General features: G+C 37.6%; 1 pseudogene; it reads right to left on the reverse strand.

Annotated features, from left to right (window-relative positions):
* Positions 1–38,944: 38,944 nt before the first annotated feature.
* On the reverse strand, positions 38,945–104,708 carry LOC149201268 (mitogen-activated protein kinase kinase 9-like; annotated as a pseudogene).
* Positions 104,709–144,179: the final 39,471 nt, after the last annotated feature.

Raw genomic sequence — 144,179 nt, forward strand, 5'->3', positions numbered from 1 at the left:
TGGTGACCCTGATGATCGGAAGTCTACTGCCGGTTATGTCTTCACTCTTGGTTCAGGACCTATTACATGGGCTTGTAAGAAACAGGCTGCCATTTCTCTTTCGTCAGCAGAAGCAGAGTATCGTGGTGTCGTGGAAGCTAGTAAGGAAGCCTTGTGGCTTCGTCAGATCCTATCAGAGTTTGGCTTTGAGCAGCAGCATCCAACAACACTTTGGTGTGATAATCAAAGTGCCATTCAGCTATGCAAAGATCCAGTCCAGCATCAGCGCAGCAAACACATTGAACTACACATGCACTTCATCAAAAAGCTCATTCATGACCATGTTCTTGAAGTGCAATATTGTTCAACAAATGATAAGGTTGCAGACATCTTCACAAAGGCTCTCACAGAGGCGAAGTTCACTAAACTTCGATATATGCTTGGAGTTCAGGAAGTTGTCACTAAGGGGGGATAGGCTATAGTGCCTCCTTCCTTCTCCTATTGTGTCATATTTGTAAATCCTTCAATCCTATCCCAAGTTGTTCTTAAGGAGGGATGTTAGGATATCCCTACACATAAGGGAGGAGCGTTCAGATTTATTTTAACAACATGGGCATGGTCAACAACTGTGTACTCGCTAAAGTTGGATCACATGAAATGATAAACTAGTTTTCCACCAACAAAGAAATGAGATTTCACATCACTCTCCACAACGGTTCGAAAGGCATCCACTTTGAACATTCCACATAAATTGGTCTTCTTGGAGTTACAATAAACACAATATCTACATTGCTCAACGAACAAAGGAAGCATATGACCTCAGTTCTTTAGATCTGTTACGCCTGCTCCCATGCTTTCAACTATTCTGAAATTCTTTACAAGTTCTCAGTTAACATTTGCTTTGTTTGTGACGAAAATAACACTGCATTGAAAGTCACTCACCCTACAGCCTCGTGACCGAATATGTGTGGAGATAGTTTCTAATCTTGCATGCAATGTAGGAAGAATGATAGGCTTAGCTTTGAAGTAACACGAAGCTATGGAAAATTTCCTAATGGGTTGGGGTTCAATGGGTTACAACATTGGAATAAATGACAACTATATAAACTTCGGCATGCATTCCACGTGGTTGCCACTTCCATGAAAGGCTCCAAGTAATTGCAAATGTGCCTGTACATACTACAAACAACAACAACATTGCCTTTATTTCAATGGCCTTCATCATGGGATCTTTAGTTTGGTTATGTTTCCACACATTCTACATTTGAACGATCAATGTTGAGAAATTTCTGTTTTTATCAATTACACACTTTCTCCCAAGCACTGCCTCCCTACTACCTAAGATGATACCCTCACCACCCTCTCATGGCTACACTCCAAAGCAACGAAGAGAAACAACAATCGACCTAGTTAGAGTCCAATTCTCTTGGAGATTTGTCACACCTTCTTCCGTGGGTCTTAGGGTCGAATCTCTTGGAGCTCATGTAAGGGAAGGTACACACATACATATTGCAGGGATCCAATGTCCGAGACAAAATTTTGCTCACCCTGAAGTCTGCAATTTTTACGTCTTGGTTCCTCTTTATCAGGAAATAGGAGGGCTTTATGTCTCTATGCATAATTTTGTGATGGTGCAGATATCTCAAGCCCTCCAAGACCTACATTTCCATATTCAACAATGATCAAGATTGGATCATTATATTATTTGTCATCCATCTCAATGCATTTGGAGTGGAAAAAAGTGGAGGAATCATCTCATGGGACTGTTTTTACTAGTGGGACCCAATTTGGAAAAACGGGGTCTAAAACCTTCCGGGAGCGTTTTGAGGCTTCAAATGATGTTCTTTGGGGGTAAAAATTTGCCCCTTATTGGAGCACCTTTTCATGTTATTCTACACACAAAGAGATTTCCAACGACGCAAGAATTGTGTTAATCAGAGTCCGTATGCAAAATTTATGCCACTCAAAAGTTGACCTTCCTGTTATCACACTTATAGTTCAGGAGGATTCCGCGTCAACCCCCATTATTCATGGAAAAGGGGATATCCACATGTTTTTTATGTAAATGACTCTAGAAGAGTCTATTTTGTAACTCTAGTTAAGATTTTATGTAGTCAAAATTAACCACTAGTAGGCTATCAGGTTGTGTTATAACCGGGCCACTAGGAGGAAGACGTATTCCATTTTTTCAAGAGAATTTTGTTCCATAGCATAGCAAAGATAGCCAGGAGATATAGGAGGTAAAGCACATAGAGAGGATCTGTGCACTGTAGCAACCCACAAACCACAAGCATTGCTTCATTGTACCTGCAGCCATATTTCCAAATAGTGAAAGAGAGTGAAGTGGTCTCACCTTCCGGCTTGGTTTTCTCCTGAAAAGGTTTCCCAAAGAGAATATCTTATGTCTTATGTGTGTGTGAGATTGATTTATCATTCTCTACTTTTCTGCATAGTTTATATTCGCATGCATGCACTAATTACAGTTAAACCTACAAATCTTAAAGTTTAATAAAACTGTAATAGTGTAGAATCTCAATTTTTTAATATAATATTATGAGATTTGTTGTGACGAACTGTCCCGTGGAATATCCACAACAATTTATGGATCATTTGGCATTAGAGCAGGTTTCTCTAGGTATTTTGTGGATATTTTAGGGATCTAGGTTGGTGGGGTCAAATATCGTAAAACCTTAATCATGGGTGACGAACCTATAAATGAACCTCGTGATCTTACAGAGGTGAGGTTTTTGTGACTCGAAAAACAAGTCACGGATATAAACCGCAATGTAATCCTCTTCATGGTGGCCCTAAGTAATAAGTTGGGCATATTTGGAGAAGACGAGGGTTCGAATGTAGAGGACAAATCTAAACATGGGATAAAAGATTGGGGAGAAACAGAGAACCAACCGAAGAAAGAGCCCGAAAAAGATCAACCCAGTTCGAGTGTCATGAATCAATCACAATTCCTATTTAAAGTGGAAGCAAAAATTGATATCAAGTCGTACCATGGTGAGATCGACACTCTGAAGTTGAACCACTAGTTCCAGCGACTGGAATTTATTTCAATGTCCATCAGATTGAGGAAGGGCAAAAGATCTCATTTGTGCGATTGGAATTGGAGAGCCATACATTGACTTGGTGGGAGAGCCACACGAAAACCTTGAGGTTGGAGGGAGAACCTCTAGTGACTAAGTGGGAGGATTTCAAAGCCCTCATTAAGTCACAGTTTTATCCCATTGGGTATGTGGAAGACCAGTGGATCCGGTGGCATTACTTCAGGAAAAATTCAGGCCAAAGCATGCAGGAGTACGCCACAAAATTCAGAAAGATGGTTATAATGTTGGGTATCTCTCCAAAGAACCGTAGATCTACTCCTCAGGTATTTAGTGGGTCTGCATCACCATTTTCATGAGCAAGTGATGTTGTTCAAGCCCAAATGGTGAACGAGGCTTGTGTACAGGCACAGTACCTGGAGAACATAGGCCTAAAAAGAGCGCAATCAAGTGGATCGAAGCAAAAGGAGCAATGAGGCACTTCTAAGGAGGGGAAAAAGAAGCAAAAAGGGGGAAAATATAAGAAGATGGAATCCACAACACACCAGTGCAAAGATCCTAGCAACCACTGCAACATTGATGGCCATACAGAGGATAAGTGTTGGAAGTTACATCCAAAGCTAAACCCGAAGAACAAGAAGAAAGATAATAAGAAGAAGAATCTCATGGCCACTGATTCAAGCAACCAAGTTGAAAGAAACTTGAATGTGCATGAGAAGATCGTTTGTACATCAATGCAGAAGGAGGTGAATCTAACTAGACTTCAACAACAGGAAGAGAAATAAATGACCAAATTCTTCCATGTAAAGATACAGGTCAAAGGAGGAAGATTGATGATTTGTTTGACTCAGGATCGCAGGAGAATCTCATTGCAGCAAATCTGGTCAAGAAGTTGGGGTTGGAAGCTCATGATCATCCAAACCCATATCCACTGGGATGGGTACATAAGATGCAGAGCTAAAGGTAACAAAACAATGCAAAATTAGATTTGCTATCAGTGTTGATTTTATTGATGAAGTAGATCTAGATGTGGTTCCCCTTTATGTATGTGGAGTCATGTTTGGGAGTCCATACATGTACATGCATGATGCAATATTCACGAGGAGAGCTAACTTGTACTGACTCATCAAGGATGGAAAATCGTTCATCATCAACGTGCACAAAGGCAAGTTGAAAATTTCACTGGTAAGTGCCAACCAAGCTAAGAAATTGATCAGTTCCAACAATAAGTATGTTTTATTATTTTTAAGAGAAATTCAGTCTGTAGAGGAGTCATTAAGGGGAAAGGAATCCCTAGAGGGGTGTACTAAGAAAGAAAAAAACAATTAGAGTGTTGGGGGGAAAAGTATCTAATGCAGAATGCCTCTATCCCACTCTAAGGGTGATAGTACCTCAGCAACAACTGAATGCAAAGCTATGAAAAGTTTCTTCTTTACGAGATGAGAGAGGGAAGAAAAGGATGATCTACTAACCGTTATCTTGCGCTTGATAGTCGATCCAGTCTTCACTCCTTGCCGCTTGCTCCTAGCTCCTTGTCCCTTCACCGGCCCAGCTACACACAAGTCCTGTAAAAGCACAAAGAAAAGGAACTACAAGCAGCATACATCTGTAATTGATCTAAGGATTAGCATAAACCAAATATACAAGCATCAATTCATCATCAAGATACATGCATATAGAAGAATATCAAAGCTTTATTAACAATAGAAGTAAAGTTCTGAGAGGGTTACAACCATAATAGGCTCCAATCCAGCGACACCTCCCAGCTGAAAGAAATCTCCTCTTCACCTCCTTCAAGCAATAACACCCAATAGCTCTGTTCTCAAACCAACAACACTTCCTTACTTGCACAAAATTCCAGCCTCCTTAGACCTCATGAGAGAGATCTATATATAGGTTTTTGGAGAAAGGATGAGTCATCTTGAGACTGGCCTGAAGGTGACTTGTGTCCTCTCCCACTTTAGTTAATCTTCAGTTCTTGAGTCCACTTGGAGAATCTTGCTTCCACTTGGAGTTCAAGACCCTCTTACTCATCACTAGGCGAATTCCTTGACCCAAGTGTCAGTTTGGAAGCTTCCTGGGCAGTTGACACCTTGCAGAATGACTGTGCCACTTGGCCAATCTCGCCCAGCGCAGGTAGCCTTCATTGATTTTGCATTTCAGTGCAGGTACAAGGAGGAGCAGTTGACATTCAGCGCAAGTGCTCAGTGGAGCAGCTGACATGATCCAGAAATAGCCTGTTTTTGAGTGTTTTCAGGTGGAGAACTGATTTTCAGTGCTGTGGTTTGCATACCTTGTTCCTTTAAGGGTAAGAACAACATTTTTAGGGACTTTGGATCCCTCAGATTATTGACATTTCATGCTCCATGATGATAGGCACAAAAATGTCTATAACAGTTGCCCCCTAAAGTATGAGGTCATTTATCGGGTGAAATGCTTTATTAGGAGGATCCGAAGTTCATTCAATCGTTGAGAGGTGCCCTGCAATAAAATACAATACAATACATTATTTTTCATTCTGCTTTCATGATCTAGCTGAGGTGGGCATTCCCATGCTCAGCTTTATAAATTCATTTTGGTACATATAACAGATGACCGTCTGATGATAGACTGATAATTCTCTGCTGAAATTATCATCCTTTGAATAGGATGATCATCTGCTGCAACGATGTACATATCAAATGTCTTTATATTTCCTTAATATATATCGCAGCCCAGATGGATGAAACTAGATCCGGGGTCTTTAATCTCGTTCGATCTTCACTCTAAGTACAAGTCAATCCATGTGAGAATTACGCTGAAGTCGAACATGGAAAGACATCGCTTGATTACCGGTCAATAATGTAAACCGTTAACAAGCGCGAGAGGAATCACCAATAATGACAATGACCCTCAAGGTACCGCAGTAAAATTCACGTGGCGTGAATAAAGGACTTGGCGTCGAACACCACGCAAAATCTTCTGGTCGAAGGTCATTGATGTATACTTATCGCCGGAAGTGAGAAACTTGCCATTGAGGCATGCAAGCTTCAAAGTACCGGGGGGGGTGTTCCTAGATCAACTTCTTGGATAATGAGCTGAAGTCGACAAGAAGTGATCCGTCAAAGGAGGGCCTTAATGAATCCCACATCAGTGACACAGAACGGAGCTAATGACTTAGTGGAGGTGAAAACAAACTGTGAGATATGATTCAGGGTGGCGATCATGGGCGGATGAAGGATAATGTATGGCAGTGGATGGGACACAGTTGACTCTTTCTGAACACATCTCTTGAACATATAACGACACTAATGTGATGGATCGGTAGCATTACCCCAAATACGGATGGTTTGGCGAGGACCATGGTGATGAGACCGGTGAATGAAACAACCCAACCCGATGTGGTACGGAGGACAAAATGTCATGTTCAAGAGCGACTTGCTACCATTTAAGCTTTGAGATTCTCCCAATTTTTCCCCAGTCATTTCTGACCAGTACCTCTTTATTTTTGTCAAGCTTGAGGAGGATAACATATGCTTGTTCTATAACCTGCCCTTCGGGCAAGCCCATCGCTATGTTTTAACGAGCCTAGCGATAGGGAAACTCGTTCTCGTCTAAAGACAAGTTTGTCGCTATTTTAATCATTTTAACGAGTCTAGCGACAAAGACAACTCGGTCCTTTTCATTTTTAGAGAGTCTGAAAAGGTACAGAAAGTTAACTCCAAAATTCCTTTTTCGTCATCTAATCCCTTAAGTCCGAAAAAGTATAAAACAATACAAAAGGGATGATTTTTCGATAACTTTAACGAGCCGAATAAAACAAGCGCTCGACCTTTTTGTGCAATAATCCCTCAGGTCCAAAAAGATTAAAATCTAGAGGAGGGATAGCTCTTCCGGTCCTTTTAACGAGCTGGAAGGCCAAAACTCGGCAATCTTTTCATATTTTACGAGTCAGATGAAAAGAGCTTAAAGAAGACTCGTCTTTTGAGGAACGAGTGATAAACAGGGATAGCAGCAGATTCCAGGTACAGTTTGGAATATTCCAACCACGGCAGTGTCACAAGGATGGCTAAGTGAAATCACTCTTCGCAGCTGTTCTTCAAAAGAGGTAAACAATCATATGGAGGTGAACGATTGGCCAAATGAAATGGAGGTGGCGGGTGCACAAACACGACCAAGGCTTTTATGGCTAATAAATTTACGATCACAATGGTTATTTACCGGAATAGGTTCTTTTTTTAGATAAAAATGAGCTTAAACTCTGGAGGAAACATTGCTCACTGCTTCTATTTATTTTTTAACGAGCATGAAGACCGCGTTAAAACTGCTCGGATCTTGCGTTTATTTTTTAACGAGCATGAACTTTATGCTAAAACTGCTCGAAATACCAGTCATAAAATAAGAAATGTCTCTTGTGAGATCTCTATTTTTTATAGAGCTTCATCTTCACTAAGCTTTGCTCCCTCTCATCCTTTCTTCATGCAAGGTCGGAAACGGCTAATCCTACGAGTTTAAAGGGTTGGACCTACAGGTTTAAAGGGAGGACCTAAAAATTTTAAAAAAATAAATAGTCGTCCCTTGCTTGCATTCCAAAAGGTTGCATGCCCCCAGGTATAAGGTAAAATTTCAAGGCTGCCCCTACTTATCCGATAAAACATCTGTTCTAAAGGGTGAGGCTTGCCTCTTTCTGGCTACCCAAAGATGGTTCTATTTGCTGCCGCAAATCAATCTCTTTCCTCGGCACTGTCTCCCATAGTAGACAATGGTGAATGACCTTTGTCAAACAAGTAACCTTAACAAAAGAATCCTATTCTAGAACAACCCCTCTTCCACATACGGACGGGGTACGGACTAGTCATATTCTTTCGCGGAAATTCTACTTTATACCCAAGGTTTCCTCTGCCCGAAGCAGACCAGGATGCATGCTCCCTGGGTTCCAGTCCTATCTTTCCGAATCACTCACATTCATCAGGAAGGAGGACTGGGGGTAGAGGCATTTCTCGAGAAAATAGACCATTAAGGATTGGTATTTGACTATTTGCGATGCGTGATCCCGGAAATGAAAGTTGGTCTACGAGCTTGACCACCCTTCCTTCGTGTGGAAAACACATTACTCTAAAGAGTGAGGAGACTATAGCTTCCATGCAATATATATAGTCACGTCCAAGGAGTAGGTTATAATCCAAGGGTCCTTGAACGACCATCACGTTCATATTAACGGTCTTCCCTTTCAATGTAATAGGCACATTGGGGAGGATCCCTAATGGTCGAATGGTTCCTTTATTAAAGCCCGAGAGATTTCTTATCTCAGGCAAAAGCGCCAGGGAACCCAGTGCTTTCCAAGCAACAGAGGAAAGGATACTCACAGATGCCCCTTCATCAATGATAGTTCCAGCCATTATCATCCTATAAATTTGGACTATGATTCTGAATGGTATACTGGCTAGTAATCGGGGTCTGCCCAATTGGTTCCAATCAAAGGACACAACCAGGTTGCTTGGTGGTGGGACCGAATACACGGCCGGATACGATCCTGACGATGTCCCTTCCTGCGATAAAGGGATGGGCGCATTTCCCTGATGCTCATCAGAATCTGTGTTGATGAAAAGAATCTGGATGGTGTCATCCTTATTCTCTTCCGTGAGGGTGCCACTTGAAGATGGATCTTCAGTGACGGTGTCATTTGAGGATGAAACCTCTGAAGGAAGAACCGGGTCAACTGCCATATCGACCTTTAGACTTTCGTCTGGTCTGGCTTCAGTGGGTTCATTTTCAATGACTGACTCTTCAGCTGACCACTTGAGCGGGCCAGCTGTGTTTTCAACCAACGAAGGACTTGGCACGAGTTTTTTGTATCCAGGAGGAAGTCTCAACGGTGAAACCGGACGATCTTCCAAAACTCTCTTCGCTTCGTCTAAGAAGGGACAACGGTGGATGGCGTGATCGCCTTCACACAGTCTACAGGGGGATTTTGCTCCCCCCTTTTGTCTTGATCCTTCACTTTCGCTGGTTGATGGTAAGCACTCAACCTGATTATCAGAGGTTGAAGCTCCCGAATTGTGCAACCGAGGGGACCAGTCCCTTAGTATCCGGGGAATACAGGGACAATCTCTATGGAAATGGTCTCCTCTACATATGACACATGGCGATTTAGGCCCGGTCTGTGCTGTGTGTGGGTTTTTGTTAGATGTCTTTTGCTTGCCCCCAGTCGCCTTAGGCTCCTTCTTCTTCTTCTCTTTCTTCTTCTTTTCCTTCTTCTCCGTGGGAGCTTGGCTTTTGCCTGCTTTACCTTTCGAAGATGGAGGATTGGAGGAAGGGTTAGAGGAAGTAGAAGGCTGGTGGGAAGCTCTAGACTCATCTAACTGTTGACTCGACTGCTCAGGAACCATGGTGTTCTGAACTACACTAGTTGAGAACAGCCAAACAGGCAGGCCAATTGTCAGCCCTGGAAGCGACAATGTGGCCATGTGGGGCGCACCAACTTCTCCCCAAGAGAAGAAAGGACCAGGATTTCCATCATGTGAAGTTCCTTGGTTGGGGCGTTACATGTTCTCAACTTAAAGATCAACGCGCGAATAGGAGGTGATTATGTTCCGTTTAAAATAAATTTTATGACGACGCTTTGACACAACTTGCTTTTTCACTTTTTAAGAGTCGAGAAAAAGCTAAAGATGACTCTAGTCTCCTTCGATGTTTTAACGAGCCCGAAGTGACAAATGCTTGGATGGACTTTTTCAGTTATAGAGTTTGAAAAAGGCCAAAAGAAACTGCTCTGGAGTTCTAGGCAAATGGTGTGCCAAACCTTTCGCAAAACCACAGAATACGTTTTACGGTACGAGTCGTCGATCTTCGTGAATGTTGTGTTCACTGCATTGCGATCAGTAGGGCGGCCGACACGGTTTCCTATGGATAAAGGCTTTGATCCTATAGGGGTCTCCCAATATATACACGACGGTACATGGGAGCACAAGTCCGTATTAGTGCCACCAACTCTCAGGAGGAATCACCCACCTTCGTCGAGATCGACAGTCACTATGTTTAACGACGCCGGAACACGTCTCTAGCTTAGACCTCTAGATGTTTGCGTTATTTTTCAATGCGTTGTTATGTAAATTCAATTTATTTTAAGGTTGATCTTGTTTAGCAGTTTGCCTTTATGGATCACCACGAGATGTATAGAAACACTCCTGAATGCAATCTAAGATGATAAACAAGCTTTTCAATCTTTCAACTTTGAAAACCTTAACTACTGAGGGAGAAGGAAGATAACACCTTTTCACACAGATCATAGAACACACACTAATGCACTTTCCTAAATCAACATGCAAACTGTCATAATGCACATGCACAATGCAAGTATTTCTTTTCTCTTTCTTAATGTTGATGAAATGCAAAAAGAAAGCTGTCGTATAACTTTGAATTCAATTTCAAGCGAAAGCAAACAAGTTTGTCCAAAAACCGAAAGACACCTTTACGATTCACTTGTTTCGACACTTAGAAATTTATAAATCTAAACCATATAATGAAAGCGACAAACTCAATCAGCTATGAACAGCAAATAAACTAACTCTTAAGATCAGAACGACACTCAATCACAGGTCTAGATCTAAGAGGTCAATGCAAGACTGGTTCGCTATCGTTATGGGAAACTGTAAATGACACAAGAAATACAAAAGAACAAATACAGTTTCGATATACAACTGAGGCGGAATAATGACAAAGGAAGATGGCTTCAGATAGGCCTACTGACCAGCAGCAAACAGCAAAAACAACAGTGAAAACAAGGCAAGACTCAACAGAAAACCCCAGCAGCTCAAGCCTAAACTGGTCCAGCGCAGGTGTAACACTGCCTGTTTGACCTTCAGCGCAGGTAGCCCCTTCGGGAACTGCGCTGAAATGCAGACTGCCTTTGTACAGCCTGCACTGAAGAACGAGACTTTCGTCCGTCTTGGTCTCCGGGTCACAGATTGCTCAAAAATTCACGGTTTTTGCTCAAATCAGAAGCTATCAGTCAAGGAAACACTAAGGGATGTAAAGGAGGATGAAAAGCTATCACAAAGAGCTTATTAGAGTCCTTGTGGATCAGCTCTTCAAATCACAAACTTGCTCAGAAACTGAGCCAGAGTAGCTGCCCTCTACTTTGTATTTGATGGATTCAAACACAGTTCGATTCGGTACTCTCCTTGTTTGTGAAATGAATAGCAAGAAACACAACAAACCAACAAGATACGCTCCCCAGCGGAGTCGCCAATTTGTTGGGGGGAAAAGTATCTAATGCAGAATGCCTCTATCCCACTCTAAGGGTGATAGTACCTCAGCAACAACTGAATGCAAAGCTATGAAAAGTTTCTTCTTTACGAGATGAGAGAGGGAAGAAAAGGATGATCTACTAACCGTTATCTTGCGCTTAATAGTCGATCCAGTCTTCACTCCTTGCCGCTTGCTCCTAGCTCCTTGTCCCTTCACCGGCCCAGCTACACACAAGTCCTGTAAAAGCACAAAGAAAAGGAACTACAAGCAGCATACACCTGTAATTGATCTAAGGATTAGCATAAACCAAATATACAAGCATCAATTCATCATCAAGATACATGCATATAGAATAATATCAAAGCTTTATTAACAATAGAAGTAAAGTTATGAGAGGGTTACAACCATAATAGGCTCCAATCCAGCGACACCTCCCAGCTGAAAGAAATCTCCTCTTCACCTCCTTCAAGCAATAACACCCAATAGCTCTGTTCTCAAACCAACATCACTTCCTTACTTGCACAAAATTCCAGTCTCCTTAGACCTCATGGGAGAGATCTATATATAGGTTTTTGGAGAAAGGATGAGTCATCTTGAGACTGGCCTGAAGGTGACTTGTGTCCTCTCCCACTTTAGTTAATCTTCAGTTCTTGAGTCCACTTGGAGAATCTTGCTTCCACTTGGAGTTCAAGACCCTCTTACTCATCACTAGGCGAATTCCTTGACCCAAGTGTCAGTTTGGAAGCTTCCTGGGCAGTTGACACCTTGCAGAATGACTGTGCCACTTGGCCAATCTCGCCCAGCGCAGGTAGCCTTCATTGATTTTGCATTTCAGCGCAGGTACAAGGAGGAGCAGTTGACATTCAGCGCAAGTGCTCAGTGGAGCAGCTGACATGATCCAGAAATAGCCTGTTTTTGAGTGTTTTCAGGTGGAGAACTGATTTTCAGTGCTGTGGTTTGCAGACCTTGTTCCTTTAAGGGTAAGAACAACATGTTTAGGGACTTTGGATCCCTCAGATTATTGACATTTCATGCTCCATGCTGATAGGCACAAAAATGTCTATAACATAGAGGAGTTGTTAAAGGCCTACAAGGACGTGTTTCAAGAGCTTAAAGGGTTGCCCCCTAAGAGAGAAGTGGAGCACGAGATCCAGCTATTGCCGGACTCCCCATTGCCAAATATTGGGTTGTACAAGTAGTCTGTTATAGAAGTAAGTGAGGTGAAGAAATAGTTGCAACAAATTTTGAACAAGGTGTCATTCAACCGAGTACATCACCATGTGGGACACCCACCATCATTGTGCCAAAGAAGGATGGGACTTGGCGCATGTTTATAGATTATAGGGCATTGAATGAAATCACACTCAAGAACAGATGCCCCCTACCCATGATAGATGATCTACTAGATCTGTTGCAACAAGCAAAGTATTTCACCAAGATGGACTTGAAGTCTGGATAACACCAGGTTCAAGTCAAAGAAGAAGATACATGGAAGATCACCTTCAAAACCAGGAAAGGTTTGTATGCGTGGTTAGTTATGCCATTTGGCATATGTAATGCACCACCTAAATTTAGGAGATTAATGAATGATGTATTGTGCTCTTTTATAGATTCATTTGTTATTATCTATTTGAATGATATACAAGTATATAGTGCTACCTGGGAGGAGCATATTTCACATTTGACGCAGGCGCTGGAAACATTGAAGAAGCACCAACTTCTAGGAAATATCAAGAAGTGTGATTTTGCGCAGCAGTCCTTGGTGTATTTCTGATATGTGATTGGTGGAGGAGAATTGAAGATATATCCTTGCAAGATGGAGGTCATCATGAAATGGTCGATGCCTACTAATGTTATTTAGGTTAGGAGTTTCATTGGGGAAACACAGTACCTGAGGAAATTCATAGCCTTGTTTTCACTGGTGGCAACACTACTCCATGCCATAACGGTAAGTGACAAGAGTTTCCAGTGGTGAAAAGGTCAACACAAGGCTTTCGATGAGTTAAAGAAGAAGATCAATGAAGCACTAATTCCGGCATTACCAAACTTGAAGCGACCTTTTGAAGTGGAGACAGACGCAAATGAGTATGATATGGGTGTTGTCTTTGTTCGAAATCCCGAGTTTTCAAATTATTGATGGTGGCTTCGCTAAATGAAGGACTCAGATGTTGTTTCTATTTGTTCAAGGTATTCATGTATCGATTTTTCTAATCTTCCTGGTTTTCCTAATCAATTACCAAAGGATGCATATATTTTGAGCAATGGTCCTAAATTCAATGGGGAAGATCTAACTTTGACTCTTATACATGTAGCAAATTTCAAAACATTTATAGAATCTATTAGAGTAAAAAAAGAGGATATTTTTATCAGATTGTTTTATGATTTGTTTCAAGGGAAATGTAGACAATGGATCAAAAGTTTTCCTATCAGATCTATTAAGTCATTTGCAGATTTTTGGCATATCTTTCTTGAAACATGGATGGAGAAAGAGGAAGAATTCGAAATAGAGGTGGCCTCTATTCAAGGCTTTAGAGAATGGGAAGATATGTGCACGGATGATGAGGTAGATGAGAACTTTTCTTCATCTCTTTCTTCTTATTTGAAGTCTTGTCGATGTAGCCATGAAGTTAAGCTCAATTTTTTGCAAGAGTTTGCCATCAAAATTGAAGAAGATCTAATTGAATTGGAGACCCAAATACAGTCCCAGGATCTAGACTGTCAAGTCCCATTCTTTGGGGACCTTTTCCAGCAGAAGGAAGGAAAGGTAAGGCTGCCCTTGGATGTTTGCATTAATAGTTTGTAGCTGGAAGCATGTATTGAGGAGTTGGGACAGCAAACAGAGTCTGGTTTCTTTGATCCTGTTGTGGCATATATGGAAAAGAAATTCAGTTTGAATAACAAGCCATATTTCCTTTTACACAACCACACTCATTTTGTGCATGTATGGTTGTCAGCATTTACATTTATGTTCTGTTTCAAGCACTGCCAAGCATCATCATTGCTACAATTGCTTGATTGGTTAATTTGGCATTACAACATCACTTGATCTAGTAATTTTCAGCAAAGTAGGGTAGGGTTGTACATAAATAAGTTTCCCAAAGTAGCATTTCAGTTTTCGGCATTTGTTTTAGTTTCCTAATGTACAGGTTGCAGTATGTGTGTTTTTTTGTTGGAATAAGTTGTTCAGGTTTGCAATTGTTTGTGACCATATTTCCCAATGGATGAGGCACTTGGTCTATGGTGTTCTTGACACCTCCAAGGAGTTTCCATCCCCAATAAGGCCAATGTTAGTTCCAGTCTTCGTAGCCTATCACCAGGGATCAAAATGGGATCTTACTATGTCTAGATTTTAGAGATGTTTTGCACATGAGTTTTAGTGCAAATCATATCCTAAGCATGTTCATCAGAAGCAGCTCGGAAAAATATTTCCAACAGTATATCACACTCCCAAAACCAGCTCCCAGATCAAAAGATATGATCGAAATGAATGATTGATTCTTGGTTATGCATGTTTTGAGGTCATTTGCTGCACACAGGGACAAGTTTACTACAAAATCAGTTTCTGAAGTAATGGACATGAATTTTATAAAAGTGAAAGAGGTTTTTGTCAATCACATACCAAATAAAAAAAACCTCCTTCAGTTTATGCACAGGTGTTACTATGTGGGAGATATGCGGTGATATTTGAAGCCTACATTAAAACAAAACAAATTTTGCATTTGTTTTACTGTTTTAGTCATTGTAGTGCGATGCCATTTTACAACAGATGGAAAGTAATTTTGAGAAACCCAAGGATTTTTTTTGTCAACCACGATCCATACAACAAAAACCTCTTTCATTTTATTCACAGGTGTCGTGAATTGGAATATTTGACTAGATCTTTACAGCCTATTTTTACAAATTTAAATATTTAGTGATTTCCTGTTTAGATATTATTTTGTGGCACAGATTCTGAGAAACTGGAAACGAATTTCCAAAATTTGAGAGAGGTTTTTCTCAAAAATAACCTTATCTACAAAAACCTCTTTCAGTTTTGTAACAGGTGTTATGGTTCAAGAGATACGAGTTCATCTTTGAGCCCTATTTTCAGAAATTCGGTCCAAATTTAATGTAATTGATTCTATCTTGAGAGAGATGGTTGAGCTCAACTCCCTTAGTACAGGGATGAGCTAATTGTATATATTTGATGAATTTCAGAGTGTAATGGTTGGATTTTTGCAACAGAGTGAGGCTGCCATTGGACTGTGTAAAGTTTTCCTTGAATATTATTTTAATGTAGCTTTTTTTGCTCTTTAAATTTGGGATTCATCATGGTGTTTAATGTGCAACATGTTTTTCTTGTAAATTCATTTCCATGCTTTGGTTTTTATGCTAATTTGGTTACAACATTCTCTAAGGGAAGTGTTAGGAATCCATCCATGCACGATGCTCCTTTCACAATGATTATGTTGTTTTATGTAGTGGTTATATTTTTAGAATCCATCCTCTGTTAGATGCTCTGTTGAGTAACCCTATGCTTTTCTTTCTTCTAAAGTTGCCACTGTAGATCCATCCCCTAATTGGTGCTTGTAGGGCAGCGGTCTTTTCCCTCTTTTATTCTCTCATTATATATTTAATCTGGCTGTACATTGCGCTTACTTTGCCCCAAGTTTGCCGACAGAAACTAGCCCCAAATCCATAGCCCAATAGTCCCTTCTCTTGCTATTTTCAACCCACAATTTTCAACCAAATCCTTATTCTTCATAGCTAGCCTAAGATTCAATTATCACAAGCACATTTTGTTGGCAAAGAGAGAGCCCTCTCTGATCTAGCAGGGCTAGATGCCAGATCAAAAGCTTAGTCTGTGGTTACCTCGGAATTTCCTCTTCTCAGCCTTGAGGTTCATTCTGAGTGCTAACAGCCTTGATGCAAGGAGGAAGGCTCGTTTTCTACCATTATGAAGTATTTCATGGGGAAACTCTTAACTAGCCTGACTATGATAAGGAGATATATGCCATGGTGAAAGTTGTGAAGAAGTGGAAGCACTATCTGATGGGAAAGGAGACAATAATCCACACAGATCACCAGGTATTACAGTACTTGCAGGCCCAAAATAAGCCACAACAAACCAGGCACTACAAGTGGATGGGGTTTTTATAGCAGTTTCATTTGGTGATCAAATATAAGAAGGGAAGCAAAAGCAAGTTGGCCGACATGTTGTCAAGGCCACCCACATCAAAGATTACAGATTTGGGGACTCTTATGCACATGGAGCCATTCACCCACGATGCATACAGAGAGGCATATTCAGAGGAAGAGGACTTCAAGGAGGTGTATCAGTAGTTATAGAGTCAGAGTCATGTGTACAGTGGAGACAACATTGTTGACTACCATCTCCAGGATGGGTTACGCTACATGATGGATAAGCTATGTGTTCCTAAAGGTGATCGATTGCAGTTGATTAGAGAGGCTCACACCTTCAAGGTTGCAAGGCACTTTGGTGTAGGGAAGACTGTGGCTAACTTCCAGAGGAATGTGTATTGGCCCACGATGCAAGAGCACGTAGCTATGTTCATAATAGGATGCATGCTTTTTTGTACCAGCAAGCCTAGAAACAGGAAACAGGGTCTATATCATCCCTTACATGTACCTATTCATCCTTGGGAAAGAATTTCCATGGACTTTGTGGGAGGGTTACTGACAACCAGGAAGGGACATGACTACCTGTTCGTGGTAGTTGACAGGTTCAATAAGATGTGTGTTTTGATGCGCTGTAAAAAGACCATCAACAGACAAGAAGCAACAAACTTGTTCTTTGGACAAGTTTGGTTGCACTTTGGGATACCAAGGAGTATCATTTCAGATAGGGATACAAGATTTCTCAATGCATTTTAGACTACATTGTGGGAGAAGATGGACACAAAGTTGAAGATATCTACAACATTCCATCCATAGATAGATGGGCAGATAAAAGTAGTCAACAAGAATTTGGTGGAGCTACTAAGGGTTACAACTAGAAGCAACCAAAGACCTAGGATGGAAATATGGTATACATACAACATTCTTATAACAAATCAATCCACACTTCTACAGAAAAGTCCCCATTTGAGACTTTTTTTGGATATTTTCCACCTTCACCTTTGGATATTTCATATGGGCAACAAGGAGGAGTGAAGGAATATCTTACAGGAGATGATTTGAGGGTTGAAAAATTTATAGAGAAGATTAGGAAAATCCATCTATAGGTACAAGAAACACTAAATAAGTCGCAGGAGAAGTATAAGACCATGCATGATTAGCACATAACAGAGAAAACATTCAAGGTGGGAGACAAAGTATGGCTACAATTGAATAAGGAGAGGTTGTAGGGGCCTTGTAAGAAAATCAAGGCTCTCAGATATAGTCCCTTTGAGATACTAGAAAAGGTGGGTGATAACATCTATCGACTCAATTTACCACCATATATGCGCATTTACTCAATTGTGAGTGTGGATAATTTTAAATTCTATGAGCCTTCCATGCTAGACCAGGAAGAGGAACAGGTCCTACCTTCTGTGGAGGATTTGGCACTAGACGCTTAGGCAAAGTTGACAGAAGATACAGTTTTGTAGAAGAGGTCCAGAATTAAAAGACAAGGGAAGCAAGACCTTTGGTAGATTGGGTTGAAGGGACAACTTCCAGGCAAAGCTAAATGGTACACTAGAGAGAAGGTGGAGGAAACATTTTATCACCTCATTCAATAAAAGCTTTTCGGGACCAAAAGCCTCCCAAAATGGGGAGGTATGATCCAGATTGGATCATTATATTATTTTTCATCCATATCGATGCATTTGGAGTGAAAAAGTGGAGGAATTAGCTCATGGAACTGTTTTTATTGGCGGGACCCAGTTTGGAAAACGGGGTCCGAAACCTTCCGGGAGTGTTTTGAAGCTTCAAACAATGTTATTTGGGGGTAAAAGTTTTCTCCTTACTGGAGCACCTTTTCATGTTATTCTACACATAGAGGGATTTCCAATGGTGCAAGAATCGCGCCAATCAGAGTCCATATGAAAAATTATTGCCACTCAAAAGTTTACCTTCTTGTTTTCACACCTATAGTTAAGGAGGAATGCCACGTCAGCCCCCATTATTCATGGAAAAGGGCTAGCCACATGTTTTTGATGTAAAAGACTCTAGAAGAGTCTATTTTTTAACTCTATTAAAGAGTTGATGTAGTCAAAATTAACCGCTAGTAGGCTATCAGGTTGTGTTATAACCGGGCCACTAGGAGGAAGAGGCATTCCATTCTTTCAAGAGAATTTTGTTCCATAGCATAGAAAAGATAGCCATGAGAGATAGGAGGTAGAGCACACATAGAGGATGTGTGCGCTATAGTAGCCCACGGGCCACATACATTACTTCTTTGTACCTAGAACCATATTTCCAGACAGAGAAAGAGAGTGAAGCGACCTCACTTTCCAGCTGGGTTTTCTCCCTAAAGGGTTTCCCATATAGCATATCTTGTGTCATATGTGTGTGTGAGATTATTTTGTCGTTCTCGACTTTTCTGCGTAATTTATATTTGCATACATGCACTAATTACAGTTAAACCTACAGATCTTAAAGTTTAATAAAACTGTAATAGTGTAGAATCTCATATTTTTAATATAATATTATCAGATCTATTGTTACGAACTATCCAGTGGAATATCCATGACAATTTACGGATCAAACAAGAACCTCTCAGACATCATCTTGGATTTCCTTTTCTCCAATGAACCTTCATTCATGTACTCCAAAATGAAGTAAGTTTCTTCTCCCTTCTCTAAAATCTGGTAGCATTTCACTATATATGGGGATTCTGTATTCTTTAGAATTTCCATCTCTCAAATTATATGCCGAATCATGGCTTGTTGTGATTTTCATGAATGACCTCCAGGGCTTAAAGGGAAAAAGTCTTTTTTTTTTGTCAGACCTTGTGCACATTTTTCCCCACTTCCATGGTCGAGAATCTGAATTTTCTCCAAGCCTCTGAGATCTGAAATGTCTCTGGAACCAGCGGCATTATGCAGAGGCAAAGGAAGACGATAAAGTTGAGTCTATTGGTGTGCAAGGATGGGGATATTCAACTGTGTACCCAACATTTCATTCATTCAATTAATTAATGAACACTTATGGTTGGATTGAATTGATGAGACTATGAAAATCACATGGTGAAATAGGAGGCGACAGGGCCCAAAGAATAATCACCCCAGCTGGAGTCTAATAATGAGGAATTTTCCCAGGAGGCTGAGGTGAAAGGGCCCAAAGCAGAATTGAGGAAGGTGCCCAAGAGGCCGAGGCGAAAGGGCCTAGAGCAGAATAGTTTCAGCTAGACCCATATGAATTATAACTCGAGATTTCAAACTTTGAACTATGTCTGATTTGACAACATCATCCCCATCTTATCTGCACTTTTCCTTCCCCTTCATCTTCGAAGGTGTGCTTCTCGGGGTCGAACAAGATGTATTAGCCTCATCAGGAACCTCTATTCATGAACGATGTTTGTTTTCTCGCATATTCTTCAGATAACTTCAATCTAATAATCCAGAGACCAAGGGTGGCATATCTGGTTTGAAAAATAATCCCTTCTCAAGCATTGTGGGAGCTGGGAGCTGCAAGTATCATTGCACAAAACTCTTCCAAGGCATTGGTAGGAGATAAGATGCATGGAGAGGAATGATGTCCAACCCCAACACTAGAACTAAGCAAGAAAATTATAGAGGAAAGTCCAAGCGATCAAAGTCCACATGTCAAATTTTATTTTACTGAAGGCGGGCGAAAATAACACTCTGCGATTGGTTGGGGTGAACAGTGTTTGCTCACCCCAAGCTCGCAGAGAAAACAGCTATCAGCATAATTAATAGTAATATTAATTTAATATTGACTAATATAAATTACAATATTAAATATATATTATTAATTTAATATTGACTAATATAAATTACAATATTAAATATATATAATTAATAATTAATATTAATTATGTTGATAATTGTTTTCTCTGCGAGCTTGGGGTGAGCAAACACTGTTCCCCCCAACCAATTGCAGAGTGTTATTTTCGCCCGCCTTCAGTAAAATAAAATTTGACATGTGGACTTTGATCGCTTGGACTTTCCTCTATAATTTTCTTGCTCGGTTCTAGTGTTGGGGTTGGACATCATTCCTCTCCATGCATCTTATCTCCTCCCAATGCCTTGGAAGAATTTTGTGCAATGATACTTGCAGCTCCCAGCTCCCACAATGCTTGAGAAGGGATTATTTTTCAAACCAGATATGCCACCCTTGGTCTCTGGATTATTAGATTGAAGGTATCTGAAGAATATGCGAGAAAACAAACACCGTTCATGAATAGAGGTTCCTGATGAGGCTAATACATCTTGTTCGACCCCGAGAAGCACACCTTCGAAGATGAAAGGGAAGGAAAAGTGCAGATAAGATGGGGATGATGTTGTCAAATCAAACATAGTTCAAAGTTTGAAATCTGGAGTTATAATTCATATGGGTCTAGCTGAAACTATTCTGCTCTGGGCCCTATATTATTTAAAAATTTATGACTTTGAAAAATAAACATTTATTTTAATATTATTTAAAAACTATTTTTCAAAAATCTTGATTTCATCATAATTTGAATGCTTTATTATAAGTTTTACATAATACAATGTCATGTCTTGTAGATAAACTATCTAGTTGATTTTCTACATTCCTAGATACAGTTACAATGTTCATGAGATATTTTTTTAGATATTGATATAATGAATTCCCTTATTAAATTTAATAATATTTCAGTAGATGTAACAAACGCATGAGATACCTATCTCTCCTCATACAAATTCTCCACTCACTCACTCGCGCAACAACGTGGGTGTACTACATTCAACAATATCAAATCCAAGGTAATGACCTTCTTTTGAATCTACCAATGTGTATTAGGAGTAGTTGTGGCACTGTGAATTTAAACCTCAATGATAATTCCTTCGATGAGGCTCAAAATTCCCAAAGGCATGATACCTTTTCCAGCGCTAGTTTGGAAGGAATCATTTTTGAATTCATAGGTAACATCCTTGATCTGAATATCTTTCAAGTATTTTTGAGGTGGCATTCCTCCAGGAATAACCAATACTAATAAATTGTGACAATTATAACTCTACCACAATAATTTGTTTTGCTAAATCCCCAAGTGTTTAATAATCTTTGGTCCTCGCAGTTCTTTGATTCCTTCACTGATATGATATCTGGAAAAATATCCAATTTATGTACCTTGAAAAACCTTGTTTCTATTTAGTTATTTGAGATGAAGTTGTCTACGCAAATACCCAATGAATTAGGATCCATGAGGTCTCAGATAAACATATCTCCATACAATAATAATCACATTGGTTCCTTGCCTTATAATTTGGGCTAACTGTCTAGGTTAGTTCATTGATGTGTCTAGAAACTAGCCCAGTCATCCCCTTCCCCCTCATACATGTAAGGTGGGTGGCATGATGTATTTTATTTCTCTTTGAAACTTTTTCAACGGGGGAATTACCCAGTGATATGGGAATTGTTGGAGTTTGACCCACTTCTGACTAAATAATAACAATATGATAAGCAAGGTTCCATCTCGTATTTGGGATTTACCCTTTGCTCCAATAGTCAATTTTGGTTTCAACCAATTTTATGGGTAGATTGCATGAGATATTTTTAGTGGCAAGAATCTAGCAGATTAGTTTGTGCAAAGTAATCAGTTTACTATCACCGGAAATTGGAGAGGCATCAAAGCTAATGAAGAGAGATGCAAGCAACAATTTGTTATAATGGAAAATACTAGCTAATATCAGTAAATATTAACCGTTACAATTTTACACGATGAAAGTTGATCTTGCACCTTACATCATCCATGGACATGTCATGATGAACATTCTCGTATCATTTATATGTGGGGAAATGTTGATTCTATTTTTTTCTCAGTCAAAGATTGGATATTCTCATTTCATGATTGGATATTCTCATTTCATTTCATTGTGGGGAAATTTTGATTCTATTGTGTTAATAATCTCAATCAAATATTGAATATGGTCACTTTTGTACCATTCGATTAGTTTCTAACCCTTTACAAATGGAGTTGTTCCTATATTAAATGTACAAGATGGTATTTTTCATGATTAGAAAATCACCTATTAAGCATTGAACAAAATGAACTATAACTTGAATAATTTGTATGAATAACCATAAGAGTGTTGTTCAAAGTTTTTCCACACAGGATAACATGTCTCTAGGATGGAAGAGAAATTAAACCATTAGTTACCACTCAAGCTATTGTCCTTTGACTATAATGTTGCAAATTTTATATAAATAATATATGTGTTAAATTCTTCTTATATAGAACAAAATTAAAGTTTTATTTGATGGATTCAAAAGACATTATTGAGTTTGAGATGAATAAACTAGATAAGTGAGTGGGGGTATTTGAAGCCTCATCTCTATTAATTATTTGTAGAGGATCTTAGGGTAACTATAGAATTTTTGTCTCAAATTTTATAACCCCATAGAGATTGCAATCCTATCATGGTTGGGAGAAAAATTAGTCAATCATAATCTCGTTGTCTTTTACAGAAACCCTTTTGGTCCTTCACATTATTAAAAACTGTACGGAAACATTCAAGGTACGCAATATTTTCCCATTCCTATTGTGCTAAGCTAATCCAGTTTGTGAATTATGATTTCTCTTCAATAACAATAAAATGACAACAATCTAGTGTTGCAAATGTTCAAATATAGTATAAAGGTTCTTTTGAGATCTTATTAGTTGGGATTTGAGATTTCATAATTGGCATTTTCACATACATCAATATGTGCACCTTCAAATTCCATGTTCAAGATCATACCCATAGTATTTACATGACTAGTTATGTTAGGGAAATCATTTGGCTAATCTACACTATTGATAAAAGAGAAACACCAATTTCTTTCCTCGAATTTGAATATTTATATCTTCAGGTATACCTATTTATATTAAGGATCCTTCCAAATTTTTATTAAGAATTCCTCTAACCCAACTATAAGTACTTTGAAAATGACATACTTTCGTCATGATTTTAAATGGTACCAATTGTTGGCTTGATGGGCTCATACCCAGGTTCGGAGTTAGTTGCTCCAACTAACAAAACCCTATACCACTGGCCCTTTCTGCAACGATATACTCGCGCAGACCACAGTCTCACCCGGGGCGATATTGGGGGATGCTGGAACCAGGTTTCCACATCCAAAAGGGTATGGAGTGTGGCTCTTGACTTGGTCTGACTTACTTATAGATCTATTACTGTGCTACACAATTTTACTTAATATTAGACCAAATCCGGTCTATTCATAAAAAAGACTACTCGCAGATCTAAAACTCTATCTTTTGTGCATAAATCAATGGATCTTAACTATAATTAATAGTAACTAGATTCGGATATTAATTTTAATCTTATGTTTTATCGTGCAACACCAAAAGTAAACAGTGATTGCATAAAGTAAAGTACAAATTTAAGTACACAGATCTACCTTCAAAATATTATTTATTATCTTTAGATCTTCACAATTACAATCCTTCTTACCCCGCATATATAGCTGGAGGGGTCTGTGCACACAGTTGTAGACTTACCAAGGTCTCCACACGCTACAAACTTACCAAGGTCTCCGCGCACACAGCTGCAGAATTACCAAGGTCTCCTCGCACACAGTTGCAAACTTACCAATGTCTCCACGCATATAGTTGCAGGAGCCATCTCCTTCACTCTAACATAGAAATATATGAAAATTACAGACAAAACATCAAAAACATATCCATGAAGGAATATTACCTTTCACTTACTAAGACAACCCTTTATATATATTTTTCTCTTACAATACCATGGTCCGCAAACCATGGGCGAAACTCAAAACATACAAATTAATCCCATCCTTTTACAAAATAAGGGGCTTTAACCCACCATAAAGCCCCTATGACTCCTAAAACACTGTGAAAAACATGCTTCGCTCCTCAAAATGCATGCTCTTTACAAAACTTTGACAAAACTTTGACCTAGGGGGACCCTACCCAATAGTCCCCCAACACAAAGGTGTGAATCGTCCCAAGTCACTCAGTTGGTATGCCCTGAATCTTTTCTTTGAGACCGTTGTATGCCTCTTTCAAAGGCTGAAGTGTCTCTGCGCATTATTTGGCAGCCTATCGTACTTCCTCTACCATCTTTTCTAACATCGACCCTATTTTCGCTAGACTAATGGTTCATTGTGTTTTTCTTATGATCTTCAGCTTGCTCTCCACTATATATGAGAGTTGAATGGCTTCATCGGCCCATGGTTACGTCCGTGCTAAAATGATTTGCTCTTTTCATCGCAACTCATCAATCTGTCCTTGCAAAATCTTTCCCTCCTAGAAATGGGAAAACTGTTGTGTAGGTGCTAGGGTCCACATCGTCACATAGATTTCATCAAACTGCTACTGCTTGTCACATATCTTTTCCTGTATCTTTTGTACACATGGGTCCTCCTGCAGCAAGACCCATATCTCTATAGTGTCTTTGAAGATCTGGCTACAGTCCTTGACTGTAGTGGCTATATTCTCCATAGCAGCCTTGATATTTTCTTCGTGTTGCTCGTGAACCTCTAGTGGAGTTGTCAGCTGCAGCCTCATCTGCAATTCTGCTATCTATATTTCCAACTCAAATTTGACTTTGTGGACTTCCACCTTTGATTCTTTCACAGATGCCGCAAGATTCTGCAACTTCTCTTCGGGTGTTGTGTCTGTCTGGATCTGGAGCTCCGGCAGCTTGCTGCAAGCTTTGTTGATGGCCTCTTCTAGCTATTGTCTGTGTGAAACTGCCTCATCTCACTCCTTGATGGCCTGATTATCATCCTCGAACATCTGTCGGTTGTCGTTTTTGACTTCTTTAATGACCAATAGAGCTCATTGCTCCCGTATCTTTAGCTCATCAGTGACTCCCTGATGTAAATCGTGTAAGGTCTGAATGGGGAGCGACGCAAGATTGAGATTCAGATTTTTCCAGTGTTGCACGAGCTCCTAATCTTCAACAGTCTCAAAATGTAGAGCATCGCGTGCTAGTTTCACTGCTCGGAGCACAAATGTGATTACTGTTGTCTGTGGGCTACTTGTAGTTGTTCTTGATGGTACCGCGCTCACTTGAACCATGCTCGCTTGAGTCACGCTCACTTGAACTGCACTTGCCTGAACCTCCAACTTCTTGAGGCCCCCGTTGGACCTCTGTCAAAACTACTTTATATTGGTCTTCAATGTCCCCCCCTAAGTGCTCCGTCATAGCTCGAACTATGTCTACAATCTCGTCGATGTCCCCCTCAGTGAGGACCATCGGTTTTGTGCCAATGGATCTGTCCAATTTTTTCTTCTTTCGCGCGCCTCCAGTACTTGATTTTCACCTTTTAACTATAAATGGAGAATCTGCCTTCTCATTGTCAATAAAAAGGTCTTCACCACCCTAATCGTCACCTCCGGTGGCCTGTTCCTCCTACTCGGCTTCACGCTCTGTCTCCAACGAGTGCCCTTCTCTAGCTCAATTGTGACTTTCTTAGCCTCCTTCTTGTTGCCCTTCTTAGGTGGCTGCTTCTCGGTCCACGCACCTAAAATATCTGTCGTTGCTTCACTGTTTCCTGCTTGTTCTTTCTCTGCTCCTTCCATTGGTGGAGCTAGGTAATCGCTTGGCCAGTTTCTCACCACTTGCACATTGTCGTCATTAGTGACCAAGAATGGCAGCTCGTACCATATCTCCTTTAGGTCCTTCTTGGCGCGAATGTGTACATGGTGAAAGTCTGCCTAAAATTCTGCAATTTCTCTGTATTGTTAAAATAAAACTAGTGATAGCCTCAGCTTCTGGCTGATCACGGTGCACAAATCCATTTCAAACAATACCCAGAAAATTTTTCTCTCTATAACACGGGTCAACTCCTTAGAAGCCCAGAGCGAGGCATACCTCGCAGCCTCACAGATGTCAGGGTCCATAGTGGGGAACTGTGACTCCTCTGGCATTCTCCATGCTGTCAATGCTATCAAGAGCAATAACCACGTGTAGTGGAATTTCTTTCCCTCTTCTTGTGCCTCCCGATAGTCATCCAAAAATTCTTGGCACAAATATCTTGCCCAGTTAAACTAGACACCCTTGCTACACTGTGCAACCAATGATACGACCGGTGTGGGTACCTCATCCGCCTGACACTTCCTCATTATTTTCCCAGCGAAAGTGTGTGCAAAAAAGCGAACAACCTGATCATTAATGGAGCTGATGAGAAATCCCTGAGACTTCCTGATCAGATCATACTCCTTCTTCAACATCTCGACCAACATTTTCTCCTGAGATTTTCTGACAAAAGCATCGGCAGGGTTTGCTCCTTGGTAGGGAAGCGCAATTATTCTTCTAATAAACATATCATCAATGGGAATTTTCATCCCCAACCACAAACATACATCATGCACCAATGCCAACAGCTGGTGCACATAGATTGTGTTGATATTTTTGTGCCTGGAGTGTGGAATATATATCATATTCAACAACCCAGTTCGATGAATTCTTGCTACCCATGGCAGCAGTTCGACCCTTGTTACTCTAGCTTCTTCATAGTAAACTAATTTCAGGTACTTGGTGGGCTCAAACTGGGGATACTTTCTCCGGTTGTTAAGATCCCATTCTTCCATGTGCAGTTGTGGCACCCTTGCCAACAACTCTCTCTTAATCGGCACCTCATCCGGTAACAGGGGTGTAAAGACTTTGAATTTGATAGCATCTAGGTCCCTAGTAACCTTTGAGGTCAGCTTCCATGGTGGAACATAGGGTGGAAAAATGGATATCGGTTCCACATCTTCTACATCGATATCTTCTACTCTGCCAACCACTTCTTCCACATCTGAATCTCGGGGCTCCATTGGTTTTTTCCGGTTGTCCGATCTCTCCTTAGTTCTCTATTCCTAAGTGATTTGTCTTGGTGATTGCCTAACTGGAGGTTGTTTCTTCTTCTGTGCACTTGTGCCGGTAGTTTTCTTCCTTGGGGACCTCAGCCCGGTGACATGCGTTGGCGGTATAGTAGCCATGAGGAATCCCAATCTTCATCTAAGAAATTCTTGTTCAATCTCCTCCCAATTCATGCAACAGAATGCTTGGCTCACACTTCAATGGAAAATCACCATTTGAAATCTCAGTGAGCAAAGTGTTCGAAAGTGGAGCGGGTTGCCATATTTATAAACTTTTGGAATTTCAAACTCCACGATCTCCTTCAGATCCACCTCATAAATGCGAATTTGGTGGTAGATTTTCCCATTAAATGCATACCCCCCGCTCCTTGTAACGAAAATTTCCCGGTCAAATCATTTGTAGCAATCCCAACAGTCATATTTTGGATGAACTGTGTCAGACCCTTCCCTACAGTGCAGTTACTCCTTCTTCATCACAACTTCCTCCCTCTGTGCTATCTTCCTGAATATTGCACAACACTTCCTCTGCAATGAAGTCCTTCTTTGGAAGAGTAGTTTAAAGTCTCGTGCTTCATTCCAACTTCCTATAGCACTAAGACTTGTCTCCGTTCATATAATCATTGCGTAGTCCCAGGGACATAATGTCCCTGTAGATTTTCAACCTAATACCGTTTACTCGCCCATGAAAGAATTCTCCATTCAGCTTCGTGAGCTCAACTGCGCCACCATCTAAGATATCCCTGACAATGTACGGTCCTAACCAATGCATTTTGAATTTTTGGACAATGTATGGTCCTAATATTTCTACTTATTATGTCGGTCGTGCCAAGCCTTTTCCCAAGCTTTCTGTACTTGTTGGTGAGATCCTGTAATAAAGTGATCTTCCTCGAGTGCGAGCAGTTGTTCCAATCTCTCCTCCATAATGTTGTTGTTCGCCATGTCTGTGACTGCAACAATTATAAGACTAGGTACTATGTATTCCATAATCATTTTGGCTTCTTGTCCATAAACCAATCTAAACGGAGTTTGTCTTGTCAACTTCTTGCAGGTAGTCCTGTATGCCCATAAAACTGCTGGTATGTGCACATTCAAATCGTTTTTTTTGATGTTGCATAATTTAGTCAGAGTGTTTTCTAAAATTTTGTTGAAGGCCTCAAATGTGTAATTCGCTTGAGGATGATAAGGTGTGCTCTTCTGATGATGTACCTGAAATTATTCCGTCAATGCTTCAATAATGTTGTGTAGGAAGTGCAATCCTCGGTCACTCATCAAGATCTTTGGACACCCAATTCTCGAAAAAATATATTCAAATATGAATTGCACAACATTGTCTATGTTGCAATCCTTTACTAGTTGTGCTTCAGTCCACCTGGTCAGATAATCTGTTGTAGTAATAATGTATCACGCACCAGTCTTCTTTCCTGGTGGATTGATTGGCCCAACAAAGTCAATCGCCCACTTATCAAAAGTCTGCAAGGTGACTTATGGATTCAATGACAATTTGTCCTTTCTCGAAGGTCTTTCGGTCCTCTAGCAGACATCGCAAGCACTACAATATTCTTTGGAATCCTTGTGCACTGTGGGCCACCATAGTCCTGCACAGTTTCCTCCCGCGACACCACCATGTGCTTCTGCCAAAATACTATGTCTTTCATGCTCAAGGACATATCTGTGCAATATCTTGTCGGGGCCCATTTTATACAAATGTCCAGCAATCAGAGAAAAATCTGCTACTCTGACTACGAGTTCTTTCTTTTGTTGAGTCGTATACTCCACAGGGGCTACTCCAGTAGACAAAAGGTAGATGATATCAGTGAAATGATCATTAGCAACCCTTACTGCAAAGAGCTACGCATCGGGCAATCCTTCTTCAATGTTCGTTAGTTCCTCACCAGTCTCAATTATAGACAAACTATCTGGCAAGCATTCAATCATCCTGGCTTGACTATTACTTCAAAATCGTACTCTTGGAACAAAAATAACCATCTGCAGATCTTCCCCCCCAACACAGGTTTTTTCACCAAGTACTTCAACACAAAATGGTTTGTAAATATCTTGAAGTGTGTGCTGAATAAGTAATTCTCGAATTTTTGCAGCAATTCCTTTCTACCTTAGATAATTTTCGACTCACAAATGCGATGGGGGGATCAAGATCCCCTTCTCATGGTTGCGCTAAGATACCACCCAAAGCTATACACGACACATCTACATGCACGTGGAACTCCTTCCAATCTAGAAACACCAGGATCAATGCAGTGACCATTTTTTCCTTTAAAGTGTTGAAATTCTTTTGACATTCATCGTCCAACAAAAGGTGACATCTTTCTTCAGTAATTTTTCCATTGGCGCAGTGATCTCCGCATAGGCCTTTATGAATTTCCGATAATAACTAGTATGCCCTAGAGTCACACGTAGTTGCTTCATGTTCTTCGGCGGATCCAAATTGATAATAACAACAATTTTGGTAGGGTCCACCATCAGCCCCTGCTTGCAAACAACATGTCCCATTAATATTCCATATGGTACACAAAAGTACACTTTTTCAGGTTCAACGAGATTTGATAGTTCCTATAGGTATCCAACATCAAATGCAGGCTCGAAAAATGCTTCTTTACAGTCCAAAGACTATCTAGTCATTAAAATAAACCTCCAAAAATCTATGGATGTATTATTTAAACACTGCGACGACAACTCTAGAGAATATTGCAGGTGCATTCTTCAACCCAAACAACATGATTGTATATTAAAACGATCCCCATTCAACATCAAAAGTGGTCTTACTCCTATCTTCCGGCACGATCTTAATCTAATGGTAGCCCGAAAAAACATCTGTAAAGGAGTAGGCTTCCTGTCCTCCCACATTATCCAAAGCTTCATCAGTGAACGGTGTTGGGAAAATGTCATGTACACATGTGTCGTTCAACTTTCTTAAATCGACACAAATCCTTATTTCTCCCGTAGTCTTTTTCTCCTACACTACCATCGGTCTCACCCATTCGGATTCTTCCACAGGTTCAATTATTCTAGCTGTGACCATCTTTTCAAGCTCCTCCTTAACCTTCTCTTTGTATTTTGGGTTTAGCCTATATGGTTGTTGTTTTATGGGTTTTTCATCTGGCTTCAAAGTGACCTTCATTACACCCTGATCGCCTACAATGCCTTTTAACTCAGTGAATTTTGTCGAAAACAACTCCTGGTACTCATGCAGTAATTCGGTGACCTTATCTACCATATCCTCATCCTAATAATCTCTGATGCGGACGAATTTGGGCTCCTCCTTTAACCCTATATTGAATTGCTTCATCTTAACAGGTTGTGTTATGTAAGGTATCTCAACTTTTTGTCTTGAAACCTCACACTATCCTTCTGATTTAGGGATGTTAATGTTGCGCGGATCTTCCTCGCCCTCTTCCTCGATCATATTATAGCATTCTATTCCATGCTGCAACTACGTGTTCCAATCGGGTTGTACCCAAGTCATTGGCTCATCTGATGTCCAGAAAGTTGCTACTCTGATTTCCTAAAGGGCATCATCGATGCACTGAAAACCATCTTCGAAGTTAAAGGCCAATATGAAGATTTCCTTCAAACCGTACCAGTCAGTGGTGCCATGGCGCAGCTCCATTTCGAGATATCAATTCATTGGTATCACATCCAAAGTGTGGACAAATGTGTGTACCCATTCTGGTTGAGGTTCTTTGCCCCATGCCATAGTCCAATGAGACAAATGTTATCTAGGATCGTCCTTACCATTATACTTCTCTGTGAGCCTTGTGTTTGCTAACCAAAACTGAGCCTTATCAATCAACGATACTCTTTCCAATCTCCTATATTGTCTTTATGTGTGCCCCACCATCATGCAGGTGTAGAACTCAAAGCTATATCTAAGGCCTAGAATTGTTTTTCTTCTGGTACATCCCTTTCAAACTCACCAAGAAATAAACTGACATCACTTATCCCATCATAGTAAAGTAAATTACGTACCTCTTTTGAGATGCAACGAAGAGATTTTGTAAGTCTGTTACAATGTAGAGTAGAAACTTTGTGCAACTGGTTCTTCCAATTCTCAAATTACTCATTAAAGTCTGAGAGACATGAACTATCCTTTTCCCATCGTATCCTCCCATATGCGGTGGGGTTGATCCAATCCTCATCCCGCGAAGTTAACTTATAGATATTTTCAATATCTTCATCGCCATATTCATCACAGACATGTTATGTATACCGTGCTCCTTTAGAGGGGTCCAAAGGAACAACGACCCTGGTACCATTCTTCTCAAATACCATGCTTCTTCTTTTCTGATTGATTATAGCATCCATGTCAAAAACCCAATTGATTCCAGGTAAAGCTGGATAAAGATTGTTGTCGTCCACAATCTTAATGACTTCAAAGTCCACCACCACGCTTGCTCCTTCAATGTCCACACAACACCCTGCAATTGACCCATCAGGATTATTTTCTATTGATTGTCCATGCATAGCTGAATTGATGACCATTGTAGCTTTCATTTCCCCATTCGCTCCCATGGCTGCTTTAGTAATACATTCGCATCCAATCCCAACTCAAGAATTACCTGATCCATTTCAAATTCGCCAATCTGCGCAGTTAATCGCATCTCTCGACCAATTATTTTCTTATTTCTACATACTTTGTTTACTACACGTTGTTCAGGTTGTGGCTTCTCTTTACCAGCACAGTTGTGTATTAGTTCTTGCAATCCTTCCACTGCTTTTTGATCCCTTAGAAACTTCATACATGTTTGCAGAAAGGACTTCAGAATGGTCGGATCAGGGTTCTCTGTCGCAGTAACCACTTCAGGATTATTCTTCTGGGATAATAGTTGCATCCACGTCTTTGATGTCGAAGCTCCTCGGTCCATGAAACTCTTCTTCGCTTCCGTGAAGGTTTGTTTCTCCCTATGCATATTGAACCCAATAATCTTTTCTCCAATCTTCCTGACCAATGTATCCAGCATTGTATTTTTTCCCTCTATTTTATCTTCTCCTGTTGCTATGCCACTTTGTGTCACTATGTTAACACTTGGATCATATTCACTTGGTTAAGCCCTCATCATTTGCAATTTCTACATAGGATGCTGATTCTTATTTTCCTGCATTTTAGCCATCAAAACATGGCAATCCTCTATTACATGGTCGAACTGTGTACAATACTTACAGGAAGGGGTAGTGTGGTTTTGATGATCCCATGCAAAATGTCTAGCTTCGCCGCAGTTATAACATATAATTTGATCCCGACCTCATCCAACACCCCCTCCTCGACTGCGTCCTTGGCCCTAAAATCCTCTGCAAGCTACAGGTGAACCGTGATATTCTTGCACGAGACCTTCAACTTGAATTTTGTACGCCGCATTTTTCTCTATCATCAAATCATACCTGTGACAATTTCTTTCGTCATGTCCTACTGACCAGCATAAGTTATAAAATAACTACTTTGGCAACTGCACATACTTTTGTAACAAATAATAGTGGTCAGTCAAGTGTTGGCTTGCAATTCGTTAAATACTACACCAGACACTCGATCCAGTACTTGTTCCAACACTAGGTTTTGACTTCATAGGATTAGGACCTCCAACAGCCAAATAATCACAATATACAGGACATTGGTCCTTATAATGACCTTCCACTTTACACTTTATGCACCAAATGTCTGATCGCATATCAGGCTGAAATTCTTTTCCCTTCTTCAAATCTTGTAGCTCCATGTGTAAGCTTGCTAATTGGGTCTATATCTATTGAAATCCTATGTGAGTATCTTGTAACGGTAAATCTTCTAGCTTCATCGCAATTTCTAAGGTCTTAGCTTGCGATGTGATCTTTTGTTGCGATAACAGTAACCTAAGATGCGGTAATAACACAACGATATACACTTTGTGTTGTTCATCGAAGATATGAAAGTTGAATTATCCCAACAAACATTAATCTCTGATCTAATTCCCAGGCAGTCTTGTTGACTGCTTTCTTAATCTCTTTTATCTCCGTAATGCATTGCAACTGTGACTTTGGTTTCTTGAACTCTGCGTTCAGTGCTTTCTTTGTCTCAGCTAGTGAAGCAGTTGGGTTTGTTGTACTATACTTAATATACCATAACAACACTCTATCCTGCAGTGACACAACAAGTTGAGCTTTCTTCATATCTTCATCATTGATCTATTGTGCTTTCTCACTGTAGATTAAACTGATTATGCAATGTACTAAAGCAAAATACTTAATCTACTTCTACAATCAAACTTGTAGAAGCTTAAAGATTGAGCAAGATCAAGTTGAACACATATAACCAGAAGAAGAATCAATGCACATGAAACATAGAAGAATACTTTGGGGAAAGCCTCAGCTAAAAACCCCGCTATCTGTATTATCATACAAGTGGAAATATCTTTGGATTACACAAAGCTTTAGCTCACAAGCTATCCAGCTCTTAGTACAATCCCTCAATGCTGCTCATAGACAGAATAGACACAACATATGCCTTCCTTCAGTCCTCCAAGCCTCCTATTTCCTTCAGCAGTTTCTCTTGGGTCCTCTGGCTGCCACCTGTGTGAATTCACCTCTCACACAACTCACTAAACTTAGAAATCACTGTGCAATTCTGAAGGAGATAATTCCTTCTGCATGGATGAGTTTCCTTTATAGGAAAATTCCTCCAACTGATAGCACATTGTCCCTTCCTTTAATCTCAACTGGGTGTTTCTCTGAACTGACATGCATGAGTTATTTATGAAAGAATATTTAGTTATCTGGAGAACACTAGTTGCATGCATGCATGCATTAACTGACTGAACTCACAATTAGTTCCTCCAACTGTTTGGAACTAATTTAACTGGACTTAACTCAGTTAACTGAGCTAACTAATTACAACTCAAATACAACTTATCCTTATCTCCTTAATTAAGGGATAACTTCCTCAATCAAAGGAATAACTGTTGCATGTCTTCACATAGACTTCATGTTTGATTTTCTCTAACTAATTAACTCAAGATGAATTAATTAATTATTTTTCAAACAGCTAGTGAGACTAAATTCGAATTTTAATTCTCAATTTTAATTCAAGGACAAATTAAAATTGGAATCTATCCTGAAATGCTATTTATAGCAATTCTATTTTTAGCATTTCTATTTTTTGCTATTTCCAACTGAGTTGGAGTTTATCCTGAAATGTTATTTTTAGCATTTCTACTTTTAGCATTTCTTGTTGCCATTTTCAACACCCCCTCTCAACAAGAAAGGCATTCAACTTGAACCCGATCATGAACCTTTGGGATGTTCTGCATGCAACACTTCTCCCAAATGTTGTTGCTCCAGCAACTCCAGAAACAAAAAATATCCAACCTAAATCAGAATGATGCCTCTGTCATCAAAGTCTCTAATTGCTATTGCCTCTGTCGACTGAAAAATATGCATCAATTAGACTGATTCCTCCTGCTGCATCCGTGCTGTTGCTGGTCCTATCTCCCAGCACACATCCGCACTTCACCTCCTCTCATCATGTTGCATCGTACTGACCACTGCTGCACTGCAACTCAACTACTCAGAAGTAAGTAATTGATCTCCCATACTACCTCCCTGTTGGGCTAGAAACACCCTCTCATGCTGAAGCTCCCTCTGTCGTTGACAAATGCTCCCTCTCTGACCTTTGTGCTGCTGCAACAACTCCCTGCATCTCACACCATAGCACACCTCTCTATGCCATCCTGCACTGGTGAAACACTCCTGTGCCTCTTGCATTGCTACAGCCTGCTAGCTCTGTGTTGTCTTGGGACTCCTGCACTATAGCTCTCTCTGCTGCTCCATCCGCATCTGTCTCTACCCACTCAGCCAGTCCTGCTACTCCTCCTCGGGGCTTCTGTAGCAAGGTCTAATCCAAGAGGTTGGGTACCTCAAGGATCCTGCCCCTATTTTAGCCTTCTTGGGACTATCACTTCACATCACCCCACCTCACACCTGGAGGTATGGCTGCATGTGATACCTCTATTGACTTGGCTCAAAATTTCCCCCTACTGGAGGTCTCTGCATGAATGGATGGCTCCACTCGATCTCCTCTCAGCTTCTCCAGTTGTGGCTGCTCCACAACCTCCTGAAGCTGCTTCACCAGTTGTGGCTCCTCCACAATTGTCTGAAACTTTTTCTAGCACTGCATGTTGAGAGGTAGTGTACTCTCCCTCTCAACCACCAAGTCTCCAACAGTTGCCTTGAGTCCTCAAGGTTTTGCATGCATCTTGAACCTTAAGAGCATACAGTTTCTTGACTTGTGAACCGATCTGCTTCACCTGTCTCGTGGTGATGTGTCTAAGGAAAACCTTTCCCTTACTGAAGACTACATCATAGCCTTTGTCCTCTAGCATCGCGATCGATACCAATTTATTCTTCAGTCCTGGCACATACTTCACATCTGTCAAGGTAATGCGAGCTCCATGCTCCCTCTGAAAAGAAACCGTGCCCACTCCTGAAACACTATACTTTTCATCGTTACCTATCTCTATGAGTATCTTGAGGTCTTTCTCTTCCAAGGTACTGAACAAACTCTTATCGCCGGTCATGTGGAATGAGGCTCCACTGTCACGAAACCAACCACAACCCATCATCGATGAAACCATGCATGCGATGAGGGTAAAATCCAATTCGAACTGAGAGGCAAATGCCTCACCTTCAGATCCTTCCAAGGATCCCTTCTTGGATTTATTCAATGGACAATTAGTTGCATAATGGCCAACCTCATGACAATTAAATCATCTCACTTTATACTTGTCAACCTTCTTCCCTCCATGAAAAGAATTCGATTCGGAATGGGACGCCTTCCCCTTCCCTTTCCTTGCCTTACTCGCTAAGGCCTTCTCCATCTTGATTCTCCGAAGCTTGTCCTTGAATTTGATTTGCACCTGCAACCCTGAACTTCAAACTTTGAATTCTCTTCTCAGTACACTATTCACAACTTTGATCAACTTGGCTCTGATACCATGTAGAAATTTCTCTATCGATCAGCTAGCTCTGATACCATGTAGAAATTCTCACTGTAGATTAAACTGATTATGCAATGTACTAAAGAAAAATACTTAATCTACTTCTACAATCAAACTTGCAGAATCTTAAAGATTGAGCAAGATCAAGTTGAACACATATAACCAGAAGAAGAATCAATCCACATGAAACACAAAAGAATACTCTGGGGAAAGCCTCAGCTAAAAACCATGCTATTTGTATTATCATACAAGTGGAAATATCTCCGGATTACACAAAGCTTTAGCTCACAAGCTATCCAGCTCTCAGTACAATCCCTCAATGTTGCTCATAGACAAAATAGACACAACATATGCATTCCTTTAGTCCTCCAAGCCTCCTATTTCCTTGCGCAGTTTCTCTTGGGTCCTCTGGCTGCCACCTGTGTGAATTCACCTCTCACACAACTCACCAAACTCAGAAATAACTACACAATCTTGAAGGAGATAATTCCTTCTGCATGGATGATTTTCCTTTATAGGAAAATTCCTCCAACTGATAGTACACTGTCCCTTCCTTTAATCTCAACTAGGTCTTTCTCTGAACTGATATGCATGAGTTATTTATGAGAGAATATTCATTTATTTGGAGAACACTAGTTGCATGCATGCATGCATTAACTGACTGAACTCACAATTAGTTCCTCCAACTGTTTGGAACTAATTTAACTGGACTTAACTCAGTTAACTGAGCTAACTAATTACAACTCAAATACAACTCATCTGTATCTCCTTAATTAAGGGATAACTTCCTCAATCAAAGGGATAACTGTTGCATGTCTTAACATAGACTTCATGTTTGATTTTCTCTAACTAATTAACTCAAGATGAATTAATTAATTATTTTTCAAACAACTAGTGAGACTAAATTCGAATTTTAATTCAAGGACAAATTAAAATTGGAATCTATCCTGAAATGCTATTTATAGCAATTCTATTTTTAGCAATTCTATTTTTTTCTATTTCCAATTGAGTTGGAGTATATCCTAAAATTCTATTTATAGGAATGCTATTTTTAGCATTTCTTGTTGCCATTTTCAACAATATACACTCTTTGTGTTGTTCATCGAAGATATGAAAGTTGAATTATCCCAACAAACATTTTAATCTCTGATCTAATTCCCAGACAGTCTCATTGACTGCTTTCTCATCTCTTTTATCTCCGTAATGCACTACAACTGTGACTTTGGTTTCTTGAACTCTGTGTTCAGTGCTTTCTTTGTCTTAGCTAGTGAAGCAGTTGGGTTTGTTGTACTATACTTAATATACCATAACAACGCTCTATCCTGCAACGATGTGACAAGTTGAGCTTTCTTCATATCTTCATCATTGATCTGTTGCGCTTTCCATATATCTTCTGTGACAAACCAAAATTGCTCAGGATCCTCTGATCCCTTACCCTTAAAAACAAGGATCTTTACTATGGTAGCCATATTAAATGGGGGAGGTGGAGGTATAGTTGTATGAGGTGGAGGTGGAGGCGGAGGTGGAGAGGCCAGATGGGGAATCCTAGAAGTTCCTTGATTATTTGACTGTGACACACCTCTAGGCGTGCTAGGATTGCTTCTCTCTTCTTTACTTTCTGATTCACCCAATAACGGACTGTAAATAGCTTCACTGAAATTATCATAGTCTATTCTGAATCTATTTACGCTCTACGTAAATCCAATCTTACTTCCTTTGAACATCAATCTGCTTGCATGCTCAGTACACCCTTCTCATAAGAACATCTTAATCTAGAGCTTTAAACAATTCAAATACTTACCTTCATACCCTCGAAAAACGAAACTCATCTTCACTATAGGATATCGATGTGTAAATTGCGAATTTAGTAATAAAGCCTTTTGGAACATTATCGATCCAGTTGTGATCTTATTTTCAATCCCCTTGAGCCACTTAATCAACTGTGGAGTCCACGTAGTAGGCTCGCCGTGCTTCCAGTAGGTCTTACTTTCAACTAGTTTTGAAATCCACTCGTCCATCTTGTTAGCGAACGATGCGAAAAATATCTCATGTTGCTTTGTAAATATATACTTCTCCAACTACCTTTCTATTGACAGGCGTGAATTTCTATTCTCTTGTGCTGCAAATTCGCGCAACTTCAGACCGACCTAATCTTGAATCTCTTTTTCGGTCAGATGGCACATCACATATCCCTCAGACAGATCCTAGTCCCGACAACGGAACCATTTATTGGCTTGAGGGGCTCAGACCTAGGTTTGGAGTTAACTGCGCTAACCAACAAAAACTTATACCACCAACCCTTTTAGCAACGATCTGCTCGGGGAAACCACAGTCTCACCCAAGGCGATATTGGGGGATGTTGGAACCAGGTTTTTGCATCCAGAAGGGTATGGAGTGTGGCTCTTGACTTAGTTTGACTTACTTACAGATCTATTACCGCGCTACGTAATTTTACTTAATATTAGACTAAACCTGATCTATTCATACAAAAATGCTACTCACAAATCTAAAACTCTATCTATTATGCATAAATAAATGGATCTTAATTGTAATTTAACAATAATTGCATTCAGATATGAATTCTGATCTTATCTTTTATTGCACAACACTAAAAGTAAACAGTAATTGTATAAAGTAAATTACAAATGTAAGTACACAGATCTGCCTTCAAAATATTCTTTATTATCTTCAGATTTTCACAATTACAATCCTTCTTACCCTGCGCACATAGCTGCAGGGGCCTGTCACACAGCTTCAGGGTCCTGTGCACATAGCTTCAGACTTACCAAGGTCTCCGCGTACATAGCTGCAGGAGCCTTCCGCTTCACTCTAACATAGAAAGATATGACAATTATAGAAAAAACATCAAAACATATCCATGAAGGAATATTATGTTTCACTTACTAAGACAACCCTTTATATATCTTTTTCTCTTACAATACCATGGTCTGCAAACCATGGGTGGAACTCAAAACATACAAATTAATCCCATCCTTTTACAAAATAAAGGGCTTTGACCTACCCTAAACCCCCTATGACTCCTAAAACACTCACGAAACATGCTTTGATCATCAAAATGCGAGGTATTTACAAAACTTTGACAAAAATTTGACCTAGGGAAACCCTACCCAAGACCAAAAAAAAATTGACTTAGGGAAACCCTACCCAACACCAATATCAAACATAATGCATGTGAATTCTTACCTGGCCCTCTGGAAACGAATAAATAAATAAATAAATAAAATTGACTTAGGGAAACCCTACCCAACACCAATATCAAACACAATGCATGTGAATTCTTACCTGGCCCTCTGGAAGGTAAAATAAAAATAAAAAATAAAAAATAAAAAAACCCTCATTAGATGACAACTTGTCATTGCTTGAATTTCTTCATTATGTAGGAAATTGAATGTAGTAAATTCTACCTATTTAGAGACTGAAATATAAATGTGAAACTTGCTAACTTAATATTGATTGTTGGATTTTACACAGGTAAGGTTTCTAGTGACCTTGTTCAAGACAACTTGAGGGAGTGATTCTCAGCAAAATATTCGAACTATGGGGTAACTTCACATGAACCCACTTGATGGAGTTGAACTTCATTTTCAACTTAGTGATTTTCTCATGAAATCCAATTCTAGATAAAATATTTGATTTGTTTCTAACACTAGTAAATTAGTTTCCTTCTTATGCTTGCATTTCTTAACTATGCTCTCTAGGTGTTTCTTTTCATTAGACATTCTTATGTAGACTTGTTTTTGACATTTGCACTTCTAAATAGTATATCTACAGAGCTAGAAGAAACTAACAATGTGGAAATTTGCATCATAATCATATTTTGATATTTTCTAATTTTAACAACATAGGGAGCCTTTCCATTCCTCTGGGTAATCCTTCCTAAATTAGAGTTTGTCCCTAGTGACCAAGTTTTCTCAAAGTTTTACAGTATTTCTCTAGACGGGTTCTAATATCTCAATTTTTTAAAATTTTCTTTTTGTTATCTGATGTCCTAAGTTTTTTGTTATTTTTGTTTTTGTTTTTATAACTTGATTCACAATTTAAAAATTTTGTTTGTGGTACATCAAATTTCATCTTGTTCTATCAACCTTATTTTGTACTCTTCAATATTATGTTCTACATAACCATCTACTAGTTGAGTTTGTGGCATGTCCTCTATATTTTTCTTCCATGTAGGTAAAATATGTTATAGATCTAACGATTTTATGCTACACTTTTTTAATCTCTTACATCCTAAAGCTAAAATAGGTGTATGGACACCTTGGAATAACAATCTTGTTGCACTATAGAATCTCTTTATTTGAAGTATCCATAGAAGTGTGAGAGAATAACAACTGATAGATAATAGTAGGAGGTCAAGCTCCTGCTAGGAGTGAAGGTCAAGGCAAGAACACCATTGAAAGAGGACGCAAGAAAAACCACGAAGAGAAAAGTACTAACCTACCCAGGAGAAAATTCACCTAGTTGTTGGAATACTTTCTCACCACTATAGGACTCTCAAGTCGGTAATGAGACACTAGATAGGACACTATACAGTAAAATCTATTACAGAGTGAGTTGGGTTTCCAGTCAAAATTAAGGAGGGAAGTGCCAAATTCATAGAGTAAAGCTTGTTAATGAGTTAGCACTCCCTTCCCTAATTTTCTCTTAAAAAGTTAGGAGTGTCGGAACGTTGCAAGCATGAATCAGAGGAATAAGCCAATATAATTTATTTGTCAAAAGCTAAGCTTCCTTGATTTGGAGATAATTGAACTTTAAGAAAATTGAATGCAATACTTGGTGGCGACAAATTTCGTTCAATTTCACAAAGTGGGAGATCAGGCGTTTAGACAATAATATAATTTTCTAGGTGAAGCTAATGTGATAGAGGTACATAGGGTCAGGGTGGTGTTTTAGTTGCATGGTGGCTAATTGCAACAATATGTTGTTCCTTGTGCTGAATATGATGTGCTTGAATGAAAAACTAAGAGGGTATGCTACCAATTCCTCCAATTGATTGGCTAGGTGGGATGACGTCAACCAACCCTCTACCCTCTCACATGTGAAACCCCCCATTTGGGATCTTAATCTCTACATTAAATAAATAATTTTATGTTACACATGCACACACACATATAAAGTGTTGAAAACATCGACAACAAATTGTCAACATTGTGATTTTTTCTAGCCGCCAAAAAATCACTATTTTAAAAAATCACCAAAAATTAGCGTTACGACCCTAAAAATCGTCAGACACATGGATCCGCGGGGTTTCAAAAGAGATTTTGGGTTTTTTTTTTGGTCATTTTGCTTTGTTTCTATTGGAGAAGGAAGGGGAAGAGATTTGTGGTGATTTTCAAGGAGGGATTGCGAATCAAACAACCATTATCATAAACCACAAAAAAAATTGTGGATCAAAGTTTCAAGATCATTTTCCAAATTAGTCAGACAGACTTTGTTTCTTTTATTCACAGGTATGTTCTTAAACAACCCCATGTTAATGATTTTTTCCATAGATTTAGTCATATGCTTGCTTGCCTCTTTGCCTACCAACATTTTCCTTTTGTTTATTTTTGTCATTTGTTATGATTTTCTTACCAATGAACCAATGTAAGGGTTTTCTCCATATTTGGACAACAAGCTTGTTTTTTGTTTTTAACTTTCTTATGTACCCTCTTATTTCCATTTTTCATTGCAAATAATTTAGTTTAAGTTTGTAAAAAAATGATTTTTTTGACTGAGGAGGTTGTTATTTTTTATGTAGCAGGGGTTTAATGCCATATTTTTTTCTTTTTGGTGTTGTAGGACTGAATTTTGAAATTTTCCATTAAAAACTTTGACTACAAATATGCCACAACCCTTGGACCCATTTTGGCATTGATCTAGTTGGATATCGGTGGCCACCCTCCTATTCCTCCTGAACCTCCCGTTGGTTTCATCATTTTCCCTGATTATAACATGATTTACTATTTTTAGTAGTTTTTCAAGTCCCGAACTTCCAAAGTTGTTTTGACCCCCTCAACGACATTTTTTGAGGTCTGCAACAAGCCCATAACCATAGGAAGGGGCCTACCACAAATCTTGTAGTAATCGAAGAGATCTTTATAACGGGGTATCGTACATGCCAAACAGAGATGATATAACCAAGTTACGACCCTGGGAAGTTAGCTTCCCAACTAATCCCAACGGGGCCCACAAACTCTTGGTGTTCCATCTCCTATGGTTAGGTTTTTGGTTGTTTAGGGTTTCCCTTTGTTCTTCAATAATAAAAAGGCCCTTGAACCTCATTGTAACACAGTTCAAAGGCATGTAGCCGCCACATATCTTCTCAGAGATAAGCTACCATTTCCTGAGCTAGTTTGTTTCCATTATGTATATAAACATCTTTCAATTCTTTGATATTAATGAAATAAAGATTTAATTCTGTTGCATTTTTGTGTTTATGTTTATATTTGTATTATGTTGCGTTCCTGCATAAGTTTGGATCAGTGGTATCAGAGCGACCTTCTCTTTCTCTGTCTCTCTTTGCATGTCCCCAACGAGGTCGGGATATAAGGAGTTAGGGATCGAACTGGTTGGACCTTTGCATGACTACCCTCACAAACCTCGATGGCCTCCCATTGTGGAAGAAAAGAAATATGAGGGGGCAGGAGATCCTTTCAAAATATTACTCTAAGAAGAAATCAAGTGACAAAGGAACACGATGATGGATAACTTTTCCTAGATCCTTCGACGACTGCCCACATGCAACACATCTTCATCTAGCAACCACTCTAGAGGTGCCACTCCCTTTAAGGTATAATTCAACTTTGACATCCCCATATTTGAAGGCTAGATAGACGGTTAAAACTATTGGAAGGATATTTTTCGGTTCAAGATTTTTCAAATAGGGAAAATATTACTTTTTCACTCCTCAAAGTTGCCCCCCACATCAAGGAATGGTGGGAAACCTACTGTGAGAAGAATGAAGAGAGGGAACCCTCACTATTTTCAGCTACACCCACTTGGAATTCTTTCTGAGATGCCATCATGAGAAGTATTACTCTGTTGGGAGCTATGAAGATAAATACATAAAATGGACCACGTTGCGGAAGGGAAGGGACCAAGACGTGCCGAAGTTCACAAATATTTTTCATGCCTTTTGCACGAAGTTGGGTGTCAAGGATTATGAGCGGAATTTGGTACTAAATTATAATGGTTGTATGCACAAGTACATCCAAGATGAGATGGAGTTCCTGGACATCTTTCTTGGCACTGCCTATCGATACATTGTTAAGATCAAGAAGAAATTTAAACAGAAGAAGTGAGACTTTGGACCTGTGAATCTGAAGTAAGGAAAAGGTTCCTCCAAATCACAAAACAAAGGACAAATCTAAGGCAGATTGACCCATGAAAACCCATCGAAGCCACAAGGAAAGAACAACTCCAAGAAGATAAAGAAAGACATAAGAAAATGGTGCGAGTCCCATAAGAGCCCCACTCACAACACAAGTGAGTGTCGAACCAAGTAGACATTGATGGCCGAGCTGAAGGCTTCAGAGTCAGATGCATTTTCCGACTTTGAGTCAGAACCTGATAAGGGGAATGAAAAATGGAAGTAGATTATTGATGTGGACCCTAGTGTCACCGTTGCCACCACCAAGATTCAGAATATTGAGCATGAAAATCCAGAGGAGGGGGAGAATCTCTTCCAGTCACAGATGTGGGTGAAGGGTTCTCCGCTATAGTTCATTGTTGAAAGTGGGAGCCAAAAGAACCTCATTTCAGTAGAGGTCGTGAAGGGGTTGGGCCTACCAACCACACCACACCTGCAGTCGTACACCATTGGGTGGCTTCACCAAGGACGAGATCTTTGTGTCAACCATCAATGTTGCTTTCCCTATAGCATTAAGCCCTTCACAAACGTGGTATTGTGTGATGTTTCTCCTCTTGAAGTTTGTAATGTATTATTAGGCCAACCATACTTGTGGAAGCATCATGCTATGTATGAGTCTAGGCCTTGAAATGTGATTATTACTTTGGGAAATAAGTTATACATGATACCAAAGGTAGCACCACCTACCGCCATCTCTTTGATCATTGCAAAGCAATGCAGTAAGATCATTTCCCAGACTAGGAAATTTGTTTCCCTTATGATTCACCCTCAGAGCAAGAAGAATATTGTGGCCACATCCACGACCTATAGACAGGGCTCCTCTGCATGACAACAAAAGATGGATACAGTCATGGAGGAGTGCATGGACATCTTCACCTCACTCACATGGGTACCTCTACACTGTTATGCCAAGCACTCCATCAATCTGACCCCATATGTGCTACTACCCAATGGATTGATCTACACACACTCTGTTCTAGAGAAGGATGAAATCAAGAGGTAGATTCTAGATTTGTTACAAAAAGGGCACATCAGGCCAAGTTCATCACCCTATGGGAGTCTAGCTATGTTGGTACAGACGAAGGACTGAACCTAGAGGATCTATATTGACTATCGGGTGCTAAATAAGATCATTGTCTGGAATAGGTATCCAATCCCACTGATTGATGACCTTCTGGACCAGCTCAAGGGGGTCAAATATTTCAACAAGATTGACTTGAAGTCCCGTTATCACCAGGTACCAATCCAACCCTTCGATGTGTGGAAGACTTCCTTCAAATTTCAAGGAGGGCCTTTTCAAATGGATGGTCATGCCTTTTGGGTTGATGGATGCCCTCGAAACCTTCATGACACTGATAAAAAACATCTTGCAACCCTTCACCAACTCATTTGTGGCAGTGTATTTGGACGAATCTTGATCTTCAGTTAGAGTTGGGAAGAGCACCTACACCATATTTGACCGGTCCTCCAAACCCTTTGACAACAAAAATTGTCTGTCAATTTGGAGAAATGAACTTTTGGTATGACCCAAGCTCAATATCTGGGGTACATCATTGATGATCAGGGTGTGCATGTGGACCCATCCAAGATACAAGATATTTATGATTGGCTAGCCCTAATCACTCTAATAGAGCACCGTAGCTTTTTGGGTCTCGCTAATTTCTACCGCAGGTTTGTGTTGGGTTTCTCTCATATCACTTGGCCTTTGAATCAAGTCACCAAGGGAAAAGTGAAAGAAAATTTCTTTCGCTTTGAATCCCAATAGAAGGCGTTTTTCGAGTTGAAGCATCATCTTTGCTTTGCACCAGTGCTCACATTACCAGAACTGCAACAACCATTTGAGATTGAGACAAATGCCTCCGACTATGCTATTGGTGTAGTTCTTACTCAACAAGGGCATTCATAGGTATATCACAGTAAGACACTTTTAGAAATAGTCAGAAAGTATGCCACCTATGACAAAGATATGTATTCCATTGTGCAGGCTTGCTGACAATGGAAGCATTACATTCTAGGGAATAAAATGATCATCCACGCTAATCACCAACCCCTGCAGTTCATACAGACACAAGAAAAGTTGCATAACAATCGCCATCAGAAATGGTCCACATACTTGCAAGAGTTCCATTTGAACATTAAGTACAAGAAAGGAAACACCAATAATGTTGTAGACTACCTCAACTATCTGATCATCATGGAACTGACCACTATGCTTGACTTTTGTGGACACGAGGCTTTGAAATGGCCACATCTTTACAAGAGTGATCCAGAATTCGGCAAGCAAGTTCCTGACTTTCACCTATGGGATGTGCTATTATGCCACCTTTGACACCTCTATGTTCCTTCAAGTGAGAGTGCCAAGATTCTTTTGGAGGAGCACTACAGTTGATTTGTTGGACATTTTGGGGTAGAAAAGACAGTGGCAGTGATACATAAGTATTTTTATTGTCCAAACCTTTGATAAAATGTTGGGAAGTACATCAAATCCTACACTGTTTGTGCCATCGCTAAACCTACAATAAAAAACAAGGCTTGTATACTCTTCTTCCTACTCCTAACCTTCCCTGGGAATACATCTCCTTGGATTACATGTCGGGCCTTCCTTCTACCAAGCATGACAACGATTGTGTTTTCGTGGTTGTCAACAAATTCTCTAAGATGGCCATTATGGCAACCTGCAAGAAGACTATCACAACAGAAGCCACTTCCAAACTCTTCTTTGAATGAGTATGGGTACACTTTGGATCCCAAAATCTATTATCTTAGATTGGGACAACAAGCTCCTAAATGCATTCTTGTCAAGCCTCTGGTCGTTGTTAGACATTAAGCTCACTAAGTGCACGACTTTCCACCCCCAAACTGATGGCCGGACAGAGGTCGTCAACATGATGATCGTGCATATCCTGCACATGTAAAAATCAAAGCATCCACGCACATGAGATGAAATCCTCTTCTATGTCCAATACAGCTACAACAAAGATCTCCACAACTCAACTAGCCACAAGCCCTTTTAGGTGGGACTAGGGTTCCAACCACTGTGTCCCATTGATGTTTCCATACCACTTGCAACTTCTTAGGAAGATTCAGCTCATGTCCAGTACGAAGTCGACAAAGCTAACAAATTCATTGAGTGCATTCAACACATCCTCCAGCAAGTCCATGACATATTGGACAGAGCAAATTCTAAGTACAAAGAGTGCCATGACCAACATTGGGTGCCATACAAGTTCCATGTGGGTGAAAAAGTTTGGTTACACTTGAAGAAGGAGCACCTCGTTGGGGCCAACCGCAAGCTTCACCTGCTCCGATATGGGCATTACACCATCATTAAGGATATAGGGGACAATTCTTTCAACCTCAACATTCCCCCATTCCTTAGCCTACACCCAGTATTCAATGTGGACCGACTGCGACCATACTTCCCCCCATTGCTAGACACATCACACATTGCTGAGAAACTGACACCAATAGAGCTCAACGCAAGCTGCATTGAATAGGCCACAAGTGATATGATCATAGACACGGATATCAAGAACACTCTCCAGCAGAGGATCTAGATATATCGAGTTGTCAATGCCAACCAACTCCTTCACCAAGGCAAGTGGCTCACTAGGGACCAGGTTCAATAGAAATTTCCTCACCTCATGGAGGCTCTGCACACAATGGGGAAAATTGCTTCCTAAGGGTGGAGGACTGATCCAGGTGCATATCGGTGGCCACCCACCTATTCCACCTGGACCTCTAGTTGAATTCATCAGTTTCCTTCATTATAGCATGATTTACTATTTTTAGTAGTTTTTCAGGTCCTGAACTTCTAGAGATGTGTTGACCCCCTAAATGGAATTTTTTTGAGGTCTGCAGTAAGACCATAGCCATAGGTAGGAGCCTACTACAAATCTTGTATTACTCAGATAGATATTTCTAACGAGGTATCATATGCACCAAACAAATATCATATGACCAAGTTACAACCCTGCGAACTTGACTGCCCAACTAACCCCAACGGGGCCCACAAAATCTTAGTGTTCCATCTCCTAGGGTTGGTTTTTGGTTGTTTAGGGTTTCCCTTTGTTGTTCAATAATAAAAAGGCCCTTGAGCCTCATTGTAACATAGTTCAGAGGCATGTAGCCACCACTTTTCTTCTCAGAGATAAGCTGTTGTCGCTCGGGCTAGTTTGTTTCCATTTTGTAAGCATATTTCAGTTCTTTGTTATTAATGAAATGAATATTTAATTTTGTTGCATCATTGTGTTTATGTTTATATCTGTATTTTGTTGCGTTGTTACATAAGTTTGGATCAGGAAGTATGGGGAACCTGATGGTGGGACAAACTGGAAAATACTCAATTGCAAATTGTGTGGGGCTAATATGATATGGGGTTTTCCCGATTGAAGTACCATATGGCCAGAATCCCTGTACATTATGTTAGGCTTTGTAATAAATCTAGTTAAGAGATTATCAGAGCTACATATGAAGCAAGTGAGGCAAAATACAGAAATAAAGAAGAGGCAACTACAAACAAGGTTGAGCGTGCAAGAAAATATTTAGGGCTATCTGCTTTCAAGATTGAGCTTGAAGGTAGTGTGAAGGGCTCCACAACTTCACCAACTAATGTTACTAGGATGCCATCAGTTTTTGTTCCACAAACTAGACGTGGAGCACAACCTTCAATAAAGTCAGTAATTAAAAAAAGGAGAAGCAAGAAAAAGACAAAGTTATGTGGAGGTGTCTTTACTGGAGTGACTTACCTCTCAACATCACCAAAAGTAATCAAATTTTCTATTTCTATTGTGGGCCCAGGGTACAAAAGTGCTACATATGAGGAGTTGCAGGGGCCAATACTTTAAGAAGAAAAGAAGGAGATCAACTCTATATTGGCGAAGTTGAAGCAATCATGGAAGGTCTTTGAATGCACAATGATGTTTGATGGCTGGATAGATACGAAGGGTAGGACCCTACTAAATTTCTTGGTACATTGTCATAAAGGTACCATATTTATTAAATTCATGGATGCATCAACACATATGTAGCATTGATATGTGAGTTGTTAGATGAGTTCATCTAGGATATTGGTGTACAGAATGTGGTGCAAGTCATAACAAATAATGCAACTAATTGTGTGGTTGTTGATAGGATGTTGATGGATAGGTACCACTCAATGTTCTACACTCCATGTGCAACATATTGTATCGATTTTATGCTTGAGATATGGGGAAACTCTCCTTCATTAAGGAGGTGATTGATAGGGCTAGGAGCATTCCCAAGTTCATATATAACCATGCTTTGTTCTCAGCCTCATGACGAGATTCACTAGAAATAGGGAGTTGCGACATCCTGCAATCACATGTTTTGCCACCAACTTCATTATTATTCATTCTTTGCTTCAATGTTAATTTAAGTTGAAGCAAATGTTTGTTTTTGATGAATCACATGATTGTAGATAGAGCCATTGCAAAATTGGTGCATGTTGACTCCTTTTGACAATGAGTAAAAGAAGTGTTCTCATTTAGTGAACCTGTAGTAAAGGTTATGAGATTGGTAGTTGGCGATAATTAGCCTGCAATGACTTATTTATATGAGGCCATGGTAAGGGCCAAAGAGACTATTCATGCTTATTATGCGGACAAGGGTTCCACTGGGTCTGATAGACAGATAATGTTATGGGATGTGATTGATAGTCGTTGGACCAGGGTGCTTCATCAACCCATTAGTGCATCATAGTTTTCCTCAATACCACACTTTCCTACAAATGCAACTTTGATTTTGATTGCGAGGCGATGGAAGGGATCCATACCTGTATTCATAGGATGGTACATGATCTCAAGCTTCAAAAAATTAATTGCGAGATAGAGATGTATCAAGATAGTATTGGAATATTTGGTTTTGATGATATTATTCGTGAAATGACCATCTTGATGCCACATAAGTGACAAGTCATGACTCATTAGAATTTCCTAGTTTAGAATTCTAAATTTTTTAAATTCAATTATTTTTTATATGAATGTTTAATTATGTTTTAACTTTTATTTATTTTGTTGTAGTTGTTTAGCGATGAAGCTATGGTGCAAAGGCACCAAATTTACGGAAATTGGACATCAAAATCCTCAGTACTTGTGGCGCTTTGAGATGTGAGTGCAATTGGAGCGTATTTGAGAAACTACACTCAAAGTAGTGCAACGAGTTATATTTTAAACTTCTACCAAGCAATTACACTTTTTGTAATTTATGACCCTTGAGTGTCAAGACTCATTATTTAATATATATATATGAATAATATACTATATATAAAGTATATTACTTAAAACAGTTATTCTCAATATAAAATTCACATATAATACATGTATATACATACCTAAATATTTTATTTCAAAAAATTTAAATTATTTTTAAATATCATTCTCACATACATATATTTAATTCAACTTTACATTACATTTATAACGAAGAAAATGAATCAAATTCCTTCACCATACAAAATTTTATATGTGAAAAACTTTCCATTTATTTTAATTTTTGAATAATTTAATTTATTTTAATTTTTAAATAATTTAATTAAATATAAGATGAGTATTAAAAAAATTATATATTCTCTCATAATAATGCAACTAATTCACCTAATAAAATATTTAAACACGTTTAGTTTCTTCTTGTCACTACTTCACTCTTTGAGGGGGTCTGGTCTAATAATAGTCTTTTTTATAGACATTGAATATAAGGCTTGAATTGCGAGTCAATCGGATTGTATGTAACTTGTTGTATAGAAACAACACCTTTAAAGTAATAAAGTCGTATTAAATGATTCGAGGGATATGATTTAAAAAGGACCATGATTCATTGGACATGAGCTGGAGAGCAATGCTCCTGGAAATGAGCATCAAAGTACCATGATCACCTCTCTTTATACAGTCAGAGTGTCGTTATAGTGGAGAATGAGTGGCGTATTAAATGATTCCAGCAAGAAAGAGCTTAGTCAAGCATGGATTATGATTATGATTCCTGGCAAATGAAGAGAAGAGGGTTGCAGAAGTACCATGATCACCTCTCTCTCTTTATACAGTCAGAGTGTCGTTATAGTGGAGAATGAGTGGCGTATTAAATGATTCCAGCAAGAAAGAGCTTAGTCAAGCAACGATTATGATTATGATTCCTGGCAAATGAAGAGAAGAGGGTTGCTATCATCAATCACATCGCTCGGTTGGGTGGAAATGGGCAAGAAAATAAGATTGTAAATTTCTTAAATTCAGTGTACTGAATCTGGTATTTTTGAATGAATAATAGGCGCATGCAATTCAAACCATATGCATTTTTTCCCGATTGGTTTGTATATATTTGTTTAAATTACAATCATAGTCATTTAGGTTGTGGAGGTGTTTTTTTTCCTGGGTGTTGTTTATTTAGGTGATAATTTTGTGGGAATGATAAAGTTTTTGTCTGAAAATTTTCAAAATATTTAATTGTTGCAGTGTTTAAATTTTGATGGTGGAAATTGATTCAATGTCATAAAAAAATTTCGAGACACTCAAAATCTTAAAGCTTGACAATTGTAACCTTAATTTCCAAAAATTTCAACTGAGATTTTATCAAAATCTTGTAAATATTTCTATTGTTTTCTAAACCTAAATTACAAACTACTAAACTATTTTTTTTAGTAATATTAAAAATATAAATTTGATTAATGAATTCTACTTAATATAGATCAAATTTATTTTAAATGTTAAATTTATTTGTTTATTCAAAAACAAATTTTAAATGATAAAAAATAATTTCCTTAAAGGATAAAAAAATATTTCCTTCTAGTAATGAGAGAACACCATTTGTTTGATAAATAAAAAATCACAGATAAATAAATAGTCCGAATTAACAGGGTTTGATTCTTAGTTTTGAGGCTACTGTCATTTAGTTGGCCCGGACTTGATGTATTGTTGCATTGGCATTTTATTGTTGTTTTGTTTTCTGGCATTTTATGCTCGGTGTGAATCGTGATGACAGTCTACAAAGGCTGGGCGAGAATTAAGTTAAATGTACGGGAGCTTTTCATGATATTTACCCAATTTACTCCCCGTTATATTTAGTGATGTCTTCGATTTTCAGTTTACATTAAAAATTTAGGAGTTGCATTTAAGATGTTTCTTTTATAAATTTCTGGGGGAGGGATAATATTTTAAAAATAGATTCTAGATATTGTTCAATGCAATATAATATGTAATATTTTGTTTCTATATGGTTGATTATGTAATTTGTAAGATATATTAATATTTTGTTTTGATAATACAAGTTAAGGGAACGTGGGTTAGATTAAGATAGTTTATTTTAAATGTTTTTTGAATTAATTTATTATTATACAGAAATATATAATTAAAAAAATTATGATCGTGAAATTTATATATAAAGATAAAAATATTTGATACTCATAAATTTTCATAAAAATAAAGTTATTGATTTAATGAGAAAGAAAAACTCAAAGAGAAAAAAAAAAAGTGTATGGATACTAAAAGTGAATGAAAAGAATATTGGGCATTAAAAAGGGCATGAGGAATTGTGGGAAAATTGGTATGCAACAGTATCTCTATAATATTTAGATTAAACCTTCACTTGTGGTTTATGAGCAGTGATTCATTAAAACCCTAGTAACAGACATAGACCATAGGCGATATCCAACATGTTTTTGAAAAGCCCAAAGGCTTTGAAGTCAAAAATAAGACGCGGATGGACCCCACACGCATCGGTCTAAAAGATAAGGCTTACATGGACCCCATGGGCATTCACAAGTGCTGTTTATCGGTTGTTTTTAGTTCGATTTTTTTTAAGTTTTTTTAGTGGGTTTTTTCGGTCAAATTTCTTTAAAATCTGGCAGCAATTTATTGAAATCACAATTTTTATGGGTAATCCCTGCACAATCAAAGTGTCCTAAGGGTTTTTCAGGGTGTTGAATCCAAATATGCAGTGAAAAAACCACACGAATCAAGGTTTCACTTCAAATTTGTCAACCGGATTCCCGCACCGGAAAGTCCAAAAAAATACACTAAAAACAACTCCATGTTTATCTCCCCAGTCCCACCTCAAACTTTGTCGTAATTTCTTATAATTATATAAATCTAAAACAATGTTGTTTAGATTTTCTTTTAATGTAGTAATTATATGTAATTTTAAAAGTATTTTAATGTAGTAATTGTATGTAATTTTAAAAGTATTTTGATGTAGTGATTATAGATAATTTTAAAACTTTTTTAACTTAATGGGAAAAATATTTTTGAGTTATAAATTGTTTTTTCATATCTAATAATTGAACTTTAATATAATATATTTTTATTATATAAATTAAAAAATAATAATATTATTATTTATTTTATTTGAATTTTAAAATAATATATTCTTATTATATAAATTAAAAAATAATATTATTATTATTTATCTTATTTAAATTTTAAAATAATATATTTTTATTATATAAATTGAAAAATAATAATATTATTATCTATTTCATTTTCAAAAAGATTGAAATGAAATTAAATGTATTTAAATGTGAGTAACAATTTATGTTGCTAAGCTGTAATGCAAACAATGAAACTTTGCCAATATATTGTATGTAGCTTTGGATGGGGTGTATTTTATATATTATTTCCAAAATAAAGTGTACCAGTATAATTTATCTTTATTAATGAATATTTAAATGATTTTTGTAATTGATAAAGAATGTTTGAGCTCTTGCATTAATTTGAGTATTAAAAAAATATTTTTTAATATTTTTATTAATTTATTAAATTAAATAATTTTTCTAAAATTTTAGAAATTTAAAATATTATATATACATAAATTTATAACTTTTTTATCAATACATTTTATAATATACCGATGGCACAGACTGTTTTGGATACTCTTACAAAAATCGTTTTTGGTTGGATAATGTTAAAAAATCTTTTTTGGTTTGAAGTGGTACGGGAGTAAAGTAATGGGAGAAAAATTGATCTAAATTATTTTTTTGAACAATGTAATAGGAGAATAGGAGAATAGGAGAATATTTGTGTTAGAAGAATTATAGTAATTATAATACATGTAATTATTATTTTTAAATTAATATGGTTAATATTTTATTTAATCAATCAAAATATTAAAATAATATTTGTATTTAACTTTAATGACAAACGTTATAAAAATATATTTATATTAAATACTAATATATGTATTAACTATTTTAATAATATTATTATAATTAAATAATTTTACTAGTTAAATCTAATTGTTTCATAGTAAATTATAGCCGTTTGTCTAGTCTAATCTAATATAGCCATTTTCAAGTTAAACCTAGCTGTTGGAAGATCTGTTATCCCTATTTAACATGTAACTATGATCTGATTCTTCAATTTGTCCTAACGATGAACCACACTAGTTGGGAGTCGCGAGGATGAACCACACTAGTTAGGGGTCGGGACGCATCAACTAAATTCTTCTGATGTGATTTTTCCGAAAATATTTCTATTATAGTAATTATAATATTAGTACTTGGGCATTAAGAATCATTCTAGTTCTTGCAATCAAAGATATTGTCTTTTATTTTTCCTCCAAGACTAATTACCCAATGAATTTTAAAACTAATTTTATTTTTCACTTAATGAAAACGTTCTTTTTAAAGATTCACAATAAAAATAATAAGCTACTCAAAACAATTCTGTTAAACAAAATAATAAAACAATTAAAACTAAAATAAAATATCAATCACTATTTTGATTAATTTTATTTCATTTATAATTACAATATATAGTTAAAATAAAAATACATCCAAATTAAAATCACAACATTTGAAATTACCTTAAAATTACTCTCAAAATAAATTTAATAAAAGCAATTTACAACATAGTCACAAATCTCACTAAATTGAAAATCATACTTTTGATTGGAATGGTTGAGAACACAATAGCTAGATTTACATTAAAGTTAGACCCAAAATAATAAAACAATAAGAACGCTCACAACACAAATATGCCAATAAATTTGCAATTTCAACCTATTTTAAATCTCATATATTTGCAATTTCAACCTATTTTAAATCTCGTAATTCCAGTGTATCTTTTGCTAGATAAAAAAATAGATAGACTAAAACACAAATATGCCAAAAAAATTGCAATTTCAACCTATTTTAAATCTCGTAATATTTGCAATTTCAACCTATTTTAAATCTCGTAATTCCAGTGTATCTTTTGCTAAATAAAAAAATAGATAGACTAAATTCACCCCAGAAGAAGTGAACTGGCCCACACTTGCAATCTCATATCCTCAAGATGAATTATTTGGTGATCATACTTCTATTTGTGTCTTCAACCCTCACAAATAAGTTTTTATTAGTGAATATGAATAATAGATAATAAATTAAAATTAAAATATATGAACCAACCAAGAATTAAAATGAATCATCAACAAATACCAATAACATTAAACAATCACAGTGCTAAAACTTCTTTCCTCTCCAAACATCTTAGTGGAATATAAAAAATTAATTGAAATTAAGGAAAATTGGTGATGAATGGGCTCTTATACCAGTTGCTATTCCGCAACTCAGAAGGCAATGTGCTTTTTCGAGAGGAGTGTTCAAATTTATTTTAACAACACGGGCATAGTCAACAATGTGTACTCGCTAAAGGTGGAGTACATGACTATGATAAAACAATTTTCCACGAACAAAGAAACGAGATTTCCCATCACTCTTCACAACAGTTCTAAAGACATCCACTTTGAACATTCCACATAAATTGGTCTTCTTGGAGTTACAGTAAACACAATCTCCGCACTGGCCAACGAACAAAGGAACCATATGATCTCAATTCTTTAGATCTGTTACATTTGTTCCCACTCTTTCCACTATTCTAAAATTCGTTACATGTTCTCAATTAACATTTGCTTTGTTTGTGATGAAAACAACACTGCATTGAAAGTCACTCACCCTATAGTCTCGTGGCCGAATATGCGTGAAGATAGTTTCTAACCTTTCATGCCATGTAGGAACACTGATAGGCTTAGCCTTGAAATAAGAGGAAGCTATGGAAAAATTCATAATGGGCTAGGGTTCAATGGGTTACAAAATAAAATTTCATAATGGGCTAGGGTTCAATGGGTTACAACATTGGAATAAATGACAACTATATAAACTTCGGTATGCACTCCGCATGGTTGCCACTATCATGAAAGGCTCCAAGTAATTGCAAACGTGCATGTACATATTACAAACAAAAACAACATTGTCTTTATTTCAATGGCCTTCATCATGGGCTCTTTAGCTTGGTTATGTTTTCACACACGCTGCATTTGAACGATCAATGTTGTAGGAGAGATTTTTGTTTATATCAATTACAAACTTACTCCTAAGCACTGCCTCCCTACTACCTTAGATGATTGCTTCACCACCCTCTCGTGGCTACACTCCAAAGTGAGCAAGAGAAACAACAATCGACCTAGCTAGAGTCCAATTCTCTTGGAGATTCGTCACACCTTATTACGTGGCTCTCGGGGTCGAATCTCTCAGAGCTCATGTAAGGGCAGGTACCCACATACGTATTGTAGGGATCCAATGTCTGAGACATAATTTTTCTCACCTCGAAGTCTGCGATTTTTACTTCTTTCTTCCTTTTTATCAACAAATAGGAGGGCTTTATGTCTCTATGCAGAATTTTGTGATGGTACAGATATGTCAAGCCCTCCAAGACTTGCTCTGCCACATTCAACAAGAACCTTTCAGACATCATCTTGGATTTCCTTTGCTCCAATGACCCTTCATCCATGTACTCCAAAGACAAGTTTCTTCTCCCTTCTCTTAAATCTAGTAGCATTTCACTATATATGGGGATTCTATCTTCTTCAGGATCATTTCCATCTATCAATTATATGTCACCTCACATTTTTGTTGTCATTGCCATGAATGACCTTCAGGGCTTAAAGGGAAAAAGTCCCTTTTTCCCCACTTCCATGGTCGAGAATCTGAATTTTCTTCAGGTCTCTGAGGTCTGACACATCTATGGAACCAGCTACACTTTGTGGAGGTAGAGGAAGATGATAAAGTTGAGTCTATTGGCGTGCAGGGATGGGGATATTCAGCTGTGTACCCAACAATTCATACATTCAATTAATGAATGAATGCTTATAGTTGGATTAAATTCATGAGACTCTAAAAATCACAAGATGAAATAGGAGGCGAAAGGGCCCAAAGCATAATCACCCCACCTAGAGTCTGAGCAGGAAGGTGCCAAAGAGGCTGAGATGAAAGGGCCCAAAGCAGAATCAAGGAATGTGCCCAAGAGGCCAAGGCGAAAGGGCCCAGAGCAGAATTGTCCCAGCTAGACCCCTACGAATTATAACTCCATATTTCGAACTTTGAACTATGTCTGATTTGACAACATCATCCCCATCTTCTTTTTACTTTTCCTTCCCCTTCACCTTCGAAGGCATGCTTCTTAGTGTTGAACAAGATGTCTTAGCCTCATCAAGAACCTCTGTTCATGAACGGTGTTTCTTTTCGCACATATTATTTCGAGACCTTCAATCTAATAATCCAAAGACCAGCGGCGACATATCTAGTTTGCAAAATAATCCATTCTCAAGCACTGTGGGAGCTGGGAGTTGCAAGTATCATCGCAGACAACTCTTCCAAGGCGTCAAGAGGAGATAAGAGGCATGGAGAGGAATGATGTCCAACCCCAAAACCAGAACTAAGCGGGAAAATTATAGAGGAAAGGCCGAGCGATCAAAGTTCATGTGTCAAATTTTAATTTGCTGAAGGAGGACGAAAATAACACTTTGCGATTGGTCGGGGTGAACAATGTCTGATCACCCAAGCCCGCAGAGAAAACACCTATCGATGTAATTAATAGTATTTATTAGTTTAATATTGACTAATATAAATTATAATTTTATATATATCTATATATAATTTAAAAAATTATAACTTTGAAAAATAAATATTTATTTTAATATTATTTAAAAACTATTTCTCAATTTCATCATAATTTGAATGTTTTACTGTAAATTTTACCTAATACAATGTCATGTCTCGTAGATAAACTATCTAGCTGATTTTCTACATTCGTAGAGACAATTACAATGTTCATGAGATGTTTTTTAGATAATTTTATAATGAATTCTCTTATTAAATTTAATAATATATTAGTAGATGTAACAAATGCATCAGATACCTGTCTCTCCTCATACATATTCTCCACTCGCTCACTCGCACAGCAACGTGGATGTACTACATTCAACAATCTCAAATCCAAGGGCATAACCTTCTTTTGAATTTACCAACGTGTATTGGGAGTAGTTGTGGCACCTTGAATCTAAGCCTCAGGGGCAATTCCTTTAATGCGGCTCAAAATGCCCAAAGGTGTGAGGCATTTATCCGACCTTGCATTGCTACAATGATCAAGCGCTAATTTGGAAGGAATCATTTTTTACTTCATAGGTAAGACCCTTGATCTAGATATCTTTCAAGTATTTTTGAGGTGGCATTCCTCTAGGAATCACCAATACTAATAAATTATGACAATTATAACTCTTCCACAAGAATTTGTTTTGATAATCCCCAAGTGTTTAAGAATCATTGTTCCTTGCAATTCTTTGATGCCTTCACTAATATGATATCTGGAAAAATATCCAAGTTGTGTACCTTGAAAAGCCTTGTTTCTATTCAGTTATTTGAGATGAAGTTGTCTACGTAAATACCCAATGAATTAGGATCCATGAGGTCTCAGATAAACATCTCTCTATACAATAACAATCTCATTGGTTCCTTGCCTCAAAATTTGGGCTAGTTATCTATGTTAGTTCATTGATGTGTCTAGAAACTAGCCTAGTGGTCCCCTTCCCCCTCAAACATGTAAGGTGTGTCATGATGTATTTTCTTTCTCTTCAAAACTTTTTCAGTGGGGGAATTCCCTAGTGATATGGGAATTGTTGGAGTTTGACCCGTTTCTGACTAAATAATAACAGTATGAGAAGCAAGGTGCCATTTCATATTTGGGGTTTGCTCCTTGCTACAATAGTCAATTTTGGTTTCACCCAATTTGATGGGTAGATTGCATGAGATATTTTTAGTGGCAAGAGTCTAGCAGAGTAGTTTGTGCAAAGTAACTAGTTTACTATCCATATTTATTTATTCATTATCAGTGTTTATTTATTTATTATTATTAATTTTTTTAAGAACATTTTCTCTTTTTATTTTAATAATTTTTATTGGTATTATTATTTCTTTATTCAATTTTAATATTTTATTTTTTATTTTATTTTTTTTAACCCTCTCCATTTAATTTATTTTTAATTTCTATTAGTATTATTATTTTGATTTATTTATTTATCTATTTTTTTTAATTACTAATTTGTAATCCTTGTTATTTTTTTCAAGTTGGATAAACAAACAGACAAACAAATAAATAAATAATATTAATAATAATAAGTAAATTAAATATAGGAATGAATAAATTAATTAATTAATTATTTAAACAATTTAAACATTTCCCTCACCTAGTCAAATATTTAATATATATATATATATATATATATATATATATATATATATATATATATATATATAGATAGATATAAACAATATAATTTTCCCTCTCTAGTTAAATATAGTTGTTTTCTTCTAGCTGTTAGGATGGCCTATCATCTTATTTAGCCTTCTTCTGAGATTTGTCTCTTCATATTGTTTTAAAGATGAACGACACTGGCTGGTTCGAAATGCGTCGACCAAATATTTTCAATATGATTTTTTTCAAAAATCTTCTTAAATTAACAATTTACTATCGCTGGAAATTGGAGAGGCATCAAAGCTAATGAAGAGAGATGCAAGCAACCATTTGTTATAATGGAAAATGCTAGCTAATACCAGTAAATTTTAATCGTTACAATTTTACATGATGAAAGTTGATCCTGCTAATCCAGATTTAAATAGGAATGCAACAAATTACAAATATAATCATAAATACAGAGATGCAGCAGAAATAACACTTCATTTCATTAGTATCAAATACTGAAATATGCTTACAAATAGAATGGAAATAAGACTAGCTTGGGTGATGGTAGCCTATCTCTGAGAAGAGATGTGGTGGCTCCATGCCTCTGAACTGAGTTGCAATGTGGCTCAAGGGCCTTTTTATTATTAAACAATAAGAGAAAACCCTAAACAACCAAAACTATAACTCGAGGAGATGTAACATCAAGAGTTTATGGGCTCTGTTGGGGTTAGTTGGGCAACCAACTTCCCAGGGCTGTAACTTGGTCATATTATCTCCATTTGGCGCATATGATACCTCGTTGGAAAGATCTCTTTGAGGACTACAGCTGTTGACATGATTTCTATAGAAATCTTCGACAAAAAAAAAAAAAAAAAAAAAAAAAAAAAAAAAAAAAAAAAAAAAAAAAACCGTCGTTTAGGGCCTCAAAAGAAAAAAAAAATGGTGAGGATCCAAGTGGAATAGGCGGGTGGCCACCAATATCCACCTGGATCTGTCCTCCCCCCTTAGAAAGAAATGGTCTCCATTGTGTTGAGTTCCTCCATGAGATGAGGAAACTTTTGCTGAACTTGTTCTTTGGTGACCCATTTGCCTTGGTGCAGGAGTTGGTCGGCTTTGACAAGTTGATACAACTAGATCTTCTGTTGGTGAGTGTTCTTGATCTTTGTGTCCATGATCAGATCAGTTTCAACTTGTTCCATGCAGTCTGGATTTAAATTTGTTGGTGTGATCTGTTCTGCAATGTAGAATGTGTCTAGTAATGGTGGAAATTATGGTTGAAGGCGATCCACATTGAACATTGGGTGCATGCCAAGGAATTGGGGAATGTTGAGCTCAAAAGCATTATCTCCCACAACCTTGGTAATGGTGTATGGCCCATATCGAAGCCGACGAATATTGTGGTGGGGCCTAGTGAGGCGCTCCTTCTGCAAATGTAGCCAAACTTTGTTGCCCACCTAGAACTTGTGTGGCACTTGATGTTGATCATGTTATTGCTTGTACTTAGCATTGGCTTTGTCCAATATGTCATGGACCTATTGGCAGATGTGTTTAATGTGCTCAATGAAGTTATTTTCCTTGTCCGCTTCGGAATGGACATTAGCCGAATCTGCCTGAGACTCTACAAAGTGTATGGCCACATCAATGGGACATAGTGGCTGGAATCCCAAGCCCATCTGAAAAGGGTTGTGGCTAGTCAAGTTGTGGAGAGCCCCATTATAGCTGTGATGGACATAAGGGGGGTTCTCATCCCATGTGCATGGATGCTTTGAGTTGTACATGTGCAGAATGTGTATGATCATCCTTTTGACGACCTCTATCTGGCCATTAGTTTGGGGATGGAAAGTTATGGACTTAGTGAGCTTGGTGTCCAAAATCGACCAGAGACTCGACCAAAATGTACTAAGAAACCTGATGTCCGGCTCTGAGATGATAGACTGTGGGATCCCAAAGTGTACCCACACTTGTTTAAATAAGAGTTTAGTAATGGCTTCTACTATGATATTCTTCTTTAAGCTACCATAACGTTCATCTTCGAGAATTTGTTGATGACCAAAAAAACACAGTCGTTTCCATGCTTAGTAGAAGGAAGGCCCAACTTGTAATCCATGGAGATGGATTCCCAAGGTTGACTAGGGGTAGGAAGTGAAGTATAGAGGCCTTGCTTCTTGATGGTCGATTTGGAAATGGCGCAGGATCTGATGTAATTCCCGACATCTTTTCGAAGATTCGGCCAACAGAACTACTTCTGCAATACTGCAACCTTTTTCTTAACCCAGAAATACCCAATCGCTCGGCTCTAGTGAACTTCCCAAATCATCTTGGCACACTTGCTTGAAGGAACACAAAGGTTTCCTAGGTGGCATAACAGAGCATCTTGGAGGTGAAAATCTAGAACTTGCTGACCCTCCAAGAATGTATCGTATGTATGGCCGAATTCTAGGCCGCTTTTGTAGAGAAGTGGTCAATCAGAAGTCTCGTGCCCACAAGAGTTGAGCACGGTGGGTAACACCATGATCGATGTTCGGCTAAGGCAATCTATAACATTATTGGTGCTGCCTTTCTTGTACTTGATATTCAAATGGTGTTGTTGCAGGTATGTGGACCACTTCTGATGGCTATCATTCTGCAACTTCCCTTGTATCTGTATGAACTGCAGGGGTTGGTGGTATGTGTGGATGACTATTTCCTACCCCAAAATGTAATGCTTCCACTGTCGGTGGGCCTCCATAATGGAATACATCTCTTTGTCATAAGTGGGATACTTCCGTACTGTGTCTAAAAGTGTCTCACTATGATATGCCACTAGATGCCCCTATTGAGTAAGAACTACTCCAATAGCATAATCAGAGGCATATGTCTCGATCTCAAATGGTTGTTACAAGTCTAGTAATGTGAGCACTGGTGCAGAGAAGAGGTGATGTTTCAACTCTATGAATGCCTTCTGTTGAGATTCATACCAAAAGAATTTTGATTTCTCTCCTCCCTTGGTGACTTGACTCAAGGGCCAAGTGATATGAGAGAACCCCAACACGAACCTGCGGTAGAAATTGGTAAGACCCAGAAAGTTGTGGAGCTTTGTCAGAGTGGATGGGGCTGGCTAATCCTGAATGAATTGGATCTTGGCTGGATCCACATGCACCCCCATTAATCAATAATGTATCCTAGACACTGAACCTAGGTCATGCCAAAAGTTCATTTCTCCAAACTAGCACAAAACTTGTGTTGCCGCAATGTTTGGAGAACCTGTCGGATGTGGTGGAGGTGCTCTTCCCAATTCTGGCTGAAGATTAGGATGTCATCCAAGTATACCACTGCATATGAGTTGGTGAATCCCCACAAGATATCATCCATTAGCCTCATGAAGGTTGCAGGAGCATTCGTCAACCCAAAAGGAATAACCAACCTTTCTAAAAGGCCCGTCTTGGCTTTGATGACAGTCTTCCACACATCAGAGGGTTTGATTGGTACATGGTGATATCTGAACTTCAAGTCGAGCTTGCTGAAATATTTCCCCCATTGAGTTGGTTCAGAAAATCATCAATCTATGGGATTGGGTTCCTATTCCGGATAGTGATCTTGTTTAGCGCATTATAGTCAATATAGAGTTTTCAAGTCCCATACTTCTTCTGTACCAACATGATTGTGCTCCCACAATGTGATGAAATCGACCAGATGTGACCTTCTGTACTAGCTCCTTAATTCGCCACTTGATTTCATCATTCTCTAGAATGGAGCACTGATATATTGGTCCATTGGGAAATGACACCCTAGGGTTAGATCGATTGAGTGCTTGACCTAGCAGTGCAGAGGCACCCCTGCGGGAGAGGTGAAGATGTCCTCGTACTCCTCCACGACCTTGTCCATCTGTTGTTGTCGTGTGGAGGGGCCCTGTCTAGAGGTCGTGCCCACCATCTTCTTCTTTCCCTGAGGGTGTATCATCAGGCAAACAAATTTCTCGGTTTTGGAAATGAGCTTACTGCATTGTTTTGTAGTAACTAGAGAGATGGCAGTAGGCAGTGCTACCTCTGGTATCCTGTACAACTTATTTCCCAAGGTAACAATGATAGCGTGATGCCTTGAATCATATACACCATGTCGCTTCCACAAGTATGGTTGGCCTAATAATAAATCACAAGCATAGAGGGGAGAAACGTCACATAATACCTCATCCATGAAGGGCTTGATGCTGTATGGAAGGCGACACTGTTGGCTCACGCGAAGATCCCGTCCTTGGTGAAGCCACCCGATGGTGTACGGTTGTGGGTGTGTTGTGGTCGGTAAGCCTAGACACTTCATGACCTCTATTGCAATGAGGTTCTTTTGGCTCCCGCTGTCGACAATGAACTATAGCGGGGAACCCTTTACCTACATCTAGGAGTGGAAGAGACGCTCCTCTTCCTCTGGATCTTCAGGTTCCTCCTTTTGGATCTTCGTGGTGGCAATAGTGGTGTTGGGCTCTGCATCGATAATCTACTTCCCTTCGTCATTCCCCTTGTTGGGTTCTGACTCAGAGTCAGAACATGCATCTGATTCTGAAGCATTTAGCTCGGCCACAAGTGACTGCTTGGCCCAACACTCACTTATGTTGTGAATGGAGCTCTTATGGAACTCACACCACTTTCCCGTGTCCTTCTTTGGCTTGACAGTGTTGTCCTTTTCTTGTGGCTTTGGCGCATTGTCCTGGGCCATCCCGCCTTGACTTTGTCTTTTGTTCCACGATTTTGGGGCACCTTTCCTTTGCTTTAGATTTGTAGATCCAAAGTCTCGCTTCTTCTGTTTAAACTTTTGCTCGATCTTGATGACGTATCAGTATGCTGTGTCGAGCTAGGAGATGTCAAGGAACTCCATCTCATCCTAGATGTATCTATGTAGGAAATCATGGTACTTTAGTACCAAATGTTTTTTAGAATCCTTGATACCCAACTTCGTGAGAAGGTTATGAAAAACATTGGTATTCGACACATCTTGGTCCCTTCCCTGCTGTAATGTGGTCCACTTTATGTATTTGTCCTCATAGCTCCTGACATGGTAGTACTGCTCCTTGATGGCATCCTGGAATGAATTCCAAGCTAGAGCGGCTAAAAACAATGAGGTCGTACTTTCATCCTTCTCCTCACAGTAGGTTTCCCACTAGTCCTTGACATGGGGGGCGTCTTTGAGAAGAGAAAAAGTAATCTTTTCCCGACTAGAAAAATCATGAGTAAAAAAATATCCTTCTAGTAGATTTAACCATTTATCTATGGTGTCTACATCTATTTGGCACTCAAATATGGAAATGTCAAAGTTTACTTGTACCTTAAAAGGTGTAGAGCCTCCAGAGTTGCTGACGGATGTGGATGCGCCACCGATGGGCAACCGTTGAAGGATCTGTGAAAAGTTATCCATCATCGCATTCCTTTGTTTCTCGAGGGCCTCCTTGAGCAATATTTTGATAGGATCTCCTACTCCCTCGTCTTTCTTTTCTTCCCCTATGGGAAGTTGTTGGTATTTGCAAGGCGAATGTTGCAAAGGCTCAACCAGATCAAGCCCTAACTCCTTATATCCCGAACTCGTAGGGGACATGCAAAGAAAAATAGAGAAAGAGAAGATCGCTCTGATACCACTAATCTAGATTTAAACAGAAATGCAACAAATTATAGATATAACCTTAAGTATAGAGATGCAACAGAAATAACACTTTATTTCATTAATATCAAATACTGAAATATGCTTACAAACATAATGGAAATAAGACTAGCTCGGGTGATGGTAGTTTACCTCTGAGAAGAGATGTGACGGCTACATGCCTTTGAACTGAGTTACAATGAGGCTCAAGGGCCTTTTTATTATTGAACAATAAGAGAAAACCCTAAACAACTAAAACCCTAACCTAAGGAGATGTAACACCAAGAGTTTATGGGCCGTGTTGGGGTTAGTTGGGTAGCCAACTTCTCGGGTTGTAACTTGGTCATATTATCTCTGTTTGATGGGTATGATACCTCGTTGGAAAGATATCTTCGAGGAATACAACTGATAATTTGATTTATTTAGAAATCATTGTCGTTTAGGGCCTCAAAATGACTCTAGAAGTTTAGGACCTGAAAAACTATCAAAAATAGCAAATTGTGCTACAATTAAGGAAACTAAAAAAAACTAAATGAACAATGGTGAGGGTCTAAGTGGAATAGGCAGGTGGCCACCAATATCCACCTTGATCACCCGCGCATTACATCGGCCATGGACATGTCTCAATGAACATTCTCATTTCATTTATATGTGGGGAAATGTTGATTCTATTTTGTTCTCAATCAAAGATTGAACACTCTCATTTAATTTTATTGTGGGGAAATGTTGATTGTATTGTGTTAAGAATCTCAATCAAAGATTGAATATTGTCACTTTTTTACCATTCCATTAGTTTCTAACCCTTTACAAATGGATTCGTTCATATATTAAATGTATAAGATGTTCCTTTTCATGATTAGAAAATCGCATATTAAGCATTGAATAAAATGAAAAATAACTTGAATAATCTATATGAATAACCATAACAATGTTGTTCAAAGTTTTACCTCACAGGATAACATGTCTCTAGATAACAGAACCTGGGTGGAAGAGGAATTAAACCCATTAGTTACCACTCAAGCTATTGTCCTTTGACTATAATGTTGCAAATTTTAAATAAACAATATAAGTGTTCAATTATTCTTATATAAAATAAAATTAAACTTTTATTCAATGGAGAGAAAAGACATTACTAAGTTTGAGATGAATAAACTAAGTAAGCGAGAGGAAGTATTTGAAGCCTCATCTCTATTAATTATTTGAAGAGGATATTAGGGTAACTATAGCAAGGAACAAGTGGAGATGAGGAGTCGACATGAGGGGAATTTAAAGAAGAGAGGGTAGGAGAAGAGGAGGAAGGGATGTTTGGTTGGAATTTGATGTTGAGGTCTCTGGCTAGATGTCTGAGCGAGGAGAAGGAGTGGCTATGGTGGGTTGAGAGCTCAACTATCCAGCCATAGTTCTTCAACCTCTCTTGGGCTATCTCCTTAAGCTGGTGGACGAGGAGGTTCTAGAGAGCCCAGAGCACCGGACAACCTCTGTGAGTCTCCACCTCCTCCATAGCAAGGATATCTCTTCTAATGGACTGCCATAATCGAGCATCGAAAGAAATGGTGGCATTTTCAAAGGTGGTGGGGATATGCTCGTGAAATCTACCTCTGCTAGGGCATCAGCATCCCCCTATCACGATTCATTGTTTGATGGCATCAGAGCAGGGTCATAGCGTAAGAGCTGGAGGGAGCACTGGAGGGAATGAGAGAGGGAGAATGGAGCCTGGAGAAGGGAATGTCCATGGCATTAGTCAATTTATTAGAGGGGCATGGGGGAAGAGGACCCTAATATGGAGATAGAAGGAACCAAAAAGGTGGAGTAAAGGCCACGACTGCCACTTGTGAGGGACGCGAGCCAAGTGGAGGATGCTGACAATAGGACTTGGGAGATGTGCCAGTGGTCTCTCGAGCACTTGGATTGATCTAAACATAAACAAGAATGCAAAAAAATAAAAATATAACCAAAAATATGGGGGTGCAGTAGAAATAACACTTCATTTCATTAATCTCAAAGAGCTTAAATGTGTTTACATACATAATGGAAATAAAAAGCTTGGGTGGTGGTAGTTTATCTCTGAGAAAATGTGGTGGTTACATGCCTTTGAACTGTGTTATAATGAGGCTCAAGGACCTTTTTATTATTGAACAACAAGGGAAAACCCTAAACAACCAAAACCCTAACCCTAGGAGATGGAACACCAATACTTTGTGGGCACCGTTGGGGTTAGTTGGGCAGCCAACTTCCTAGGGCTGTAACTTGGTCATATTATCTCCATTTGGCGCATATGATACCTCATTGGAAAGATCTCTCCAAGAACTAAAAAAATTGTAGTAGGAACATGCCTATGGAAATGGACATACTATGGACCTAAAAAACATTGTTTAGGGGGTCAAAACTACTAAAAAGAGTAAATGCAACTATAAACAAGGAAACTGATGGAACCGATCAGAGGTCTAAGTGCAATAGGTGGGTGGCCACCAATATCCACATGTATCAGTCCTCCCTCCTTAGGAAGAAATGGTCCCCATTGAGTGCAGAGCCTCCATGAGGTGAGGAAATTTCTGTTGAACCTAGTCCTTGGTGAACCACTTGACCTGGTGAAGGAGTTGCCCTGCTTTGACAAATCGACATAGTTGGATCCTCTATTGGCGAGTCTTCTTGATCTGCATGTCCATGATATGATATATTGTACCTTGTTCCATGTAGTTTGGGTTTAACTCTGTTGGTATGAGTTTTTTTGCAATGTTGGATGTGTCCAACAATGGTGGAAAGTAAGGTTCAAGGTGGTTCACATTGAACACTAGGTGTAGGCCAAGGAATGGTGGAATGTTGAGCTTCAAGGAATTTTCCCCTACAGCCTTGGTGATGGTGTATGAACCGCATCAGAGTGAGCGAAGCTTGCAGTGGGGCTTAGCAAGGTTCTCCTTCTGCAAATGTAGCCAAACTTTGTCGCCGACCTAGAACTTGTGTGGCACTCGATGTTGATCATGTTGTTGCTCGAATCCAAACCCCACTTGAAAGGGGCTTTGGCCAGTTGAGATATGGAGAGCTATGTTGTATCTATGTTGGACATAGGGGAGGCTTTCATCCCATGTGTGTGGATTCTTCGAGTTGTACATGTGAAGAATGTGTATGATCATCCTGTTAAAGACCTTTGTTTGGCCATCAGTTTTGGGGGTGGAAATCCGTGGACTTAGTGAGCTTGGTATCTAGCATTGACCAGAGACTTGACCAAAATGTATTTAAGAACCTGTTGTCCCAATTTAAGATAATGGACGGTGGGATCCCAAAGTGTACCCACACTTTTTCAAAGAAGAGCTTAATAATGGCTTCTCCTGTGATACCCTTGTTGCCGGTTTCCAGAAAGGCCATCTTAGAGAATCTGTCGACAACCACGAAAACACAGTCGTTTCCATGCTTAGTAGAAGGAAGGCCCGACATGTAATCCATGGAGATGGATTCCCAATGTCGACTAGGAGTAGGTAGAGAAGTATATAGGCCTTGTTTCTTGATGGTTGGTTTGGCAATGACGTGGGCAGTGGAGGATCTGATGTACTTCCCAACATCTTGTTGAAAGTTTGGCCAATAAAAATACTTTTGTAGCATTGTTACTATTTTCTCTACTCCGAAATGTCCAGCGACCCGACTGTAGTGTGCCTCCCAAATCATATTAGTACGCTCGCTTGAAGGAACACAAAGGTGTCCAAGGTGGCATAACAGTGCATCCTAGAGGTGAAATTTTGGAACTTTATTGCCTTCCAGGAGCGTCTCGTATGTGTTGTTGAAATTTAGATCACTTTGGTAAAGATGTGGCCACCTCGAAGTCTCGTGACCATTAGATTTGAGCACAGTGGTCAGCGCCATCACTGACAGTTGACTAAGGCATCCTGCAATATTACTGGTGCTATCCTTCTTGTACTTAATGTTCAAATGGAACTATTGTAGGTATGTGGATCAATTCTGATGGCAATCGTTTTGCAACTTCCCTTATGTCTGTATGAACTGCACGAGTCGGTGGTATGTGTGGATGATTTTTTCCTTTATCAAACTGTAATGCTTCCATTGTTGATAGGCTAGTACAATGGAATACATATATTTTCATAAGTGGGATACTTTCAGAATGTGTCTGAAAGTGTCTCACTATGATATGCCATTGGATGCTTTTGCTGAGTAAGAATTGCCCCAATAGCATAGTCAGAGGCATCTATCTCAATATCAAATAGTTGTTGCAAATCTGGTAGTGTGATGCGATGCTTCAACTCAAAAAATACATTCTGTTGGGATTCAGACCAAAATTAATTTTATTTCACTTTGCCCTTGGTGACTTGACTTAAAGGCCAAGTGATATGAGAGAACCCCAACACAAACCTATGGTAGAAATTTGGAAGACCCAGAAAGTTGCAGAGCTCTATTAGAGTGGTTGGGGTTGATCAATCTCGAATGAATCGTATCTTGGCTAGGTCCACATGCACACCCCTCCCATCAATGATGTACCCTAGATATTGAACCTGGGTCAACCCAAAAGTTCATTTCTCCAAATTGGCACACAAGTTGTGTTTTCACAAGGTTTGGAGGACTTGTTGAATATGGTGGATGTGCTCTTCCCAACATTGGTTGAAGATCAGGATGTCATCCAAATACACCACCACAAATGGTTTGGTGAATGGTCACAAGATGTTGTCCATCAGCCTCATGAAGGCTGTGGGGGCATTTGTTAACCCAAAAGGCATGACCAACCATTCAAAAATTCCCTCCTTGGATGTGAAGGAAGTCTTCCACACATTGAAGGTCCCCTTGAGTTGGTTCAGAGGGTCATCAATCCATGGATTGGATACCTATTCCAAACAATGATCTTGTTCAACGCCTGATAGTCAATACAGAGTCTCCAGGTCATGTCCTTATTTTATACCAACACAATCGGGCTCCCACATGGTGATGAACTTGGCCTGATGTGCCCTTTCTACAACAACTCCTAAATTTTCCTCTCGATTTCATTGTGCTCCATAATAGAGCATCTATAGATCGGTCCATTGAGTAGCAACGTGCTTGGGGTCATATCGATGGAGTGCTTAACCTGTACAATGTAAAGGTACTCCTGTGGGTGAGGTGAAGATGTCCCTGTACCCCTGTGGGTGAGGTGAAGATGCCATTGTGGAGATCAAAACAGAAAATAAGGTAGTAATGGTAGAAAACAAAAGAGTCTGCAAAGAGACGATTCACTGTTTTAAAAACGCACAGAAATTGTAGAAGATTGGGTACTAAAAGGGCACGAGGAATTTTGGGAAAATTGGTGTGCAACTGTATCCCTGTAATATCTATATTAAACCTTCAGCTGTTGTAACCGACATCGACCATAGAATATGGCCATATCCAACGCATTTTTGAGGTCAAAGATACGATGTTGATGGACCCCCCACACATTGGTCTAAACGATAAGATGCACACGGACCCCACACACATTGATAAAAAAGACAAGACGCACATAGACCCCACACGCATTCATAAGTGATGTTTATCTCCCGAGTCCCACCTCAAGCTTTGTCGTAATATCCCATTATTATATAAATATTTGAAATCTAAAAAATGTTGTTTAGATTTTTTTTTTTTTTAATGTAGTAATTATATGTAATTTTAAAAGTATTTTAATGTAGTAAATGTATGTAATTTTAAAAGTATTTTAATTTATTAATTACGGGTAATTTTAAAACTATTTTAGCTTAATATTTTAGGGGATAATTATTTTTGAGTTATAAATTTTTGTTTTATATTTAATTTTTGAAATTTAAAATAATATATTCTTATTATATAAATTAAAAAATAATAATAGACATTGGGATGGGGAAGAATGACAGACGGAGTGTTCTGCATTCGAGGAGGGGCTGAGCTAATATGCACCTCTAGATGTATTTAAATGTGAGTAACTATGTTATAAATATTTGGTAAATTTATGCTGCTAAGTTGTAAAGCAAATAATGAAACTTTTCCAATATATATTGTATATGGATTTGGATGCGGTATATTTTATATATATGCTTTTCAAAATAAAGTGTACCATTATTGTTTATCTTTATTAATGGATTTAAATGATCTTTGTAATTGATAAAGAATGTTTGAGCTGTTGCATTAATTTGAGTATCTAAAAAAATTAAATTTTAATATTTTTATTAATTTATTGAATATTATTTTATTAAATTTAAATAATTTAAAATTATATATATATATATATATATATATATATATATATTTATTTATTTAATATATTTTATTATACACTGATGGCACAAACAGTTTTGGGTACTCTTATAAAAAGAAATTTTTGGTTTGAAGTGGTACGGGAGTAAGTAAAGGGAGAAAAAAAAAAAGAAAATTAAGAACTATTGCAATGTAATGAGAGAATATTTGACTTAATTATTTTTTCTCTCGGAGAGTTATTAGTTGTGTAGGAAGAATTATATAGTAATTATAATATTAGTAATTGTACCATGAGGTGCAAAGAATGTCAATAGGGGATAGGGAAATGTGAAAGAAAGTTGAAATTGAAAGCAATTTTTTTTTTATCATTGAACATTACAAACTATTAAAGTTCTTGCAATCAAAGAGATTGTCTTTTATTTTTCTTCCAATACTAACTAGTCAATTAGTGTTAAAACTAATTTTATGTTTACAAATGAAACTATTTTTTTTAAGATTCCCAATAAAAATAAGAGGCTACTAAAAACAATTTCGTTAAACAAAATAATAAAACAATCAAAAATAAAATAAAATATTAATCACTATTTTGATTAATTTTATTTCATTTATAGTTACAATACATAGTTAAAATAAAAATACATCCAAATTAAAATCACAACAACTGAAATTACGTCAAAATCATGTTGGAATATGTAATTCCTACTTGTTTAGTTGTGATTATTTCTATTTGGAGGAGTCTGTTCCTAACTATGTTCCTAGATTCGTGTGTGGTTGAGATATTCTCTCAACCAATAGATTGTGTGTCTAAGATAGTTTTCCTATCTTGAGACAATACTCCTGTATATGTGTAATATCATATTTGATTAATGGAATACATATTTCCCTTATGGAAATTTAACATGGTATCAAAGACCTAAGGGCCTGACCCCTGCTAGGCTTGGCCCGTCCTAGGCTGAGGAAGCTTGGCCTGTCCTGGGCTGAGGGAAATAAGACAGTATAGTTTTTAGTTTTTGTTTATCCATCAACACAGACTTGTGGAGCTGTGGTGCAATGCAATAAAGTGCTGGAGGTTCTAACTGTTTGAGAATTGGAGGAGTGTCTCTGCACTCAGCTTGGCTGATCCGTGGCTCTTCAGTGGTTTTATGGATGATTGAGGGTGATCAGGCGGTGGTGAGTTTGTCCATTGTGGAGGAGCAGATGATCTGTGAATCTGCGGATCTGTGGATACAAGCTAGCTCTTCCCTACAGATGCTACTAGGGTTCTCAATTGGGATGAGAGGTACTCCGGGCTACATGGCGCCTGAATGGCTCATGGAAGTGGGTGTGAGCAACAAGAGCGATGTTTATAGCTTAGGCATGATGTTACTGGAGATCGTGTTCGAGCGTCAGTGCATAGATCTATCAACTCCAGTGGAAGATTGTTATCTTCCCATTGTGACCATAAGCATCCACATGGTTTGTCACGAGTAGGTATGTGATTGCATACGACGTAGGTCAAACCAATGGGGCCTTGCTAACAAAACCCTCGGCAAATTTCTTTATTCAAAAAGGGGAGCCTGGTGATCTCAATTATCACTCTCTTTTTTTTTTTTTTTTTCGCTCGGAGTCTATCTTCGAAATCGTTAGCAAGCTTCACCAGAACAGTCACCAATATTGGCACTAAAATTTTGACTTTCCTTATCTATGCTTCCGTGCGGTTGTGCGCTAAGATTCGTAGCCTCATGGTGTTGTAGGTGATCGTAGCGTCGACCTACGAGCAAGAGTTGTAAGAGCTTTCTAAGAGGTGAGAAGTTGTGTGACAAGAATGCAATTTTTTTTGGGTTGTGTCAAGACTATAAAGAGTGGGAGTGCGCGAAGCCAACATTCTGTGGAGATAGGTTGGTTATCAGAATCGAGTTGGTGCTCGTGTGGGCCAATTCAAATGTTGTTTCTCATAGCAGTGACAACCCTCTGCCTCTACCCTTACCCCACAAGAGGGCTAGGGACGACGAAGAATCCAACGATGTGACGGTTGCTCCAACAGGGGTACAGGTAACGGACCCTGAAGTTTAGCAAGAGAAACGAGAAGTTGAGCTTTAAGTTGAGTGTCAACGCCCAACCCGTGAAATTTCTCCCAGGAGCCAATTTCGATAACATCTTTGGGTCATTGGTTTGGAGAAATGGAAAGTACGTTGTACAGAGCCCAATTGCAGTAATCCAATAGTAGTCTTAGCTGATTTTTACACATTTGAAGGTCAAGGAGAGGCTCGATCCAGATGGTCACTTCTCTAATGAATGAACTGATGGGCTTCTTGGTATTGATCGCGCAAACCTGGAGGTGCTAAAGGTAGTGTGTGCCCTTGAAAAATTATGCAAGAGTAGAGAGGATATCCATTGTGCTTCAAAGGTGGGATACTTCTGTAAACCTGGAAGAATTAAGAAAAGCTAGTTTACTCATATTATGTGTTGTGCTTTTGCATTAATGCATAAAATCACAGTCATTTTTAGATCATGTCTTGTGCTTTTATTTCATTTTTTTTCAAGGCACATATGTCTCGGAAATTTGTATAGATATTGAGATTCGCGACCTCAATATGAAGTCATTTTGTTAGAATTCATGACTCTACTAATGACAGGTAAATTATAGAGATCCAAGACTAGTATATCCAAGACTTAAAATTTCAAAGTCTATGATGAAAATAGTTTGTTCCAGCATATGAATGGTGTGGTATATCCAACATGAGTGGCAAAGGATCCAAGGACAATGCAATGAATGTTTGTGTGAGTTTGCGGGATAGACTCACTAGCATGTTGTATTATGAGTCACACATTTTATTAGTAACCAAGTCTAGGATGTTTTGTAGTGGTCTTTGTAATGTATGTACCTGGTAGCTCCCAAAGTTGGAGTTGTGGTGTAAGCATTGTAAGGAATGTGTACCCTCATACAGTTCATGGTATTCTAAAAACCATTTTGTATTTGCAGTGTCGATTTGTGGTAAGCCATAAACCACATGTAAGAGTGAAGTGGGATAGAAATTCTTGTTGGCATGGTTTAGGGTTAGCCGAGAAAACTCTCAACCTGGTTGAGTCAGGTCTTTGGTGAGCCTTACTGGCTGGAGTGCTCTAGTGGCAGGTGGTTTGTAGCCTAGAGTGGCTGGAGTGACCTAGTAGCAGGTTTGTGGCCTAGATTGGCTAGAGTGCCTTAGTGGCAGGTTTGTAGCCCAGAGTGGCTAGAGTGCCCTAGTGGCAGGTTTGTGGCCTAGATTGGCTGGAGTGCCTTAATGGTAGATTTGTGGCCCAGAGTAGCTGGAGAGACTTTGTAGCTATGTTGAGTCTTGGTGGATGTGTTGAGTCGTGGTGGCTGAGAGCTCTTAGTGGCATGGTTGAGGGTGATTCGATAAAACCCATAGCATGGTTACAGTTAATCCGATAAAATCCATGATGATCATATTGAAGGGGGATTTATAGGTACAGGTACATTTAAGTAGTTACAATGGTTGACATAACCATGTATGCGAAGGCCATCCTAGTACACTGGCGGTTGCAACGGTTGGCACCCATGAATTCTGGTGGATGGTTGCTCCTTTATATGGACATCAACATATTCTTTTATTATGTTTGACCACAGCTAGACTTTGCAGATTGATATCGAGACAAGTACTCATTAAGGGGGTGCGTTGGAATATGTATTTCCTACTTGTCTCAGTTGTGATTATTTCTATCTGGAAGAGTTTGTTCCTAACTATGTTCCTAGATTTGTGTGTGGTCAAGATATTCTCTCAACCAATAGATTGTGTGTCCAAGATAGTTTTCCTATCTTGAGACAATACTCTTGTATATATGTAATATCATATTTGATTACTAGAATACAAATTTCCCTTACAGAAATTTAACAAATCACTCCCAAAATAAATTTAATAAAAGCACTTTACAACGTAGTCACAAATCTCACTACATTGAAAATCATACTTTTGAATGAAATGGTTGAGAACATAATAGCTAGATTTACATTAAATTCGAACCCAAAATAATAAAAAAATAAGAATGCTTGCAACACAAATATGTCAATAACTTTGCAATTTTGACTGATTTTAACTCTCATAATTCTAGTGTATTTTTTTATAGATAAGAAAATAGATATACTAAATTCACCCAAGAAGAAGTGAACTCACCCACACCTGCAGATATGATATCCTCAAGATGAATTATTTGGTGATCATACTTCTATTTGTGTCTTCAACTGTCACAAATAAGTTTTTATTTGTGAATTTGAATAATAATAAATTAAAATTAAAATATATGAACCATCCAAGAATTAAAATGAATCATCAACATATACCAATAACATTAAATAATCACAGTGCTAAAGCTTCTTTCCTCTCCAAACATCTAAGTGGAATATAAAAAACTAACTGAAATTAAGGAAAAATGGTGATGAATAGGCTCATATACCAGTGCCTATTCCGCAGCTCATAAGGCAATGTGCTTTTTCAAGAGGAGCATTCTGATTTATTCTAACAACATGGGCATAGTCAACAACCGTGTACTCTCTGAAGGTAGATCACATGAAATGATAAACCAATTTTCTGCCAACAGAGAACTGAGATTTCCCATCACTCTCCATAACAATTCGAAAGGCATCCACTTTGAACATTTCACATAAATTGGTATTCTTGGAGTTATAATAAACACAATATCTACACTGCTCAGTGAACAAAGGAAGCATATGATCTCAGTTCTTTAGATCTGTTACACCTACTCGCATGCTTTCCACTATTTTGAAATTCTTTACAAATTCTCAATTAACATTTACTTTGTTTGTGATGAAAAGAACATTGCATTGAAAGTCACTCACCCTACAGCCTCGTGACCAAATATGTGTGGAGATAGTTTCTAATCTTGCATGAAATGTAGGAAGAATGATAGGCTTAGCCTTGAAGTAACACGAAGCTATGGAAAATTTCCTAATGGGTTGGGGTTCAATGGGTTACAAGATTGGGATAAATGACAACTATATAAACTTCGGCATGCACTCCACGTAGTTTCCACTTCCATGAAAGGCTCCAAGTAATTGCAAATGTGCCTATACATACTACAAACAACAACAACATTGCCTTTATTTTAATGGCCTTCATCATGGGATCTTTAGCTTGGTTATGTTTCCACACATGTTGCATTTGAACGATCAATGTTGAGAAATTTCCAATTTTATCAATTACATACTTGCTCCCAAGCACTGCCTCCATACTACCTAAGATGATTGCCTCACAACCCTCTCATGGCTACACTCCAAAGCGATGAAGAGAATCGGCCTAGCTAGAGTCCAATTCTCTTGGAGATCTGTCACACCTTCTTCCATGGGTCTCAAGATCAAATCTCTCGAAGCTCATGTAAGGGCAGGTACCCACATACATATTATAGGGATCCAATGTCCAAGACATAATTTTTCTCACCCCGAGGTTTGCAATTTTTACTTCTTGCTTCCCTTTTATGAACAAATAGGAGGGCTTTATGTCTCTATACACAATTTTGTGATGGTGCAGATATCTCAATCCCTCCAATACCTCCATTTCCACATTCAATAATGATCCAGATTGGATCATTATATTATTTGTCATCCATCTTGATGCATTTGGAGTGGAAAAAGTGGAGGAATCATCTCGTGGGACTGTTTTTATTGGTGGGACCCAGTTTGTAAAAACCCTGACTTGCTGGTTTACTAGTGTTGGTATACTCTATTTACTATTGACGAACTTGATGGTCTCTCCTCTTAATGAATTTTAACTTTTCCATGAATGTAGAGAAGTACTAGCAGACCTGGTCTCTTTTGGTCATATTTGTATATATTGTGGAAATGATCAGTATAATTATGCCTAGATGTGCTAGATTGAAAATTCCACTCTCTTTCTTTGAATGTACTTGGTTGTCTGATTTATTATGGTTTTTTGGTACACTGGGTAGATTTGAATGACAATCTCTTTAATCTCCTTTTTCCAATAAAATATAAATTCAATTTACAAAAAAAAATGTAGATATGGTGTGTTTTTTTTAAAACTTAATAGCGACATTTACAAGACCTTTTAAGAAGGAATATGGAGATTAAAAAAAAATAACAGCAATATATCAATTTAAAAAAACAAAAACAAAAACAAAGGCATCCAAATAAATTAAAAATTTAAATGATTAGTTGCTTATCTACAACCAATCATATAATTTATACTTTTATAGATATCATTAATTTATATACATGTTACATATATGATGTCATCATACTTTGACTTATAACTAATTATTTATACAATGTAATATCTCATTCATAATAAATGAAAAAGATTTCCCAAAATTTATGTAGATATATGGTGTGAGACAAACATATTTTTATTACTATATATATGTTTTGATTATGAAATTAATTAAAAAAATGTGTTTTAAGTTTATATTCTTAACTATATATATGTTTTGATTATGAAATTAATTAAAAAAATGTGTTTTAAGTTTATATTCTTAACTATAGGTTATATTTCCTTTTTTTTTTTCTTTAATTCCACATACCGTCAATTTGATTTTAGATAATGTGTAATATCACGTGAGGCTTAATTGTATGACATATTGTTTTTATGAAAGATTCCAAATTCTATGGTTATTGTAACAAATTATGAGTGGATTTTTATCATCAAACAAGGTCACATAGCTAGCGTTCTTTGCTATTTAGTTCAATTATTGAATTTTGAAATGTATGAATTAACTATTAGTTATTTCAGCAAGGGCTATTTTGTAGATATTCTTGTTTGTTTTAAGTATCCTTAAATTAGAGTAAGAAACAAATAAGGCATACATGAATGAATAAAGTGTTTTTAGTAGCCATAAAATACTGCTAATGACCTGAGACTTATACTGCTAATGACCTAAGACTTAGTACTTGAACGTTGAAACCAAAATTCTAGAACCATACTTCAAAACAAAAAAATGTTTCTACCAAAAGTGGTAAAAAAAAATTTAGAACCATATTTCGAAATAAAAATGTTTCTACCAAAACTGCTAACATATACATATATATAACCTTTTATCAAATTCTATTTTTAGACAATATTACATTTGTTCGAATACATATGAATATGTTCAAGATAAACATCACAAATATATATGAATATAGTAAATATGAACAAAAAATATATGTTCTATAGCAGTGAAACAAACACTCAATTAGAGATTTTTATCAAACACAATAAATGAACTAATAAATTAAGAAAATATTGACGTTGTAATATTTTATGTAATAAAGACACAATTACCTTATTAGTTTTAGGTGATATAATTTTTAACAAAATTATGATATATATTTTTTTAATAATGTGTTTTTGAATGCATAATAATTTAAAGATATTTCAATTAATTTTTATTTGATTTTAGGCAAAATTCACTAGTGACAATTTGACCATGACTTACATAACTATATTCCAATGTATTGTCAAAACTATAAAAAAATTACATTTGCATTAATTACCTTATGACATTTCAAAATGAATAAAGTATTTGGCAAAACTGATATTGAAAATGTCATTTCAACAACATAAAATTATAATTTAACCGACTATTATATCAAAGACTTTCAAAATAAATATGAAAAATGGATATTTCAAGGTGCATTTCAAGAACCAATAGATTAAAAATTATGTAATCAAAGAACTGTAAAATAACAATTTAGCTAACCATTACATTTTTTAATAATTTCTATATTTCTCAAAATGAAATGTATTATTTATTATTTGATAATTTATTTTTTATATGATGTAATTTGTTATTTTATATCATGTAATATGTTATTTGATAGCATATATGACAATTTTATAATTGTATCATTCTAGAAATTGAAATTTAATATAAATTTTAAAATGCAAAACAATTAAATTAAAATTCAAAGATACAAAATAATCAAATACAACAAAAACTAAAAATATAGGGCATATTAAAATTTTCACTTTACAAAAATAATTTCCAAAATATTAAACATGAATTTGTGGAGACACTTAAGCCCATTGCACCTTCTTACTTTTACTTTTAATTGAAAACCTCTTGACAATAGACAAAATTCACCAAATCCAAAATTAATGTCAACATCAATGCTTTTTTAATATGTTTTAATAAATAAAAAAACAATATTATCTAATTTAAAATATGTCTAATTTATCTATAATTTTGTGTTTTAAATAAGAAAATCTATCACAATTCTAATTTATTTGAAAATATAACAACTATATCTAAAAAAATAATATTAATGTAAACTAACTATATATATCATTTCAAAAAATATTAATTTAATATTGAAAAATAACCATTAAAAGTGAAAACTGCCGCAAAGTACGACTCCAGACAAATCCAATGCGATCTACTAAAGACCTTTGTACTGTGGATACAAATATTTAATGTATGGGAATTTAAATTGAGCATTAAATACAGAAAATGAGCATTTACTTTCATTTCGTAATTTAATTAATTCATTCCGTGAAAGGGACAATCAAGTTTTTTCTGTTAATAATATGTCCCAGATAGAGACACAAAGATTGGGCAAAGAGAAACATTTGAAAAATAAATTAAAGAACATCGAATTCCGAATTCCGGCAATTGACGTGGTTTTTAGTTATGGTCTCGTCCCTCTTCCGCTTTGTGTGGATTCAGCCAATCAATGCTGTTGGTCGATCCTATAGATCTGGATCTTATGATGCCCTGAAAGGCGGACAGAAGAAGCAAAACCCAACTCAACTTCGCGGAGCAAAACAGCGATGTGGAGTTGCAGGTTCGAATCTCAACAACATTTACATTAATCCGTCCATTATCTTCTCTGTTGGGGCACTCGAAGGAAAGAAAATATGGTTTTCTGGAAGGGATATGTGAGTGATGAAACAATGGGGGCGCTGGCCCCGATTTTGTGCATTGGATACATGCGAGAGTTTATCAGATGTGACTGACATTTTCCCAAGGAGGAGGAGCTTAGTAATTTGGTATCTCTTCTCATAGTAAATAAAGTTAACTAAGTTGGTTGTTGTATATTGCAATTAATATATCAAACTACATATTTTCATGACAGAATAAGACTCTAACCAATGGGAATGTCAAAAAATTAGAAATAAAAAGTAAAAAATAAAAATAAATTAAAAAGGTAAACATTAGATAATATCATTTAATTTTTGATAAACTTAAAATTAATGTTAACATCAATGTTTTTTGAATACTTATTACTCTTCTGTGGCACAAAATAACAGTAAAATAAAGGGAAAGAAAGTTAACGAAACAAAAAGATAAAAAATTATGACCATAAAATTTGGTGTACAAGAAAAGTTATGTTGCAACGTTCAATAAAACACCTATAGATATAAATATATTTTTACATTTCCGATGACTTTTCACTTTACCCTAATTTAAAAAGGCTCATAAATGTAATACATAATGACCATTCCCTGTGTTTTTTGGATGCTTTTCAAAGAGTCGAGAAAAGGACAAAAGATGACTCTAGTCACTTTTGGAGTTAATGAGCTCAAAAGGAAAAGTTCTCAGTGATATTTTAAATTTAAAGAGTCAAAAAAACCAAAATGATTGCTCAGGGTACTCTAGGCATGAAGGATTACTAGGTAACTGTGAACTGCAGCATACCTCCTGGCGAACCGAAAAGTACGGGTAGGCAATCTCCCCGAATGTTGTGTTTGATGTATCATGTTTACAAGGTGACAAACTCGACTTCTTATGGATAAAGGATTGCAGACCTAATGGGGTCTCCCTTTATATACACGATGGTACAGGGAGCACAAGTTCGTACTAGAGTTCTCTTGTGTCGAAGAGAACGACAGCTGCTAGGTTTAAAGACATCGGAACATGTCTCTAGCCTAGACCACTAAATGTGAGCGCTAAGTTTCAATGCTTCTTTAGGTTAATTCAATAAATTTTAACGGTTGATATTGAATTAGGTTTCAATTACAAGGCCCTACCACTGTCATTTGAAAACTCCTATATGCAGCTATATGAGAAAAGAGATATTTGTCTTCGATGAAAGTTAACATTAATTCAGAGATAGGGAACACAAAATCAATGGCAACAATCAAAGAATGAAATCTTTCTTTAATAAATCTCCTAAACGCAATTTATCTTCCTATAACAACATAAGAAGTTTCATTTCATTTCCAATTCTTATGATCATGCAATTCTAGTTTCTCAATAATGCTACTAATGCAATATTTTCGCTTAAGTAAACTAGAATGATGTTCTCCTTTTCGTAAAATGCAAAATGAATCTTTCACATAAAGCACTTTAAATGAAAATTTTCACAATTCCGAACAAACAAGCTTCAATCAAATCCAAATCATTATAAATGAAACTAAAACCAACTTCTTCCTTGAATCGAACAAACCAAACACATAAATGTTTCAATCGAGAAACCAAGTAATGTAATCTATGCTTGGAAAGAGAAAAGAGACACTCGAAATAAGAGAAAAAATGAGATTCTTTCACTCATTCAATTGAAAACAAAGCATCCTCGTCACTTCTAGGCGGAAGAAGAGAGTTTGAGGATCAAGACACACTAGCACTGGAATGGGAGAAATTCTTATTTTTCTTAAGTCAGAGACCAGAGCGACTTTTGGGCCAAAAGTAGCACCGATTGGCACGAATGACTAGTACTACAATTAGCACTGATGGCTCATCGACGCGACTTTTTGGCCAAAAATAGCACCAATCAAGGGATTCAAAGAAAAAATAAAAAATAACTCCACACAGGACCAGATTTAACACATCAGAGGGTGAGCTAAACCAAGCAAGCACACAAACCAAGCTAAATGAAGCTCTCTAGTTAGGGAGAAAACGATCTAAAAAGCTTACAAGGTCGAAATCATGAGAGAAAAACACACTAGCCAAGATTGGGGACAAACCCTAATCTTCACTTACGGGCATTGGCATGATTGCCTAACTGACAACAAGTGCCAGAGGCTAGTTGGCGTGACTGTTCCTCAGAATATCGCACTGGTCAGTGCGACTGTCAGCGAATTAAGTGCACTAATCGAGGGAGCTAAGGGAAAAAATAAAAAACTTTGAAACAGGGACCATATCTGCTACTATGAATTTTAGACTCAAGCGAGTAAGCAGGAGAAAAGAAATAGAACCAAAGGGAAAAAGTGGAACTAGAAAAGTTCTCATGAGATCATGAAATCTAAGATAAATAAAAGGATTGGGATCCCCAGCAGAGTCGCCAATTTGTTGTGAAGTAAAATTATAAGTGCGGACAAAAACGAATTCCTCTAGCCTGATAATGGGTCTAGCCACAACAGATACATTCTATGGAAGATTTCCTTAGGTTATAACCAATTAAAAGGGCCTACCTCTTAGTCCGCTTATTCTGTTTGATGATGTCCTCGCTTGCTCGCTCCAGCTATCTCTCGCTTCCTTCTTCAAGCACCTGAAACAAGTAAACAATAGCAAACAACAAACGTGATAATAGAAAAATTGTAATTCAACCTACTTAACAAGTCATGAAACATTAAGCCATGAATACCTAAGATGATAAATCATGTAGGAAATCAATCGATAGTTGCATATATTAATATCAAAGAGAGACTACAACCATTTGTCTTGACATTGCAGTCCTCCTCTGACAAGACCAAGTTCCCACACACTTTTTCTAGCATTCTATGATGGCCTCAATTAACAATAGTTTTAAGGCTCTTCCCTTTAGGCTTCACTCCAAATCAAATCACACTTCTCCCTCAAACAACTAGATAGCTACAACTAGTAATAGCTTGTTGTTTCTTCCAAACCAAAATAGCATTAGCACACTAATATGAACACTAGCTTGTGCTTGGGAAGAAGGGAGGTTTATATAGGACGAATGGATGGGAAATGGATCCTCTTTTTATGGGAGAAGGGCTTATCCCTTGAGGTAGTTCCATCATTATAGGGGAAATGAGCTCAAACTGGCATCCTCGATCCCATCCGGCCAAACCATTTACCAGACTTCCGTTATGAAGCTTCTAGAACTGGAAGCTTCGGCTCCTAATTTTAAAAAGTTTCCATAACAGGACCAGCGCAACTGGAACACAGCTCAGTCGCTCCGGTCGACACTAGAGATAGTGCTAATCTCTACACATCGGCGCGGGGAGACAAAGTCCATTAGCGTTGGTCTTGTAAACTGGGAAAAACAGAAGTTTCAGGGGAAATTGTTTAGAGGGGAATTGATCTGCTGATGAAGAGGGACACAATGGGAGTTTCTTCATGAAGGAAAAACATGTAGGGTTCACTGTAGAGGTCCTCCAGGATCAAGGAATGGGGAGTATAGGGATAATAACAAAATGTTGTGTAACACTTGGCACAACAAGGTAATGTAATTGGTATATTGCATATTTATTTATGCACTGACAATTATGTGTTTATGTAAGTATGATGCAAGATTGCCTAGAAAAAGAGACTGCTATGAAATCTTGAAAAAGGCTTAGTTTGAGCTTTCCCTTGGGAGCTCTGGGAACCCATTGGGATTGATTCATGGTTTTTGTTGCTAGTTTTGTTCTTTCGGTGCTTTATGGTTTGTTTGCGCTTGATTTGAAGGTTTTTTTTTATGTCTAGTGGATGACCTTGCGACTTTGTTTGTGATGTCATATTTCTATTTGTTTTCATGGTTTTCTTATTTTTGAATTTCTTGTTCTTATCTTTTATGTTTTGAGAGTCTTGGAATTGGTATGGAAGGAAGAAGTTAATGGAGCTCGAGGAAAGCTGGATGGAACTGAACAGGTAATGTAAGACCTAGATGGAGCCTGGTGCATGAGTAAAGGGTGTTGTTCTTTTCTTGTGGCTTCAACGGGTTGTCTTGGGTCACCCTGCCTTGGCTTTGTCCTTTGGTCTTCGAATTTGCAGATCCAAAGTCTTGCTTCTTCTGTTTGAACTTTTGCTCGATTTTGATAGCATATCGGTACGCCGTGTCGAGCGAGGAGATATTCAGGAACTCCATCTCATCCTAGATGTATCTGTGTAGGAAGTCGCGGTATTTGAGTACCAAATGCAGCTCAGAGTCCTTGATACCCAACTGTGTGCGAAGGGTATGAAAAATGTTTGTGAACTCTGGCACATCTTGGTCCCTTCCCTATCGTAGCGTGGTCCACTTTATGTATTTGTCCTCATAGCTTTTGACAGGGTAGTACTACTCCTTGATGGCATCTCGGAATGAATCCCATGTGGGTGTGGCTAAAAATAGTGAGCCTGTACTTTCATTCTTCTGCTTGAAGTAGGTTTCCCACCAGTCCTTGACGTGGGGGGTTGCTTTGAGAAGAGCGAAAACAATCTTTTCTTGACTCGAAAATTCATGAACAGAAAAATACCCATCTAGCAGATTTAACCATTTATCTACGACATCTGTGTCTATTTGACCCTCGAAGATGGGGATTTCAAAATTAACTTGTACCTTAAACGGTGTGCCGTTTCCAGAGTAGTTGTTGGAAGCCGATGCATCGCCTCTAGGTAGCTACTGAAGGATCTGCGCAAAGTTATCCATCATCGCATTCCTTTGCCGCTCGAGGGCTTCTTCGAGCAAGATTTTGATAGGATCTCTTGCCCCCTTGTCTTTCTTTTCATCCAATGGGAGGCTGTCGGGATTTTTGAGGCTGGTCTTGCGAAGGTTCGACCAACTCAAGCCCTAACTCCTTATATCCCGACCTCGTTGGGGACATGCAGAGAAAAACAGAGAAAAAGCAAACCGCTCTGGTACCATTGATCTGGATTTAAACAGCAACGCAATAAATTACAGAGATAACCATAAACACAAAGATGCAGTGGAAACAATACTTCATTTCATTAATGTAAAATACTGAAATATGCTTACAAACAACAATGGAAATAAACCAGCTAGGGCGATGGTAGCTTATCTCTGAGAAAAGATGTGGCGGCTACATGCCTCTAAACTGTGTTACAGTGAGGCTCGAAGGCCTATTTATTGTTGATAAACAATGGAAAACCCTTAACATCCCAAAACCTAACCCTAGAAGATGAAACGCCAAATTGTGGGCCTCGTTTTGGGTAAGTTGCTACATCAACTTCCCGGGCTTGTAACTTTGGCACCCGATCTTCGTTTGACACGTACAATAGCTTGTTAGAAAGATCTATCCGAGCACTACAACTTTGGGAAGAGCAGCATCAGTTCATGGACGAATGTTGCACCCATATTTCCCAAAAAAACGTCGCTTATCGCCTCAAAATAGCTCCGGAAGTTCAGGACTTGAAAAAACTGTTAAAAATAGTAAATTGTGCTATAATTACAGAAACTGAAAAACTAAAAGAGCCAGTCATGGGGGTCCAAATGGGATAGGTGGGTGGCCACAAACATCCACCTGGATCATGCAAAGAGTTTAGGTGCAACTGTGTTCATTATGGCTATGGAGAACCCATCTCTAGGAGCTAAATTTGATCTAGTTCCGGTGGGAATTCCAGGAATTGTTATAAAAGGAGTAGATCAAACACAAATTCTTGTAGATTACTATAATATATCAACAATCAGGGATCCATCAAGTCAAATCACAAGGTTTAGAGTTAAGGCTTCCATTGGAAATGGGTTGAAGCTTATATATCAAGGTACAACTCCTCAAGTAACATTTTATTCTTCTATAGGGCCAAATATTAAGGATTCCATCTTTCAGGACACCGATGTTTTAAAGCCAAATATTTTGGTTCCTGGTTCTCTAATATGGGAAACATGGTCTCCTAATTGCATTGATGAAGTCAATTATCAAACATAAGGATTTTCCATGATATCAGCGACAACCATGGTGACACCACACATAGTTGGCATTGCAACTTTGGTGAAGCAAAAGCATCCCGATTGGAGCCCTATTGCCATCAAGTCAGCATTAAAAACAACATCAACAGTTGTTGACCACATGGGGAAGCCCCTGCAAGCACAAAATCAATCTGGAGAAGATAGTCCAATAACTCTTAATGCTTCCACATCCTTCGATCATGGAAGTGGTGTAGTGAACCCTAAGTCTGTGCTTGATCCAAGCCTTATTTTTTATGTAATCTATGAAGATTATGTAAGATTTCTTTGTTTAGTTCTAGGTATTGATAGAAATGTTGTTGCACGCAATACCAGTTCAACATGTTCCCTGTGAAGGAAGCCCTATACAATGTAGAAGAGAATTGACAGGAAGTATATGAACATATTGAAGAAATGGGAAATGGAGTTTGAGTGTGGAAGAGTGTTCAATTCTCACAATCACAATACAATTCCTAATGTGGAGCTTGATGATGTCGTCAAGTGAGTGCACGAGGCTGAGAAGAGGTTGTTCGACTAATAGTGGGGGTTGTAACTTGTAAAGAACCCTTTACAATAACTCCTCTACTATTCAAGATTGAAATACCCTTGGAGCAGAAGAACCTGGTGAAATGATCTTGCCTGCCTTGACTAGAGATGGAGGGGAGTTGTTGTAGCTCTATGATGAACTCTGGAACTGAAGAGATGAATTGATCTTGAGGCTGCAAACGTTAGGGGAAATGTTCAACTTGCATTCTACTGTCTATTCTAGAATGAGGTACAGTCATTGTATAATTCCATTTCATTTGTTTGTTGTAACTTGTTTTAGATATTTGCATTTGCTTCCGTTTCTCCATTTTCAATTTTTTATTAACTTAAAAAATTGAAAATTCTTTTTTTAGAAAATACATTTCATCTTATCTTTGGGTTTTTCATGATGCTGGAATGACTTTAAGGAAAACATCATCCTACAAATATTTGGAAGTGAAATTGTCTAATGATGAAATGGTTATATAATTTTTTTGATGGTTTGATTGGTCACCAATTGCAGGAACTCAAGAATTCAAGGCCATAACTTTATTCTGCAGCAGAGTATTGTGAAATGTCATATCTTGATAATTATGAATAAAAACAGGCGTATGCCTTCTTACACTTTCTTTGTTATTGTATCCTTATGTGCATGGTTGGATAATGATGTCTTCTAGTTGAGCCTGGATTGATGATATTGCATCTGTGGTCTTGGAAAATAACCAATTAAGAAAATAAAAATACAAAGTCTTTAGATTCAACATAGTCATGATCATTTTATAGATGGCTTTAATCAAACAATGCCTTTCCTATGCTTTCGCACAAAGAATTCTTGTAGTGAATTGTGTTCATCTTGCTAGCTTTTTCCATCTATAAAATTCTTGAAACAGAATCACTAGAGGCCAATATCTTAGTTAACAAATTTGACATGAACTCTTATTTAACTAGTAAGTTATAATTCAATATTTTTTCTTAGAGAAAAGTCAAACATATAGTAAATAATGTGAAAAACTATCATTCCAAGATTTTCTTCATCTTGGGTATGTTCAATAGAATTCTTTGAAAAGTTAATTTGGCTGGAATTTTTTTTGAAGGGATGACATGATATCAACTATAAGATGAAGTTACAGACCAAAGAATCTTCGATAGGGAGATCAAATGCTCCAATATGTTTGAATGTTGGGCTATTGTAGATCATTCTTGATTAACAAACCACTTGATCCTAGATTCTTGTTGCAAGTCTCTGGTGAAATAGAATGTAAATTTGTTGGTTGCCCCTTGGGATGCCAAGAAACTGGGCACATTATGGCACAGTTTCTTTGAGATTAGTTGTACCATGGCACAATTCCAGTGACCATAAACGCTTAGGAATTCACAACACTAATGTTCCAACTAGTAGTGCATTTTCACATTTTACTTCACATTCAATTTGAAGACCTGAGAGAGGAGAGGAAAAGGAAAAGTTTTTCAACAGTCAAAACTGTTTGTTAATCTTTTTGGAGAATTTAGAGTAGATTGAGAAAGTATGTCCACTTTTATAGGGATTCTATGCTTGAACTTGACCTGAGCTACATTTCCCTGAGTGTACCTCAACAATTACTTTAAAGTTGAAATACTAATAGTTTTAACATGAATTATTTTGTTAATCTCTAGTTATGATAAACTTATAATTTTCATATGAAATTCAAAACCATCCTTATAAGAAACCCTAATTGTAAAGGATATGCATTGGAAAACTTATATAGATGGCATCTTTACTTGAATTTATGGTCGCTAGGAGACCAGCATGTAGATATGAGTTAGATAAATAATATTCCTCATTTTCTTTTATGACCACATGTTTTAACAAAGGTTCATATTTCCTTTATTTAGTGCTTTGAAAATTTTGAAAGATTATGCAGTAAAGGCTCTGGCTAATGTTGTTGATCATCTAGGCATTATTGCTTACAAGTTTAATGACCCCCTCAGTCAACAAAATACAGAACTATCAACTACAAAACTTAAGATAGCTTGCCTTGATCATATATTTTTGTGTACAATATAAAGTTATTTGGTCACTACACTCACCTAAGAACTTTGAGCAGGTTGGTTGGTTAGATCATATTTCAACACATTTGTCGATGATGTTGTAACTTTCTTTTTCTCTCCTTTGTGCTTGAATCACATATAAGTTATCTAAACATGTTGAGATCTTCACCCATGTGACATTTCTTTTATAATTTTAGAGGCTTCGCAGTTATCAAGAGTATAATGATAAGGAGGGTATGAAGCAATAGTCACTGGTAAATAGTATCCCAAGATACTATAAACACTATATTTTACCATGTCAGTCTGAAGGTTCATCTGCACTTGACATGTCTATTATGGAAGTGTACGACAAAACAAATCTGATTTGATCATTTTTTATTGATATGTTCTTAAGATAGGCCCGCCAAATGGACACTTTTATGGTTATGTAGAGAAAGTGTCTAGAATAGGACAAGAAAATGCACGGGCAAAACCCCAACTAGTACTTCCTAGTACATCTATTTTTCCAATAAATAAAAGTTTTTTCCCTTGTTTCAGTCTAGAAGATTTTGTTGTAACATATTTGGATGACTTGTTATAATAGACTAAGAAGTCATGCTTTTACATAATGATATTTTCCTAGTTATATATACAAATGTAAAAATTTTATGGTTGTTGACACATATGACCTCGTGTTTCTAGGTACAAATGTGAATATAATTCTTTCATGGAATTTGGTAGAAAAAGCTTGGATTGTGTCATATGGAAATTCTAATATTCCAAATAGGTATTACCATTTAATATTATGCTCTATGGCACATAATATCATTATCATGTAAGTGGATTCATCATTTGATAAAGGACTATCAATGATTGCTTTCAGGGCACAACAATATTAACAGTTGAGAAAACAATGTTATTATGTTTTACAATTACTAATGGTTTCACTTATCTGTCAATTATTAACATTAGGGATGACCAATGACTTTTATTTTTGATTTCTTTTTCATCCTTTCTCATGAGAAATTGTACACATAATTTTTGGCAGCAATGAGTTCTACTCAACGTCTTCTACTGCAGCATCAAAAACTTTTTTCTTCCCAGGTCTGTGCTATAAGAGAATTTATATTTATTTAGATGTCAAAAAATTAGATTATTACAACCAAGAGCAGTGGCTTTGTTTGCAGGGTAGAGGCTTGATTTTGGTTTGTGATTCAATGTAGTTATTTGCATATAAAATCATGTTTTACCCTTCAACCTTCCTCTTGAGATCATTTATGATTTATAATTTATTTTTTCACTGGATGAACACTTTTATTAGGTGGCTATAGATGATGAAGTTTCCATCCCATCATTTTATATTCCACAATCTCATGTCCAGTCAATGCCTGGGACTCCTGGTTCTAATAATCCCAATTCGTTTGGTGTTGGACGATAGGTAAGCTCAAGAGATCTAACAAAAATAATGCAATTTGTACTAGATTGTTCTGATTGCATCAGTGATCATTCAAATAAGCCAAATGAAATGAATTCTTATTTGCCCTTTTAGTGGTTGGATATATGTATACCAACTATGGTGACAATAGTAATAGTTAAAGCATAACTTTTGGAGGCTCTTCCTTTCTTATATACAAGAATATTATTATAATGGTATGTGTGATGAACTTTATATGCTTTTAGAAATGATGGTTGTAGATTTATGCCTATTGACCATGACCATCTCCTTGACATAAGAAATGTGATAATTTAGTTTCTGCCCTCCTCAAAATTCTTCAAATATGGATTCTGAGTGTTTTGATTTTATAAAACTTCATTGAATTATGATTATGTTATCATTGGTTTGATGTACCTTAAAATCTATAGTCATGAGACTTTTTTTAGATTACTTGAATGGTTAGGCCAAAGCATGTAAAGAGCTATGCTTTCAGCTTTTGAAAACTTAGACCATGATACCATATTTTTTTCCACTTTTCCTTCTATCTTTAACATAATATGAATGCTCAAAGAACATTTCAAGATCAAGACTTATGTCTTTTTTCAACTGAAGAATATCGACATTCATTCCGTTGGGTGTGCCAATTTACAGTGGTAGACTTTCCCGGGTTTGCGTCAATGCCCTACAATGCATCTATTTGTAAATATTCAATGAAGGTCACTAAATTGCACTATTCACTGTTATATTTAAAGAAATTAATGACCTTCCAAATGAAATGGATACTTTGATGAAAGTTATTCCAGTGTTCACTATTCATCTTGGAAACATGCAACTCCTTCAAATAAGGTTATATTCTTAGCAAAATATTGGTGTGGTATAAAATTAAAAATATGTATACCCATTTCTAATTGAGGATTATGACTTGTTTTATATATTAATTTTCACCTATTCAACCAAAATCCTTCTTTTTTCCTAAAGGTTGCATATTTTGTCAATAATAATGGTTGTTGAATAACATATTGTTATCACTGCAACTAGGGCGCTTATGTATAGCCATGGGACTTCCTAATTAATTATGATTGTAAATATATGGCTTTAGCTTGACTTCTAACATCACTTCAACAAAGATTTTTACTGACTCTGGTATCTTGTCAGATTACTAATATTTAAAGCAATTTCTTCAAAGAGGGTACAATATTGGAGTTGTAGTGTATTTTATGGTATATCTAACCTTAATACAATGCCAAAAAATAGATAATTCTATGGCATGAATCATGTTTTTCAAATATCATTGGAAACTCATTTTCTAAATGAGAAAAACAACTATGTACTGGCCAATGGAATAAAAAACAATAAAATATTTTGCTTATGCTTGTATTGAATGGTTTGGATATTGGTTTACTTGAAAGTCCTTGCTATTTCTTCAAAGTATGCATTTAAAGGGGATGAAATTTGCTTGGCATCATAACAATCCATGGCATCAACAAGAGAAGATAATAAGAAATAATTTTATTATTTTCCAGCAAATGATCATTAAATGGTCAATGGGACTACTAAATAATCTGAGTCAATATGAAGCAGGAGTACAAGGGCCTCATCTATAAAGCAGGATAAAAGAAAATCTAATCTAAGATATAGGATCTAAAGCCTAAGCATATAAAACTGTAGTGTCGATATAGTAATAATCTTGTTATTCAGAATATGTAATCCTAAGACCAAGAAGAGAAATATCATGTGTGAGGAAACTCAAGAGGGTGCCTCAAAACATCCTGGTGCTACCACTATCTCTTGCAAATAGGAGGACGAAATGTCTTCTGCTGGAATTGCAATCTCGATATTTGTCCTAACTTTTGATGTTGAAGAAAGCAAGCTCTTGATAAATGTTTGACTAGAGGAGTCGTGCCATGGTATGTCTTGCTCCCTAGATGAGATCCCCTATATAATTTTGTAGCTATGGTTGGTCTTGATAATTAATATTTTAGCCTTTTGAAATGTATAATGAAAAAGGAAAGACATATTCTTCATGTCATTTTATTGTTAGCCCTTGAAATGATTAACATAAGACATGTAAATTCCCGCAATTATTCAGAATGCTTTGTTGTAAGTGAAACTCAGAATAATCTAGTGGAGAAGAGATTTGCTATATCAAGTTTCGAGGGGAATTAGAGGCGGTTTCCAGTGATGATCAATTCAGCGATGCTATTAATTCACCTGGTTGGTAATGCGTTCATGTGAGACATTTATGCTGTATTTTCTTGTTGTCCCATTTTAAGGTTTCATGGTTTTTCATAGTACGAGATGAAAAACTCCTTGAATAACTTGCTTTATATGTTACATATATGCAAGCCTAGCAGTAGTCCATTTCAACACAATATCAAATGACCAATGCAAAAATATTTCTCCCTTTCTCGATCAGCTATGTGGATGATACTATTTTGTCAACTTCTTGAAGGTGCCCATAGGTAGAAGAATCGGTAAGGACTAATATAAGTGATTGATGATGGCTGATGCTAAATTTTTGTAGATATTTTACAAGTATTGAAGTTCTGATCAGATTACAGATCATTTCGCAGGGAGTAAGGGCTAGTACAACTGAACGATGATGACCTGCAAAACTTTCATATATATTTTATAGGCATTCACGTTTTACATCAAATTGTGGGTCAAATTTCATACAATAGATGAGCATGGGATTTATGCTAAAGGACAAAGATGATATTTGTTTTTTGGAAATTGATGTATAGTATAATTTTAAAATTGAATTAATATTATTATTTTGTGATGCATTTGAGAGAAAAATGAACATTGTTTAACTTTCTCTAACATGAACTTGTGTTTAATTGATGAAGGTGGACACTGAAAAAACAAAGTTGTATTGAATTGCTGGTTAACCAGAGATGCATTTGAGATAAAATTGTAGATTGTTTAACTTTCTCTAACATGGACTTGTCTTTAATTGTTAAAGGTGCACACTGCAAAAAAAATAGATTTTCACAACATCTGAAAGCATTTAATATACTGTACCCACGTTCAAGATTTACAAGAATGGTGTCAAAGTGAAGGAAACTATTTGCCCAAGCCAACAAGGCCTGGAAAATTCAATGAAGCATTATTACAACCTCTAAACAGAAATATGCAGTCTTTCTCTACAACCATTACCAACCATTACCATATCATTCACACATTTAGTTGTGCAACACCTATAGACAGTAGAAAAAAATGGATTTGATTCATATAGGAAAAGTATTTCCCGGCTTTTTCTAAGATTCTTTGTGGCCTCATCCCATTCTCTTCAAAGCTTTCTGCTTCTGAGGCCATTTTTTCCCTATTCATGTTTCTGTTTAACCCTGATGGTGATACAAGAGATACTCAACAGAGATATCCTCTACGAATAAGCATATCAACCTAGTGCATTTGCAATTCCATATTTTTATACACATTTCAAATCATTGATCAGTTGTAAACAATTTGCAAATACGTTCTCACTCTGTTTGATTTCTCTCATAGAAAACATTATCAAATTGGTGGGTGTTATGGGTTCATTTCCTACACCTCAAACAATTATATGGCATGGTGCCTAGAGAGACAAAGACAGGACAGATAGAAGTCTACCCAAGTAGGAGCGGTCATTGTATATGTTTTTTCAATATACTGGAAGGCCAAGTTTAATTGAATTTTTCAATCTCTCTCTCTCTCTCTCTCTCTCTCTCTTTTGTACTTGAATCCCTGCAATCTGTTTAGGATGCCCAATAAATGCAAATTTTTTTTGCATTACTCTCATGAATAGGTATTGCTAAATTTTAATGTCATTTTTGGGTATAATGGGGATGTTGCTTCTTTAAATGGTAACTTTTGCATATGTTACTAGTATTTTGGAAAATTTCATTTTCTTTTTGCCAAAATCAGAATGTATTTTGTTATGTGTGTGAAATATTCACACTCCCACAATACGAAGACCAATGCAAAACACTTTCGCTCAATTGCAGGTTGCTTACTAGGCTCCCACATTTTCATTGTCACGTGGGTGGCAAGTTTCCATATTCTCGCCATGGTTGGGATTGTTTGTACATTGAATATTTTTGATAGATAAATCACTAATGAAGTTCTAATATAATTCCATTCTAGAATATTGACAACCCTTACATGGGTAAGAGGTTACCCAACTTGCATTGGGTGCAAGTCCAACTGTGCCCAAAGCCCCAAGCTTGTTGGAAACAACTCATTATCGATGAGAATACCCAAGCTAGACTTGGCTGCAAGCCCACGCTTGTGAGGTAAGTACGATAATTTTGTTCAAAGGGTAAAAAAACCCAAATAAAATATCGGTGTATCTTTGCACCTTTGGTGTAAATGCTAGTTATGAACTCTTAATGAGAGCTTCTTCCTCGTGGAGAATTTTTTTTCGAACCTTTGACTTGACGGTAATGGGGCTTGGTCTATGAACTTGTTGTGGATTAGCGCTCCCTTTTAAAAAACTTTAATAAACGGAATGTTTCAAAAACCCACCTGATTCGTTACTGTTTTAATAAAATACTAGATATGCACACCCCTGACAAATATAAAACTATGTATTTAACCTGATTTTTGCGCAGTTTGTGCACTAATTAAGTGCAGTGCGGTTTTCATTTCACTTGCGCATTTGTCACTCTTAATAGTGTGACAAATTCGAAATGCAATTTTTTTTTTTTTTTAAATCATTGACCTTCTTCTCTTGGCCCTCTTCACACTAGCTCTACAGGCACCACGGATCTTGTGGTCTTTCCTCAGCTTTGATACCAATTTGTTGGAAAGACAAGGAGGAGAAACACAGAAATTAACATTCACAAACAATATGAGTTGCAGCTTTTCTATTGATCAACTAAAACTTGATTATTACAATAAACCCGGTGAAAGGTATTTAAACTTTTTTGACTAATAACTCACCTAAAATAACTTGACATACAACCACACACTAAATTAGACTTGCTAAATTTAAATAACTCTTCATGTCAGGAGTAATTAGTTTATTTTAACACAGAAAAATAAAAATTCTCTAAAAAAAAAACCAAAAAAAAAAGTGAGATTGTTTTGAAATGCGCTTTCCACTTCAATATTCATCATTGGGTTTCGCACGAATATTCGAGGCTCATTTCAATATTCATTCTCAGATTTCTAATCGATGTTCAACTCTCATTCTTGCCTAAATGGACAAACTTTTGAACGTAGCTCAATTTGTTCAACAAAATACAGCTTTGACATATTGTGTGAAAGTTAGTAAATTTTGGTGGAACTTTAAGGCGCGTCCTTGCTTGAATGTGTATCGCTTTGAATGCAGGAATTCACAAACATAATAGGTTCGTTGAACTCGAACTATCTTCATTTAATAATCCACTGTGGGGTGGCACTTTAATGTTCCTCGCAGGATTTCTAAGCTCAAATTTAATTGGCTTTGAATTTCGTGTGACTTGAACGTACAAAGTTTGTTCAACTCGAGTTGTCATACTATAATTAAAATACAACTCTGACATGCTATATAGGTTTGTCCAACTACTTTTATTCAAATTAGATTAATTGTAATTAGCTTAATTGTTTGAGTTAGATAAAAAATATCATTTATTTTTTTTCAGCCTTTTTTTAAATATATTTTTAACAATTCCTTCCTTCTGTTGACACCTAATCTTCATGATTGGGTGAATTTATGTAAATAATTAAATTAGGAATGTGAGAAGTCATCATGAGATGAACTGAATAGTCACTCCCTATTGTATATAACAAAGACCTACCTAATGGAATAAAAAATGAATCAGTTTTTGTTTTGTGGAGTTACTGCCTGACCTGACATGGTATCAGAGCCAACTCCTTTTAGCCTTTGTGTCCCTTGTAACTCCCTGTCTACTCTCCATATAGCTGAGCAGGTTCTCCACAAAATTAGCTGCTCCTGACATGGTAGCTGCCCCACTGTCCATACTGCCCATACTGCTCCAGTATCTAGCGCTGTCCATCCTGTCTGACTGTTCATAAACGTTTCAAAAAAAGGGCGTTATTGCACCTGTGCCTCCATTGCATGAATTTCTTCACCTGATTGTTCTGTCCTCTATTGCATACTATGATTGTGCGGATCCCCAGCATCTCCCGCTCATTGTAGGTTCTATCGAGCAGAACCAGGGACTCCCACATCACTTACTATTGTCGGTCATTTTCCTCCTTGCCTAACCCGAACAGGCTCTGCAACTCACTTCGAAATCCTACCAGCCTACCGATGGAGAGAACGTTTCCGTTAAGGATTCAAGTCATGTATTTGACGAAGGGAAAAACGCTTATGGCATAGCCAATCTTAGACCGTTGACTTCTTTGCCCCAGATGGATGCGTAAGCGAAATTACAGGCTTTCTAGCTAGATATTAATCTTGCTTTCTAGCGTCCTCACTTTCACGCGGAAGTATGTCCAGCTCTTGCGGACCCTGGTGACTGTTTTTGCCATGGACGCGGGCTTTGCCAGGGAGTTGTGATCTACGAGCTCTGGCCATAACCAAGACCCTGTTCTAGTGGTGGCGCTGCCCGAACGAGTACTCTTGAATAGTATTGAAATTTAAAATTATGACAATATATGCGTGTGAATAGTATTGAAATTTAGATAACGTTTATTTGCTATAGCTTCGGGGAATTATATGCGGTGAAGATCTTTAGCGCAACGAAATTCTATTCATGCCTTCCAGTGGTCAATAGTATATGAATAGCGTTTGGATGGTTTTAATACACTTTGTATATAATGTTTGGTGTGGCTACTGTTCTATATATACCACGTTGTTGGGCTACCATAGTGTTGTTTTCATAAAGCTGTTTTCAAAGTGACTAACATAGTTAACGCTGTTGTGTTTGACTGTGTTTAATATATTGTTTGAGGCCAGAATACATTTTGATATCAGAATCAATTTTCTTTTAGCAACAACAATTTTTTTTCTCCATAAAAGCACATTTTTTTCCAGCAAAAGTATTTTTATAACGCTCGGATTTTACAATGCATTCAATCATATCTATGGTGGGAATAGTTCTCACTGGCAAGGAGAACTATCCTGAATGGTCCCGGATGATAAAACATACCCTCATTTTCAATGAGTTGTGGAAAGGAGTGTGTGTCGGAGAAGGAGACAATGACCCAGTACAACCTACCTCAGACAAAGAGCTCGTCATTTGGGAAAACAACAACATAAAAGCTTATGCATTAATCGCAGCATCTGTAAATGAAGAGTGAGTTGCCATATTTCGTCATATTCAACTGCCTTTGAAGCTTTACAAAAGCTGAAAGAACTCTATGACTCACATTCCGCACTTGAAGTTGTTCAACTTATGATTAAACTCTTCACTCTTGAACTGCAAAATAATGATCCTCTTGCTCTTACATCTGAAGTAAAGTCTATAATGCATGATATCAATTCCACTAAGGTTGAGTTGGATATTCCTCTTATTGCTTTTCCCAAGGCACTTTATCCTACTTATTCCAATTATCTTGAGTCATTGCAAGCAAATGGAAATCTCAAAGATATAACCTTTGACTCTCTTGTGAAAAAGTTTGTTGAAAGAGAGAAAGCTTTTGGAAAGAAGACAACCCCTGAATCTTCTGAAGAGACTGTGTGCCTTGCTCATAAAGAAAAGCATCCTGCTCAATATTCTACAAGAGGAAGAGGTGGACGAAGAGGAAGAGGAAGATATTTCAGAGGCAGGGGGCAGACATTCTCAAGGAGAAAAGGCAGATTTGCATTACATTCGTTGCAAAAGAAATGGATCACATGATGCCTCTACATGCAAGCTACCATGGGACAAAATTGAGCATAAAAGAAATCAACAGAAAGGTAAAACAGATGATACAGACAAAGGTAAAGCACCTGAATCCGATCACTATGTTGAGGCACAATGTAATATTGTAGTAAAAGAAGATTTGTTTAATGCTTCACTTGCTTCATGGAAAAATGATTGGTTGCTTGATTCAGGAGCAACCTGTCACATGACTCATAGAAAAGATTTTTTTGAAGATTTCACTGACAATGTTGATGGAGCAGTATACTTTGCAGATCAATCAACAATCAAGCCATTAGGGCTTGGCACAATCAGGCTTAAACTGCCTACTCTTCCAGACTTTCTTCTGGATCATGTTCTGTATCTCCCACAGCTCAAGAGAAAACTATTGTCCTTGGTCCACATCCACCAGCAAGGTCACTCCATTCATATGTTTGATGGCAAGCTTGGGGTAAGAAAAGCATCTGACCACTCACTTGTCATGAGGGGAATAGAAGAAGAAAGGCTTCTCAAACTGCAAGGAACATCTGCTCATGCACAACATTTCTCATACAATTGTCATCATGAAGAAGGTATACTTCCATCAAGTTTATTATGGCATGCTAGATTTGGACATTTGAACTATGACAGTCTCCGCTTATTGAAGAAAAATGGTGTTGCCGGTTTGCCTACAATTCCTAGGAAACTTAAGAAATGTGATGCTTGCATTCTAGGAAAGCATAGCAAACAGTCTTTTCATTATTCACATTCAAGAGCACATAGGAAGATTAAACTCATTCATTCAGATTTATGTGGTCCAATGCTTGTTCCTTCTGCAAATGGAAATAAATATATCATGACATTTATTGATGACTACATCAGAATGTGTTGGGTTTATTTATTGAAGAACAAATCTGATGCTTTTCAAACATTCAATAATTTTCATAAATGGATTGAAAATGATGCACAATCTCATATTGGGTCTATTCGCACTAATAATGGAAAATAATATACATCAAATGAATTTGAAAACTATCTTCGCCAACATGGGATCAAACATCAAACAACTGTGCCTTATAATCCCCAACAGAATGGTGTCGCTGAAAGAATGAATAGAACAATCTTGAATATGGTACGATCCATGCTTTTCTTCAAAAGTGTAAATATAATGTTTTGGGCTGATGCTGTTCTATGTGCTGCATATATAAAGAATAGATGTCCATCTAATGCTATAAGAAACAAGACTCCTTATGAATTGTGGTATGGACATGTTCAAACATCTCAGGGTCTTTGGTTCCACCTGTTATGCTTTGGTACCAAAGGTAAATAGAAACAAACTTGGTGCTAGAATTCGTAAGTGTATCTTCCTGGGGTACTCAAACAACTCCAAAGCATACTACCTCTATGATGAAGTAAATAAGAAATTTGTTGTATCTAGATATGTAATTTTCCTTGAATCATCCAAAACTGACAATGTTGTTGAGTGGCAACTTGATCGCTTGGATAGATTCGCAAAAGCAAAATCATTTCAAGAATTTGATAATCAGATTCCACATCTTGAAGGGGGGATTCATATACTAGATCAACATGTGGAATCTTCTTCTGAAGAACACTCTCCCCCACATGAAACTCCAACAACGGATGATGCTTTAAGTGATGTAATTGATAGAATTGGGAGACTCAATCTTGATTCAGTCCCAACTCAATCAACAGAGCAGCTTGGACCATCTCAAAAAGGTCCCCCAAAGTGGCTGACGAAGACACTTGAAAGTGTTCATCCTGATGAAATTGGAAAATAGGAACCAGAAATTCAAACCGAAAAAATGGAGGTGATGTACATGACTCTAATTCACCTGTTGATATGGATGTTTCGTATGATTGTGAATTGAACTTGTCTACATATTTTGAACCAACTTCCTTCAAAGAAGCTGCTTCTCATGATGAATGGAAAGAAGCGATGCAAAAGGAGTATGATGCCCTCATAAAGAACGGCACTTGGAAGCTAGTTGATCCTCCATTTGGAACCAAACCAATTGGTTGCAAGTGGGTCTACAAGAACACGTATAAAGTTGATGGCTCACTTGACAAGCACAAAGCAAGGCTTGTGGAAAAAGGTTTTGCACAGATGGAAGGGGTCGATTATGAGGAGACTTTTTCCCCCACAGCGAAATAGGCCAGCATTTGGACACTCTTTGCACTAGCAGCTCAGAACGGTTGGAAAGTCCATCAAATGGATGTAAAAACTGCTTTCTTGAATGGAGATCTAAAAGAAAATGTTTTTATGTCCTAGCCTGAAGGATTTGCTATGAAAGGACATGAACAATAAGTATGCAAACTTGTGAAGTCCTTGTATGGCCTCAAACAAGCACTGCGAGCCTGGTATGAAAAACTAACTGAGCATCTTCTGAAACTCAATTTCAATCATTTCGATCTTGATGATGCAACTTTATTTGTCAAGAAAGTTGGCAAAACAGTTGTATATCATGTGGTATATGTAGATGGTGTTTTAATGACAGGGAACAATGAAAGCTACATTGCATCCATAAAGAAGGAATTGGGAAAAAGTTTTGAAATGACTGATTTGGGCTATGTTCATTACTATCTTGGCATTGAAGTAACCCAAGATCCAAAGTCCATATTTCTTTCTCAAAAGAAATACATTGGAGATTTGTTGAACAGGTTTGGCATGACAGAGTGCAATCCTCTTACTACTCCAATGGAACAAAACTTGAAGCTCACATCTATTGAAGGAAAGGAATTTGAGGATGCAACAAAGTATAGACAGCTTGTAGGAAGTCTCAACTACCTAACTACCACCAAACTAGACATTTCATTTGCTGTTGGAATCCTCTCCAGGTTTATGCAAAAGCTTTGTGAGGGACATTGCTCTACTGCAAAAAGAGTTCTAAAGTACTTGAAGGGAACTCAAGACTTTGGAATCAAGTACACACAGGTGGATGACTTCAGCTTGATCAGATACTCTGATTCAGACTTCAATGGAGACAAAGAAACTGGGGTATCTACTTCAGGATATGCTATGAGTCTTGGATCAGGAGCTGTTTCCTGGAGATCACGCAAACAATCAGTTCCAGCAGATTCCACAACAGAAGCAGAATACGAGGCAGCAGCTGAAGCAACAAAAGAAATTGTGTGGCTTAGGAAAATTCTTGAAGATTTGCAGGTAAAACAAGTACAATAAACTCCACTCATGATTGACAACACCTCAACAATAAAGTTGGCCAAGAACCCAAAGTTCCATGATCGAACAAAGCACATCAATACTAAATATCATCTGATTTGACATCATGTTGAGGCCAAAAGAATCCATCTCCGTCATTGTTCCACAAATGAGCAAATTGCAGACATCTTCACCAAAGTGCTTGGAAGGGAAAAGCTTGAATGATTCAGAATGATGCTTGGACTCACCAACATCCCTTCAGATTAAGGGGGGGGAATGTTGACACCTAATATTCATGATTGGGTGAATTTATGTAAATAATTAAATTAGGAATGTGAGTAGTCATCGGGAGATGAACTGAATAGTCACTTCCTATTGTATATAACAAAGACCTACCTATGGAATAAAAAATGAATCAGTTTTTGTTTTGTGGGGTTACTGCCTGGCCTTACACCTTCCATTTAGGTATTTTGACATTTAGCTATGTTATGTAAAAGAGTAACGAATGCTATACATATATTAAGATTAACCAAATAGAGTTGATGTTTTGGTCTTTATATTAAAGCTCAAAAGATAAAGAGTTTAGTGGGATAAGAAATCATATATTGTTTTTTAAGTGAATGTTTTGATAATTAGTTATTTTAGGTAAAAAATTTGAAAGTGTTATAATAAATAACATAAATAAATTTAGTTTGTAATTATTAATAAATTTAATGATTAAAAATATTGTTTTTTAATATAAATTATATGACTAAATCAACTTAATAGAAAATTTATATTTAATCAATTCAAAAAATACAAGATCCCTTGATAAAATATTTTTTTTTAATGTCAAAATCCTTCGAATATTAACTGATAAGATATAAACACTAACTTCATAATTTTTTATTAATTAAAAATAAATAACATAAATAATATTTTAACTAATTCATTCATAGATTTTTAAAACCATGAATCTTTCTACTTTATTAAAACGACAAGGTTTCGGAGAACGTGACTAGTATTTAATTCAATGGTTTTTTCACATGCTGTACACTAAATGCTGTAAAGACGCGTGTTTCCATGCAACGTACCAGTTTTGTAAAAATCTATATACTTAGTAAGTTTTGTAAAAATCTAATTAAAATCAGATAAAATTGTAAATTGTAAGTTATATATACTTAATTTAAATAATAAATATATTTTTAAATATATGAAATAATATTTATTATTTACAGAATATTCATTAGTTACTTGAACCAAAAATTGATTTTAATAATATGATATACATCTTCTGTAGACTTTGTTGTTGTGGCACTAAAAACAACAGGTCCTAACCCTGGAGCGAAGTAATTAAAAATCATGAATCATGAATCGTATTCAACTCAATGGTGGTTTCACATGGTGGTTTCACGATATCAAAATTCTGCACTCCATGGCGGAGGGTGACGTGTTCGTGCACTGCTACCAATGTGAGGCACGACACACGAGGTAGACACAGCACTCCTGCAATAGAGACATGCTCATGGTAGAGGTAAGGTACTGTAACCTTTTTGTCGTCTCAATTAAATGAAAAGTCTCATTTACATGATGTTGTGAAAGATTATTTACGGTCACTGATATAATATAAATGTTTAGGGTTTCATAAAAGAAATTTATACAGGTACGAAAATTTATAATATTTAGTTGTCTTAGTGGAACAGCTATCATTTGCTGCTCTTCACTAATGACCATTGAATCATTCCATTCGGAATTATTTTATTGGTGGTCGATGAGAGATAGGCTTTCATTTTGCCAGACGCCTTTGCATTTTAAAATTAATTTATTTTATTTTTTCAAAAAAACAAACCTTTATTGAACAATAAAAACTCTTTCACTTTTTATATATCAAATTATACTAATTCTTTTTCTTTATAAATTATACTATTTTTTCCATATAACAAAAAAAACACATAATATATTTATTAATAAAATAATAAATATTATATATTTATATAATTTTATTTTCAGAAAGTTGAATAATTTTTTTTTATTCAATCACAATACTATAACATTTTCCAAACAGCATGTCAGAACCCTCACTTACTCCAAGAATCTGCAGAATCTGCTGGAAAAGCAAGCCTCCTACAACAATGATTCCCTCCCACCCAGTGGCTAAAGTTTCTCCACAACGAGAAAATGAGCCAGATATTCATTGGTTTATATTTATAAATGTTTATATATATATATATATATATATATATTTCTTATTAAATCTCTCTGTATTTTTAAGTTCGCTGATTCACATGGAGTTGTTTATAACCTGACTTTTTGAAAGTTTTTCCGGCGGGTTTTTTCGGTCGAAATCCGGCAGGAATTTATTGGAATCGAAAGTTTGATAGCTAGTTTCTGCACAATGAAAGCCTCCCAGGGGTTTTCAAGGGTGCTGAATCCAAATATGCAGTTAAAAAACCATTTTAACTGCAACAAATCAAGATTTAACCTCAATTTCCGTCACCGGAATCTCCAAAAAGTCGCATTATAGACAACTCCGATTCACATGGTTTGAATCCAGAATCTTCGAGACTTAACTGTTTATTATGATGGTGAATGGTAATCGAGTTGTCTGTGTGAGTATAGTAAGTTGTTTTAGTATGATTTTTTAAAAGTTTTTTGAGTGGAATTTTCCCGTTTAATTTCTTTAAAATCTAGCAAGAATTCATTGAAATCACAAGTTTGATAGGTAACCCTTGCACAATACAAGCGCCTTAGAGATTTTTCAAGAGGTTGAATCTATATATATAGTTAAAAAACTAATTTAAATAACACAAATCAAGATTTCACCACAAATATTTCCACTGAATTTGGCAAAAAAAACTCTAAAAAATTACACTAAAAACAACTCCATTTAATAATATTTAAAAACATATATTTATATTTTAATTTTCCTTTTTAAAATTAAAATATTAAGCTTTATTAATTAAAAATATTAATTATTTATTTTTATATTTTTATGATTTCTGTTATTCAACGATTGAATTTTCTAATTAAATTAGAAATTTGTATGCACCTCCAAAGCTTTTCATTTCACAAACTCCTATAGGTAAACTCCTATAATGGTGACCTATTATGTGTGACCTAAAATAATGTTGGTAAAGCGTCTCAAAGGGAAATAAGAACCAATTAAAAGTGAGTAAATGGAAGATGAAAATTTTATATGTGTCTAAAAGGGAAGCTACCCAATACTAAGAAATTGAATAAATACTTTTTAAACCATGTAAAAATAAATATTAAAATTAAAAGTGTGTAAATGGAACATGAAAATTTTATATGCCTCTAAAAGGGAAGCTACCAATACTAAGAAATTGAATAAATACTTTTTAAACCATGTAAAAATAAATATTAAAATTAAAAGTGTGTAAATGGAAGATGAAAATTTTATATGTGTCTAAAAGGGAAGCTACCCAATACTAAGAAATTGAATAAATACTTTTTAAACCATGTAAAAATAAATATTAAAGTTAAATTAGGAGGAAGTATAGATGAGTCATGACATTTTCAAATAGACACTTCATTTATATCAATATGTGTCAGTGAAAGTGTTTAAAAGGAAGATGAAAATTTTATAAGCATGTAAAAATAGTACAAAATTTAAGAGATTTTTTTTTTTTTTTTTTTTTTAACAAAGTCGTTTACTCGTATATTATAAAACCAACATTCCAGTGTTCTAGTACAAAAGGGGAAAGCTCTGAGAGCTGAGGTTCAAAAGTGGGTGCGCAGACCCATAATCCTCAAAGCTTTTCTTAATTAAACACAAAATTAGAAACAAACGGCTATATTGCCTGACAAATGAGCCTCCTAGCCAACTAAATTTACAATGCATAAGATATCATGGGGAGTGCTGGGTGACAGAGTCATCCGGGAGCTGTTCCCTCCTGCTTGCTCTAGTTGAGGCTTCAGCTTGCTCGCTTTCAGTGAGGGAGCGAAGGTGGTCTATGGTAACCTCCATATGAATGCAACGATCCTTTAAATCTTCGATCTCTTTCTTCCTTTTCTCCAGTTTTTTGCGCTTGGAATTTCTATCAGAGTGATAATCCTCTGTCAGCTCCTTCACCTGCTTGTTCAAGGCATTGATCATGATAACATGGGCTTTACACATGTGACACTCCTTGTTGTTAAAGATATTTCCCATCGAGTTTCTGGGTTGCGCCTGATTGGCAGGCTGATTATGCTGCTCCGTCATCCTGTAAATATCAGATTCAGCAGCGCCCCGAGGGATGTCTGAAGGGGTAGAGGGTGTGAGGGCGATGCCACCGGGTTGCTTGATCGAAGGATTAAGTGGCGAGATGTTCAGATGCTGAATAAGGGCGCAGCTGAGGACATAAACAAAACTGTTAGCACTACTAAAATAACAGAAGTGAAGAGAATCGATTACCCAGGGCAATGGAGTGTCGACTGGATCCCGAATCAAACAGGGCGCCTTCGAACGATGCTTGAGAATAGAGAGGACGATATGAGCTGTGGGAGTCTGGTCTTTGCTGTCGACCGAGAGGAGCTCGGTGTTTTCTTTAAACCAGACACTGGGCTTAAGTTTCTAAGAGAAGTCTTCTGGCTGTCGCCCCCGCCTGAAAAGAACCCTTCGCCTCTGCCTCGGATTGCCTTGAGGTGTGAGAGAACTGAGATACTCATTGTAATTTATAAGAGCGAGGAGGCCTTGCTCACTCTTGTTTCGAGAAGTGGTGTATCTAATCTTGGTGAGCGTGAGATCTTTTGAGTTGATTTTTGCCGGTCCTTGGAGCCTGTAACCAGCATGGGCGTGATTACCCCCTCTGTTATTGTCTTTGCTGTACAGTGAGAGAATCCAGATCGTGCCTGCCTTCCTCGTTTCCAGAGAGTGATACGCTGTCTTGTAACCATTGCTTCGACAGTCGAGAAGGATATGGTTTGATGAGGGTCTGGTATGCACAGGCCTGCAGCATTGGAATGGATGCCTGAGGTGACCGAGTATCTAGTGCGAAGGGAGATCGTCCTGACTATGGAATATCCCTGTCATACGAATCATTGTTTTCCTTTACCTGACCCGTGAGTCTTCCCGTGGCTTTGTTTGCCTGCTCGTCCGCTTCCACATTGTTGCTTCTTAGGACGTGCTTAAAAGTCACTTTGTTGATGCCCCTGATCTGATCTACTATCCTGTCTTTGATTCTGTTTAAGGCGATTTGGTTGAAGTCTTTCCCGGAGTTCATGTTTGCTATAATGATTGCAGAGTCTCCTAATACTAAGAGGTCTTGAATGCCTAGCCTCAGAGCGATGGAGGTCCCCAATAAAAGGCTGTAAGCTTCAGCCTTATTGTTCGTCATGGTGCCCAAACCCCACTCATAAGTGACGATTGTTTTCCCTTGAGGATCTCTCATTATTCCCCCTGCTCCAGCTCTACCTGGATTGTTTTTTGAAGCCCCGTCAAAGTGGAGCGTGTACCGCTTTTGATTTTGAATCCAACTGCTTATTTCCTCTTTTGTCCCTCTGAGTTTCCAATCCTTCTGCCCTGTTCCTGTTATTGACTTGTTTTTTATTCTTGGTTTATGGTTGAATCTCCGAACCCATTCCTTCACCCTATCATCTGAGTAATCCGGGTCAGCATGGGAGATCCCATTAGCTTCTATTGTTTCTGCTATGAGAGCTGTTGTTTTAGCCAGTATGCTGGTTATACTAGGCTTCTTGTTTTTGAAAATACTTTCGTTCCTGGCTAACCACAACTGCCAACAAAGATTTGAAGGGATGCTCGTCCATATTCTCTTGGCTAGAATCATGTTCTTGCTGGCATAAGGGAAGATTTTCCCCCAACCTTTCTGAAGGAGGGAAGTCTGATTGGGGAGGTCTCCAAGATTTAGAGGGCTTGTTATAAGTTTCCAGCAGGACCTTGCTACTGAACAATCAATGAAAAGGTGGTTGATGTTTTCCTCCGCCTCCCTGCACATGAAACAAATTGAAGGACCCTGAATTCCTTTTTTCCTGAGGTTTTCTGCTGTTAGGATTTTGCCATGAAGCAAGGTCCAATTAAAATTTTTTATCTTCGGAAGACTTTCGATTCTCCATGCTGCTTTGTAGAGATGCCAATTGTTGGGTGTTGCTGGATTTTGGAGTGCCTTGTAACCTCCTTTCACTGTGTAATTACCTCCGGTTGGATCCCAAACGTAACTATCATCTTTCATTCTGTTTGTAGGGGCTGACCCTGTGAGAGAGAGTTTAAGGTCATTCCATAGATCCTCTAAATCTTTAGGTAGGTGCAAAGTTTTCCATCCTTTCCAGTTGTTTTGATCCCAGAGGAGATGTCGTAAAGGGATTTGAGATTAGCTTCTGCCATCCACTGCTGCAGGGGTCTGAAATTGATGGTCTTTTCCTTGGCTTCCGTGCCCATAATCTTATCCTTCCATATGCTGGTATGCTTCCCATTACCTGGGGCTTTAGATATGTGAGACTTGAGGAGGGGTAATGTTTTTTTGATCAATTTCCATACAGGGGTACAGTGTCTGTCAGTGATTGCATAAGAGAGGATGTTACTATTTTTCCCATTCAGATATTTCCTCTTGAGGACCTCTGCCCACCAGGTGCCTTTCTCTTTTAAGATTCTCCAAGTTAACTTGAAGCCCATTGCCATATTTGCCAACCTAGGAATTCTAATTCCTAGTCCTCCATTTTCTAAAGGAAGGATGACCTTTTCCCATTTCACCAAGCTGAATTTTTTAGTGTCTTGCTTTCCCCCCTTCCATAGGAAGCTTCTCAAAATCAGCTCCATGTGCTTATGAATGCTTGAAGGGGCGAGGGTAATGGCAAATTGGTAGATAGGGAGGGTTGATAGAATGGCTTTGATGAGAATTGTTCTGCCTGCCAAGTTAAGCCAATACATCCCCCAACTCTGCAGTTTCCCTCTCAGCTTCTCTATTAGCTTGACCCAAACTTCGTTTTTGATTGTCTCTTTGGCCAAAGGCAGTCCTAGGTACATGAAATGGGACCAGTTTGATTGAGCTGGGATTTCCATAATTATAGAGATTCTTTGAGTTATGTATCTTGGAACATTCCAGGTGTATATCATACACTTGTTGTTGTTTAATTTGCCCCCTGAGGCTTGAAGGAAGAGGTCCAGGATGGTCTTGAATCTCCTGGCCATGAGGCTTGAGGCACCACCGATTAAAAGAGTATCATCTGCAAATAAGGAGTGATTGATCCCCTTGGCTCCTCGGATGATGTCCACTCCTGTTATTTCCTTTAACTTTCGCTTGTTTTCCAGGTGCAAACTTAAGGTTTCTGCCATGATGATATAGAGGAAAGGGGAAAGAGGGCAGCCTTGCCTCAAGCCTCTTGTGCTCTTGAAGGCGTTACAGGGCCTGCCATTGATTAAAGGGGCTGTCCAATTATGGGAGACACATTCCATAACCCTGCTGATGAAGAGCTCTGATACACCGAAATTCTCAAGAACAGTCCTCAGAAATGTGTGGTTGACCCTGTCAAAGGCGTTCGCCATGTCCAGCTTGATTATCATACCCTTCTCATTTCTAGCTACGCTGCTGTGTATCGCCTCCTGAACCAGAATAACATTATCTGTTATATGCCTCTTGGGGAGGAATCCTCCTTGGTTATCCGAGATAAGGGAGGGAAGGGATTTTTTGAGCCTATTTGCCAGAATCTTAGTGATAATTTTGTATGAGACATTGCATAATGTAATAGGTCTAAACCTGTCAAAGGATTGAGGGTTGGGCTCCTTTGGGATTAGTGCTAAATGAGAAGATTTAATATTGCTGCCCATTTTACTTTTGGAATGAAAATTTCTCACCATTCTTATGTAATCTTTCTTGATGATATCCCAGTGAGTTTTGTAGAAGCTCACCGTGAAGCCATCTGGCCCGGGGGCTTTGTCTAGAGGCATACTATTGATTGACCATTCAATCTCTTCTATTGAGATTTCTTTGTCCAGCTCACAGTTTTGCGCTTCTGAGACCTTTCTCTCAATGATGTTGGCGAAGTCTGTATTTTCTTGATAGTGAGGGTCAGCTGTGAGAAGAGATTGGAAGTGTTTAGAGGCAGCCTCCTTGATTTCCCCTTTGTCCGTAAGCTCTTTGCCTTCAAACGTTATCCTTTCAATGTTATTTCCAGCTCTCCTTACTTTAAGACTGTTATGGAAGAACGAGGTGTTTTTATCCCCGGAATTGAGCCAGAGACATCTTGACTTCTGTCTTAGCTCTTCCTCTTCTTTACGATGCTGATTGTAAAGCGCTTTATACAACTCACCTTCTTTCCTTTGGTCTTCTTCCGTTTCTTGGACTGCCTCCTTTTCCTGATTCCATTGCTCTAATTTCATTTGCAGATCGTTTTTTACCTTCCTTTCCTCCTTCACGTGATTCTTCGCCCACTTCTTTATGGCAATCCTCAACAATTTGATCTTTGTTTCCCAAACGAAGTGCGGGGAGCCTGTTATCTCCGTTGTCCAGGCATCTTTTAGCATGGTTTTGAAGTCCTCACTGGAATCCCAGGCTCTGTTGTATTTGAATGGCAACGGACCCAAGTATTCCTCTTTGTCTAAACACAGCGCCACGGGTTTGTGATCAGAAATGAAGCCCTGTATGATTGTGCTGCGAATCCTCGGAAAGTTGGCAACTGTTCTCTCCTGTACAAGGATTCTATCAAGTCTCTCTTTGATATTATTCCTGCCTGTTCTTTTATTTGACCATGTATAACGGCCATTTTGCGGAGGGATGTCTATGAAATTGTGAGTTTGTATGATATCTTCCAGCTTTTCTCTAGATGGGTCAATAAAAAACTTCCCTCCTAGCTTCTCCTCTGCATTCCTTATTAAGTTCAGGTCTCCTCCTAGAAAAATATTCCTCCCTTGGGTAGTCTCAAGATCTGCAGTTAGAGAATCCCAACAAGAAGCTTTGTCCCTGAAGTGTGGGGGAGCATACACGTTATAGATTGTGTATTCCTCCTTCTTATATGTGGTTTGCATATCTATTCTGATCCACCATCTGTTTTGCTTGTTATCTATGAGATTCCAGTTACTTTTGTTCCATATTACTCCTATACCTCCTGAGGCTCCTATTGCACTCATGGCTATTCCTTCGTACTTTCTATTTCTTATCAGGCTGTTTTGGAATTCTTGTTCACTGATTTTGGTCTCCTGGAGTAGGAGGAAGTCTGGTTGTTCTGCTTTAATAAGGTCTCGGACTGCATTTGCTTTTAGGGAGGAGCCCATCCCCCTACAGTTCCAAGAGACCAAAATCATCATTTACCCGATTTGTTGTGGATCCCACTTTTCTCCTTCATCTTCTCCCCACTTCCTTTGTTCCTGTCAAGGTAGGTGTCCATTGGTTGCTGGGTCCCTGTAGCCATTTCTTTAGCCGCATTCTCATCTCTTATTTCCTTGTTTGATTTTCTTCCTACTTTTCTTGGTGGATCCGTGGCTGCGATGTTTTCCTATGTTTTATTTCTAGTTAGAATCCTTTCCACTGTTGGAGGTGGGGAGACCGGGAGGGGAGAAGAGGGGGAGGTTCTGGGGCCCTTGGGAGATGGGGGGGGGGATGAAGGCTCCTCTGAAGCCAGGGATTCAAAGGGATTGGAGGATGTGGGGATGGGAGGGCCCGAGCTTGATGGATGAGTGGAGAGGATTGGGGTATCAGAGGAGGGCTCTGCTGATTCAGGGGGAGGGTTTGTCTTTTTTTTTTCCTGACTATTTCCCATGCTTCCTCGGGGGTTTCATTATTGCTAATATCTTCTGATCTAGATTTACTGCACCTATTAGCGAAATGACCGTATTCATGACATACCTTACACTTGAAAGGGAGCTGCTCGTAGTCCACCTGCTGAATGTGCGTCCACTGATCTACTTTGAGTTTGATTGCCTCTGGTAATCCTTTGCCCAAATCCACTTCTACACAAATCCTTGCGCATGCATGCATATTCTCCTTTGTCTCCGATCTGTCCACGTATTTCCCTACTGCGTTCCCGATGGCCCGTACAGATTCATCTCCCCAACAGTGAAGCGGAAGATGTGGGAGGCGTACCCAGACAGGAACTGCATTGGGAACATCCATTTCTGGGTCAAAGTCAGGGGTCCAGCGATTGAGATAAAGGCCTCTGGTGTCCATGAAATAGGGTCCGTTTCTGAAAATGAGGTTACGGTCCTCCACTGTTTCAAATAGGAAGGTAAAGAACCCCCTTCCACAAAACCTTATTACGATTTTTCCATGGACCATGGCATTCCAGTTTCTTTCTACCCAGCGCTGCACCGTGCGAGGGGAAGGCCATAACCCCATGAACTGGCCAACCAGGCCGCGTTCAGCAAGGGCCACAACAACTCTCCTTGGAAGTGCTGGGGGAAGAGAGACTTCCGGGATTTCATCCAGTTTCTTGACAAACTTTGAGGCTGAAGGCCGAATCCTTTCCATGATATTCTTTGGAATAAGAGATGCAAAGGCTTTCTCCAGTTCAGCCTGCTCTTGAGAAGGTGGATCCATTGGGCCACGCAGGGGCACTCTAACAACTGGCGAGAAGTAGATCCGCATGAGGAGAGGGCAGGAGGCCCTAAGTAAAGGGAAGCAGCGGGAGGCTGCAGACAGCTGCAGAGCTGCCAGACACGGGCTATATCAGATGGTCAGGGCGGGAGGCCCGAAAGAGGGGAGGGCAGGAGGCCCCGGGCGGAGGGGGTCAGCAGCAGGATGCTGCAGCCCAGCAGCAGAGCTGCCAAGCTCGGGCGTGCTCAGAGGAGGTCAGGGCCGCGGCCTGGAGCGGGAGCTCACCATCGCGCCAGCAGTTCGGTCTAGTAATTATAGATTTTTTTTTTGTTATTCAAAGGATTCTATTAATTTATCAAAATATTACATTTTTCTTTTCCAAATTTCAGCGCTTTTTCGGCCTCACTCCGACTAGATTTGTTGGCCAAAAGAATAACACAAAAGTTGTTTACAAAATATCAAGAGATTCTTAAAACTGAGAACCAGAAAGACTAATATGCCCAAAAGAATCCTAAGATAAAAGCACAACCCACAAATATCAATGAATAAGAGGATGATCCAGAACATTTCTTGGAGGATTTGGAAGCCCATGTTCACCATGGACATGAAATACCGCATGTTCCAAATGCCCCTCTAGTTGCTTCATACATTGAGCTAGTTGCCTTTGGCCTTGTTGAAGTGACGTTAGGTGATCCTACATGTTCCATTAGTTGCGTTGCAACTCATTCACAAAGTTTATAATTTCCTTGCAATCATCGTGCCTATTTTCACTCAGTTGTTCCAAGAGCATTGTGACTTACCCCAATTGTGCTTCCAAGGTGTAAAAGGAGATAGGAAGAAAGATACGACCAGGGGATTGATAAGGGTTATGGGCCATCCTCTCATCGAGTTCTACATCCTCGACACCTTTCCCCTCCATTGTCACAACTTCTCTTCTATGTTCTACCCCTTACCCTCACAGTCCTATCCCTCTCCTTACTCTATCCCTCTGTCTAAACATCTTCACCACCCCTCAAGTCTGATGTACACAGAGCCAAACCTCCTTTGATTCAAATAATCCACCAACCTCCAGCACCCAACTATATAATTCTAGGGCCGTGAAAGTTGCACCTCTTTTCTAGGCAACCACCTCCACCAACGGTTGTATTCAAACCTTATTGCATTACTATCACCAAAAGACCACAGTAACTCTCCTTTAACAATTTTTCCACTAGCTCCAACAACTCAGCTCCCAAATAGATATGGGGTTCACGGTACCCTGAGGACACCTCACTAACCCCAATTTGGCATGACCAATGGAGAAGACTCCATCTACTAGCCCTATTATGTGTGAACCCTCTCCCAACAACAACCCCTATGGAGAGAAGCACCACGAGAAAAAGTATGAGAACACCACACCAGGTATTGTGCCCCCCTCTAACATTGGTCTAAACTAAAAAGCCTTGAGAACTTAGGCAAATCTCCCAATGCAAAGTTTCTAACCTTGAATTCCAATCAAAAGCAACAAAACCACCAACTCTACTACAATAGGCATGGCAAGCTCGAAAGGCCAGGCTAACCTTAGCAGGGAATTATAAAATCTGGAGACCAACACAACTATTTAACACCAACCCCAGATACAATGCGGAATCACAATATAGAATTTGAGATGCCCATTTTGTGGACTTACCAGGGTGTCTGAATTTGCACACCAGATCAATGTGTCCACTATTGTAAACCAGTTATGTGAGCTCCTCTCGCGTCTTGTTAACCACTTTGTAGCATAGCCTCTAGCTAAATTCCTCATCGGGGTCCTAGACCTGATGGTCGTTGTCTCCAATAATGTGCCAAAGAAATCCTTGCTTATAGATAACAACTTGTATCACTGGGAGCAACGATCAAAGAAGTTTGCATAAGTTGGCAGCCTACAGAAACACTTCATTCTCTCTATCAACTTCACAACTGCTCATACCCAAAACCAATAACAACATCAATTCACCTACCCTTGCACATATAAAATTAACACCATCCATCAAGAAACGTCCATGTTATGTGTATGTGTACCACATGCCAGTTGTATTGTGGTTCAACTCTGGAGGAGGAGGGGAGGCATGCCACTGTTCCCCTCATAATTCCATTCATTCACCCTTTCCAGTTATAATTTATGAAAAAACTATTAAAATAAGAATTATTAATAAAATGAATAGATACTAGTTAATAAAAATACTTATAAAGAAGATAAACACTATAATTAAATTAAAAAGAAAAATATATAAATCATAATTCAATTCTTTAAAGATATTGATTTTATTGAGAAAATGCTCCCTATAAAGATTTAAAATAGATAGTTTTAAATAAAAATATTTGTAAATAAATACTATAATATTTGTAAATAAATACTATAATTAAATTAAGAAAAAAAATATATAAATCATAATTATTTTTTTAAAATATTGATTTTATTTAGATAATCCTTTCTAGAAAGATTTAAAACAGATAGTTATTAATAAAAAAATAAATATTATAATTAAATTAAAAAGAAAAATATGTAAATTATAATTCAATTTTTCAAAGATATTAGTTTTATTGAGACAATCTTCTCTATATTTTTTTTTAATATAGATGTAGATTTTCATAATTAATTATGATGTTATTTAGAACTTGAATTTTATGAAATAAAATTTGTATTAATTTACCAAACATCCCGCATTTTAAATAGACACTCAACCTATTATTATAAAATATAATAAAAAAACTAAAATTAAATAATAACGGAAAGAAAGATGATAAAACATTAAAAAAAACCTCCACCATCATTAAAAAATAACTTTAAAAATATAATTTTATTATGAGATAATAATTATTAATAAAATGAATTAATTGTTGTTAAACACAAAGATCCTAAAAAAGATATATATTGGAATTAAATTAAGAAGAATATTAGCGGTATGGGTTACAATAAAGATTCTATTAAGATGTGACTCTCATTATAAACATAAATATGGGTGAATTCAATAAAGTTAGATTAATAACTCTTTTTATATATGTTTATATGGGTGAATTCAATAAAGTTAGATTAATAACTTTTTTTATAGGTTTAAATTTAGATATCATTCTTGGGATTCAACTGCGTTAAGTAAGTCATTCAAACCTATGACCATTTCCTTTAAAATTTCACTGTTTTTTTTTTTAATTAAAATATTAAAAGATATAATTTAAAAAACATATTTTATAAAAATTTAAAAAATATTAAAATATTAAAAAATATAATTTAAAAAATATATTTTATAAAATATATTTTATAAAAATTCAAAAAATATTAAAATATTAAAATATTAAAAACATCTTTTTAAATTGGTATTATAAATTATAAAAATATGGAGGAGATTATGTTTGTAGTAATATCCATATATATATCATTTGTCTATTTTTATATATTAAATTTTATTTTGGTAGGTAAGCATTTGACCGAATGACCTATCACAAAGAGTGACTTAACAGTGCACCCATTCACCGTCAATCCAAAGCCCCATGGGCCTTTATATATATATATATAAAATTTAATATTTATTTAAAATTTAACAAGAGTTATGTGGTGGCATGTTATTGTCTTTTTTATATACATGAATTAAGTGCAAGTAATTTTGTTTTCTTTTTAAATACTTTGAAATTTTCTTCATATAAGTTCATTTAAAAAATCTCATGGCATGCCCACTAGTACTATTCACAATATATTAACTTGTTACTTAATGAGTCTCATGTTGTAATCTTTTATTGACAATTGCAAACAACTTTGTAGGTTGGAATAGGATTTATAAAAAAAGCAATGACACTCAAATCTTCCAAGCAAATGAAATGTGGTAATCAATTTTAATAGTCAATATTTTTTTCATATAAATACATAGAATACTTTGTACACGTTTGGCAGCCTCTTGTTCTATTATTTTTCCTAGTCTTTATTATATGCAGAACTTCTATCCACTCAAAGGGTAACTTGAAACTATTGAAAAAATAACTTTTAATTGCCACTTTTTGGCTCTAAACTGAGGTCAAGCTAATCATATCTACAAAGGGGTGTAGATTTAAAAAAAAAAGAAATGAATTTTTTAATCAAGTCTAAATGTTTATGTTGACATTACTACATTGTTTCAATACTAGACTATAGAGCACCAAATAAGTGTACTATAAATATTAACAAACTATTGTTGAAGTTAACCACATTTTAAGGGAAAAGTAAGAACATATCCAAGCATTTGAAGTTATTATCATTGTTGAACCACTCTATGATGTACAAACACTTTGCTGCAGAAACAACAATTGAAGGGGGGAGAGTGTATTTTTAAATAAGAATATCAACATGCATCTAGGAAAGACCTTGAAGAAAGGATAATATCATTGCAAGATGAACAAAGGAAAAACTCCTCCCTAAGAAGTCAATTGAATCAAGCAATATTTGCAATCTCTACTTTAGAGTTCAAACTCAATCAAAATAAGCAAAAGGGATTCCTCTCGTACACACAAGAACCTTCACCGTGAGCTCTAATGTATAGCAACTACAAAAATAATGTCCCTCACATGGGGACCTTTAGACTTCCATGTCCTTGGAATGACTAGTGAGATCTCCATAGTCAAGGAAAATTACCAAGAGAACACAAAGGTTGTAAAAGAGGAACTATCGATCATAATAGATCTAGAAAAACCTCCATCAACGTTAGATATTTTTGGGCCATTTACAACTTTCCATATACACGTGGACCTTAACACAGAAGTTCTTTCGAAGTATTCCTCCCACAAATTTCGCAAACAAAATCAAGCTAGCCAAGGCCTTGTAGAACCTTAATGTGGAAAATAACTAAGCTGACAAGACCTCCCATGCCCTCAAGGGTGGTATAAAACTAAGTGATAGCAACCTCCAATAGAGCATGGAAATTTATGAAGCCACTCATTAGCACATTATGGGTGCTCAAATTTCATAGCAAGGCAGGTCACATTCTCAAAGAGAAGATACATCTAAAAAAAATGAAGAAATAAAAACACTAAATTTGGTTATTCTCGCAAAAGAAACCCTAATTTCACCTCATTACCAACACACCAAGCATTGAATTCATTATTTCATTCCAAATTTAGAGTAATTAATGGATCAATAAGTAGACCCCCCATGGGTTATAAAGAAGAGTTCCAGTTACATAAAAGTCAATATTTGTCATAACAATAGGTTGTAGAAGTTTATCTAAGGGTATACTAAATTGGGATCTACAACATTGTTTTCATTCTCTCCTTGTTCTTTTCTCTATAAGTACACGAGAATCTCCAAAATGCGATATGAAAAGTGATAGGCCTGTGGATGATATTATACAATCTCCATCTAATGCCCTTAATTGTAATGAAATTAATTATTGAGCTATATTGTAAAATCATTTCCAAGACTAAGTTAATACAGATATAATGTTCTAACTCAAACAAGATTATATTGGTTTTGTTTCACATTTTGCCTCTATGACATGATTAAATCAATGAATTCCTTTGTTGTTTCCCATTTGGCCTTTTTCATCTTCAATGTGTTTGTATGAATGAAAGGATAGCCCCCTTCCACTCATGATTCTTGCTTTCCCTTAGAGGCATGTCTAATTCTTAGCTAATAACCAATTCTTTGTGGCGGTGCACGCTAGATAAACATTGATGATTGGAATATGTAGTGATGTCAAAGACAAATAGAATAATTCATGACTATGATTGTTAATACTATGCAGTCATCAGCTTAAACTAAATGCAAAAAACTATCATTTTCTCAATGTAAAAACATCTATTAGGACTATGGACCATTAATAACAAGTTCCAACACTTGGTAACATAACTAATATTCCATCTTAAACTACAAGTTCAAAACATAATCCACATTAGACAACGATATTTTTGAAACTAGTATGCAACAATGGTAGTAATTCCAAAGAATATCAAATATTTTCATCTATAGCTAATAACCATTTTTTTTACAGGAGATGCATGCTTAGTTAGAAAATAGAGATCTCTCTTCCACATATTTATCATTTTATAATAGGATAGATCCATCTTAGCCCCAGATCTATCAAGTTCCAATAGGGGTCAAAAGCTCAAAGAGAATTTATGGATCCTCCCTCTTGATGCTTAAGAGATCTAGGGTTACGCTTAGGATTTTTTTGCTTCAACTCAAAATAGATCTATGCTAGTTTTTTTAATTATTGTTTAAATACAGTAGGTAAAAGAAACAAAATGTCACCTTTTTATTTGCTTTTTTTTTTTTAGCGTTACATACACAGATGAAGGCGCATCTTCCCCACCTGGACTGTAGAGAACCTCACTTTTTTAGTGCAAGTTGCAACTAACCACTTTAACATTTTCTAGTATATGATGAAGTCAAATCTAAATTTATGGCCTAATTTAGTTTCTAACAATGTATTATTTTGTTTTCCCGTTTCTGAAATAGTTCAGACTTGAATTTAATCTTCACTTAAATAAATCAAAATCGAATGCAATCCAAAAAAGTTTTGAACTTGCATGTTTCTCTGAATTAATGTTCTGCAACTAGATCATGTATAACTGAAATTATTAGATCAATAGTCTATATTCCTAGAATTAATTTTGAAATAACTTGAGTTGTGGACACAAACGAGTATTCTAGAATTAATTTTTTTAAATGACTCAAGATGTGAATAATTCGATGAGTAGTGAAGCATCAATTTTTGAAATAATTTCAGTTATGCTCTGTAGAATTAAAGGTCTCATATAGAAAGGTACCCATATAGGACTTGCTACGACATTAGCAATCACAAGATCAAGGTACTATGTCTGAAGATACAGGTAGTATAACAACAAAAAAGTAGTAAACTCCACTTTATTACAGGAAAGGTCGACTAGTTGTAGAACAACAAAATATATGCAAGATGACAGGAACTGTGGTATCCTCTGGTCTTCATTCATGCCTTTAATACCTTTATTTCCTTTCATACAACATTTTATTGTCGTATCTATTCCTTCCTTTTTTGATTTGGCATATCCACAACATATTGAAACAGGTGTGGAGACCAACCCCATAGTAGGAAATAAACATTGTAATTTCAAAAGACATGAAAAAAGGTGCTAAAAAAAATCAGGCTTATCAAGTTAAATAAAAAAAATAGCCTTTAATTAACTCGACTCTTATTGAACTCAAATTATTGATCTTTATTATTATGCCAGTGTTCTTTTGTTTGGCTCATATTTGTTTAAACTCAGTCAGAGCCTTTCCCATACTTACACTTCCTTTCTCTCCCTTTTCCTTGCACACCTTGTAAAAAACCCTTGTCTTCCCCTCGCCACCCAATTATTAACAGGCACTACAAAGTAACACAAGACAGATGAACCCAACAAGTTGACAACCAACTTAACAACTACTAGAAATGGAGCAAAAGCAAAACTTGTAACATGTCGTTGGTGATAGCCTAATTCTCATAACACCTTTGGAAACTTAAATTAGTCATTACTTAAAAGAAATTAGTGTTTGAAAATCATATAGTGTAGTTGTAGCAACTACAAACACCCTCCAAAATTTTGCCTTAGATTCGTTTTGGAGCCTCCCTACCAACCATCCTCAGCAGCATGTCGTGCATCATCAAGCATATAGGCTTCAGTTGTTTCTTAGTGTCTTCTCAGCCTGTGCATGTCAGTGTGCTTCACTCCTGTCACAAGCTGGCTTTCCAGACTTAAACCATGTGATGTCCAAGCAGATCCCCTAGAAAATTGTGCAATTTTGGAGGGGAACCAAACTTCCCTCCAAAAATTGTGCAAATCAACTTGGCTAGCATGCTAAGCTCAAGAATTACGCAAAATTAGTCTGTCACCTTTCCCTTAGAAAATTGTGCAATTTTGGAGGGGAACCAGCCTTCCCTCCAGAAATTGCGCAAATCAGCTTGGAAGCCTACTGGGCTCCAGAATTGTGCAAAGCAGTCACATAGTCTTCCTCCAGAAAATTGTGCAATCTGACTTAGCACTACTGCTCAGCCCAGAAATTGCACAATTCTGGGATGCGGTCACTTGCTGACCCCAAACATTGTGCAATCCCTATGGGACATCTATCCCAACTTAGCCCAGGAATTGCGCAAATTTTCATCCTAGGCTCGCAGACCGATGCATGTGCCTTTAGGTTGACCGGTTCGCTCCAGAACCGAGCGAATCTGATTTGCATGCATGGAGTACTCTTCCTAAGGCAACATGCAAAGGCATCCCTGGATTTATGGATCTATTTTTAGTAGTTGGAGGTTACATGAAAGGCTCATTTTAGAAACCTCTCGCCAAGTGTCGATTTTCCTAAATTTGTGGCATGCGTGTCATAACCTCGATTTTATCAAAACTTACGAACTAGACGCTGTAGAGCTCATTCCTCACATCAATATTGTAGCTATGACATCCCACATTTCATCTAGGAGTAGTCGTCACATTCAACTTTGTTGTTTCGGGGTAAGCCTGCTTTACATGTCTTGCGCTGTGTTTCTGTCGCTTTTTGTGTTTCAGCTTGTGTAAGTGGTGTCTGCTTGATTTCAATGAGCACCTGCTATCGTTTTCATGTATGTTAGATTGTATAAGCACCATTTCAATTTTTGTTTGCATCTCACTGTTGTCGCATGCATGGCATTGTTTTTTCACCGATGGTCACCGTTGCGGCGACTCGCTTCACACACATGCATGCTTTCCCGTTTTCTGAATCCTACAATTTTCATGCATCATCATTCACTCATGTTTACACTTCGTATCACCATGCATGCAGACTTCTCATGTTTTAAGTTGCCCGTCGACAGGTTTACGCTGCCTTAGCCTGGACCTTGCCTTGCCTGGCTAGCATTGCCCATTTCTGGAAGTGAAGGCTCTACATTCCCTCCAGAATTTGCACAATTCTGGCCTAGCACTGACCTCCAGGCTGGCATTGTGCAAATCTTGGAGGCAGTGCCTTACTGGCCCCAGAAACTGTGCAATGTAGTTTGATGGTTTGCATGTCAGTTCTCACTGAAATTGTGCATGATGCAGTTTCAGTCCTCAACAGGCCAGGATAGACTATGCATTGCATAGTTCCAACAGTCAGCCAACCTCCCAACAACACAGACTATGCCTTGCACAGTTTTGGCAGTCAGTCTCCCAACCTCCTAGTGAAAATTGCACAATTCTCACAAAAAGTCACATAGGTATGTTGCAGGTCAGCCCTCCAGTTTGTTTTGATTTTCGACTGACAAATTGCTTGTCATGAGTGTTGCTATTTCTCCAAGTATCATAGGTGTTCGCCTGCCTCTGAGTATCACAGGTACAATGGCTTCCAGAAGAGCAGAGTCGAAGACATCGTTCAGAGCACAATTGGGGATGTAGTCGGTCAAGTGCCCATGAACTTTCCTATCTATGAAGACATCAAGTTGTTCATGGACAAGGATATCAAGATGAAATGGAAACGAAATCACAATGAGAAGCACCATCAACAACAGTAGAAGGTAGCACACCTGCATGCGACAAGTGCAAGAGGAGGGTTGTTGACAGCACAGAGGCGAAACAAAGTTGCAAGCTCAAGCAGATCCACTTGTGATGAAAGCAGCTTTAGAAATTGAGGCTATGAGGCAATGGTGCAACAAGAGGATCACACAAAGGCAAAGAGATAAATAAATAAGGGGTTACAGGTGCTAAAGCAACAACTCAAGGGAGAACAGGAGCTGCACAGACAAGAGAAGGAGTTGCAGCAGGAACAGGTAAAGCAAGAGGCGCAACATCCATATATCGATGAAACTGCGCCCATACAGGTTATGGATCCATATAGTAGCTGGCATGGATCAGACAAGGTGAACAGTGTTGCCAATCGCATGCAAAGGTGTTTAGAAGCATGGATGTCATTGTGCATACACATGCGATCCCACCCATTTTGCACACTCACTGGGGCGAAGATAAGAAGAAAGTACGACAGGAGTTGAACATGTATTTTGACAAGTTGATGTGCATGGTCACCAGCACACACTTGGAGATCCGCTCATACACTATGCATCAGTATGTTACTAGTCCAGTTGTACTCAAGATGATGATGCACATGTTATTAGATGAGTTCAACAGAAGAGCCATAATAGTGTACCCGGATGCAACTGAGGCAAGAGCAGGGAAAATTTTAAGAACCCCCCCTAAATTTATAAATATAATAAATGGGCGAATCTCCATGGTATATAGGAAAAATGGAAGGCAATCTTATCAATAATATAATATGTATATATAATTTTTTGGCGAATCTCTCACCAGGCATGGTGAATATTTTACTCAATTATAAAATCTTGTAAGAGCTTGGCGAGTCTTTCACTAAATAATAAAACTTTGTAAAGTCCTAGTGAATCTTAGCATAGGCTACATGCTGGTTTAATTCCCCCATTTAAATAGGCTACATTCCACGTGAATACCATGGGTCAATACCATGTGCCATTTTGGTGAATACCATGGGTCAATACCATTTGCCATTTTTATTTTTATTAATTCTAATATTAGGGTTAATAATGGTTTTTTGCATGGCATTAATAACAATCTAGTCCATGGTATTTGTCCCATAGTATTTTGGCCATAGGTTTCACCTATATATAACCCATTTTTTGAGTGTTCATAAATATAAGGTGACTTATGGAGTAAATATAAAAAAATGTTTTATTTGTTTACCATACCTCTCGTTTATTTATATTTTTATTAATTTACCATACCTCTTTTACAAATATGGTATTTGGCCCATATGATTCACTTAAAAAAAACCTCTTTCTTGAGCCTTCATAAATAGAACGAGGGTTATGGACTAAATATAAAAAGAGGTTTTATTTATTTACGATACGTCTAGTTTATTTATATTTTTATTTATTTACCATACCTTTTGAGTATGTATAAAAAGACATTTTATTTATTTAGCATACCTCCACTTTACTTATGTTTTTATTTGTTTACACCCTTACATGTATATAAGGTGACTTATGGAGTAAATATAAAAAATGTTTTATTTATTTACCATACCTCTCATTTATTTATATTTTTATTAATTTACCATACCTCTTTTATAAATATGGTATTTGGCCCATAGGATTCACTTAAATAAAACCTATTCTTGAAAATGGGCGAATGGATTCACTTAAATAAAACCTATTCTTGAAAATGGGTGAATGGAAGGTTGTAAGTCCTAATTTCAAGGGCTAAATCTACCTTTTTTACTCTCTCCCTTAAAATAAGGTGGGCTATTTGAGGTGATTTGTAAAAATGTATTGTAATACAAAATATTCGCCCACTAAAAATTTAAAACCCCTTTTAAAACCCCTTAATTTCGCCAAAGGGCGAACATTCGCCCCTAAAATTATCCTTGGGCAAGAGTTCGCTTACAACAAGATGTCACCATTGAGTGCGTGGACACCATCATGGACGACCAAGCTTGGCATCATTTCGCCACCGTCGATCATCGCAAGGATGTTGAAGAGTTGGTATTACCACAACGGTCTGAGTGCTAGTGATGTCTTGCATGGCTTGCTCAAGTCATTTTGTCTCACATGGATACATGTGCAGATTGTATGTAATGTCTTGTCAAGTGGAAGTTCAAGTGGCGATAGTTGAATGTAATAGTTATAAAGTAGTTGGAGAGTCATGAGGATAAATGAAAGGTCACAAAGGGGAATGTTAAGGGTCACCCCACCCTTTGCTATAAATAATCCCTCATAACTCATTGTAGAGGCTTTTGGTCAGCGAAGCTTCCGATAAGATCATCTTAGAGAAAGATTGGAGAGTATTGTAATGAGCCTTGGCTTCTCCACTGTGCAAAGCTAGTATATCTCTTTGGAGGAGCTGGCGACGGTGATTGTAATGTTTTGCATTCGGAACTAGTGGTTGGTCATGGTTGTAATGTATGATCATAACTTTCACTTCTTAATAGAACAGAGCCAACATGTTTCATGCATATGTCGTATTGTATTTCATCTATCTTGTTTACTCTAAATGATATACGTATCTGTTTTCTTATGCATGTGTGTATAGACTCTTTCTGTATATGTATGTATGAAACTTACTGAAATGTGTTGTTAACCAAACCATCACTTTGGATTTCTAGCTTACTTGCCTTCTAGTTTGTGATGCATCTTTGCTCACGCGTTCCCTTCTTAACTATGTGCTTTCACAGGTTTCCAAGGGGCACACTCACCTCACCCTCCGTGCATTACAACCGCAAATGCACCTTCCTTGACTTGCTACATATGTCACACCCTTGCTAACAACAGGGACATCTTACTTTCCTCTACGCGCAACTGCGGTCAAGGCGATACCGTACTACCCACTGCTGGGACTGCTACACCAAATGGCCTGAGGTCTAGTTGGGGGTTCTTACCGGGGAGATCCCCTAACATGTCGGCGGGTCCAACACCATCAACAAGTACCTCTACTAGAAAGTTTTAGTTGTTTCTAAAGTCTGGGAAAAAAGGTTCATTCTTTTAATAAAATCTCTTGTCCTTGTTACTCCTTGTAGTATTTAAATAATACTGTTTTTGAGAATATTTACTCAAAAATAACCTTGGAAATTTATTGAGATGCAAATAACAGAAATATTCTTCATAATTCTTGGCAACAAAAAGAGGATCAACCTAAAATTGTTTCCAACATTTTCCACGAGAAAGGATTGTAGCATGATTCAACCATATGAAAATAGTTGAACAAGCTTAAAAAAGGGATCACTCTTTTTAGTGATAGATCACTAAAGGCTAATCTAGATAAAGGACCAAAATTTTCACTAAGAAAGGAATGAACATGTTTCTTCCTATCCTTCAAAACACTACTACAAATTATCCATATTTATAGAAGGATATTGAATAATACCTTACAGTTCACCTATTGTATTTTTAGGAAGTTCACATTTTTTACTATCTTTGAGGCTATATTAAAGTTTTCAAAAGTTTTGCAAATACTTAATGTTTGATAATTTAATTAGTGTTAAATTATTTACGTGAATTATTAACCAGGGCTAGTAAACTGATGAAATGTATGTGCACTATTTGTGCTAGGAGTCCTTATTACTTAAACAATTCCTAAGTTAATTTGAGATATCGAAATGCACATGTTTCTCTACAACTATGTAAGTAAATAAATTACTCATAAAAATGGAATCAATTCTATTTCTCTTGCTTAAAGGAAAGATCACACTCTTCTTGAAATAAACTTCACACTTGTTCAAAATGAAATTAGACCCACACTTTGCTTGAATTAAAATCACACACATGCTTCCTTTAAAATGAAATCACACTTGCTTGAAAATGAAATTTAACAATGTAAATAGATCTACTCTTGTCAAAATGAAATATTAACTCTGCAAATGAAAATCTGATTTATAGAACTGCAATGTAAAGCTATCCTACTGATCTATGTCAACTGATACTCCGTCCATGTGCACAGGAAATCTTGCTTCACTAAACCTTGGAATGATTAAATAAACTTGTTGCAAAAAAATCTCAACATACATTAAAAAATCAGAACTTGAGCAATTAAATGAACTAACAAAGTCCTATAGGAAACACATAATAAATACTAATTGAAAATAAAAGAAAACCTTACTATTTCGAGGGAGCCCTCCTGCGAGAAGTAGGTGTCAACACAATTCCTTCACGATATGATTAGCCATGCATTACGCCAAACAACATATGAATACAATAGCGTCTTTAATTTCCAGAACACAATTTAGAAACAATATCCAAATTTGTGTCTGTCATGTCAAGAGGAAAATTTATAAAACTCCTATGCATAAATATTTCAAAGTATTACGTCCTCATCCTAATTGAAAATGACTAAAATTAACATTAAAAGATAAAATAGCTTGATTTCCTCATGATTTTCTATCAACGAACCAAATCATGAGGTTGAATATCTGCATTCACTAATTCCTTGCTTGCTTGATTCACCTTCTTCAGTGGTTGAATTTTATTTTGACTGAGCTGCTACGGTTCCTCCGTTATCAATCCAAGTTATGAAGGTAGGAACAAATCGTTGTACCAACTAATTTATACCTGCCCATATTCCCTATTCTTTAGCTGAATCTTCGCAACCATCAAACCTTGGACTTAGCAGCAAAATCATACATCAGCTGCAGAATCACTTTAATTCAGCAGCTCAAGTAAATATTGAGTTAAATAAGAAAGACAAATGATATGTATGAAATAGAAGATGATTATGTACCTGCTATGCCATAAAACTTGTAAATAGATACCCAAATTAGAGCTATGAAGGTAAAAAAGGGGAGAATGGAGTATACGAAGGTTGTCAAAAGAGGCAAATTTTTGGGTTCAACATTCCTCCAGATGGAAGACATTGCATGTCCTCATGAAAAATTTCAAAATTTGTGATTCTTTTCTATCACTGAGCTTCTTTAGATACCTAAGTAAGAACATCCATGTTAGTCCTCTTTTTTCTCGTAATGCTAACTACTGTCATCCTTGGTTTCTTCATCAAGATTCTGTTATGCAAACTTGTCACCTTTTTCTTAAGAAATTTGTTTTTCGCTGTCAATTTATTAATTTTCTTATACCATAAACCAAGATGTAGTAGGTTGTTTTCATTTTGGGTTCTTTGGGTTTCATTATGCACTTTTAGTGTCTCATGCTCCTGTTTTAAATGTCTATTCAATATTCCCAATTCATAGATTTCTTGCTTGACAATGTCTTCAACTTGGATTTCTACTGAAATATTAGAATGAATTCCTTCATGTTATTCTTGGTTTGAGGATGATGAAACAACTTTACCCGTAGCTCTTCTTTCCAAAGACTCTATATAATCATAAATTTCCTGCTGGACAGGATCAATCGTTGGAGTTCTTATAGCTGGACTGGAAACTTCTGATGTAACTCTCAATTCCTCTTCTTCTTCTTCTAAATTGACAAATTCAGGAGATTTTTGAGACTGTGCATGTAATTTTTTTGTTAAGCCTTGCACTTCTTATTACAATTGATGGTTGTTTTTCAGTAGTTCGGGGACGCTTTTTAACATCTTCTTGCTCCGTTTCTTCTTTCGATGAACTTTCCCTCTTATTGCTGGCTATATTTCTTCTAACATTCTTATGTTTAAGAGTTCCTAACACATTTATAAGAGGGGTTTCATCATTAGAGTACTGCTCTTGCTGTGTTTCTTGTGAAGGTGAGTTTTCTTTAAGGTTTGAGGGAAATTTTCTTCTACTCCTCAGGGTCTTATTGCTAGGCTCTTATTTTCTACTTCCTTAAAATGATTTCTAATTAAGAAGTCTTCGCAATTATCTCCTATGTTTCTTAGATGGGCCTCAATTAGGATTTTCACTAGGCCATAATGGTATAACACATTATCTATAGATTGTATCTTCCTTTGAATATTACCAACCATCTTTCTTAAGCTACGCAGTAGGAAATATGGTAGCTTAATTTAATTCCCATTAAGAAAATTTGTCATTAAGTGTGCATGATAACAGAACATGTTACCAAATATTCCTTCACAAGTTATAAAATTTTGAATGATCAATAGAAAATTCCTCCATTTATTCTTCAAAGTTGTGATTAGTATTCCCTTTTTGGACATAAAAGTATCCATACCCAGATTTTTGAGGAAAATTTTCTATTCTTTCTCTTCAATTTTGCTATTCTTGAACTAACTGTCTCTGATTCTTGGTAATCTCGTAACTCTAGCTACGAAAGACTTTGTCAAAACCATCTTTGCATCCCTTATTTCTGCTTCAATGTCATCGTATTCCCTAGCAAAATACTTTGCCATCTCTTTCTTGTGCCCATCAAATTTCTCCACGAATTCTAGCCACCGTGGCTGTTACAAAAATTGTTTGACCTATGGGTATCCTTCAGGAAACTTAATCCCATTCAGCTTTGATCTTACAATGGCCCCCATGTTAGAGAAGCTTAGCTCGTAATTTCTCTTTTGACAAGTTTAAGGAGTGGAAGGAATTTGAGTATGTACTCAATTAGAGAAATAAAATCTAAGTGAGGTCAGTCTCGGCAATGAAACAAGGCTAAGTGAAATGGTAAATAGGAGTATCGTGCATGAAGTGGAATGATGAATGAAGAGGAGAGGGCGAATTTCAAATTATATCAAAGTTCATGACAGAATTTGTTAATAATACATAGATATTACCGTTAAAACTGAAGTCATGTGAGAGTAATAAGGGTAATCATTATTCAGTATGGCAGTAGCAACGATTACTTATCATTTATTTCATAACTCAAATGTTTTACCTTTATTATATAACTTAATATTTACATACCTTAGATCCTTTATTTTACTGATTTTGATTTGTCTTTTGTAGGTTGTCAGGTTGCTCCAGCTGCAATGTTCATTGAATTTTCTTTTGCCATGATCTTCATTTTCCCTGGTCACAATCTATGAAGTTAGTTGCAGAATTCTATCAGAGCTGCAGATTGTTGACAATTCTGTAGATGCATTATTTTTCAAAGCAGAAAAGAGGAATAAAAATAAAATGGCACTAGAATAGGGAAAATAAAATCTAAGTTGCCAGTAACTCTTAGTTTTCAACCTGGATTTTCTATATAAACATGCCAACAATGTTGGTTTTCATGTTTATACAATTTTATTCATTTTTTTTTTCTATTTATTATTTATTTTTTTATTTTGAAAAAGAAAGTAGAAGGCTAAGTTAGAGAGGAATAATAATCTTCCTTAATCAACTTCAAATCAAGATTATCTTGCATATTTCTTATGAATTTTCCCTTGTTAATGGTTTATGATATATTCGTAATCTATGACCATTTACAAGGAAGGTTACTTTCTCTCCATCAATGGTCTTGATCCTGACTACTCCATTATCAAAGGTAGTTTCAATCTCATAAGGACCAATCCAATGAGTCTAAAATCTTCCTTGAAATTTTTTAAATTTTGAATAAAAAAGAAATTCCCAATCACCACGCTGAAATTTTCTTCTTTGATAAACTTACCATGCCACCTAGATCTTTGTTGTTGGACTATATTGGTTCTATGAATAACATCTTGTCATATCTCATCAAGTTCATTTAATTGCTCCATTATTTGTCTTTTTACTTTTGATAGATCAAGACCCAACTTGGCTGTTGTTTTACAAGTATTTGTTTAGAAGTCAATAGGAAACAAGACTTGTTTTCCATAAACAAGTTCATAATGAGTGAGTTCTGTTGTGTTTCTCCATGTGGTACGATATGCCCATAAAGCTTCTGGAATCTTTTCTTCCCAATCCCTTCTATGAAGATGCACAATGTTGGTAAGAATTGTTTCAATTACTTTATTTGTAGATTACACTTGTCCATTGGCTTATGGATGATATGGAGCTGACTTCCTATGTTTGATTTTGTACTCCATTATCTTCTATACCAACTTGGTTGTAAATTGAGTGCCTTGATTTTTCACAAATTCCCTTGGGACACCAAAACGAGTGAAAATATCCTCAAAAAGAAATGAAACTACAACATTTTCAGTAGAAAAAGGAAGTGCTTTAGCTTCTACCCATTTTGTGACATAATATCTACAAACAAGAATGTACCATTTTTGTCTTAACGATGAATTGATTGGAGCAACAAAATGCAAAGCCCATTTTTAAAAAGGTTCAATAAGTACCTGAGGTTGGTGAGGAATTTCATCTGAAGGAATATGTTTCCCCATTCTTTGACAACTGTCACATCTCTTAACATATTCCTTGGAATCCTTAAAAAGAGAAGGCTAATTATATCCTAAGAGAAGGACTTTATAAGCATTTATTTATCAGGGAAATGTCATCCACATGGTTCATCATGACAAGCCTTTAATATCTATGGTACTTCATCCTCTTTAACACATCTTCGAATGATTAAGTCAGGTCCCGTCTTGTACAATTCTTCATTTATCCATGAATAAGATGCACTAGTTTGAATAACCTTCCTTTTCTCTCGAGGAGACATGTATGATGGTAACTTCCTTGTAGCCAAATAATTAGCAATATCTGCAAACCAAAGAGATTTAATAGATACTACAAAAATATATTCATCAAGAAAATTATCTTTTACAGGAGCATCATTATTATCATTTTGCATTCTAGATAGAAAATCAACAATTGTGTTTTATTTTCGAGGTCTATCCAAAATAGCAATATTAAATTCTTATGATAAGAATAGCCATCTTGAAATTATGTCATTAGTAATTGATTTATTCTTTAAATTTCTAAGTGCAAAATGATTTGTGTGAATGAAGGTTTCGTAACCAGCGATATAATGTCTGAATTTATTGATGACATGCACAACAACTAAAAACCCATTTTCTATTACAGTGTAATTTAACTTTGCAAGAGTCAAATTTTTTATTGTGTAGTAAATGGCATAAGGAATTAAATATTTTTGTCCTGATACAGCTCCTAAATTTGTATCTGAGGCATAAGTCGAAATGTGAAAAGTTAGTTTCCAATTTGGTCCTCTTAAAATGGGTGCTTCAGAAATCTTTTCTTTCAATATTTCAAAAGATTTTTTTGCAGTTAGAATTCTAGATGAATTCACAATATTTTGTAAGAAATTTGAAAAATGGAGAGGAAATCTTTGTAAAGTTTTCTATAAATCTTCTATAATAGCCAGTAAAACCAAGAAAAATTCTAACAACCCTTTGACATGTAGGAACTGATAACTTAGAAATGACTTCTACCTTAGATGCATCCACTTTGATTCCATCTCTTGAAATATGGTGGCCTAAAACATTTCCCTTAGTAAACAACATAAAACATTTTTCATGGCTTAATGAGATATTTTCTTCTTTACACCTAATGATAATTTTTTCCAAATTTTTAAGAGCTTCTTCAATATAATTTCCATAGATAGTAAAATCATCCATCTAAACTTCTACACAATCATGAATTAGATTAGAGAAAATACTTAGAACGACCCTTTGGAATGTTGCAGGTGCATTACATAACACTAGTACAAAATGAGAGATTAGTGACTACGTGACTAAAAAAGTTAGTCACCACAATTATTTCAAGTGAATTACTACTAAATTTGAGCAATTTTAAGTGACTGAACTAAAAATGACTAATTTGGTCTAGGGATAAAATATATGACTAGATATTAAGTGACTCAACTAAAAGTGACTAACTTAAATGACTAATTTAGTCTAGGACTAAAATATATGACTAGATAATAAGTGACAAAATTAAAAATGATTAACGTAAATTAAAAATGATTAGCGCTTTACTTGTAAAAACACACTATCATATTTTTACTTGTTCATGTTGGAGTTGACAGATGTAGGTAACATATCTATGACATAGTAAACACTCTTAAGCTTCACATGAGTACACGAATGCATGAAACACATTGATATTTAAGCTCTTTATAAATAATTGTGAAAAGGGTTTACAAATTTTCATCACGGTAAAATTTTGTTCTTGATACATTTATTTCTTACATTTTTTGAAAAAAATGACATTTTAACCACACCCTTATGAAAATCAATGCATGGGAACGTGAAATGACTTAGTTTATAAGGTTAACAATTCATTATTTTTAATATTGTCAATTGTAAGGACAAAATATCATATTTTTACTTGTTTGTGTTGGATTTGACAAATCTATGTAACATATATATGGCATAGTAAACACTCTTAAGCTTCACATGAGTACATGAATGCATGAAACACCTTGATAGTTAAGCTCTTTATAAATAATTATGAAAATGGTTTACAAATTTGCATCACGGTCAAATTTTGTTCTTGATACATTTATTTATTACATTTTTTGAGAAAATTTGACATTTTAACCACACCCTTACGCAAATCAATGCATGGGAACGTGAAATGACTTAGTTCATAAGGCTAACACTTCATTATTTTTAAGATTGTCTTGGTGGTTTGCTTGCCTGCCTTTTTGTAGATGTATGATCACTTTCTAATTTGAAATGACACATCCTAACACACATAACGAGATAGTGATTGAAGCCCAATAGTTCCATTATTAGTGCACTCTGCACACAATTTAAACAGTGCACACAATTCTTAAATATTTGATGTTGACATATGGAATTTCTTATTGTTTAGGGGTGGTTTAAAACTAACATTGATCTCTAGTATTAATGGTAATTTTTTATAAATACATAGTGGTTATTGTGCTCACATGCTAATGGTATTTCTCATGGTTCATTAGTTGTAATTACACACTTTGGAATGTTACAAATACATCGTTTGGATCACAATTCTATGGTTACAAACTACCCAACTATAAATGGTGATAAATTGATGATAAATGGATGACATTTGAATGTTACAAATGTGTAAGTAGTCCACATTCAACTTTGTTGTCTTCATTTACCTTAGTAACAATGACAAGTTTGAATATTTCTTTTATTTATCATTGCAAACACATAACTCTTTGTTGTCCAAAACATAGTTAATACTATTGGTGTATGATCTCTTAATTGTGGAATGGTCTCTTGATGATGATAATGGACTCTCAATATCCAATTCTCATGAATACGATGAATGAATGATCTAATTCCTTAATTGTATGGACAATTTATGATTCATTTTCTATTTTTATTGTGCCATTGTATATATGTTTCACTAGCATCTCATGTTATATGGTTAATTGAGGAAGCTTTATCTTTCATTTTTCAAGTATAATTCATTGCATGAATAAGCATAGTTGTCTAATTAAAATCATTCAAAATTTGTTAATAAGTCATTGTTTGTTTGACTATTCACACACTTATCTGTTATCTTTTACTTTGAGAGTGAGCAATGTCAAATCACTAGTCTTTGTTAAAGAACTTCCCTTCATTACTCAATGACCTAGCTTAGCTCGATATTTAAGGATTCCCTCCTAGTCAATGATATCCTTCTTGTAGTCTAAAGAGTGAGAGAAGGCCACCGAGGTGACATTGGGTGGCTTGATTGAGAGTTTCCTTGTAGGCATTCTCGTGGGGTGTGTTATCGGGAAATCTAGTGTCCATTCAAAGCTGCTAGTCCCACTAAGACGGGTAGCTATCTTAGAAACAAACAAACTAAAGTCACTTGCGTTTTCCTTTATGAGAAGTAGATGAGAGAGAAGTAGAGAGTACCAACCTCAGTTTTTCACTTGGCTCCTTGCTTGTTTCCTCTCCCCTTTGACAGATCTTTGCCGCTTCTCCCTTGCTTACCCCGCTTCAAAGAGCACCTGTAAAGTCAAAGCAACATAATACCATCAAAGCACAGAGATCTACAATCATAAACAATATAGGACCAGATATATATTGACCACACAAATGCATATATCAACTCAAACATACAAGAATGTGGAGGAAAACTCAAATAGCTTTATTGATAGAAAGAGTAGAAGAGAGGATTACAACCCATTGATCTGACCCAACGTCATCCTCCCAGCATGAAAGCCCTTCTTCACCTCATGAAAAGCTTAGATCACCCAACACTATGATGTTCCACAAAGAAACCAACAACACTTCCTTACAAAATACAAGATTCTAGCCTCTGGATCTCTAGGATGAGGGATCCATATATAGATGTTTGCAGGTGGGTGAGTCAGCTTCTGGGATTTTGATTAGTGTCCTCTCTCTGATAGTTCTTGGTTCCACTTGGAGATTCATGATCTCTTACTCATCCCTGGGCGAATTCAGAGAGGCAAGTGTCAAATGGGCAGTTTCTAGAAGATTCTCTGGGTTTCCACCTAGCCAACTGCTTCTTCCATTTGTCTGCTCTCACTCATCGCACCCCACAGAAGGGATTTTCAGTATGCATCACACTTTTTGCATGTGGCAGGTGAGATGCATCACACCCTTAGCATTGAGCAGTCTGTATGGTCCAGTTTTGACCAGTTCTGAGTAGTTTTTCATGAAGAACTTCGGGGAGATGATGTAAACAGCTGACCTTTCTCCTCTAGGGTATGAAACAACACTTTTAGGGACTTAGAAGGCCTTGGTTTATGGACATATGTGATTGGGGTTGCAGTGCCCAAATATTTCTATAACAGTTTCCCCCTAAAGCATGAGGTCATAAATCTTTCGATGTCAGGTGAAATGCTTTATCATGAGGATCCGAGGTTTTTTCAAACTGGAAGGTGACCTGTAATAAGATATGATACAATACACTATCTTCATAATATTTTCATGATCTAGCTAAGGCGGGCATTCCCATGCTCAGCTTTATAAATTCATTCTCATGTACATAGGACAGACAACCGTCTGTGTGGCAGACTGATGATTCTGGTAGAGCCATCATCCTTTGGCTTGGATGATTATCTGTGCAGCAATGATGTACATTTGATGTCTTTATTTTCCTGAATATATCGCAGCCCAGATGGATGAAACTAGATCCGGGGTCTTCAAACTCGTTCAATCTTCACCCGAAGTACAATTCGATCCATGTGAAAAGATGTTCTGGAGTCGAACATGGAAAGACATCGCCTGATTACCAGCCAATGATGAAAGCTATTAACAGGCACGAGAGGAATCACTGATAATGATAATGATCCTCAAGGTACGATAATACAATTTACGTGGTGTGAAAAAGGGACTTGGCGTCGAACACCACACAAAATATTTCAGTCAAAGGCCATTGATGTAAAACTGTTGCCAGAAGTGAGAAACTTGTCATTGAGGCATGCAAGCTTCAAAGTACTGAAAGGGTTGTTCCTAGGTCGACTTGTTGGATAATGAGCTAATGTCGACAAGAAGTGACCTGCCGTAGGAGGGCATTAATGAATCCCACATCTACGACATGGAACGGAGAAAATGATATTGTGGAGGTGAAAAGGATCTGATGATACAAGATTCAGGGTGGTGGTCATGGAAGAATGAAGCGTGAAGGTATTGTAGCGGATGAGACACAAGCTGGGTTGGTGAATTCTCTGAGCAACTTCTCTTGAACATATCAGTGACACTGAAGTGGATTGGTAGCATTAACCCCATAAATGGATGGTACGGTGGACCAATGGTAATATGACTGGTGAACGGAATAACCCAACCCGAATCAATCATGGTGATGGAGTGAAAGTGTCATGTTCAAGAGCGACTTTCTACCAATAAAGTTTCTTCAAGTTTTCTTCCCAATTTTTCCCCAGTCATTGCTGACCAGTACCTCTTTATTTTTGTCAAGCTTGAGGAGGATAACATATGCTTGTTCTATAATTTGCCCTTCGGGCAAACCCGTCGCTATGTTTTAACGAGCCTAGCGACAGTGAAACTCGTTCTTGTCTGCATGGACAAGTTTGTCGCTATTGGTTTTAACGAGTTTAACGACAAAGATAACTCGGTCCTTTTTCAATTTTAGAGAGTCTGAAAAGGGACGGAAAGGAAACTCCAGCAATCTTTTTTCGTCAGATAATCCCTTAAGTCCGAAAAAGTATAAAATAATACGAAAGGGATGAATTTTCGATAGTTTTAACGAGGCAAACAAGACAAGCGCTCGATCTTTTTGTGTAATGATCCCTCAGGTCCAAAAAGATTAAAATCTAGAGGAGGGATAGCACTTCTGAACGTTTTAACGAGTCGGAGAGGCCAATTTCTCGGCAATCTTTTCATATTTTATGAGTCAAATGAAAAGAGCTTAAAGGAGACTTGTTTTTTGAGGAACGAGTGATATTTTTCGGTAGCAGCTGGTTCCAGGTGAGGTTTGGAACTCCCCAATCACGACAGTGTAAAGAAGATGGCTAACAGAATCACTCATCGCAGCTATTCCTCAAAAGGGGTAAACAATCAAATGGAGGCATATGATCGGCTAAAACAGAGTGGAGGTGATGGTAAGAACACGACCAAGGCTTAAAAGCTGATGATAATGTGTTCACAATGGTTATTTACCGGAGGTGGGTTCATTTTTTAATGAGCTTAAACTCTGGTGGAACATATGCTCATTACTAGGTTTAATTTTTAACGAGCTTGAACTTTGCGTAAAATTGCTCGTGATAATGGTCATTGATATTCGATTCACCGTTAACACTATGTTCTTTTGATGGTCGTACTACCTATTCAATTGCTCCATCAAACTGATTAGAAATGAGAATACATGCTTGAAAAATGAGTTAAAACACTAATACCCTACTCGAATTACATGAAAAGTAATTTAAAAGTAGTTTTTACCCCTCATTTTACCATTTCATTTGAATTTGGGATTGTTGGAGCTCTAGAGGTGTTTTCCCCCTTGATTTTCACTAGCTGATTCCGGAAGATTCTACGGACGATTTTCGGCGCCGTCTGGACCAGGTAGGAGCTAAACCTGAGCTCTTCGATTGCATTCTTTCCTTTTTGAATTCTGAGCATATTCTCCTGCTTTTCTGAGCCTCTGGGGTTTGAACAATTTGTTCTGCCCCCATCACACCTAGTATAGATCAAAAGGTGCGATGCATACTGGGCTAGCCATTGGCTAGTCAGTATGAATCTCACCCAGTACACAGCTGGGGTGCGATGGGCGCAAGGAGGAAAACTTTTGCACTGATTTTTCATGGAAATTTTGCCTTTTTTTTGCCAAATCAGGATCCTGATCCTTCTCTCGTTTGTTTTTCAGAGATTCATTTGATAAAAATGGTTATTACATGGCGAGAATGCGAGCATGACGAAGAGGACATGGTTTCCTTACATGCTCTGGTTACGGTAACTGCATTGCAGAATTGTGGTTTGCTCAAGTTCTTCTGCATATCTAGCATGAGGCAACAAATAAACTTGTTGCAATATTTCCTCGATGCATGGGATCCTACCAACCAAGTGTTCCAGATCAGAGGCAAATCCATCCCCTTGACTGTTGAGGACATCTACTTCTTGAACGGTTTATCAAGATGTGGTGCCCCTCTCTCAATATCAGGTTCCGCCCGTGGGGGTGAATCCGTGAGGGATTATATTCGCCGATACTGTAGAGAAGGATCTTAGCCGAGTAGGGACGGCAAGATCAATATCCGAGATGTCACTGACCGGTCCTTGAGGACTATTTTATTCACCTTTTCTAGATTGGCTGGTAGCACGGCCCTTCACTTGGCCAATAGGTCCTATATGCAGTACGCCTTGGAATGTCTTGAACCAAAGGTATTCAACTGGTGTGATGCAGTACTTCCAATGATAAAAGAACAACTTACCAAGGTGAAAAATGGAAGATCCAAGAACTTTGGCTATGGTTCTATTCTGACCGCTTTCGCCTTGGAGAAGATCCCACTGATGCAGCCACAGTACATTTCACTCGGTTTGCCACCACCGACTGAGCCACGGATGCAGAGATGGGTTGACCTTATGGCCCGACATGCTGGTCAGTCACAGGTTTCCTTCTCTGATGCCTTTTTCGAGTGGTTCAACCATCAGCAGATGGTTTATGCCGAGTGTCCGTATGCTGGTATGGATTTCCGGGGTGACCCAGATTTGGCGCTGCCGGCTGGCGAGCAGTGGGGTGTCATAGGTAAAAATATCTGACCATATCCCTGTTTATTGCTTTTATAATGTTCTTGTGCTTTCTTTTATCAAGACTAATCAAAACTCATGTGCTCATGTAGATATCAGACCAGTGTGACCAACAGTGCGCCTGAGAGCAGCAGCTGCCGTTCCAGCAAGAGAGGCTGTAGGGAGGGCTATCCTTCGCGACCTGGATGTGGCCGAGACTCTTGCGGTGTTGCAGGATCAGATCGAGGGTCTCACCCTTGGTATCCCGGATGTGAGGACCGACGAGCTACCTCTGAGATTACAGCGACATACCACTGGCGTGCCGAGTCGATGGACTAGGCTTTTACGCATGATTGCACAGGCGGTGACTTGTTATCACCAACACCATTAGACTAGGGTGCCCCCTAGCATTTTGAGTTTTTGGGTCATATGACCGATTTTGTCTTGGGCTCAGAACACTATGCATAAACCATAAATAGTTATATATATTTTTGATTTTCGGAGCTTTATTTTGGTTAAGTTATATGATCCTGATGCAAATATTGATGAAATGCTTTTCTTTTATAAATGTTGCAAATGTCTATCCAACACATAATTTGCTAACGAATCTGTTAATGTGTTTAAGTTTCTGGAAATGTGTTGACATTGTATAGAATTGAATTGTCTTTCCAAAATATTGACCCTTAGGAACATACGATAGATAGCTGGATTTCGAACGGAATAGATGCTGGTAAGCTGTAGAATGACAAGTTGTGAGTCTAGCCTGACGACAAGTTGGCGTATGCCATGCGCGATGGCATCAGAGAGGAGCTCTATCAACGCGTTGTATTCAACGATGTTGTTCGTTGATCGACCAATACATACCCCTCTGAAACTCACTAACTCGCCGCTTGGATCAAAGATGGCCCAGGCCACAGAAGATAGGTTCCGCGAACTACGACTCGCTCCATCGGCGTATCCAAAAAACGACTCCAATAGGTTCGACATCTGCAACAAATGTAAAAGTGGATTACCTAACCAAAATGATTACTCTTAGCGAAAGCAAAAATGTAACAAAAGTATATGAAGAGGTTACTACACTGAGTCAAGCATAGTAACGCTTAAGGTACAAACTGTTTCGAGGTTGCGACAGTGGAATCCCATCATAATCCACTAACTCATAGGCTCCTTTTGCTAATACACGCTTAATAATATAGCGGCCCATCCATAAAGACTGGAACTTACCTGCTCCCAATTTATCAGACTCCTGGTCATAAAGTAAGACCAGGTCACCTTCTAAGAAGACACGGGGTTTAACATTCTTGTCAAACTGCGCCTTGACTCATTTCTTATGTGCTTCGTTAGCCAAGGAGGCATCACAACGGGTTTCGTCTAGTTGGATTAATTCTAAGAAACGAGCCTCCTCTTCTGAAGTTCCGGGGAGACGGTCGACTACGAGCTTGAGGGACGATATTTCGCACTGAACTGGTAAGATCTCTTCCAGGCCATACACCAGCTGAAAGGGTGTAAACTTGGTCGCATTCCTCACCGATGTCCGGTATGCCCACAAGGATGAGTACAGGATGAGGTGCCAACTTTGTTTATGGACTCCAATCATCTTTTGCAGCATGCGTTTCAGGACTTTGTTGATTGCCTCAACTTGCCCGTTAGCTTGCGGATAATACGGAGTAGAGCTGTCGTGAGACAGTCCTAATTTGGAAGCCAACTCAACCATCATGTGATTGCGGAAATGCGATCCATGATCTGTGACTATAGCTTGTGGAACGCCGAATCTGGAGACTACATGCTTAAAAAATAAAAGAGCAGTCGTTTCGTCACTGTTGTTTAATGTAGGCATCGCCTCGACCCATTTCGTAAAATAGTCAACTGCGACTATGATATACCCATGCCCCCCGAACGAGGTGGGGTTACAAGTCATGAAATCTCTGCCCCATTTGGCGAATGGCCCAACAACAACTACTGGCTATAGAGGTGTGGGTGGTATTCTGGTTTTGCGATCGAAGATTTGACAAGCATGGCAACTTCTGATTGCGGTTATGCAATCCTTGAACATTGTTGGCCAGAAGTATCCTTCTCGTAAAATATTTTGTGCTGTAGCATAACCAGATTGATGGTCCCCACATGCGCCTAAATGAAAATCATTCAGAACTTTTTCGGCCTCCTCATGGGTGAGGCACCTTCGCAGAACTGTATCGATACCACGACGGTAGAGTGTATCACCGATGATCATGTAGTATTTTGCTTGGTATCGAGTACGTCGCTGTTTTGAGCGAGAGGTATTAGACCTATATGTTTGGGTCTAGAGATAGATGATTATATCTCCATACCACGGGTCACTTGAAGATATCAGAAACAAAGATTCATCCATGATTGTTGCTTTGGATGTTGAATCGTTGGACGACGATGGGAAGTCACATAGTAACTCCACGAAAACCAGGGCTTTCTTTGATTTGGATTTTACGAATTCCAGATCAAACTCTTGCAAAATTGCTATCCATTTCGAATATTTTCCCCCAAGCAACTGTCGCGACAAGATGTAAGTCATGGGGTTGCAATCTAACAAAATGGTAGTTTTTCGAAAGAGGACATAGTGTCGAAATCTCTGTACTGCTTGAACAACTGCGAGAGCTAGCTTTTCAACATAGGAGTACTTGCTTTCTGTATCATTTAAGTTTCGACTTAAATAATAGACAAGATGTTCTATTCCATTGTCTTCTTGAACTAAAACCATTGCGATGGTCGTATCCACTGCAGCCAGATACAGGTTAAAGTATTTTTGATAATTAGGAGCATACATTAATAATGCTTTTATTAGGGATTCCTTTAGAGCATCAAAGGAAGCTTGTGCAATCTAATCCTAGTCAAAGGGTACTTCTTTTTTCAATAGACGTGTATAACCTTTAGCAATTTCGGCATAATTTGGAATGAACCTCCTTAGAAAGTTTGCTTTCCCTTGGAGTTTCTGAATCTGAAGCAAATTTGAAGGTGGAGGCAAATCGATGATTGCCTGAACCTTACTCGGGTCGAGACGAATCCCATCCTTTGAGACTACAAAGCCAAGTAACTAACCAGAACCAACACAAAACACACACTTGTGCGGATTGAGTCGTACCTTGTAGTGTCGACAACGTATAAATATTGCTCTCAAATGCTGCAGATGATCGGTCCGCTTTCGCGAATGAGCCAAAAGATCATCGAGGTATGGTTGAACGATGTTCTTGATGTCATGGAAGGCATAATTCATTGCCCTCTGAAAGGCTGCCCCTGCATTCTTTAAACCAAAAGGTATCTTGTGGTACGCGAATGTGCCCCACGGAAAAATAAATGCAGTCTTTGACTAGTCCTGTGGGTGGATATTTATTTGATTATACCCAGAAAATCCATCCATAAACGAAAATATTTCACATCCAACGCATTCATCAATTATCTGGTCGATAAAGGGTGTAGGGTAGTTGTCCTTTGGACAAGCTTGATTTACATCCCTATAATCGACACACACTCTAATCGTTCCTTGCTTTTTCATCACAGGAACAATGTTTGATACCCAATCGGTTAGAGGAACCAGGTAAATGAAACCAGCATGGAGAAGTTTTTCAACTTCTGCCTTGATGGCAACGACTTTCTTTGGGTGCATCTGCCGAAGTTGTTGTCGTACTAGTTTGACATCTGGATACATCTTAATTTCGTGTTCAACAATGCTCGAGTCAATGCCTGGCATTTCTTCATATGACCATGCAAAGACATCTCTGAACTCACGAAAGAGAGCGTTATATACTTCCAGTTCTAAAGAAGAACAAGATTTGCCAACATGAATATTCTCTACAACATTTGGTTTGGTCGAGATATTTATGGCGACAGTTTCTTCAATATTAGACAGGTTTCACTCGGAATCCACCGTATTTATAGTATTTGATAGAAAATAAAAAACTGAAGGATGATTAAGGTCACTGGAGCAATCTTCGTTGAAATCTGGAAGATGGGAACAATGGTGGTAATCTTCCCATGGCGCCCCCTCTATCATCATTGACTGAATAATTCCTTCATCTGTAGAATGTACATGCGACCAAGGATCTGAAGAGGTACCACATTCCTTGGTTTATGGACATATGTGATTGGGGTTGCAGTGCCCAAATATGTCTATAACAGGGTGAAGACTTTTTTTTTCTATGAGAGCATGTGCTTTTAATAACATCTAATTTTGATAAATAATTAATTCAATGAAATTTAAAAAATAAGATTATTATTGAGGTTATTTTTTTGTATATGAGAGAATATACTAATATAGAGAGTTTGTACTTAAGGATCGATTCTATCCAATACCACAATCACCTCCAAGTGTACCCACATTGCCTCACGCGTCGCACACTGCACTAATCAAAGTTTAAACCAATAACATCATAAGAAATGCCTTAACAACCCATTCTATCATCAACTAATCTATACCATGGGGAAAATTAAAACTAACTTTTAATATCAAAAAATATAGCCAATTTATTTTATTTGAAAATCAATTTTAATATCTAATTTGAGGAAAATCCATAAAATAAAATTTAACGTGAAAAATGTTTTTTTTTTTTAGACAAAGTTCGGTTGCTGTTCATTAACTGAAAAAAGATGAGGCTAAAGCCTTACATAGGATGCTTCTGGAGCATTGTTGGGCCAAGGAATTACAAAAAGGGATTTTTCCTTGGTCCTTGCCTTAGCTAGACTGCTACTAGTGCTACTTAAGCTACTGTAGATATTGACATACTGCTGTCCCCAAAATTTACATTTGCAGAGCATGATTAGTCGATCTCAATGTGACTCATTTTTCTTGCTGTTGATCCTTCTGGGTCCAGATCGACTTCAATTGGCTTGACACTTGAGGAGGAGGTGGCTTCTTTCTTTTCCAGCATTTTCTTGAGAGTTTCAATCTTTTCTTCAGCATGGATGTATCTTTCTTCAGCATGGATGCATCTGTTGTGCAGATCACTGTACTGTTCATGGAGGGTGTGGACCCTATGCAGAAAGAGATTCATTTCTGCTCTATATTTGTCATGGAGGATTTTGACTTTCTCTTCCAGCCTATTCTCCAGAATGTGGACTTTGTCTTCCATTCGGTTCTCCATGCTGCGGACCAGGTCCTCCAGTGCTCTTTGCTGGGCTCGAACTTCATTGAATTCCATGTTCAGATCGCGGCAGTGAAAGCAATCCTCTGGGCGCTCCATATTTTCCTTTGGCTGAGTGTTTACTGTATTCTCTTGCTTTTTCCCTTGGCTTTGTCGATTCTCTTGGCTACTGATATGGATTCTGCTGAGACTCTCTGCGGCGATGAGAGCACTTAAGAGACCACACGGTGGGTGCCTGAGACTGCCACTGATACCCTTTGAGGTTTTATGAACATCAACGACGCTCCCACTGTGTAACAGAGTGAGAGCGGAGCTTCTAAAACGCTCTCCAATCTTGCTTCTGCTCTTCTTACTTAGATGGCCTTCGTAATCGGCTTCGCTCTTGAAGTTGCAATGGGATTTTCCAGATGTGAGTTGGAGCGTATGCGCTAAAGGGGTACTTAAGGAGTTTCTCCGGCTACACTGGCGGGAGAGGGGTCTACTCATCCCGATGCTCCTCTGAATTCTTCTGCGCATATCTTTGTTGGGATCACCAGCCCTGTGACAAGGACGATTTCCTGGGCTGCAAATCTTGACTCTTCTGCGTTGGATTGTGCTTCTATGCTGTCTGCTGATACCAATGCTATCATTCTTATCTGCTCTGACCTGTGATCCTTTGAATTGGTTGCTGTGGCGGGTTCTGCTGGATGGGATACCGCACATTTCGATTAGATATTTGTATTTCATGGCAGCGATTGGGTGGATACGCAATCATTGCAGCGGAGTTGACCTTTGGGTTGGTTACATGCTTGGTTGGCGTGGTGGTCCGCCTTTTTATTGAGACCCCTTAAGATGTGAAAATAGTGGGCTTCTTCCAACATTTTGTGTAAATTTTGATTTCTATTGTTGATTTGTTGCAGTAAAATATTTGGTGAAGTTCGCTTTTGCTCCATAAGCCGAATGATAATTGCTGAGTCACCAAAGACATTCACTTTCTTTATGCCCAGTTTGATAACCTGATTTAATCCTTGGAATAAGGCCAGCCCTTCAGCCCGATTGTTGGATAGGTCACCCAATCCCCATTCAAAATACAAGATAGTTTTACCATTTGCATTGCATATAACACCTCCGGCGCCTGCGAGACCAGGATTGGATTTTGAAGCCCCATCGAAGAAGAGACAATATTTGTTGCAGTTGCTCAGCTAGAGGGCGAATTCCTCCTCCTTAGGTCTCAGCTTCCATGCTGTAGCTGTCTCTTTTGAATTTAAATTGTCCTTTTCTTGTTCATAGGTACTGATTATGCTGCCATAATTGATCAGGTTTCTCTCTTCAGCACTGAAGCTGCTGAGATTGATTTTGCTGTGGGAGCGAATGGTCACAGCTTCTACAGCTAAGCTTATAGCTTTGTGACACATATATCTAGAGTTGTGGTTTTTATCTTGGAACACCTTCTTGTTTCTGGCTATCCAAATGCTCCAAAGCAGTGTTAAAGGTAAAGTGCTCCATATTCTTTGAGATAGTTTGATCTTCTTGCTCTTCCATGGGCAAAGTTTCTTCCAATTTTTGATTGCCTCTGCTATGTTTGGGTTAGGATTCCATTCTGCTCCCCCTACAGAAGCTAGTTCTTTCCAACAATTGGTAGCCACTTGACAGTCCATAAACAGATGCTGTATAGTCTCTTCTGCTTGAAGACAGATTGGACACCTAGAGGGGCCTAGGATGCCCCTTTTTTTGAGGTTTTCAGCTGTTAAAATCTTTCCTTTCAGGAGGAGCCAGCAAAAGAATTTAACTTTAGGAGGGGCTTCCGCTTTCCAAACCAGTCTCCAATGGCTCCATGTGTCCTGTGGAAAGGTATTGGCGCATAGATGGTGGTATCCTACTTTGGTTGTGTATTCAGTGCCTGATGGGTCCCATCGAAAGCTGTCTCTGACTCCCTTCTGAATAGGGGCCTTGCTGTGCAAATGGTCTTTTAGAGCGATGAAACTTGATTCCAGATCCCTTGGGTAGTTCGGCAAATCCCAGCCAATCCATGTTTGGGAGGAATTTCCCCACTTGGAGATTTGGGCTAGATTCCAGATTCCTTTGTTATGTAACCAGTTTAAAGCTGGGATTACTTCTGCTTTGGAATCTATGGGGCTCTGGCCAAGGATTCTATCTTTAGAAATGCTGATGTTGCTTCCTTCTCCAGGTACTTTGGAGACGTGCTGGGTCATGATAGGGATAATTTTCTTGCACAACTTCCAGATGTTGGAGCTGTCTCTATTGGGTATGTTTACCTCCAGGAGCTTGTGCCTAGAAGTGCTGAGGTACTTGGCTTCTAAGACCGATTTCCACCAGGCAGAGTTCCCCGTGATTAATCTCCAAACAATTTTAGCCCCGAGAGCTAAATTCAAGAGATATGGAGACCTTATTCCGAGACCTCCTTTTTCTTGGGGCTGAATGACACTTTTCCAACCAACCAAATTGAATTTTTTTTTCTCTGATTTCCCTCCTTGCCAGAGGAAAAAGCGAAGGGCCTTTTCCAATTTGTGATGGAAATTCATTGGAGCTTGTAACAAAGTAAAACGATAGATGGGGAGAGAGGTCAAACCTGATTTGAGAAGAACAAGACGGCCTGCTGGGTTCAGCCACATGGTTCCCCAATGTTGAATTTTCCTTTTGATTTTATCGAGAATTGTGTTCCAAGTTTCGATCTTCAGGGGGCCTTTGCTCACCGGCATTCCTAGATAGGTGAAATGGTTCCAATCGACCTTGTAAGAGACCTCTAAGATATTTGCAATACTTTGAATGGTG

Source organism: Pinus tabuliformis, chromosome 2_1 (assembly GCF_031772625.1).
Source record: "Pinus tabuliformis cultivar Carrire ecotype Pingquan chromosome 2_1, CPIR1, whole genome shotgun sequence".
NCBI classification, from domain to species: domain Eukaryota; kingdom Viridiplantae; phylum Streptophyta; class Pinopsida; order Pinales; family Pinaceae; genus Pinus; species Pinus tabuliformis.